Raw genomic sequence first — 127,769 nt, 5'->3', positions numbered from 1 at the left:
ATGAACAGCTTTATGAACGACCCTCGGCTCCTTACAGACAATAAATGGAAAACCAGACAAAACACTATCAATCTTACAATCAATTTCTCTCCTAATTTTATGAACAAAATCGGCAAACCTCGGGTATTTGCTGTCAAATTCTTATATTCTTGAAGATACATGAAAGAAATGTTGGTTTTCAGACAGCATTATAAAATACCTGGTCTGTAGGCATGCATCAGTTTCTGTTTTACATAAATCTCATTGCTGTTTTATTTGTGCAAATAGGAACTTGTCGTTAACATCACAAAAGCTCCATCAATGCAAACTTATTTGTTTTACTACTAACCTCTTAAGGATCCCTAATGCAGCATTGTACATAACAATATATTCAATCATAATATTGTACATGGATATACGCGAGTTCATTTTAGAAATGAATCTGTAATGTACATGTATAAAAAACAACATATAAACTTCATGATTATTATATGACAATGAAATTGTCCTTTTTAATTTGTAAATGATCCTTTTAGCAGCATATCATCTTTGTCGAGAGTCTCTTTTTCAGTGTTGTAAATAATTGCAAAGAGGATTTTAAACCCATTTAGATCTGTATAATTATATTCTGCGTGAATTGTATTTATGGTTGTTATATTGTGATTTCTTAGAGATTTGTTATTTTGTCATAGCATATGTTGCAACTAGGTGATATGGAATATAGTCCTTAAATAGACATATATGACAAGTTTTAATGATTTGGATAAGAAAAATTTGATGAGCAAGTATATATGAAGAGAGAAGTGTCAGTTAAGAACCTCTGAAATGAAAGTTATTTTATGTTAGCTAATGTTGCAGATGGTTGGTGGTGTGTCTAGGAATATGAGGAATATCAAAATGGTGGGGGGGTAAGGTTGTATGCCACAAGGCTTTAACCCCCCCCCCCCTCCTGTCCCTGTCCCCACCCAGTGTTACTGCTCTTTTCTTTCCCATTTTTTTCTGGAAGATTTGATGATTTATTCTTTCTGTAACATATGCAGCAGAGATTTATTTGACTCTTTTTGTCTTGTAATTTTTTTTCTTTTGCTCAGGGTCGCGAAAAAGGAATAGAATCATGGAATTCTACCTCACTCTAAATCAGAAATTACAAACTCGCTTTCTCACCAGCTATTGAAGGAATTCAAAAAAAATTCTTTAGTGTCAAGGTAAAAAGACCTTTTACATCATAGTGTCATTGTGATCAAAGAAATGATATCTGTATTTTAATGAAATACCATTTTGAAAATAAAGTGACTTTCAGTAAATAAAAGCTCAATTTTTCTTGTTTTATTTCGCTATTCAAACTCATCCTGCATGTTTTCTATACAGTTATTGTACTCTAACCATGTAATAAATAGTGCCATCTTATTTTATCGGTTTAATATATTCTTCTACTTCATAGCCATTGTTATGGTTTGCATACCGTAACTTAGCCACCAGGCTTCTTGCAAATAGTTTATCTAGTGGATGAATATAAGTGTGTCTACGTTGTTCCTTGTGGAACTCCAATCATCATATAGGTATACATTAACATGAGATTTTTTTTATTGGGAGGAGTGGGTCTAATTTTGACCTTGGAGACCCGAAAATTAATTGCCATACATTGTAATATGTCAAATTTTAATGAATTATTAATAGGTAGACTGAGGAAGAAGAATGGGTCTTATGTGGACCCTTGGGGAACTCCAATTCTTTTTCAGAGATGGCTCGAGTTTTTGGACATTCTAAAGGGTGTGTTCACATATACATATTGGATGTATCACTATCCTTGTAAATTATAGAAATTTCTTATGTAAGTATAGTATCAGGCATGAATGATGCATGATTGGAAGAAAAGTGGACCTTATATGGACCCTTGGGGAACTCCAATGGATTTTTTTTCATACTCAGAGATGGCTCGAGATGTGGGCATTCTAATGAGTGTCTTAATCTATAATATGTATTCCATTATCCTTGTAAATTATGTTAAATTATAGATATTTCTTAATCTAAGTTTATTAACAGGCATGATTGAGTATATGATAAGTTACTAAAGGTGTTTGCTGCATGGGAAAATATGTACATTGTAAAGAGCATGCTATTTGTTATTAATATTTATAATTTTCCATAATTTTATAGTATCAGGGAGAGATTTTTGTTGTTTATGCTTGTCATGCTGTCATTATGTATATCATCTGCAGGGCAGATTTATTTGAAAGAAAACTTACAAAAAAAAAATGATAATGAGAAAAATGTATGAGCGTTTGTATAGCGTACGATGTGTGAATGATGTTATCCCTACTTATATTAAGTGACATTTAATTGCATGAACTTTAAGATGTAAGATCTTACTGACGGAAAGAGGATTGATGTTATAGCTGTAAGCCATTGCAGGTGTATGTGTGGATTATCCTGGCTTGAATGGGGAATTTAAAGGTATAACTCTTTATGAATTGTATTGTAGGTTTTCAATTTCATTCATGGGATGAATGATGTTTCTATTCTTTTAGAATTGAACAAGCCAACAAAAATTGAGTTTGTATAATTCACATAACTGTCTAGATCATTCACATTTGTTAGATTTGGATTGATATCGGCCATCACTTGTCTCCTCAACTCCCCTCCAAATGTTTTTTTTTTTCAAATCTAATGATCCATATTAAAACTCTGCTTTAATTTTATCTTTGGCCTAAGTCCCTTTTTATATATGTAAATGTTCACTTTATTGCCACATTTGGCACAAATAGGAAATTTTTTAAGCCCAAGAAAAAAAAGAGAGCCCATATCAAAAAGGATAAAAATTTATATAAGTCCATGGATTAAGACGTGAGAATACTAACAAACTTTTATGAGATTCTTTCAACTGAGTAGAAGATATAGGTAAATATCCTGTTTGAAACTTCTTAACTTAAGCACTGTAAAATATAGGACATGTCATAAAAATCTGTAATGGCAAGAAGTTTCAAAGGAAAATAAAACTTAGTCTTTCTCTACAAGAGTTTAAATTAGGTAAATGTGTCTGTGAGTGAATGAAAGAAATTCAATATCAGTTTCAATCGATTAATTAGAAATTATCTATTCCAAAATGTCTTTCTAATCAACCATTCTTTCATTTTGAGAAATTCTACCTTTGCATATAGAGGTAGTTGAGACCTCATTCTTTATTTTTAATTGTACACACGTAATGGTTACAAAACTGAACGAGTGGGTTTACACAAAAAAGTAATATGTCATTTGCATGTAAGTATACATATGTACCCTTGTCTTTTTCTCTCTCTCTTTCTATATTTAATCAAATTAATTGATCAAGTGAATAAGGATATGAATGGTACAAAATTTTGAAGGTTTTTTTTTTCATTACATATTGCCCTTGTTGGTATTCATTGAGATAAAGTAAAAAGGAAGAAATGCTAAATAAAACAATTTTTCTTTTCTCTCCAAGAAATGTATATAAATTCAAATCTTATGATATAAAGATGTATTAGAGTATTTCAAGATGCAATTATTTGAGATTTATTTATGTCTATTTTACTTCTGCTGTGTCAAAATGCATTTCATGTCATAGTTACTTGATAGTATATTTAGAGTATGAATATATTTACTTATTCATGGGTTGTAATTTTTTGTATATGGACATTAATTGGTCATGCCTCTGCTTTGTGAGTAGAGGCACTTGATGAAATGATTTATTTTGTATCAAATTCCATGTGCATGGGCATTTGTAATGTTGAAGTAGCATTTGTATTTTGCAATGCAGGCCCGTCTAAAATGAGCACAAATATTGAAAACTTATAAAATACAATTATTTTACTCTTTTATATGAACTATAAATAATAACTCCTTTGTATGTACATTTTCTTTAAAATTAAGTCCCTTCAAAAATTGGAATGCAACAAAAATGTATAATGAAATTGCCCCATTATATGAATAGCATGCAAATTTGACATTTATACTAAATATTGTATCCTGATAACTATTTCCAACACCTTTGAATTACATGTGCTACATGTATTCTTTCTTTTCCCAATATTTATGAAAGAAATTGATGTGCTGCAAATGAAGGGGGGGTTGTTGACACTCGATCCATTCATACATATGAGCTATTTGTAGTGGAGTAAAGGAGTTTTGTAGTTATTGTTTCACTGAACGTTAAAATTTCACACTGTTTTCTCCTTTATGATATAGTGCATGGGATAGTGCATGATATAGCAGGGGTCAATGCACTTTCGTTCCCCCAGACAGGGTATGACTTTTTTTTAGTTTGTGTATCTAATAACAAGAAACGTGTTACATTTCAAATGAGTACAACCTTGTGACTGATGACAATATATGTGAAAAGATATTGAAATTGAGTCATATCACTGCAAGACTTTCATGTCAAAATTGCGGTCATCTGCACATTTAAATACTCGTAATGGATCATGAAGAGATGAACACTTCAACATTAGAAAATTCGAATATATATATGTGATTCTGACTTGTATGCTACAAATAACCATACAATTGCGTACATTTGAAATCAATGTAAATTTCTGGTTTAAGTTCATTTTGCTGTGGTGATTAATAGAAACTATTTTCAGATATTTATAGTGCTATTTATAGTTTTGCTATGAGTTTTTTGTATTAATATTTTTTGGGGCAAGAAATAGTTTTTTGTCAAGCCATGTGTTTTTTTTTCATTCAGTCTGTGAGCAAATGTTTGTGTTTGATTCAGTTTATGTAAAGCTGTGATTGCTCATGTTGTGAGTAGAATTCTCTTATCATTTTCTGCCAAATCTGAAGGAGTTCATGAAGGAAATAGCTCTGTAATCGTTTTGTAACTTGGTATTGGATGGTCTGAGTTTTTAGTTGATAATCTTTATTATTAGAGCAAAAAGCTGTAATAAAATATCAAAAACATGAACAATTGTGTGTTTTGGGTGATTATTTTTGGTAAACTGTGTGCATGACAGGGCCGTAGAGAGGGGGGAGGGGATAGTAGGGGAATTAAAGAGGAAGAAGAGTGAGTGTGTTAGAGATAGAGATGGTGGGGGGGGGGATTGACAGAGAGGGGGAGGTGGAGGTGAGAGAGGGAGAAGTGGATGAGATATAGATGAGAGAGTGAGTGTGTGTTTCTATTAGATACACAGACAAGAGAGTGAGGGAGAAGTGCATGAGATACAAGTAATAGGATGAATGAGCGTGTGTGTTTTAGGCGAGCGCAAAGCGCGAGCTGAAATTTTTGTATATCTTTCGACCAAAATTTTGTCTTTCTAAGCACTTTTGGTAATCATGAACAGGATGGGCATCTAACTAAAAGCATTTGATGCGAGCAAACATGAGTTTGGCGCCCCCATGCGAAACATGAATTTGTTCCCCCCGGTCAAACGACAAATTGGAGCCCCAAAGGTCAAATATTAATTTTGCGCCCTTCTCCCTATAGTTTGAACGTGAATTTGGTGCCCCAGGACAAACCTCGACTTGGCGTTCCAAAGGTTGGATATGAATTTAGCGCCCCTCTCCCTAGGGATACATAAATTCGCCCCCCCCCACATTAGGCGTTGTGGCATGTGCCTGTAATCCAAGCTGTGGGGAAGTTACAAATTGATGCAGAGATTTGAGGTTCGATCCCTGGTCACGTCTTTCGGATGGTGACGTTAAAGGTCGGTCCCAGACGTAAATAATCATATCTGATTGATACACATCTGACAAAATTCAAATACACACACACACACACACACATTAGGTTTAACATCAATTCGGCGCCCCTATGCCGAACATCAATTTGGCACCCCTAGGTCAGACATCAGTTTGGCGCCCCTAAGTCGGACATCAATTTGGCGCCACGAGGTAGAACTCAAATCGGCGCCCCTGGGCAAAACATCAATTCGACGCCCCCTTACCTCTTCTTTTTGTCCTTCTCTCTTTCTTTCCCTCTTTTTTCTTTTTCTTTTCTTCTTTCCCTCCTTTTTCTTTTCCTTTTCTTCTTTCCCTCCTTTTTCTTTTCCTTTTCTTCTTTCCCTCCTTTTTCTTTTCCTTTTCTTCTTTCCCTCCTTTTCTCCCCCTTTTTCCCTCTCTTTCTTCTTCTTTTATGGTGCCCCCTTTCGCCTACCCGGAGGGCCCGGGCCCCGAATGCCCCCCCCCCCCGAATACACGCATGGAGAAAAGGGCCCCATAAATTCACGAAACAGCGGGTCCAGTTTACCTGACCTGCATATTTGGTTAGTTTTCACAAAACATTTGGTAAATTGCACCCCACCTGGGGCCCTTTTCTCAAATGGTCGGGTTACGCGATTACCCGCGACTGGACGCGATAACCCGATTCGATAATACAAGTCAAATTTAAGAAGAGTTGAAATTTATGGAAAAGTTGCTGTAAAATATACAAAATTCCATAAACTGTAATTCGCAAAATTACAAACTCTATTTACGGAAATCTTACAATTTTTTTTTCATAAGTTAACATAATTCCGTATCGATACAAACTAGTAACGGACCAAAGGAAATTTTGCTGCCAGATCTTTTTGCATCACCTGCAAATCAGAGTGAAACTGTGTATGCGCACTTCCGCAGCTTTTTCGACGACGGCGTCGTCAACTTCAAGTTAAGTTTTTTAAATGTCATCATAAGTTAGAAAGTATTATGGGCCTAGTCCATGAAACTTGAACATGGAGCGCTTTGACGCAAAATGCGAGCGTGTGAATCCCCTCTTAGTTTATGTTGGGGGATTCAAAACGAAATCTTTCTCTTGTGAGAAAATAGCTGAAACTTAAAATAATTAAAACATATTTATTTCACTTCCGTTTTTTTATAATTTAATTTCAACATTGCTCTTACTTCTGTTCTTCCCTTTGATTAATGTATTCAGCTTAACTAGTTTTTGGGGTGGATTTCACCTTCTCAATTTGAGGCGATTAAATCGATTATTATAAGAAGGCCATTTTCAGAAATGTATTTAGGGAGTGAAAAAAGTGAAGTCGTATCAAGGGAAAGAAATAGAGAGTGGGGGAAAGAGAGAGAGAGGGGGCGCTACCGATTGCCATCAATAACCAGGACTGTCTTGCCAAAAAAAATAAAATAAAAAATAACATAATGATACTAAACAAAATATTTATAATGCGCTTTATAGAAAGGTTTTTATAAAAAGATTAATTTTGTATACATACTTGAATACTTTCTCATTTCTTTACTTTATACAAACTTACTTACGGTACTTTATACTTACTTGAGACGCAAAGCAATATGCTATTGTGTGTCCGTCGTTGGTTTTCTTATTTCTGGTAAGGCCAGAATACTTCAGAAGATGGTTGTGCCAACTTTTCTCAAGTCCAGACGTTTTATCCGACAGTTATCATGGGAACTGTCTTCAGCCAATCAAAATCAAGGAAAGTTGTCAGATCTGACCACTTGTCGGACACAGATGTTGATGAAACATGATTTGAATTATTTCAGACTGTGGTTGGCAGGGAATTATTGCACATTGCTAAAATGCCGGTGTTAATTAAACACCGTCTCGGTATCTATGTACACTGTAAAAACTGTGTTGTTAAAGCTGGCACCAATTGGTGTTAATAGAGGACCACACCCTGAGGTGTTAAATAACACCCCAGAGATTGAACATAACACTGTCCAACGAGTGTAAATGTAACAACCATAGGGGTTGTAATGACACTTATAGGTGTAAAGCTAACATCACCAATTTAACACCGGTGTAACTTAAACTGGTGTGGTCCTCTATGTACACGGTTAACACCACAGTTTTTGCTGTGTAGGAAAACACTAGAGAGGTGTTAAGACAGCACCACTTCGGCTTTAGGCTAACACCAGATATAGGCATAAAATACTAATCAGCGTTAGCCCAATATCGATTTGATTCTAAACTGGTGTTGTTTCAACAATTCCCTCGGAGTTTTCCGATAGATACCGGGCTGGTGTTAAATTGACACCGATGTTTTTGCGGGTTTTTGCAGTGCAGCTTCTTAATGAAAACGAACCTTGGGGAAGTGGCAGATCTGCATCTCTGCTTCCTTAGTTTCATGCTATTTCCCCTTGTACGGGAATCATGATTTCGTTCTAACAACAGGGCCCCGTCTTACAAAGAATTACGATGGATCCAATCAGTCGTAACTCTATGGAAATCCATCAGTGTCAATTTTTTCCATAGGGAACTCGCGCAATCTCATTAAAACAAAGAGAAATCACACTGAATCTTTAAGAGAATGAAGAATGCATGAATATACATCATATCTGGAATTTTTTGTAACAAATTTGCATTTTAGATTTTGACGTTGCTGGCCGTCCATAGTTGTGCTTGATCGGATCGTCTTTGTAAGACGGGACCCTGAGCTGCCTGAGTTTTGTCACAGATATACCAATACTCGACTATCTTTATCGCATTAATAAAAAGATTTAAAATTTACAGAACAGTAGGACTATATGGATGGCCAAACTTTCCGTTACAGGGAAGCTATTTTTGTACAAAAATAGATAAATATAATAAAAAAAATATTAAAAAATCATAATATCTAAGGATACTTAAGACCATGTCTTGGTAATGTTGGCTTAAATATGACCTTTAATTGTATACACAAGATTCATATTCTGTTCAGAAAGAATATTATGAGAGAAATTGTTGTCATTGTTATCTTTATCTGTTCTTGTGACTCTTTTAACAAGAAATCTTGTTTGATAAAGCAGCATGTATTTTTTTTCACTCATATTCTCCTTTTTTTGAATAAAAAATTATGCTAAGATGAGTTTTTCCTTAAGACCTCCCCGTCTTGAAATAATTCTGAACAAAAAGAGGGAAACTGAAAGTAAATTCATTACGTATTACAGAAAGTTCTAAGTTGATTTTATACCGGCCTAATTATTGTTTAAAAAATGTTATCGCCTTTGATGATGTTGAGCAAAGCAAATTTGAAAGAGCGCCATCTCTTGTTTCAATTTTATGAAAATGGATGCATGATTGTCAAAGGACTGGTGCTAGCATACCGTTAAAAAAAAACATCCGCTTTAATACATTGTAGTATGAGGGGAGGATTGCCGTAAATGTCTCGTTTGCAGTTTTTCCTCCTCCTTTTCCACCCCCTTTTTTCCTGCCCCCCATCCCGCCCCTCCTAATTCCTTCTCACAAAAATTATTGTATTAACAGGCATATTTGACCGTTAAAAAAAAAAATCCGCTTTAATACATTGTAGTATGAGGGGAGGATTGCCGTAAATGTCTCGTTTGCAGTTTTTCCTCCTCCTTTTCCACCCCTTTTTTTCCTGCCCCCCCATCCTGCCCCTCCTAATTCTTTCTCACAAAAATTATTGTATTAACAGGCATATTTGACAATGAGCTTTTATTAATGATGAAGATGATAATGATGCGGATCCGGGAGAGGGGGGGGGGAGGGGTCGGGCACTGCGTCGGCCCATGACCCCTCTTTGAGAGGCACAATTAAAATTTGTAATGTAAAAGATGCTGTTAAAACAGAAGTGTGCCCCCCTTTGAAGATCCTTTTGTTTGTCAATTTTTTTTTGGACGCAGTCCCTTTATTTTTTCCTTTTTTGTAATTATTTTTTTCTTTTCAATTTTTTTTCGGAAAATGTCCCCCCCCCCCCGTTTCGAAAAATCTTAGATCCGCCCCTGATGATGCGTGTAATAGTAATACTAATAATAACAATAATAATAGCAATAATACTAATACAATAACAATAATCACCTCCATCATCATCACCATCATCATTATCAACACCATCGTCATCATCATCATCGTCATTTTCGTCATCATCATCGCCATGATTATCATCATAACCATCTTCCTCCTCATCATCACCATATGATTATTGCTCATTATCTTCTTCTGGAAACAGTACAGTCCACCGTCTGGTGTATTGTCGTACTGGTGAATCATCATCATCATCACCACCACCACCATATCATCATCATCGTCATATCATCATCATCATCATCATCATCATCATCATCATCATCATCATCATCATCAACATCATCATCATCATCATCATCATCATCATCATCGCCATCATCATCACCACCACCATACCAACATCATTATCATCATCATCATCAGCATCATCATCATCATCATCATCATCATCATCATCATCATCATCGTCATCATCTTCATCATCATCATCATCGTCATCATCATCATCATCATCATCATCATCATTATCACGCATCATCATCATCATCATCGGGTTGCAACTAATTCACCACACGCATATGCATATCATTTTAGTATATTAGCTCGAATTTTCAAATCTCCTGAGCTATCTTTTTACATTAATAATAATATTTGAGCATTATCTTTTTTGGTCCCCGGTTTTTCCCATTCAAAAATTGAAGAACGGGATCTGTCTGTCAGACCAAAATATTTTGGTCACATGATCAGGCAAAAGGTGTTTCCAAGATGGCGACTTTCTTGTGTGCAGTTGGTGTGTTATCGCGGCAATGAATGCGGATGTGGATTAGGTATGAGTCATGTTTTATGTGTAAAACCGTTAATATATGGGCATGCGAATAAAACCGTTGTTAGCAAGGAATATTTGGTATTAGATGTGGGAATAGACGTTGTATTATAGACATGGTAAGTACTAGTTTCGAGATATTTCCCGAAGCCCACTGTGCAAAGTTTGTGCTGCTGACTGATGATCTTGTCTGTGTGTGTACTGGCAGTGCAATGGGCGCGGGCCGTGGGGATCGGCCGGACCAGCCGTGTCCCTCAATTATTGAGTCCGTTTGGAAAGGGATAAGAATGAATGAATGTCCGTACTTGGTGTGAATGGGCACTACATGTAAATGTTACTTAGAACAAATGCAGTTTTGCTGCGGCCGACTTCGAGCAAATTTCCCCACCAAAACTTGTTCGCAAAAGATTCCATACCATTACCAATTGTCGATGACTTTAATCTTATCCATGACATCAGTATGGTGAGACTACTACATATCGACCACCTCTTTTGAAACCGACCACCTTGCGCGCGTTAAAATTATTGCGTATTACAAACGATACGCGCAGGAGAGTAGGCGCACTGTCCATAGAAACGGTAAGAATCGATTTTTATGAGAAAAAAAAGCAACAAAAAGTAAATATTTAGTAGAATTAATCAAAAGTGTATTGACCAGACCGAAACCCCGCTGAAAAACCAAGAAATTCGATAGGAAACGGCTTTAGAACAAGTATCCGTCGTCAATCGTCGAATCATGTGCCGGAGCTCGCAATGGAAGTAGTGAGACGATCATTTAGCATGTTGACATCACAGAACTGATTTGGAAGAGTAAAAATACTTCGCCACAGCGACAAGAATAGGCCGTAAACTTAGTGTATCGCGGGTGGTCGGTTTCAAAAGATGGGTGCAAATGAGCAAATGTAAAATCGTCGCATTCGTTGCTCGTCGATATATACGCTGATTGAATCGGAGTCGCCGTGAGAAACATGGGAATCTGATCTGCTCAATTTTCTGCACAAATGAGATGAAAACTGGGTAAAATTGATGAATATTTTCGCAGATACAATGCTTAGAAGATTAGGTGGTCGATAAGGGGTAGTTCCAACCATACATGCTTATCATGCTTATTGCTAATATTAGTTAAGGTTAGAGAAAAAGTAGAAAAATCAGCCATTTTATTGTTAGGATTGTCACAACACTTTTCAACCTGCCGTCCAAACGAATAAGGGACTTCAATTTGTTTTATAGTAATCATAATTAGTCTATAGACCCTGCCAAAGTGCCAAGTATATCGACCATCTCCTGAAACTGAAAATGAAACTGACCACCTTTTTGCTTGCGCGCATCAATTATATTACAAACGCTTCTCAAGAGAGAGTATGCAGGGTGTCCATAGGAATGATAAGAATCAATGTTTGTTACGAGAAAAGAAGAGGGATAAAAATGTAGGAAATTCATAGAATTTATCAAAATTGTATGGCCAGAATGGCTAGAACCAAACCCTGATGCAAAATACATGTTTGTACCAAGAAATCAGATAGGAAACGGCTTTAGTAGTGGAACAAATATCCGTTGTCAGTTGTTGAATCATGTGCCGGAGCTCGCAATGGAAGTAACAAGGCGATCAAGCGTGATGTCATCATAAAACTGACTTCTAAGAGTCAAAGTATTTCGCCAATGCGACAAGAATCGGCTGTAAAATTGGTGTATGGTGGGTGGTTGGTCCTAAAAATCGGGTGCAAATGAGCAACTTTGAAATTGTTGAATTCGTTGGTCGGTGATATCTACATGTACGTGCATACTTGTAAAATCTGAGTCGTCGATCTAAACATGTGATTCTGATCTGCTCAATTTCCTGCACAAATGAGACGAAAGTTAGCTAAAACTTCATATTTTGCAGATTGATGCTTAGAAAATTAGGTGGTCGACAAGAGATACAGACTACATGCAGGGTGCTACATAAGCACTTGCCCGATTGCCCGGGGCAAGTAAAAGTTAGAGTCGGGCAAGTGTTTTAAAGTAAAGACCAAAACTACTTGCCCGACTCGTAACTTGCAAAATTCACACAGCAAAATTCTCACAGTAGAATGACCAAAATCAGAGTCAAAATGATATGATATTGACCATAATTTTGGTCATGGCAAGCAAGATAAAATCACTTTGGAAAAATAAATGCAATAGCAAGGTAGATAAGCTCATGTAAAAAGAGAGAAAAAAGGTCAATAGTTATAAAACCGCAAAGAGGTAAAACTTTTTTTTGAGAATTTTTTGGGGCAAGTGAAATAGATTTTTGGCAAGTATATTCCAACTATTAAAAAATCTACTTGCCTGACTGGGCAAGCATTTCTAAAAAGTTATGTAGCACCCTGTTAACATGTATGTGATGTAGGTCCAACCATGGGCCTGGTACATGTACACGTACCAACAAAAATATGTTGTCCATGGTTGAATTAGATGTGAAAATGTTGTGTGTTGTACGGGACTCAAAAATGTCCCGCACGTCACAACATTTTCACCTGTAATTCACCCACAAACAAACATTTTTTTGTTAGTTATCAGCTTTTCACATAACTTCCTCATACACCATTTTTAGACACAAATATTTCAAAACATGTTCCAAACGATCATGCATGTATGATGTTAATGACTTCATCTCCATCTTCTTTCCCTTTTCCACGTGCAAAATAATTGGTCACCCCTAATGTTCTTTGCATACTTTCTCCTCACCTTCCATTTGATGCAGATATACCCAGATGGATCATTGCTGGAATAAATACCTGTGTATAAACCATCAGCATTTTACTGGAAGCATTCATGATTGGTTGTTCGAAATCACACGCAATCTTGCAGAATAAAGTTCACGTAATGAAGGATATTTGTACGATAAACTTCTACACCGTTCAAAGATGAGTAAGTATTTGAAAGAACATTCCTCAATGATATTCATGTTGTGGTCTGATTGTCCAAAGTCCTGAATGCGAAGGTTCCTCAAGTTGCCGCCTGGCAGAGGGGAAAGTTTCTCTTTCGTGAACTGTGACCTGTATGCTCATCATCATCTTCACCACCGCCACCTTGATTATTATCATCATCATCATCACCATCATTTACATTATTGTTATCATCATCATCAGCACCATCACCCTCAGCACCATCATCATCATCATCATCATCATGACCATCATCATCACGGTCATCATCATCGCCATCATCACCATCATCACCATCATCATCTTCATCATCATCATCATCGTCATCATCTTCATCATCATCATCATCATCATCATAGTCATATGGTGATGATGGTTTACTATGATGATAATGATATTATACAGATATTGCCTACCTAGAGTTTGAATATTATAACTTTTCATTTCCCGACGGAGTTACATGTACATGTATATTTTTCCCAAGGGATTATATTTTGCATGATGCACACAGCGCTGAGGTAAAATATTCTCCTGAGGGGAAAAATAGCTTGGGAGGGGAGTTGATATGTTACTAGATACACAAGGAATTGTCTGTTATAAAAATATATAGTCCATGTAGATTCCCTATTAGAGACTGCATTCATCATCTGGCTTCTTGATTAACCCGAAATTCTTGCTGCAGCTCTGATCCATCTACGTCATAATAGAAATATTTTGGAAAATACAGCACGTAATACATAATAATATGACGCGTTTACAAACACAAGTGCGTACATCAAGTATTATTAAGCAACTTGTATGCAGCGAGTGATGCCACCTTTAATAGTGAATATAACGCCGCAGTTTACAATACAACGCAGATATATTCACTGAGGTGACGTCAAAATGTAAAATATAACAAATGCGATCCTCGCAGCTATGGTCACGAGATGGCACATTGACCAATCACTGATTAGAATTTACATACATGTAACCTACATGTATGTAATTACAAAATATTAAATATTGACTGAATTTGAGGGAGATACATGTAGCATTTTCTGAAGAGTCTCATATTGCCAGATTGCCCAGATGTCAGAGTCTTGACGAGGGCAATAATTACATAATATGGCAAGCCATTCCATAGTTTGGGGGATGCACAGGCAAGTGCATGATATCCTGAAGTACTAATCTTTGTATAGAATGCAGATGAAGGAGCAAATTATTGTTGGTGATGGACTGATGGTGATGATGATGGTGATGATGGTGATGATGATGGTGATGATGATGGTGATGATGGTGATGATGATGATGATGATGGTGATGATGATGATGATGATGATGATGGTGATGATGATGATGGTGATGATGATGGTGATGGTGATGATGATGATGATGATGATATGATGATGATGGTGATGATGATGATGATGATGATGATGATGGTGATGATGATGATGATGGTGATAGTGATGAAGATGATTATAATGATGACATGATATGATGATGATGATGGTAGTGACTAGTGATGATGATGATAGTGATTATGGGAAGACATTGCAATGAAATGTGCTTCTATTGATGATAATTTATTGGGAATTGGGATCAATGATTTTTATAATGATGATCATTATTAATGACACCTCAACTATAAAAGGTTATTGCAAGTATGCAGCTCTCAGAGACTACTGAATGCATGTGCTTTCAAATGTAATGTAAACAAAAGAAATCTTTGGACATGAGGGGTGGGCATCCTAATGAATGAGGCTGTATCCGGGGGGGGGGGCACTCGACCAGAAAAGTGGTAGGGGTGTGCCGCGGGAGAGACAAAAAACGGGGGCCTTGGAGCGGGCTTATTGTAAAAAGGAGGGTCCTCGGAACGGGCTTCGGAACTACAATTTTGTGAAAACGGGGGTCCCTGGAACGGATCGTCAGCGTGTGAGTACGTGCATATGCACCCCTATGGAACGGGCAAGCGTGCATGATGCAGCTAGCGCGGCCTCCGCCGGGTGCGCTCTCTCGCAGAGACGATGGTTGGACAGCGCTCTGCGGCCGCTTTTCACCAAACTTGCAGAAGATCAATGCGACCGGAACGGCGTAACGAAAAATATGCGAAGCCTTGGAGCGGATTTCTTTCTTCTTTTTTCTCGTTAAGAACAAAATGCTATGCCTTGGAGCGGCTTTCTTTGTTTTTTTTTCTCAATAACACAAAAATGCTATGCCTTGGAACGGAAATTTGGGTGTGAAAATGGGGGTCCCCTCCGCGGCACATACCCACTATGCATTATATACTGAGTGCCCCCCCCCCGGGGCTGTATGACTTGACCAGAATCTTGTCTACCTGCTCATACTCCAATCATGCTCCATTATTTTAAACATGTTCATGTACGCATTATTAAAAGAGCCTTGCTACACTGTATGAGAACACTTTCCCTAGTCTTCCTCTGTCACAAGCAAATACAGAACCCATTTCATAAAACTTGAACAAATTGTAATATAATATTAAAATACACTGAAATCCTTTCATCTGATTGGCGGATGTTTAATTTCTTGAAGAACTTGTTCATTAGTGACTACATGTACATGTACATGTACATGTACAGGTTTTATGAAACTAGATGTACTTTTGCAATACACGTATATGTAGATATACATGTATGCAATACTGCAAATAGTCTGTGCTCATAGACTAGTCAGTATCTGCGCTTGCATGCAATGTAAATAGACTAGCCAGTATCTGTGCATGTAAATAGCACAGTCTTGGGAGTAGTAGAAGAGGTCATTGACAAGATCAATATCAGCTGCCCAGGAGTGAGAGTGGAGGAAGGAAGGAAAGAAGGGGAGGGGGGTGATGCATTGTCTCAGGTCAAGTGCATCCAGGGATGAGGAGAAGATTTATATCATGCTCAGATATAGATTTGCATTCTACATTGTGGTTTAGTGGTTCTGAGTCTTCTTGAATTCAGATAATCAGAGGGTCATGGGCATGTGTTTAAACCCCTGCCACCTTAGACATCTCTCTCATTATGCTTTCTAAAACTAGTTTACTGGAAACCGGTTCAGGAAACCAGTTTGGATTGGAAGATCGCTTTGCTATCGTTCCCACTTGATCACACGTTTCGCGCGAAATTTGAAACTGCAGCGTACATGTACATGTACATGTAGGCATTCTACACCTGTCGTGTGGAGTCTTGAAAACTACATTGCATTTGCAAGGTGGTTTTTTGAACTGGTTTGGAAGATCGCTTCCAAGACCGCTTCGACCGTTCTCACTACGTGTTAAACTAGTTTCACCTAAACTACATGTACATACATGTAGTACATGTAGTACATGTACCTGGTATGAATGATGCAGAAGCCATGTTACTACATGTACACGAATGTTGAGCAACTGAGTTTGGATTATTATTTTGTAAACTCTTGCTGGAATGATCCACAGGGAGTTGAGAAAATGGGGGGGGGGGTGGATTAGAGAAATTCATACTCTGTTCTGTACTGGGTATTTCTCAAAAATGTTATCTCTTACATGAAATGTAAAATGTGTGGGAGGGGGGGGGGTAGAGAAAGTCATACTCGGTACCATACTGGGTATTTGTCCAAAATTTAATCTCTGTCATGAAATGTAAAAAGTGTGGGAGGAGGGGGGGGGGTAAAGAAATTTACACTCGGTACCATATGATACCGGGTAAAAAAAAATTAATATATGACATTATATGTTTTCATCAAAATGGGAAAAAAAAACAATTTACAAGGAGGGGACTCAAAGTGATTTCATAGCTTTTCAAAAGAGCCATAGAAATTTCCCATTCATTGTAATGTTTAGAGCTTAAAGGGGAATGAAACCTTTGGAACAAATAGGCTTGTGTAGAAACAGAAAAAATAAGAATAAAGAAAGTTTGAGAAAAATTGGACAAATAATGAGAAAGTTATGAGCATTTGAATATTGCAATTACTAATGCTATGGAGATCCTCCCATTGGCAATGCGACAAGGATGTGTGATGTCACTGATGAACAACTTTCCCTTTGGTGGACTATAAAATACCCTCAAAATGTCTCTTTGCTTTTTCTTACAATTATACAAACTCTTTATCCATTATGTATTCTTAAAAATACATGCCCTCATGTAGAAAGAACACATGATCTATGGATAGATGTGATAAAAGAGGCAATTCAAGTGAAATACATACTAAAGTAATGGGGAGAGTTGTTCATCAGTGACATCACACATCTTTGTCGCATTGCCAATTTGCTATCTCCATAGCAATAGTGATCGCAATATTCAAATGCTCATAACTTTCTCATTATTTGTCCGATTTTTCTCAAACTTTTGTTGATCTGTTTCTTTTATTTTTCTGTTTTCACACAAGCTACATGTATCTTGTTCCAATGGTTTCATTCTCCTTTAATAATGTTTGGGGTTTTATGTACATGTACACTGTAGGCCTTCATGTAGGACATATTGTATAAAAAGTAGCTCCTGAAAATACAAACATTATTTTGCATTCATGTATCAGAATATTTAATATGCTCAAAACTTTTTTCCACTGAACACTTCCTCTTCCTTTTCTTCATCAAGATCTAGGCTTTATTATACCACATATTTTTGTTCACACATGTACATGTATGAATTCAATTCAGATTCAATCTCCTATTTTTTTTAAAGGTCAAGTCCACCTCAGAAAAATGTTGATTTGAATCAATAGAGAAAAATCAGACAAGCACAATGCTGAAGATTTCATCAAAATCGGATGTAAAATAAGAAAGTTATGACATTTCAAAGTTTCGCTTACATATATTTTTAACAAAATAGTTATATGAACGAGCCAGTTACATCCAAATGAGAGAGTTGATGATGTCACTCACTCACTATTTCTTTTGTTTTTTATTGTTTGAATTGAATATTTCAATATTTACGAATTTGACGATTAGGACCTCCTTGCCTGAAGCACAAAATGTTCAAATATTGGAATTTCACGTGTTCAGGGAGGAATGAAACTTCATTTCACATGACAATGACGAGAAAATCAAAATATTTCATATATCAAACAATAAAAAACACAAGAAATAGTGAGTGAATGACATCATCGACTCTCTCATTTGGATGTAGCTTGCTCGTTGATAAACTGTTTTTGTGAAATGAAGCCAAATTTTGAAATGTCATAACTTTCTTATTTTACATGTACATCCGATTTTGATGAAATTTTCAGTGTTATGCTTTGTTGAAATTTTCTCTTTTTATTCAAATCAAGTTTTTGTTGGGGTGGACTTGTCCTTTAACTGAGAAACTACAAAGTATGTAGTTCTACAAGACTACAACTACACTGTACATACATGTACATGTATGTACGAGGGGCTTCAAACGTGTGCATACCATGTTGATGGTGTATCACACTGTACATGTTACAGTGTATACTATTATGTACTCTTCTTCTTCCATATATCCTCCATGTACATGTGCATGTATGTGTACATGTACACCCTTCTTTTGTATGAAATAGATGAAAATACATTTCTCACAATACACTGGCTGACTTCAATTCTGAACGTTATTCTCTGATTATTTGTCAGTCGACTGAGCAAATTTCCAGAATTTCTATAAAACGCAGTCTGACTGCTGTACATGTACATGTAGCTACAGGTTGTCAATTCGCCTTTGCCCTTTGGAGTTGGGTGGAATTTATAGAGAGAGAAGTAGGAGAGGAAATAGAAATAAAACGAATCGGAAGATTTGAGGGCACTGAATGCCACAATCCAATGTTTATGTGGAAGTGACTGACGTGTCTCTTTGGAGGTTGAAGTGGGCAAGCAGGTTCACACTCCTTTCAAAACATTAAATTTTTGAATTTTGTACATGTATGTTTGATGTTCATGTCCATGTTCATGTAGGATTCAACAAGACGGTCTGTGTACACTGTCTGTTGGTTTCATGTATGCATACATGTACAGTATGATGATAATCATAATAATGCTAAAACAATTCATGGATATATGTACAAATGTCTGGTACATGTACAATGTATATTGTCTTGATGTACAGTTGTACATGTACATGTAGCTTTTATCAGCCAGAAATAATCATTGTGCTACATCTACATGTACATGTATTATATGGACATGACCATTTTGTTTTGTTTGTTTGCAACTCTTGACTAGCACCGAAGTACTTGCAGTAGTCAGTGCTCAGTAGAGAATTATAATATTGAGTGTGTTGTGTTTATAGTTTACATGTAAAAAGCTTACATGTACATCTCACACGTAACTTAATACTTTTCCACATGGGTGAGATTGGTGCTAACTTGCTTGGAAACTATGGAAAAGTTTGTCCGAAGTACAAGTGTATCAACTCGATTCCTCAAGTCGCCTTCAGTATGAAAACGGCCATAGTGTTTTAATGATATTCAACACGTACATGTATACACATGATATTCTTTTTGCATTCATTTGAAATTAATGCACACACTGATTGTAATACCGATAGTCTCTTGTACATGTAGTTGTATAGGCCATGTGTGCCATTCCTACATGTATATTAATTGCTTTCTCTCTGGTGCAGGAAAAAAAAAACAACATTCAAAGAATGGACCCTGATCGCATTTGATGCACAGTTGATTGTGAATAATTGCATTTGTAGGCGTTTTAGGAGCCATTAATTACTTTATGGCTTCGAATAGGATCCTGATTATTGTGGCAAATATTCGAGAGTATATAGAGCAGAGCATATTAATAATGGGAGTCGGACCCTTCATCATGTATACATACATGTACGTTCACTACTTGTGTGTACTGAATTTAGTCATTCTTTTGATTCTAACAGAGCACATACAGTGTACATGTGTATGAAAAAAATCTCTGAAGAGAGTTCCTTGTATTGAAGTGCACAAGTGTTGTTGCTTTGAAATTGAATGTAGCTCACCGGTATATTGCAGTTCCTCCAAATTTGCAGACCAACATACATGTTCATACATGTACATGTTTACCGGTACATGTACATGTACCGGTAAACCCCATGTCAACTCCAGCATCCTGTACGTTTACATGACAGAGTTCAACACCGTTAGCAATATCATTAATTATTACGAATGATACATGTACATGTAGTACATGTATATACTGTTATACACGTACACCTGTATATAATTGTAGTTTTGATACTCTCTGAACATGTAGCCATATACATTTATGTCGGCACGCTAATTCATCAAGTATTGGAACTACATGTACATCTACATTTACACATCTATACATGCACATGTACAGTATGTATACACTGGTGTACTTTACATTTCAAGCCTACTTGCTGAACTAATTTTACAAAATCAATGCATCATTGATTTATCTCTTATTTCCATGCTGTACAATAATCAGAGTTGAAGGTACAATACACATGACTTGCATAGTGTGCGCAGGACAAATTGAAAAAAAATATATAAAAAAAGGAAAAGAAAAAGAAAATGTAATTACAGACATGCGCATTGTACAAGTTTGTAACACAACTTTTAATAATTTGGAACACTGATTAAAAAGAACAAGTTTACAAACAAAAACAGGGACAATTTGTACACTGTAGGCTTCACTGTTGCCCAATACTTTTTATACATGTACAGTAGTCTACAGACGATTACAGACATTTTTAGACTGAATATAGTACCTGATCATGTCTGGTCCCTGTCGGTCTTTAACACTGTAGACAAATTAGCTTGACATTCCTAACATGAAAGAAGGAGGAGGAGATCATCGATCAGGGGACCCTGTTCACACTATCATTGGCTATCATGTTATGTAGGCTAATACAGAACGAAAATGTTACTTTTTCATACAATGTACACTCTACAACATACATGTACATGTACATACATGTAGAGTAGTGATGAATGTAGACTTCCAACTAAAATCCAAAGTACAGAAATGCAAAACTGATGGGAATTTTCATGTCTGAATAGGTCACAAAATCTAATGTGATAATGTAATATCAGACACAGAGGCAAAGAGGGATGGATATCTTTGATGTGTGAACAATATGGGTGCACACCAACAACTCAATATTTCTTTTTTTTTTTAATTATGTGTTTTATTGGTATTCAAAATCACATATAATCACAATATTTACAGGTAATTGGAATGATTCAAAACAATTCAAAAGCAGTAAAATCACAAAACAAAGATGAAATAAAAATAAATGGAAAAAAAAAAAAAAAAAAAAAATTAAACAAATAAAAAGGGTGACATAAACTCAATATTTCTTGTCGAAGCAGTGTGCAACTTGAACCAATACACTGTACAATACATGTATTTCAGATCCACAGAAGGTTATTTCTTTACATGTGAACAGGGTGCAACTTTGTTATGTAGGTCTACATGTACATCAATAGTACAGACCAACAGAGGATTACATTTCTTGTGTGATCAGGGTGCAGTTCTAACTCAACCCAGTACAGTATGCAGATCCCCAGATTATTTTTAAAGTGTGTATAGGGCATACTGTATTTCAAATATTACTTTATTATGCAGCACAATTTTTATAATGCAGATCAGCAGGGGATTATATTTCTTATGTGAACAGGGTACAACTCAAATAACCCGGGATGGCTTCTGACAGCTGCTAAATCGATGCTAACAGGAGCTCTGACACCACAGCTCCAACCAGCCACTTTATTATTACATGTATATTGTTAGATACTTTATCAGACAGTTCATACACCATGTACATGTAACTCTGTTCACTTCATATTATTTTTACCTGTATGTCTTTAAAATCAGAAAAAAAGGAAAAACACACATGAACATTGCGGAAGTCGTTGACAGTAGTACATGTACACCATGTGTACTGTACAATCCTGGAAAAGTACAATTAGTACAGTACATGGAATTATGTAGCAAGACACAAGCAATTTGTAAAGAATACCATCATTCACTTACAATTGTATATACATACAGGTGTACATGTACATGTATATGTGGGCCTTTATGTACATGTACCTGCATACAAATCTGAATACAGTACATTATTTTGTGGTCAGTGGGGGAAATGAGCCATATGAAAACCCTTCTTGCAATATAAGATTTTGACATAATATTCAGTAAAGTTAATACATATTTTATCATACTTTACCTATTTCCCAGACCTTTTCTTCCCCCTTTTTTGGGTGGGATGGAAGGGAGGGGGGGGAATGGGGTCCCAGTGCCCCTGCCTAAGCCCACCCCATACCAGTGCGATTGTTTGTGTACTGACCACGCCTGTATTAAAAGTACTGCATGATTAAGTACACACATGAATGACATCATAATGTAATGAAAAAGTGTGGTGACCCGTGGCCGTCGTTCCCAGATGCACATATTATTAGAGGCGTACTTAAACTTGAGTTAAATTAACTGTCATGTGGGCTCATATCCAGAGGGGGAGAGAAAGAGAGAGAGAGACAGATAGACATACAGAGGAAATGGGAGGGGTGTGAGAGGATAGGGATTTTACAAATGAAAATGCACAAATGGCAGATTTTCAACTTCAAATTTGAATTGAAAATCAACTCTTGAATTCATTGTTTACATCATTTTTGATATAAACTCGGTCATTTACAGGTAATACTGATTGAAATGATACAGGCAGAAAAAGAATTGATGTGGATGGGGATTTTGCCTGTGTACATCGTACTTAAAACTTTTGCACAAATGACAGATTTTCAACTTCAAATTTGAAATTAAAATCAATTCTTGAATTCATTGTTTACATTATTTTTGTCTAACTCATTCATTCATTTCAAAATGAAATGAGACAGGCAGAAAAATAAAAAGATACTGTACTGAAGAGGAAGAATTTTTATTAAATGACGAACAAAAATTTCACATGTACATGTAATTTTGTTTTGAAAGCTGATTTTCACATCATTTCACAGACCTGCATACATGTACATTTACCGGTTTCATGTCACTCTCCTTTTATCCTTCAGTATTTAAAAAAAATCTCTTCCAGCCAAATTGGCATCTGATTTTTGGATTGTCAACAAGAATTATAGATTGATTGAAAAGTTGCCATAGCAATGCCAACATCCCACCAATAAAGGGATTTAGTAGTTGTGAATGAATAATACAGCTGTAATAATAAAGTAGTTCATTCAGTATACAAAGCATTATAAAAGCAGAATATTTTTATTATTATTTAAGTATCTTGTGCAATTTTGGATCTGTAGGACTTGTATGTAGGCATACGTGTACACATATCGTATTTCAACAGGTATGTTCATGTTTCTTTTATACTCAGGATGATGGAATGTTTTTATTTTCTTTAATATTCTGGGAACATAATTGGAAAAGAAATCCTCTGGCTTATTTTTTTTAATTAGTATGCATTTATAGGCAATAAAAATTCCATGGAGAGTGAAAGTTTGAAGTTTGAAGCTTATAAATGCCCCGTTGATCAAGGCTTTTAGTGTATTGTTCAGGATGGTTTATTAAAACAACAACAACAAACACAAAGAAACACATTTACAGTGAAGCCATGCCATAGTACAGTCCTTAGGCCTGCCTTCCAAAGAGTTGCAATTGATCCGATCAACCACAACTATGGACGGCCAGCAACATCAACATCTAAAAAGGCAAATTTGTTCAAAATAACTTCAAAGATATATAAAAATGATGTACATTCATCATTCTCTTGAAGATTCAGTATGAGGCCGTTCTCATTACGCTTTCTAAAACTAGTTTACTGGAAACCGATTCAGGAAACCAGTTTGGAAGATCGCTTTGCTAGCGTTCCCACTTGATCACACGAAAGTGGTTTTCAAAATCACTTCACGTAAAGCGCTCTTGTTGCTATGGAAACGCTCTCAGTAGGGTGACACGTTTCGCGCGAAATTCGAAATCGCAGCATAGGCATTCTACACCTGTCGTGTGGAGTAGCGCGCTCAAAATGTGCGAAGATCGCTACCCGAAGAACGGTTGTGTCTTCACTTACGCTAAAACCAGTTTACCAAGGCAAAGCTATTTTGAAAACTACATCACGAGGTGGTTTTCCAAACTGGTTTGGAAGATAGCTTCCAAGACCGCTTTGACCGTTCTCACTACGCGTTAAACTAGTTTCCACTAAACTAGTTTCCAGTAAACTAGTTTTAGGAACGTAGTGAGAACAGCCTAGAGCTATGATTCTCTTTGTAAAAGATATTGTGCAAATTTCCTGTAGAAAAATTATGGTATGGATGGATTTCCATACAGTTGAAATTGACTGGATCAATTGTAACTCTTTGTAAAATGGAATGCAAAAATGATTTAAACAGCACTGTTTACTATGTGAATCGCACAGTAGTTGTTTAAACAGTTTAAATGTGTGCTTGAAATTTTAAACAACCATGCTTTTAATAACTTATTGATAATTCAATATTTGAATTTAGACTTTGTTGTTTATTAAACACTTACTGTTAAAACAACTACTGTGCGATTCACATAGTACATGTATTTATAGTACACTAGTAAACATAGTATTCATAGTAAACATAGTATTTATAGTAAACATAGTATTCACATAGTATTTATAGTTAACAGCATTGTTTAAATTATTTTTAACAGTGCAGATGAGCATGGATAGGGAGAATGAGAGGATCAGGCGAGGGGAGAGGGGGTGGGGTTGATGTAGTTTCAGCATTTTTTTGTTGCAAAGCTTTATATCTTCACCCAAAGTTGCTTGTGTACATGCATGTGTACAACTACATGTACATGTACATTGTACCTTTAGTAGTAAATTCTATTTCGTCTTGATTGAGACTACATAAGCCAGTGTCAGAAGCAAATCAATAAAATCTAGACAAATCTGAATAATGATTGAGATGTACGCTCGGCCTTCGACAAGCTACTCCCTCCAAATCCAATTCTATCAACTCTTGTTTGCAAACCCCCTTCTCCTCATCAGAGCTTGACATCCATATCACTCAAAAGAGATGTGTTGAGTGTGAAGAATGATGTGAAATGTACACGTTGGTGTAGTTTTCACTTGTAACTTACATTAGAATTGGGATGAGAATAGTACACTGTAGGAAATGGATTACAAAGAGCATATTGATGGCTGCGCATGCAGAAGAAGAACTAGAACAAATGATTTGGTCACTTGATCATTATCACGTTGAAAACTTGTTCGTTAACGTGTCTGCCGTCATTACGCAGTCCTCATTTGCATATTGGTGGAATGAATGAGTGAAGTCCGGTCGGTCGGGGGGTATTTTTAGCTTCTGATGCTTATCCGAAGCTTCTCTATACCATTATCGAAAAAAATCTATATTCAGTCACTCACCTTTGGAATAAAAGCATACATGATACATGTACATATAATCACTGGCTTGCTTTATAGTTTTGTCAGTTTAATACCGCAGTACTTTTAATGCATGGATTAGTGATGATGCTACATCTGTGCTGTAATGTTGCGAGTTGTGGACAGAAAATGGGTGATATGTCAGGGATTGTCAGAGGATGTTGACCCGTGTCGGTGCCTTTTTGCAAGAGGTTTATCATAAGTTCATTGACTTCAGTGTTGAGAATGAGAGCATTGAAGCGCCACCGCCGCCAGCTGAACCATCACGTAGGTGTACACTTCTTTTACGTCAATCATATCAGACAGATTATTCAGGGAGGATGAATAATCTTGTCTATAAAGGATCTCCCGATTTATCAACGTATCTTCCTTCATATGCTTCATTGCACTTTGATTGGTATTCTTTTTTGTGGTTGTGTGTTCTGTATGTGGTTTATGAAAAATAGCCAAGTGTTTAGTACTGGTATCATTAAAGTGCTTTTCTTATCTCAAACACTTTGAGGGTAGCATCAAATTCACTCCTCTTCTGACCATCTTGGATTCTGTAAGAGATTAATGTTTGATTTTTTGCCCCTTTCCTCCTTTTTCTAGAATTTTTTCCATGTACGATTTCCCCTTTCATGACATTCATGCACCATCTTGAAAGTGATGCCTGCTTGGATACACGCCCCATTCCTCCTCCTTCAAACGCTTTACTGCTGATATTCATTTGGTCAGATGCATAAAAAGTAGCAATTGCTTCTGCTAGGCTTTTGCTTGATTCCATATGCATAAAAATGAGCGAAAAAAACTTTTGCTAGCAATGTGAAGTGCGTGAACTATAAATTGCTTAAAAGCAATTGCTACTTTTTATGCATGTGACCCACTGACTTGACAGAAGTGCTAACTTTGAGTATCCTTTTGTTGTAGACATTCATTAAGAAAAAAAATCTCTAATCACCATGTGCATGGAAGATACAAGGTTGAATGATTGTTTATTGGAAAATTTTAACAAATCCTTATTTTGAAATATGAATATGATCAATCATTTTTCATTATGACACATTTACACACGTACACACCCCCCACTGATCTCCATGTCGAATATGTACATTGATTGAACCTATGCTATCATTGTGATGACGTACAAGTATGCAGATGGGAACTCAGCTACTTGAAATTCCCATGCGAATACCAGTATTGCCCAGCGTGTAACGTCATACCGGCCGTTCTACATGATGTGTGTAGTTGTGTTTTCACCAGACCTTTTAAAATTCAACCTACAATGTAGTAAGCAGTGCTATGCACTTGGGTCTACTGTGGAAATCCCCTATGCACTTGCACCATGTTGTGAGTGGCAGAGTGGGTGCTGATGCACTGTTTAAAGTTGGTCTAATGAGAACATGCCCTATACACTTGTATTTTGAAAGTAGGTCTAATGACAACATGCCTATGCACTTGTCCCATGTTGTGAGTATAATGAGAACATGCCCTCTGCACTTGTGTCTAATGAGAACATGTCCTTTGTACTTGGAGATGTTGGTCTAATGAGAACATGCCCTACATGTATCACATGAATGCATTTGTAGCATGCTGTTAAGAGGGTCTAATGATAACATGCCCTGTGCACTTGTACCATGTTGTAAGTGGATCTAATGGAAACATAGCCTACAGTATGCACTTGTACCCCAATGTGGAAATGCAATGGTATCCAGTGTCGACAGAGTCGTTGAATGCCGGAAGTTGTTGGGTGTGACTCTTGACACCTACCTATCGAACATGTTTAACTTCTGAATTTAGAGATGAATATCTCGACTCACATGCCAGTAATAGTTTGGAGGAGTTGAGTTCCCAGGTAGTATTCAAATCTGAAGTCACATGTACAGTGAAGGTTTACCTTTTAGACCATGGTCTAAGTGAAATTTTGGAAATCTAAAAATGTAAACATTTTCGTTGTATTGTATGTTTATTAAATTTACTATGGTCTAAAGTTCCTAATTCTTTAATTGTGAAGGCAAGTGTCTCATTCCTCATTCCCAGGCAAATATTAGTGATTTGAGTGTCAAACGAGCTGATAAAATTGAACCTCTACTTTTTTTTAGAGACGTTCAGTATGTGCCACAATTGGTTATCTATACATGTAGTTACCAGGTATGCTAAACCACAACTTCCTACCAGAGTTTGAATAAAAATACACTTTATGGCCCATTGGGGCGGATCAGATATACTTAAAACTTGGAATAAATACCAATAAATACATGTATTTGAATAAAAAGAAAAAAAAAGTTTCTTTTTTTCTGTTCTGTGCTTTTGTATCATATTCAGACCCGTTGCTCCAGTGAAGGGTTTGCACAGCAGACTAAGGGGGGGGGGGGAACCACTCACCTGTTGCCCAACTTTTTTTTTTAACATTACAAAATTTGAAAATTACTGAATTTGAGAAAAGGGCATAAGAATGGAAATTATTTCACTAATGAACCCAACATTGCTACCAAAATATGAAGCATAATTTAGATAAAGTAATTAAAATCAACTGTTCCAATTTTATGTTCAGATGGAACAATGTAAACAATGTCAATTACATGTATTCTACTTTTTTTTTTCTCAGAAGGCAAAGCAATAAATTCCACTATTCCACTTTTTCTGGGAAATCTTGTATTGATGAAGTGATTAATAAAAATGTTAATTATTTTTGCATTTCTGTCTCATTGCCTTTGCAGCGGAAACACAAGAAATGGAGGCTCTTCAAAGAGCCCATAAGGAGCGCCTAGACATCGTACAAAAATATGACAAGGTAAGATTGATATTCATCACAATTTTCAGCAGAGATAGAGGGAAAATTCAAGGGAAAAAGGCAGAGAAATCCTCATCCAGTCTGATCATCAAGGATGAACCTTATTATTTTGAACTGGTGCTTTTTTCTGTTTTTCTTGTTCATTCGAAATGTGTATTTTTTGTGTATCGAACCCAGTACTTGGTATTATACATCTAGGCTCTTTTGCCACTTTAAGATACAGAGTCTCTTTTGCTACTATAAAGATGAAACATAATTTTGTCAAGGTTTCTCATCCACATATACTTTAAAATTGAAGGAGGCCACTGCTTTTGAAATTTTATAGATTGCTATCATTTTATGAAATAATAAGCCTTGACTTTATCGAATTTTAAAGTTTAGTGATTGAAATAAAAAAACGTCACACAATATGAAAATGGAATATCAATTTACTATGATCAGTCTCTCTCTGTAAATTAAAATTTGAATTATTTTAACATAATAATAATGATGATGATGATGACAATAATGATAATAATCATAACATTTGTGAGGCGCTATTTTTTATAGATATACAGTGTGTATGTATGTAAAGTGCTTACTATATAAAGTAAAAAACATTTGTTTATATTGGTCATGTGATGAGTGTATGTAGCCTTGCAAAAGCTGGTGTATCACAAACAATGATATCGTGTTAATAAGCAGAGCGTGTTGGGAGAACAGTTTTCGTAACTGAAGTGGATACCATCGGGTAAAATGTTATTATCTTTTTTCTCATGGAAAGGAATCAACTTTCTCTTGCATTTTTTCAACATTTTTTCATAACTGAAGTGGATACCATTGGGCAAAATGTGTTATTACTTTTTTCTCATGTAAAGGAATAAACTTTTTCTTGCATTTTTTTTGTATCATTTTTTTTCATCCTTAGGGAAGAGACAAAGGTGCTCAAATAGACCCATGGGAAGATGCTTCATTCATCATCTATAAAGTCACAGATAGATACGGATTCTGTCAGTAAGTATTCATGATATTGAGCTGTTGCACTGAAAGCATTGACCGGGTTGAAATTGTGTTGCAAGAGTCAGAGATGAGTGCAATATGATCTTAGCTTGATTGTAATGAAGTTTCCCCTGAAGTTTGCTCAATGTTTACAAATATACATATTTTATATACACATTTTCAAATTTATTCAAATTCACTACTGACAAGAAATGGTGGACTTTGTTTATAGAGTCCCGGGCTCTTCGTTTGTACAGTGGTCTTTTGAGAACAGCCAGGAGAATTATCTGTAGTTTTCAGATGCAAATCCCTGGTTTGTTGAAAAATGCTACAGTGGTGTGAATTTTCAGACTACCAAGATTGAATAGGAATGGCGGATGATAGCTTAGAACTCTAAAACTTTGCTAATAATATTTAGGACTCGGTTCTGCTAGATTTATCCTCTCTTTCGCTCTGAAATTCTGCCCATCCATTGCTTGTCTGTTTCTTTCCATCTCCTTTAATAGCTACATGTACCTGTAATACCGTCTCTGTTGGTGCAGATGGTACAATCTTGGGTGATATCAAGTTTGGTGTTGGTCTTTTGGTGTTGGTGTTTATAGGTCACTTGTACATCTACTCAGCACCAGAAAATGAAGCTGGTCCAATGATGAATCTAACAGTGTTGAGATATCGATCATGATGATGATAAATGATTTGAATCATATTTTAAACTCGCCCTTTATAGCAAAGGTTGTCAGCTTGATCAAGGCTCCAAACTTATACTTTTTTCTTGGTGGCCCGATCAGTACACCAATATCATCAATGTCATAGTTTTGGTAGCCCGCAAAGCAAATTTGGTGGCCCTAGAACAACAGATTGAATAGAAAACATTACAATTTATCAAAACTTTGGGAGCCCAACCAGGCCACCAAGTGTGGGCATTTACAGAATTTTTATCACCCAACTCTCAATTTAGGTTGCCCTGGTTCATCAGGCCACTGCTAATGTCGAGCCCTGGCTTTATACTTTACCATCAAAACCATCACCGACCCAGTTCTGAACTTGAAATCACTCATTGACTACTGGGGCCATCTACAGATTCTTTTTTCAATCAGGTGGGTGTTTCATAAAGCTGTTCGTAAGTTAAGAGCGACTTTAAGAACGACTGGTGATGCTTTCTTGTGGTAAATGACATACAACCAAAATGTTCACTAGAGATGGTGTAGCACATAAGAGAGTTTCACCATTCGTTCTTAAAGTCGCTCTTAACTTACGAACAGCTTTATGAAACACCCGCCGGGTCTCATTTCATCTTTCAAATTGGCATGATCCTGCCATGTCTTATCTGGTATCAAAAGCCTACGCTTTATTTGCCATTTTTCACAGATTAAAATAAATGAACCTGCAGCATATACTGTATATATATATATTTTTTTATTTATTCATGGGCCTATTTTCAAAGTACAATGTAAATAGACTTTTGATTTTCCTGCCAGGGTCGACTTAGATGTTTTCAACTTCAGGTACGAATACAAATATGTACAATAAGAAATGTATTTGCACTATGTTTATAATCATCCTTATTATCTTGTACACAGACCCATACATTCACTCCAATGTAGTGTTACAGCATCGATATGCTGGTTTGGCAAGTGGGAAGTTGGGGGGGGGGGGGTGTTAATACTATCCTACATTTAGCTATTAACTTCTGTAATATGATATACTCCATCGTAACATGTTTGAATTATTATTTTGGGGAATTATGTCTAATGATCACGGGACTTTTTTCAAGAAACGGTTCCACTGATTTCTGCTATTAACTTTTATTAACCCTGTATTACAGTGATGATATGGTACAAGCTTCAAGCTATTTCTGCCATGTTATCACTATTCAAATTCAAATTCATTTATTTAACATCTCTTAGGTTTGAGGAGTTATTGGAAGTGGATAATTTGATTCTTACACGGTGTTTACATATGTAATTAATTTGAAGCCTATTGTATTTTATTATTATCATTCTTTATAATTAAACAATATAGCAGTTAACGGGAGTTTCGATTCAGATCCCCCATTGTATTATTTTCATTAAAAACGTACAATAACCACAGAGTATAAACATGACTCCTGTTAATAATAATATTGGTTTAACAAGGGTAACACTGGCTACTAATTTTTGAATAAAAACATAACAATTGACATACACTCTACATGTATATACTACAATACAGTACTTGTATGTGTTTCTTGTATGTGTATTAAAGCATTATAAGCATAATATTCATGTATTGTTGCCGTGCTTATTTACATGTATGATATATATACTACAATACAGAGAAACTAGCGCTCACTTATAGATAAAGTTTCTCCCTTTTGAAAATTCACACAATCATACATGTAGACATAGTAAAGTTTACCAAAGAGAATGAAAAACAAAGGAAGAAATTAAAAAGTAATCAAGGAATCAATCACATGAATTAATACAAAGAATATAAACAACATATGAAAGTAACGAGTGGATGAATTAATAGGTGAATCAATCAATTTTCTAATTAATGATTTAAAATTGAATGAGAAGATTATTTGCTAATAGATGAAATATAAAAGGAATTTAGCAATGAATAATTCTATTTTCCTGTTCATGAAGATGTATGCAAGCTATCTGCAAAAAACCCTACAAATATTGCAACTTTCTTTTATTTCTCAATTATCCTCCTTTGCTTAATATACCTCTTCTAAAACAAAAAAAATCTGTAGTCTTCAAAGATTCAACTTCTTAAGGCAAAGGTAAATGTACCTGTATGTTGTATTTATTCTTTGAATATTTTTATCTTTCAGTGAAAATGAGCTCCCAGAAAGCCCAGATGAGGAGGAGAAAAAGGTGAGAGTTTTTTTAGGGGACTTTATTTAATATTGTTCCAAGAAATGGTCACTATTACTAAATGTAAAACCAAGTATACAGACAGTCCAGCAGGGAAAATGTACATGGGGACTGGGGATGATTTAGCCCATGAAACGCTCAAAAAGAGCCCCTGGAAATCCCCATTCATCTCAATGTTAATGCAGATGCAGATTTAAAGGTATTGTTTAACTTTGTGAGCAGCTGATTTAAAAGATTCACAAACCAAGATGAAACATGTGTACAAGTGCATGTATTAGAACTAATAAACCCTGAAAACAACCATTATTGAGAATGAAAAGCTAAAACTACAAGGCAAACCCCGATTTTGTAAATAGGCGTCTTATAGACACCTAAATAGTACACATAAGTTTATGGGATGAAATTAAGATGGTGTTTCCGGTCACTTTATATTTCAATTTTTGAAGCACTAAATGATTATTTTCGAAAGCAATTTTTTCTGGGCTTCATTTTTGTAACATATCACAGACACAGGTGACAAGTGTGACCTTCTAGCTCAGATTTGTTAAAAGTCAAACCACTGTTAACCAATCACTTAAATGCAGATTTAGACAGTAATACCACAGTCACATTTCCCTATTGGTGGTTGTATGGCCAAAACAGCCATTTTATTCATTTTTATTCAAACTACCTTTATCTAGCTGGTACAAGAATTTAAAAATGGCTGTTGTTGACTCGCTGTATGGCCACCGTAGAGCAAATGTGACTGAGGTTTTAGTTGTGAAAAGTGTCCCCTAATAATAGATTTTTTTTTGCCCACAGTCTTGGTTGCCTAGATATGAAGGATATTGTTTTAAGAGTAAAAAGATTTACCTCAAGTATCTTGCAGTGTTTAATGCAGCTTGAGGCAAAAATAATCCATACATTTAAATCCTTTTTAGCATTTGAAATATTACCATTACCCATTCTAAGCTTGTTTTTTTTAATCAATAGAACAGCCCCTTTAACTAGTAAAAGAGAGCAAACCGGCAAAGAATATCCTTGTATGGGAATGGTTCGATTCAAGTTGGATGAAAGGCATTTTATGGCAGGAATTTCCTTTATTGAATATTTGTTTTCACAGACATGAATAATATTTATGCGTGCACTGTGCAGAGTGAAATGTTGTACAGTACTTCCTGAAAGTTGTGCTGCCTGTCAACACAAGAGGGCAGCAGAGCATTGTTTTGCTCCATTGTGCATGCAGTGAAATAGGTAAAGCATGAGAAATTAATGAAGTGAGAACATATTTCAGAAGCGATTTGATTTCAGGAACTTCCTGAAAGTTCCGCTGTCTTGGACCAGTGCCCTGTTTCATAAATCAAAATCTGAATTCAGGAAACTTGTTTTCTTTGGAGAATTTGAGGAATGATCTTCCAATTTATAAAATCGTTCTGACCTTTGCATATACAGGCTATCAGTGGTAATGCAGGCCAACTCAGTAATGCACAAAGAAAATGCACATCAATCTACATGTATAATACCACTTTTAAATATTCCAAAATTTATCTTAAAATATCCATGATTTTTTTTTTACTCAGAATATTCAGGAATTGGTATTTTCATACTTCCGGTAATGTAGGACATTGAAACAGGAATGACCAACATATTATTATCCCAAAATTCTGAATTATACAGTAATCCAGCTCTTATCTGCATTTTTACAGGGTGTAACTTAATACCATGATCATAAACCAGGGAATTATTTTGCTTGTAACCAAATTTGATTGGTTCTTTTGGTCATAATAGAAAAGCTCCGCGACTGTAAAGTTCTCCATAGTCGTATGTAAACTTCTGCTGTACAAAATATTTTTTTAATATCAGTCTGAAAAAAAATATGGAGCAAATTATGATGTGATACCAGGAAAATTATTCACTGAAAGATTCTGTAATTATGGCATTCGATTGGCTGATATCAAATTTATTGAAGATATTTTGCATTGTTATTATTTTCATAAAACAGCACTCAGAAACCTGGTCGATCATTGTCAAAGTCAAATTACAAATGTTCCATTTCATCACGACCTTGATCAAATTTGTTTTAAAATATGGTATTAAAAAAATATATATTTTCGGAAATGGCCACCAGTATCTGCTAGTCGGTTTGTAGGCAATGGCAAGTGTATAGTGACACTACCATGGACACTTTCTGCGAATTACTGACCAACTTGTTTCTGAAGTGTTGTGCTGCATATTAGCACAAGAGGGCAGCAGACTACTCTTTCCTCATTCCTGACTACAAAAATGAAGAACATACATGTAACTTGAAATGTTGCTGAATCAAGATGCACTTTGGTTTACTGCAAACTTCAAATACATGTACAATAGAACAGTGACCTAAATCTTTAAATTGCATACTGGTAGGAGTGCGGATTAGAGCCACCCCTCTCACCAAAAAAAAAGAAAAAAAAAAAAATATTTCCCGACTTCCGTAGATCTTCCTTTAAAATTTGTCCCTTTGTACAATATGCAAGGCTCCACATTAACTTTTTTTGGTGGTGGCCCATTCGGGCCACCAAAACCTTCAAATATATTTTTTTTGGTGGCCCGTTAGTAAAGTTTGGTGGCCCGAAAAAATATAAAGAAAAACATTAATTAAAAATGAATAAAACAAATTGAATTCTGCAGTCACTAACACGTACCACTATTCTTTGTACATCTTGTATGTAAATCATGCTTGCTGTTATTTTACTTTGCTTATTTTGTGGTAATATATAAATTGTTCTATCATTGTAAATATGAAATGATTGAAAGAGAATAAAAGAATTGTATTGTTACCAAGAAAAAATGAAGAAAGAAAAAACAAAGAACAGGAAAAAAATTGAGAAAAAAACAAAAGAAAATGTAAGAAAAATGAATAAGACAAAATTATCAAAAAATTGGGAAAATTATTATTATTCAGTAGAAACATGTTCTTTAATCAGGCATATTCAATGGGAAGGGGTATAAATGGTTTAATCACTGTAAAAAAAATGAGAAAATGGCAAAAATTATCTGGGAAAAAACAGTGAGAAAATTCCTTCCCTATATTTGACAAAATGATGGAAAAATTCACATTTCATATCAATGAAATGCCTTCCCAAAGTATTTACTTCCTTAAGAGTGGTTTAAGAAGTCATTTGTAAACAAGAAAGAAAGAAGCTGCCTATTTATTCTTGGCTAGAATAGACACAGCTCCGAAATAAACCAAATATCAACATACATACAAATGCACATATGGGACTGTGATGTACTCACCTATGTGTTTATGTGTATTAATGCATTTGGAAATCGGTCTTTTTGAGTCAAAAGAGAGGTCATAATTCCTCCTTTTAATGCTTGCAGATAATCAGGTTTCAGTAATATGGACTGTAGAAGGGCATATCATTGGTGTAAAATGTGACTTTGACGTAGATTTTCAAAGTTCTGGGGAAGATTTCTTAGCAGTATCATTTCGTATCGCAGCTCCCTGAGTCTGAATAGTCTGCTCGCGCACAGCTAACTGCAGTGGTTTCATGCGCTATGCATGCAAAGCTCAGCCAGACAGCCGGCGCGGCCGGCTGAATAATAGTTACTGTATGCTAGCGGTAGGCCTACGTACTGTCATGACTGTGCAATCTTTGTGTGTGTGTATTTGTGTGTAGATTAACAAAAAAGGCGCATGACGAATTGGCTTGCAATTTGAACTGTAGAAAGTTGATAAATACATGCAAAATCGGGAGAAAAATTGCGCTACTTTGAAAATTATTGGTTGCCCGATTCGGGCCACCAAAACTTAACATTTTTTCAATAATGGTTGCCCGAGATGAATTTTTGGTGGCCCCGGGCCACCGCTAATGTCGAGCCTTGCAATATGTACATTTTTTTTATTTTCACAGATTTGCTCACATTGCTAGCTTGCAGTAAATTATCAGTACTTGTAGGGTATACATACCGGGGGGGGGGGGGCACTCAGCATATAATGCATAGTGGGTATGTGCCGCGGAGGGGACCCCCATTTTCACACTCAAATTTCCGTTCCAAGGCATAGCATTTTTGCCTTGTTGAGAGAAAGTTCTAACAAAGAAAGCCGCTCCAAGGCATAGTATTTTCTTCTTATCGAGAAAAAAGAAGAGAGAAGAGGACCCCAGTTTTTACAAACATTGTCGTTCCGAAGCCCGTTCCGAGGACCCTCCTTTTTACAATACGCCCGCTCCAAGGCCCCCGTTTTCTGTCTCGCCCGCGGCACACCCCCACCACTTTTTTGGTTGAGTGCCCCCCCCCTGATACATACATACACATATTGAAAACCTATGCCCTCAAAATTGTTGATCGGTTGCACAGCAGACTTCCATTAGTACTAAAACTACTACGGCTAGTACTACCACAAATACTACCACTACTACTACTACTACTACAGGGAATAATTCTGCCTTACAAATTTGAATAGCATTTTTGGTCAAAAGAGAAAAGCTCTCAACTATTAAAAGTAATGTACAGTCCCATGTAAAAAATATGCTATGCAAATGACTAAAAATGCATAGCAGTCTTTCAAAAATGTGGAGCAAATTGTGATGCGATACCAGGAAAATTATTACCGATACTACTGCATGTACTACTACTACTACTAGTACTACTACTAGTAACTACTACTACTATAACTACTACTACTACTACTACTACTACTACTACTACTACTACTACTACTACTACTACTACTACTACTACTACTACTACTACTACTACTACTACTACTACTACTACTACCACTACTACTACTACTACTACCACTACTACTACTACTACTACTACTACTACAACTACTACTACTACTACTACTACTACTACTACTACTACTACTACTACCACTACTACTACCACTACTACTACTACTACTACTACTACTACTACTACCACTACTACTACCACTACTACTAGTACTAATACTACTACGATTACTGATACTTCTACTACCCCTGCTACTACTACCAGTACTACTACTGCTACTACCTTCATTCTTTTTTATTTTATGACTTTTGTTCACATTACAAGACCTCGTTTTAAAGAAGTTCATATTGATGTCAATATCACTCAGGACTTTTCTTTCATGACACATTCTGTCCGTTTATCATCCCCCTTGCTAAGCCTAGCTGGGGTCTGATTTCGCCCATAAAATGAGTCACGGGCTTGAACTTGAGCACAGCGGCCGGGAGGATCCCCAGAACGTTTACTCATCCGCTGGGATTCTCTCGCTTGCGGTTTCTGAGTTCTTGGGTGACAACGTTCAATAGTGGTCGGTTTCGCTAATTGATTGATAATTTAATGGTGTAACATGTAGGTCTGCTTATCTTACAGGCTCAATGCCTCGTCAAGGAAAACAGAGCACTTCGTCTGGAAGAAGATTTCCTTTTTAGGGCCGTCTGCACCAGCCCGAGTTTTCAAATAAGCGCGCTATGTCTGATCCGGCAAATTATCCTGATCTGAACAATCTCGAGATTATTTGTAATGGAGACACAATTATCGCGCTAGTTTGCTGGATTAATCTTGAGATTGCAATCCCAAGTCAATTTGGGATTATTTGCAAAATAGCGCGCTATTTTACGAATTATCCCGCTAATTCGCAGGTGCAGACGCACTCGGGATTATTTATTCACAGCGTCAGACCATAATGCATGGATGCCTCGCTCGAGCATGAATCACTCTTCTTGCGATAGTGGAGACGGAGTTTCTTGAATCTCAAGATTAATCGCGACGAGGGCCGATCACCGCCTTTTGATATCTTTATAAATGTATCTTCATGCAGCTCTCTGATGAATGGTATTCAGGTTCAGAAGATTCAAAATCACATATACAGATCGAGTTGAGACTAGACCAGTAGTCTGCATGCACAGACCCTGATTGAAACTTTAATCAACAAGTGGGTCTCCCTGCAAAGACTGGCACATACAAAACTTACTGTTTCAATTCAGGCGAGAGGGCCTTCAGTAACAAAATGCATTATACATACAATGTATGCTGCACCTCCAGAACCTTAACTCCATGAAGGGTTTGCACAGCAGACTAAGACCAGTCCAGGGTGGCTGAACAGATGTATTTAATTCAGAAAGACATTATCTACATGTATAGTGCTAGCAGATCCACTTGAAAATCAGAGAAAGCCTGGTGTGAAGCCGTTTAAAAAAAAATTGCCATAAAATACGAACTAATATTTAAAGTATAAAGTACATTATGTGTACTTTTCAAAATCATACGAACTGTCTTGAACTCTAGCATTATACACCACAGTGTCTGTCCTCATAGACTAACTAAAAGTATGATTAAGTCTATTTAAATCCTTATTACAGTGTGATAGCTCTATAAGATTAGAAGAATCACTTGATCTTAATTGAACAGTGAGGTCCATTCTTGCTTGTTTCTTCCCATGCTATATATACTGTACATTTATCTGTGCTTTTGTTCTTGTCTGCTATATCAAGTTGCTTGATGAACTGCACTTGCACTTAGTTTAGGATTCCATTGAAATTTTCCAGGAAACAATCTAGGGTCGTTTTGAAAACCCTTTTATATTGATATTTCTAGTAGCACTTATGCCCTTCTAGCTTTGATTTCGTTTTGTTCCTGGGTTAGAAACTCCAGAGTCTTTGATGTTAGACCTGGGTTTTTATTCCCTGTTGGGCTTCATGAGATTTAAGTGAATTCCTCATCCTGGAGTCCATGATGGATGACCCTTTAACATTGAAGCATTCTTGCTTTCATTTTAACATATATCTCGTAAAGGGGGTTTCAGACCGCCTTGAAGTTCGTCAATTCCAGGTATTTTCTGATCGGGAAATTTGCCCTGATCTACCTCAATAAGAAAAAAACAACAGGTAATTTTGGCAGTAAATATCCCCATAGAAAGTACCCACTATTTTAGGGACTTGTCAACACTACGTGTACAGTACAAGAACTTTCGCAGGGATTTTCCAAGGTTGCAAGTATTTTGGCAGTGTGAATGCAAATTACAGGATCTTTTTAGTTGGGCGCAGGCCCCGAGGGTGGCTGCTGAGCTAGCGATTTTGAATCTCGTGTCTTTCCTGCATATCAGACCATATTGCCCATGCTCATAACTTAAAGAACTTTCCCCCCGAAGGGTACGTTTCAGGCGATGTGAATGCAGGAATGATTATTTGGTATTTTTTGGCCTGAAAAAGTTCTCGTAATTTAAACAAGGATTCTTGTGATTGAGGTGGTTTGAAACCATCTACATTACTTGGTAAGGAGCTGTTATAGAGTTCTTGATGATAGACCTGGACTTGGTTGTTATTGAGCTAGGTGCGAATAATAGCTTTACCTGGGACCAAGGGATTGTTTCATGAAATATCTTGTCACTGATTTTTACTGACAAATGTGCTCTGAGCCAATCAGATGCAAGGATTTCAGTAGCTTATAACAACATTCAGTAAAAATCACAGACTATTTGGTTCATGAAATAACCCCCTGGATGATGTCATTAAAACTGGTACCAGCTCAACTTGAGCCAGGTTGAGAAGGTCAAACAAAATGTAATTTGACATTGGTGATATCTTGAAAACATAAAAGCTGATGGATAGTTTGGCTTAGTTCCACATTGTACTTTGGTATTGAAATGTAAAAGTCTTTGAAAAAAATGAAACTTCATGAATTGTAGAACTTGCTAAATTGTAACAGATTAACAGTGCTCCAGAAAAAGTAGAATATAGTTTTTGGTTGAATTTGAAATTGTCTTCATGGTATTAATGAAAAAAAATAAAATTGCCAATCCTTCCCTCTTTCAAACAAGACAAGAAAAATTAAGAAAATCGCTTTTCATTTTTTAGCTCGCTCTTGAGGTGCGGCTGTTATTAAATTCATTGAGCTTTATGCATTCAAAATAATTCTATTGATTTCAAAACTAGTCGTTTGAATTATATTATATATTTTGAAACAAAACTAATCAGAATTAATGGGTTAAATTTCAGAAATCAAATTCTTGGCAAGACGCCCAAGCTTGTTCCTTGGAGTGGAATCCTTTAATTGTCTTTCTTTTCATAATCAGTGGTGGGAAGTTGAAGGCTTCGTTGCCATAGAAACCAATATCCTCCATCTGTATAGTAGGCAACTCAGTATCATGAACTACTGTACATAGGCAAAAGTATTGTCGTGCGATATCTCACAATAATTTAGGAATGTTGCAAGAGGGGGGAGTGGGATGTTTTATGAATATTTTTACTTAAAAAGGATTTTCTTGGATAAAGGCTGACTTTTGTAGGAATATAAGACATACAGTTTGCTACATGTGAAGAAATTGTAAAAATAACACAATATTTTATTCAAACTTTAATATGTCATTATTGTTCATTCAGTGCATAAGAAATTGTTTGACGGAATACCGTTACAAAACAAATAAAGAAACATAAAAATTGCAACAACAGATCTCAAAGACAGAATAAGACTTTAATTTTTTTTTATTTAAAAAGAATTGTACATCGATTGAAAGAAAATATGTAAGTAATTTCACTTAAAGAATGGAGATTTTTACAGAAGGCTTTAAAATATTAATTGATCCAATTAGGTTAATGCACTATACTAATAGTGAGTTTTAAGAATTCAGGGTAATTTAGACACACTCCTGTAGAAATCCAGCTTTCATTGTTTTTTTTTTCAGGCTTCGTTCCAAAATTTTGACACTTGCATTCCAGAGAGTGACAGTGAAAATTGGAAAGTTTTCAAAAAGGAGGAGAAAATGTAAAGGTCCTTTGAAAAACACTTTTTTGTATTCGTGTAATGACCTTCGTCTAGCAGCTAGATGAACACACCCAGTGATTTTGTTTTTGTTTTGCTTTAATTTGTTCCGATAAAGATGGATTAATGATTGGTAAATTATTAAAAGCACTTAAAAACAGGATTATCTTTTGGAATATTTTGAAATATCACAAATAGGCATAAGCAACTGTTTTGGGCATGCACAGACTTGAATTTTGTTCAATTGAATGTGAATCTGAACAACTTTAAGGACAGTTTTGCACAAAAAATTCCAAGTCTACTTGAAAAAATTGCCTTGGAAATTAAGCAAGTATCCTATTCCTTTCAAAAAGAAGGAAAAAAGGGTCTCTTCCTCGACCCCCGACTGCCTTCAAGAAGGAAAGCCTTTATGTGCCATCGGGTTGAACTCTTGTCTGTTAACCCATTGGTGCGCATGATCTCAGAACTTACGTCATTTATTGGCAATGGGACTAGATACGTGCAGGGCCATGCCTACTTCACTTGTCGCAGTGCTTTGAACTGGGTAGCAAGTTGCTAGTCATGTGTTATCGCTCACACCAAACCACAGCTGAGGCTTGACTTTCTTTTATTGATGCAGTTTCTTGCCAACAAGTGTGTGTTCCTGTTGCTTTCATACCGTTGGTTCTGCAGGTGCTCTGTACAGCACTTCCGACAAACTTCCCAAATCTTGGATATTCTCCCTCAGAAAATTTGAGTTTTCTTCAGCTTTAGTAGTGCTCTTTTTGCTCTCCAAATGTTGATACTGTCTGAATTTCCTGAGCATTGTGCGTTGCAGTTGGTACCAAAAGGACCTTTCTAGCTTGTCAGGAATCTTTATATATGTGCTCCAGAATCGTTGTTGCTGTCTGTTTTCTTGTGGAATATTTTGATGCCAAAGCGTCGCCTCGAGATGGTCAATATGCCTGCTATTCACCTCTTGTATCATAAAGATACTCATCGAAAATATAAGATTTTTAAGGTATTCTTTTCATTTTGAGTTCATTATAAGAACAAATGAGAATGGGCCTTTTTTACTATATCAAATGTACATATTGAATAAGTCAACTTTGAAAATAAGGTTTGTAGTTTGATATTTGATTTGTGTTCAATTAGCCATGCTATCACATTTATTTCTTCATTAATTCTCTCACAAAATGTTCTCTAATTTTAATACTGGTATATCTTTGTTCATTATATATTTTTTTGATTTATTGTTTTTATAAAAGAATCGATTTCAAATGCTTTTTTGAATGACAGAATATGATCTTTCATGAGAGCTTTACATTATGTTTGCCATTAGTCTTATGGTTGAAATTGCTATTAAACATGAAAAATGGAAATCTGGGGTAATATATTGTCCTTTTTTTCTATGTGTGCTAGTGATACACGTATGAGGGCGTATCGAGCCACTTTGTATTTTAACAGCAAAACTAAATATTCACATCATGAAGAAGGGTAGGTTTTCATGTAAACTCTCTAAATATTCTTGGTAGATCAGGCTCAAAAGTTAGTGACAGTCACAGAAAAAAGAGAGCTTTCATTAAACTCTTTTAACAGTTGAATGTCTTGGTTAGAGTACAGTTATATATTTTTTTATTGATAAGATATAAATTGTAACATTGTTATTATGTATCTTTACACAGCAAAAACTGAAGAGTTAATTAGTGTACAATCTACAGGTACATGTAGCTTTAAAAGGATTCTACATGTACCAGTCATTTTTACTCCAAATTTAAATATTTTGTGTTAGTTCAACACCTTTGGTTTAATTTTTTACACTATTGGTGATATTTTCAATTCTTAGTGTGTAATTTTGACACCTTAGGGTGTGGTCCTCTAGTGATATCAACTGGTGCCATGATTTTACACCCAAGTTTATAGAGTGTAGAATGAACCCAACACCCAGTTGAAACTTTATTTCAACATGTTTCTGGCAGTATCAGGGTTAAGAAGCGTGAAAGGATGAAAATCTTACCGCTTCAAACTGTTTTCAAACTTCGAACGACAACAAACTTTATCTGAGTACAGCACTTAATTTTCATCAATTTTCAGCATATTATCTATTCTCGCGAAAACACTTATCATATTGCAATAAAGTTTGCACTGGTGGACTTAAGTTTGGTGTAATGATATATCTTTATCGATTGATTTTTGAAGCTTGCCAATTTCCGGTAATGTGTATCAAGTTTTCAAATAGGATTACAGGTCAAACCAACTTGCCCAGTATGTAGTATATGTATTGGAGTAGGGTTGGGTGATAAACCCTTGATTTATTTCTCTCATTATTCATCATGGTTTAACCATTCCTTGTTGCCGATTTGTTGTTGAGCAATTGTCCAAAGTAAATCTTCAAGAAAGTTGAAATTATTTCCCCCTGGACAAAACTGGAGACAGATATAAAATTGAATGTTTGGCTATAATAAATGTACAAGTTCATGTAAAGTTATAAATTTTGTACATAAAATGCTAAAGCCATTAGTGCATTGTTTATTCCTCGAGATTCCTTGGGCCTTTTCACACGTGAATCTTGAATTATCATTGTAATGATGATTGCAATTCGTCTTTAGAATCATCGGACCTTTCACACGCTTACTCGAAAACTGTGATTTGAATTCGAATTCCCGCGCAAAGGCGGTATGTGTCCTTGATGGCTTGTCAATCAAAGCACTGTATCGATACGATGAGTGCATGACAATATTGTATTATCTACGGAAGTGCTTGAAAGGACACGTAACCTCCGCCACCAAAAGATGTTTTGGAGGTCAGCCTTTCACTTGTAAAAATTTGTACCGTAATCTGAGTGAAACCTAATACTTGAATTCTCCTCCGGAGTAGAATTTGAATTTGTGATTGTGATAAGAGTAGGGAGATACCCGGTGTAGTGGTCCACCTGCATTCCCCAACCAGTTATCGGGAGGAGAGACCTTGCGGGTCACAGTTCTGTGTGCGCACCCTTCTAGGCGACCCAGATTGGCTGGCTCCTCCAATGCGCCTTTGAATGTCTTTGACAGATATATGGCGCTATACAAATGCTGTGCATCATCATCATTTATAGCGATCATGACACTAGTTTTGTTTCACACATGCTAAAAAAATATCGTCATTAGCCTTATTTTTCACTGGAATCATTCAATACAACATTTTTACTGTGTGAATGGGGGGTATTCATTGCATGCACTGACAGCATTCAGGCCACCACAGTGCAGATTTTGGTAAACCTCCACAAATTCTTCTGGTTTTGGTTGTCTGACAAAATATCAATTTTTTCTATTTTTTGTTTGTTTCAATCTTGTACGCAGGCAAAAGAGTTGGAACTGGAGAGAACACAGAAATGGTTGAAAATGGCCAAGAACTGGAAGAGGTATTACACCAGTGAAAAGGTAGGTATTTTTGAGGTCAAATCCACACCAGCAGTATTGTTGATTTGAATAAACAGATAAAAATATAACCAGAGAACTGAAAAGTTATATCAAAATTAGATGCAATATGGGGAAAATAATTGTAAGAGAGTATGAAATTATTTTGGTAATAATTTTAATAGTATAGATTATAATGAGAAAAATGATGATGCTGATATAAATAGTGAGGATGATGGTGATGATTATAATCATAGTACAACTGTACTTGAATATTTTTTAGTGCATGGCACATTTGCATATATGCCCCTCTACACTTTATATAAAAGTACATGTAAGAAAAAGTATGAAGTATAAAAAGGAAAGAATGAAATTAATTAGAAGCAACATTGACTGGCGTAGTACGTGAACTGACCTGTAAAAAAGTGTAATGCTTTTTATTTCCCGGAAATCACCAAGAAGGAGCAGAATTAATGTGATGATTTTATTCATCATCAGTTCTGTTAACACTAACATTTTGTGTACAGAACATTCCTGTCAAGTTCCAGTGTTGACTATCTAACTTTCGTCTGTCAGAACAATTGCTTCTCTGCTGGATTTATCTGTCGGCTTGCCAGAGGTAACCCTCTGACTGCTGGGAGATCATGTGATTATTGATGCGTTAAAGGGGAAGTTCACCCTGACAAAAAGTTTACTAAATAGCTGAAAAAATAATAAAAAATATTGCTGAAGGTTTAAGAAAAATCTATTCCCTCTTTTCCACTTTTGGCGCTGCCCCTTGAAATTTGTCTCTGGAAGAAAAGAAAAAAAAAACAAACTTTTTTGCATGTGTGATATAAAAAAATCTTAGAATTACATTTCTGTTTTAAGGCATCAGCTGACATCCACTTATCTTCATTTTGTATATTTGCGATAATGCATAGCATAGTGTATGTGGACATACATGAATATGCTTTTAATATTCAACCTCCCAAGCTTTCTTGTGAGTCTCTGAATTTTTTCCCTAAACATGAATAACATGGTGATATTGAGATGAAAAGGGTTAATGAGTTGTTGAATGCTATTCATGAGACGGGCTTCCAAGAAGATGAGAGTGCATGAAGAGGTCATGTTGGATTCTTTAATTATTAAGATGGCACGCGGCCTAGTTCTTGTCTGTCACAGATACAAGTACAGTGTTTATTTTGTTGGATAGAGAGCGGTAGTTTAAAGGCATTCACTTGTTATTAGTAGTCTGCAGGCACAGACCATGATTGATACTTTGATTAACAAGTGTGTCTCCACGCAAAGACTAGCACATGTATGAAACTTGCTGTTGGCCTTCAGTACACAAGGCACGAGTAGGCTGCAATTTGGACCCTTTCGAGTGAAGAATATATTTCATATTTTCATGTGACATGGAAGAACGGCTCATTGTGATGTCACAAAATTGAAAAAAAATCAAAACTCTCACTTTTTTATGGATTTTAACCAAACCTTCACCGGTGCATTGCTTTTTTTTATTTAACAAACTTTAATAACATCAGGGTAAACATCACCTTAAACTTTGCTCTTTCTATGTTTTTCTTTCCTTCCTTCCTCTTTTTTCCTTGCAGTTGACGAGAAGAATATATAAAGGTATCCCGGACAAGATGAGAGGAACAGTGTGGGCCATGCTCCTGGATCTAAATAAAATAAAAGATGAGCAGCCTAATGTTTATGAGATAAACATCAACATCAAATGTAAACAGTTTGTGTGAATTGCTAGAAAAACTGGGCATGTTGGCTCAGTGGTAAAGTGTCTGCCTTATGAACGGTAGGTCTTGGGTTAATTCCTCCGCCTCGTCATACCAAAGACTTATAAAAATGGGACCTTCTGCCTTCTTGCTAGGCGTTCAGCATTTAGATTGGAGAAGGGTAATAATAACGTATTATGTTATGCAGTGCCCGCTGGAAGAGCAGTTTCCTAACTGAAGCGGCTACCCTGGATAATTAAAATATTGTTATTATTATTATTATTATTAAAAAAAGGGTCTGACGACAACAATGATGAGGACGAATGTCACCCATGTTGTTACCATTGTGGAGGCGTGATAGCTCAGAAGGTAGAGTGAAGGTTTGTAATTCTGGTGACCCGGGTTTGATTCCTAGCTGGTGTGCTAGTGCCCTTCATTACCGGGTCCCTCAGAGAGGACCTTAAGCCGCAGGTCCTCTGGTTGCTTGCATGCTTTCTTTAATAGCAATCAGGTAAAATCACCAACACTATTAGTCATAAGAGACGTCATCTCAGTGATGTTGATCATGGTGGTAGTAATTTACATGTAAAATGTATTATAGTCGTTATGATGATGCTGATGGTGATGCTGATAATATGGTTATTGTCTCACCTGCGAAGCAAAGTGAGACTATAGGCGCCGCTTTTCCGACGGCGACGGCGGCGGCGTCAACATCAAATCTTAACCTGAGGTTAAGTTTTTGAAATGACGTCATAACTTAGAAAGTATATGGACCTAGTTAATAAAACTTGGCCATAAGGTTAATCAAGTATTACTGAACATCCTATTAGAGTTTCATGTCACATGACCGAGGTCAAAGGTCATTTAGGGTCAATGAACTTAGACCATGTTGGAGGAATCAACATCGAAATCTTAACCTGAGGTTAAGTTTTTGAAATGTCATCATAACTTAGAAAATATATGGACCTAGTTCATGAAACTTGGACATAAGGTTAATCAAGTATCACTGAACATCCTGCATGAGTTTCACGTCACATGACCAAGGTCAAAGGTCATTTAGGGTCAATGAACTTTGGCCGAATTGGGGATATCTGTTGAATTCCCATCATAACTTTGAAAGTTTATGGATCTGATTCATGAAACTTGGACATAATAGTAATCAAGCATCACTGAAAGTTTTTTGCAAGTTTCAGGTCTCATGATTAAGGTCAAAGGTCATTTAGGGTCAATGAACTTTGGCCGAATCGGGGTATTTGTTGAATTACCATCATAACTTTGAAAGTTTATTGGTCTAGTTCATTAAACTTGGACTTTAGAGTAATCAAGTATCACTGAACATCCTGTGCGCGTTTCAGGTCACATGACCCAGGTCAAAGGTCAATGAACTTTGGCCAAATTGGGTGTATCTGTTGAATTACCATCATAACTTTGAAAGTTTATGGATCTGATTCATGAAACTTGTACATAAGAGTAATCAAGTATCACTGAACATCCTGTTCGAGTTTCAGGTCACATGATCAAGGTCAAAGGTCATGTAAGGTCGATGAACTTTGGCCATGTTGGGTTTTTTTGTTGAATAACCATCATGCAGTGATGCAGGTGAGACGGCCAGAGGCATTCCACTTGTTAGTATTATTATCATAATGATGCTGATGGTAAAGATATTGCCATGACAATGATAGATGCATTTCATTCTTTTATTCTTGGGATCAGTTTTCTTGGAACAGTCATATGGGATCAATGTATGTACATGGTGATTGGTGATTGATTTTTTTTACCTGATTGCTAAGAAAGCATGAATGCTTGTAAGCAAGCAACCAGAGGACCGACGGCTTAAGGTCCCCTCCGAAGGACCTGGTACTGAGGATTAATGCCTTACCAAAGGGCACTAGCGCACCAAGTGGGAATCGAACCCGGGTCACCGGAATACGAATCCCCCGCTCTACCGACTGAGCTATCGCGCCTAGCGTCCTTTGGAAAAGGCGTCAATCCATCATTTGGCACTCTCCACCCAGGTGTTAAATGGGTACCCGGTCGGATGTGAAAGCCTATGTAGTATGCCTAGTATTTGAGTCTTGGAACTGTTGTTAGAATGCTCCCCAGGGAGTGGAGAAGGTGCATACATTGTATGGGCATGCAAGGATCCGATGATAGGGGTAATAATATATCTGTAAAGTGCTTTATAAGAGACAGTGTTTCGATGTGTAGTGCTATATAAGTGCAGATTATTATTATTACATGAAAATTAAGTTTGCCATATCAAGCACATTGTACATGTACAATTCACTTAATTATTAATTCTAGTCTTGCCGACAGCATTATCATGATGTTTTCAATTCAAGAACTTCATATGAAAGTCCAAATAATTGCATAAAGTCGTTCCAGAAATATGTTAATATAGGGGTCAAGCAAGTTGTCTGCAAAACCACATCCTGCCAAAAGAAGTACATGTAGGCTAGCTGGTCAATGACAGTATTTACCGACTATTTACTCTTTGTTAGGAACGATTCAATGTCTCTTTAAACCCTCATGTTGATATACTAAAGGAAGTCCCATATTTCCAAACAGCTGTCCACCAAACTAGCCTTGGATTAGCAGCAAAGATTGAGAAAGAAAAAGAAAATATTCAGATAGGTCTACATTTATCTTTTTGCCTCCATCCAGAATTTAAGCCACTGTTCTCTGAGCATGGTCTAAGATACACACAGTTTGACACTGGAATTCAAAATAGATACAGAATTTTGAATGCAGTAAGGTAAAATAGTGTATTGCAAACTGGGTTTGAATGAGATATCGCATGAGGTTAAAAAAACATCATGGCATCTCAATGTAAACTATAGAAGAAAATATCTGAATTTCATTTTTCTTAGAATTCTAGGGAATGTCATGAAAATATGAAAAAAGTGAAATGTTTTCCTTTTAATTGTTAGGGGTATATAGCAGTTATTTTGTCTGAGTCTTCCTCCCCCTCCCTAAAAAAAACCAAAACAAAAACCAAAAAACAGTTGAGTGCAAGTCCAATGTACAATTTATGATCCAATACAACTTGAACAATTCAACAATGACAACGATTTTGCAGGTTACAAAGTCAAAGTTGACTGAGAATGTCACAGTCAGTTTTAATCTAGATTGAGCCATCAAGTTCTTGTTCTTTCACTCCATAGGTGAAATTCTTTTAAACATTTCCTAGTTTAAGCAAAAGAAAACACAAAGCTTGAGAATGTAAATGTATATCTGTATTGAGCAACATGTACAAGAGTGATTAATATAATGGGTCTTGAATATACAACTATCACCATAGGTCTATGTTACACTTGTAATAAGCCAACCTTCCAAAATGGGTGGAGTAGAAAAAGTGTTTTCACCAGATTATGGAGCTTAGAAGAATCGTCAAATTGCTATTTCTGCCCCCGAAATATCTTAATTAATCATCGGCTTCACCAGACGAGATCTTTAAGGGATTTTGTGAACTTTTTCTAGTTTTCTTCAATTTCCTTATCCCCTTGTTGAGTCTCCTTTTCCTTAGCCATATTTATGGAGATTTCTTAAGTTCTAAATTAGCGAAATGATTAAAACCATTCCTTAAATTTATATTAGACTCATTACTGATATGATGCATGTACTCCTATTGATGACCACAACCACATTTTTCATGTGAAATATGTATACCCGTTTGGAAGGAAAAGAAGAGGAGGAAGATGAGAATGATGAAGAACAAGGAGGAAAAATAGGAGTAAGAATAAAAAGGAGGGTGAGAGCAGGAAGGAAAAGTGAATGGAGGAAGGAGGGAAAGGATGAGAAGGAGGGGGAGAAGGAGAAGCAAGAGGAGGAAAATGAGGTGAAGAATAAAGAAAGATAAAAATGAAGTTGATTTTAAAGGGTTTAATGAGGACCAAAATAGAGGAATTAATAACAAAGAAAATAGAATTTAGCACTAAATAAAAAACAATAAATCTAAAGTCTTAACCAAAAGCCTTTTTAAAAAAGAAACAGTTGCTTGGTTCCCTTTGGTTCAAATGATTCAGAGAAAGAAAATCATGTGTGGATATTTTGATATGAGACCAGAGTTTCAGAAATTTATAGAATTTATAGAATGAGCATCTAATACCCCTTTCATAAACCCAATTATGTGGCTAATAGCAGCATAATTTGGTCCTAAAATCGGAGGAGGACCAGAGTTATCTGCATTATTTTGATGCTGCAATTATCCGCATAATAGCAGCATCGGGACCAGATTTTGACTTTATGAACGCATTTCGAAAGTAATGCGGATGATTGCCATGGAGCGGTCACAAGGTCACCCTTTTCCAATGCAACCCCACCGATGGGGGTGTGTGCGGTTGCCATGACGATTATCCTCTTTTTCGCTCATAAAAATAGTGCAGATTATTTTCGGAGTTTATGAACGCAATTTTTATTGAATTATCCGCATTACTCTTAGGCGGCTAACTGGAGGATAGGTTTATGAAAGGGGTAGTATGTGAACACATTGGCTATGGCACAGAAAGTGGTTTAACTATGAATCCAGAAATTGTATGTTTTGACAAATCATCCAACCAATATACATGTAGCAGGTGTTAATTTGGAAATTGAAATACTTACTTATAAAAAATGGTTATATAGGGATGTGCGACGACAAGATAAAGATAACAGATGAAATAATTAAAAGTGATTTATGAATGTATAATGACAGGAAGATAGGGAGAGAGAGAGAGTTTAAAGAGGGAGGGAGACAACATTTTTGTTAGATTTTTAGAAAACTTTTTTGTGCTATTATACACATGGTGATCTACTCGATACAAACATTGCACATGCAGTGCATATAAAACATGTACATGTATGAGCTGTCCATGAAATCTTTTAATGTGTTCGTAAGTTGAATTACCGATAAATCAAGGACTATCAATTTGCTTTGTGGTTTAAAGTTGGCATGAAAAATTTTTTTTTTTATTAAACCATGGATGGATTCATGAATTGTGTAAAAAGATATCAACAGCTTTTCATCGACTACTTGCTGTGAAGTAAGGCTGTGTTCAGAAGATAGATTCGCAATCGAAAATCAGAAATAAAAACGGCATCACAAAACAAAGTTGAAATTTAAAGAGATATTGTGTGAACACATTCGTGTTTTGTGAACACATTCGTGAATGTGTGAACACATTCGTCTCATTTCAAGCTGTGATACCACACATTCTATCAATTTGGATGAAAGCTTTCATAGACAAGTTTATAGATAAACTGCGCTTCAGAGAATATGGGCCAAACACAATTAATATTAGTTGAAAATTGTTTTGAGTGTAAATGGAGTTACATTATGTTTCAGGCTTTATGTCTTATACACAGCATGGGTCACCTGAATGCATCCGTACACCGATGCAGCATGGTGAAATCAATGAATTCAGGTACATGACCGACCGTTCAAAAATCTTGTGACGGCAGCAGTGCTTTTAGCAAAACGTCTTTGAAAAAGGCATTTCTGGGGTTACCTGAACACAGCCATATACAGCATGGTGCAAGTGAGGAGTTTAGAGGTACAATACACTGGGCATTGGCCAAGATTCTAATACTTGTCGGATTAGTTTCAGATTAATTGATTTAGATAGCTTTGAAAATGGGCGATTTTAGTTTAATGCTATGTGTTGGAATGGAGGTAGGATAGGAAATAGAGAGAGAGTGAGAGAGACACACACACTCTAAAATAGGGAGTACATTTACATAAATGATAAACGGAATAGGAAAGTATTTGAAAGGGGGATGAAATGAGGAAGCAAAGTAGAATCAAGTGCGTTGTTGACATAATTGGTGTTGGTGTTGGGTCAATTTGTAAATGAACACAGTAGGTAATTTCAACTTACATGTAAGTTTGGTGTTTACCGTTCGGTGTTGGCGTTACGTTGATTATTATATCAGTACAGGAGGTGGTTTCAACTTAAGTTTGGCGCCGACCTTTTGATATTGGTGTTAGGTTGATAATTAAATCAGCACAGTGGGTGATGTCAACTCAATTGGCGTGGTGGTTGATTTCAATATGTTCATGTTGATCTTTTGGTGTTGGTGTTACATCTGCGCAGCACCAAACTTAAAATGAAGCTGCTTTAGAATCGATGCCATAAAGATAATTTTATCAAGTGTAGACTTAGATATCCAATGCCAGGTTAATGAATAGAACATGTTCTATTAAATAAGATAATAAATTTTTGTGTAATCATATTAATTACCAAGAAAACTCATAACAGAAACAATAACAAGTTTTGAGATAAAAGATGAAAAAGTACTGGTTAAAAAATGTGCTAAGATATAGAACGAAGGTTTCTTTTTCAGAAAAAAAATTTATAAAAGGAGAGGCTTGAGATAGTATGTCTTGCACGTAGTGACACATTATCTCTACCATGTTGTGTCATCATTGGTAAATCCTCTCCCAAACTTTCTCGAGGGGTCACGATGAGGTCAATGATCTCTCCTTATTCTTGTACAAGATACAAGTTGGAAGTCGGTGTGTTAGACTCTGATCAGGGAAGTCTAATTCACTTTCCCGCTTCAATTATGTATTTGGGTTTTGAAAGTATATGAAAGGTTTTGAAAGTATATGAGGACCTTTTTTTAAATTAGTCTTATCACGGACCTTCTGTCAGAGTAGTAGGTCCATGGTCCTATGAACTGAATGTTATCAATCGTGTCCCAGGACCATGAACAACATTCCTTTAGTGAAATTAGGGAAACATTTTATATTAAAGACTATGATGTTTGTGAATAGGCAATGAATGGCAAAGCTGCCAAGTAGTACTTGTTTTCAGTAATTAATGCTGAAAAATGAGACAGAATACTGGTGGTTTTATGCAAATTACTGATTTCTAAAGTTTCAGTTAATGTGTCGCCCATGTTATATTTTCTTACCAAAAATACTGATTTTCAGCCTTTAAAATACTGACTGTCCTTGATCAGGTTGGCATCTGTGTTAAGGCTTGCTGGGGAAGTTTCATTATATTTATATTGAAATTTGAAAATACAATTCATGGCTTGGTGAATTTTACTGGATGAAGGCCATAAATTGTACATTCAGTATTATAGGATTATTTGTTACAAGCTCTTGCTGTGGGGGTGTCCCTGAAATTTTGAATTTTCAGGTGAATATATTGCTCTCATCCCCCCACTGCTCGGGCCGGATTTGCTCCATATTTTGATGATTTTTAGGGCAAGGCAACTTTCCAGAGGGCACATTTCTGTATAACAGCACAAACAAGAAAAAAAAAAGGGGGGGGGGGGGGGCACATCAAATTCCCAAGGCCAATAAGAGGGCATCTACAATGTAGGCCCATCAGCAAGGCATCCACCACTATGGCCTTCATTGACCTTGCATTAAATGAGGAGAAATAAAATACATGTAACTTCCCTACGACAAATGTTTGATGATGCTTGCAGACTAGTGAGTGGCAGCTTAAAGAGAAATGCCAGTAGTTGCAGGAAACACTGATTTCATGAGAAAGTCTGTAAAACCAGGCTTAATTGTCAGTATATCATCGAGGATCTAGATCTGGTATAGTTACATAAACTGAAGTTTGTGAAATCTTGAAATCTACGCTGAAAAACGTTCACACTGAAGATCCCCAAAACAGATAGGCACACATGGGACAGTGTATTACCATTGCTGGAATAAAGACCCGACGGAAGTGACCGAATCCGGGCTTATTTTGCTTATTTCTCAGCAATTACACGATTTCTCGCAGAATCCTTTGGAACATATTTTTTATTCATACAAACAGACACTTGGGTGGTCATTATATTAGATTCTGTAAAAAGTCATTTTGAGATCGTTACCAAAACTGGAATTTATCTTTAATACCAAAATACTTCTGTGATTGCAAATTTAATGAAGAACTGAATACTCAAATTCCCTATCCCTTTTCTATGTTTCAGAAAATGAAAGCGAGATCAAGGTTGTACTCGCCGGACATCAGGCAGATTGATCTGGACGTCAATCGGACCTTCAGGAATCACATCATGTTCAGGGATAGATACGGCATCAAGCAACAAGCTCTCTTCCACATCCTCGCTGCTTACTCTATGTACAATACGGTATGTAGTCACTCATCCAAGTATCAAAGCTTGGGGCTGTTTCATACAGCTGTCTGTAAGTTGTGATCAACTTCAGTAAAGACTGGTGACTCTTAGGCCCGTATTCTGAAGTCTGGTTTAACTTAGACTATGGTCTAACTCTGCTAAAATTATGGGTAGACATAAGTGTCAAATGTATGTTTCTTATGTTTACTGTGCTCTTTCCTGATTCATCGATGGTGAAGACAATCATATATTCAAACTTCCTAGACAATTATGAATGATTTGAGAGCCAAATGAGCTGAAATATGATATCCCTACCGTTAGTGATTTATGTAAAAATTGACTATCCATACTTAAACCAAAATTTTAAACCTGATTTTAACTAAAACCTGACTTCAGAATACAGGCCTTAGGAGCTAAATCCACATAAAATTTGGTGCGCATGATTACATCAAGAAAGGATCACCAGTTGTTTGTAAAGTCGTTCGTAACACATAAACAGCTTTTATATGAAACACCCACCTAGGTCCCGTAACACAAAGGTTAGCGATTAATCGTACCCTCTATTTTAACGATTGATTGTACATTGGAATGGAATAAATCGTAGAAAAGTGTGTCTGCGATCATTGCTAAGCTTTGTGTTACAGGCCACCTCGTTTAGTTCCCGACTCCTGGGATTGTGGGATTTACCTTGCATTCACAAAGATCACCCTCACCCCACTTCTTCCACTTGGTGCATCCTCCTCCCTCCATACAACCTTCCTACTCTCCTCCACCACTTGCTTCTTCCATATCTTCTTCGATCACCCCCTTACTGTCTTACCAGCCATTTCAAACTAAAAAAGAAAGTCCTATTAATAGTCGATAATAGTCTTGCTTCTTCGGCCATCATTTATCCTGATTTATCCAAACCTACAATGTACATGTTTGTCCGTCTTATTTTCATCTTATAAAAAACAATGTGAGAAACTTCTCTTTGTTTGAAATAACGGAGTTCTGATAATTTTCATGAAAGTTGAAAGTAATTAACGCAATAAGTTTAGTTCAAGGTTAAGCAGACAAGCTCATGACATCACAATGAAATCCTTATCAAAGATGACATCATTGTGACATCATTATGACATCATATGACATGACTCATGATATCACACAGATAAATCATAATGACCTTTAAATAAAACATGAATCATGACACCATTGTGCACTCATTACGATGTCAGTAATTCATCTCGGTAACATTCATCATCATTTTGAGAATAGAAGCATATAATGTGCATGTATGATAGGATGAGCTGTCTCAAGGTGCCTGGAAACTGATTTCTTTTTGCTGAGCTTCTTTACAATGTATTTGAAGTTTACCTATGAAGGTTGTAGGGATCTGTACACCATCTACACTAATGGCAATTTACAAAAGGGGAGCAGTGAAATAATAATGATAATATAGGATTAGTATAACGCACGTATCCACCTTGCTAGGTGCTCAAGGTGCTCCTATATTACCCCGGTTAAGCTAGTCTACCGATTCTGGTGCGCACAGCTTTTTGAGGAATTACTTCCTGCCTGTACCCATTACCTCACCTGGGTCAAGTGCAGCACATTGTGGATAAATTTCGTGCTGAAGGAAATTATGCCAGGGCTAAGATTCAAACCCACATCCTTATGAAAGGCGAGAGTCAGAAACACTAGATCTCATTCTTTTGTTCTGGTGAGCGTTTCATGAAAAAAGTTGTCAGTGATTTACGTACATCAATGATTGTTATAAGCTTCTGCAAATACTTGCATCTTATTGGCTGAGAGCTAGTTAGCATGAAAAAATCACTGACAAAAACTCTTCTTGAAACACCCCCCCCTCATCTTCCTGTCTGTTGTATGCATTGTCGATTCCCAGGCCTCCAAGAAGAGTTGCATTATCATGCCTTAAACAATGAGCATTTGTGGGATTTGAATACATCTAGGGCTTTTTAGAGATTGAAATCTTTGGTGGGATTTCCACAAGTTCTTCTCTCAGCTCAAGAATTGCCCAAAGACAATGGCATTAATCCGCTGGAAAGCCGTATCTCTATTCTCAATCTGGATGGCTTTGGAAGTGACTGTACAGTATCTGTCATTAACCCTCCAAGATAGATTTTATTCATAGGGCTATATTATTATTATATAGCAATCATGCTTCATTTTTTGGATTGGTAATATCTACAATTTTTATTGTTTGAAGGGATGGTGCGGGCTGAAAATATATCTAAATAAAATAGAGTAAAATTCACAAAGCAAAATGTTGAAAATTTTATCAAAATCGGATAACAAATAGCAAGATTATTGAATTTTAAAGTTTAGCAATATTTTGTGAAAACAGTTATATTCACATCGTCATCTTCAAAATTCAATAACTTTGTTATTTGTCATCCAATTTTGATCAAATTTTGAGCATTTTGCTTTGTGAATTTCACTCTATTTATTGAGATATAAATATCTCCAGCCTGGACCATCCCTTTAAAGTTCTTCAATGATAAATTGAGATATCATTTGCATAATAAATTGCAACTTGCAACCATACTTTATCAAAGAATATAGTTGTTTTTAAATATTCCCATATATTCTTTGAATTGTAACATGGGATCAATCTACATGTCAGCTAAATATATATTTTAAAGTTGGGGAATCAAATTGCAGACGATTCCTGAGCTGCATGTAAGGCTCTAAGAATTAAATCATGATGATGCAAGGGCCATTTCTGTGAAAGTGTATAATTTCAAGGCTACATGATATGACTTATTGAACAGAAATGTAGAGTCCATCAAGTAATTAGATTAAGAAACAAAAATTAAGTAGAAATTGTCAGAAATGCTAACAAGTCAAGTCAGTCAAGAAGGAACATTAAGGTCAAACCAAATATATGAAAAACTTAAAAAAAAAGAGGGGAAAATAGAAGTGCAGAAGTGTGTATGAATGAATAATGAAGAGAAAGATTGCGAAATTGTTAAACTGAGTTGCTAGGGTAATGAGAATAATTTCAAGTTGGTCCCTTGTTCTGAAGTTTTTTTTCCTCGTTGTAAACCCGGTACATATGTATTTCCCTGAATGAATAAATGGCAGGAATAAGAAAATTTGAAAAGAACCGAAACCGAAAGAACCGTAAACCTTTTAACAAAGGAACACAAATTTGGATGGCAATCTTGAGAAAAGGTAGAAACAAGTACATAAATAAACAATGCAACTCGGATATACTATGTCAATGATAAGAATTCCTTTTTTTTAAAGAAAGCAATAAACTTCTTTCCTTAGGGATTTGTTTAGGAGGTCCCTGATAGTTATCTCTTAAAGATGACTGAGCTGTTGAGGAGATCCATCTTAAGCTTGCATCATTTCCTGCCCTGATCACATAGAGATAACATTATGATGTACACTCACATACTGAAGAAACATTCATGACAACATGTGACCAGTCACGTGACTCTATGGTATCTTTCAAATATATGTACAGAAAATGAAAAAAAACCTCAATTATGTTTTGGTGTTATGACATGGATAGGCTTAATTTTGTGACATTTAATAGATTTTGAGTATTATGATATACATGTACACTCATATACTGGAGAAACATTCATCATGACATGTGATCATTCATGTGACTCTATGGTATCTCTGAAATATATTAAAAAATTACAAATTTCTCAATGATGAATAAGTGTCATGCTGTTGTGAATGGGTTTAATGTTGTGACATTTGGAGAGATTTTCAGCATCTGTTATCAGATAGTACTTCTGACATAAGTACTTTTCATTTTAATATTAAGGATGATCTTGTCAGGATAAAAAATATAAACATTGATCTGATACATCATGACTTGTACTCACAAACTCAAGTATTAGATATTAATAACAGACACTTGACCTCATGAATACATTATTAGCCCCATTGAAGTCAATGTATTATTGACCTGGTTCCTAACATTTAGAATCAGGCCAATAATACATTAATAATAATGATAGTAATAGGCATTTATATAGCGCCATCTATCTAGAAATATTCTATTCCGAGGCGCGTTGTTTTTTTATTATTACCCCGGCTTTAGCTCGAGCTGCCTTTCATCGCTCATGCATTCAAGGAATTAATCCTGCCGGGTACCCATTCACCTCACCTGGGTCGAGTGCAGCACGATGTGAATAAATTTCTTGCTGAAGGAAATTACGCCATGGCTGGGATTCGAACCCACGACCCTCTGTTTCAAAGTCAGAAGACTTATCCACTGGGCCACAACGCTCCACATTGACTTCATGAGGTCATATCTTGGGGCCCCATGGACCAATTCCAAACAAATTTGGGTTGTGTGGGTATTTGCATCATGCGCTACCAAAATATGGTTATCGAAAATGATTCTCAAATTTTGATTTTTCATCATCTTCTTTCTTTGATTTTTCTGTAGGAGGTTGGATATTGCCAGGGGATGAGCCAAATAGCAGCCCTCCTTCTCATGTACCTTAACGAAGAAGAAGCATTCTGGGCTCTTCTTATCCTACTGACAGACACCAAGCATGCCATGCATGGTAAGTCAACTACAGAGGGCGCCAAACACTGCATCTTCAATGCCAAATATTTCAATATTCAAGCCAACTTGGCCAATGATATGGGGGCAAAGTGCTCTCATGATTTACGGACGTATGGGATTAAAATAAGTGAATGTTAGACGAGTACATTGCCCTTCGTGGGATTTGAACCTATTCACCTGGGCTTACATGACCACTGCTACACCAGCTGGGTTTGGGAGATACATCAAATGATCCTTAATTAGCAAAAATATATGTGGAGGGGAAAATCATCTTGTGATTTAAGCTCTCTTTAACTGTGATGAGCTCCTGTTTTTTTGTTATTAAGAATGAGCAATGTTTGTCCTTCTGACATCATCTTAGAGAAATTACTTATTTTGACATCTTTTACAAAAAAGTAACATTTGTATAAACACTAGTTGAACTTTTCAGCTCTTCAGTGATAGCAAATCCAGTTAGCATTAAAATACCTACTAATTTGTTTGTTGACAGTTACTGTATTGCTTGAAATATCTTTCAGGTTTCTTCATTCCTGGGTTTCCCAAGCTGATCAGGTATCAAGATCACCATGAAAACATCCTCAAGAAACTCCTACCGAAGGTCCGCAAGAATCTGGTAGGTACTCGGTCCGACCAACTGAGTCTGACCTTTTGTAATACATGTAGGTACATGGGAGGCTCCTTGTCTTTCCAAGTCTTATGTTTTATTCCTGGGTCTCCTAAGCTGATCAGGTATCAAGATCAACATGAAAACATCCTCAAGAACCCAAGGTCAGAAAGAATCTGGTAGTTGGCACTTTCGGTCGCACCTTTGAAGGACTAGGTTCTTGGTAGATATATATTTTTTTGAGCAGTGCAATGGAACAGCCCCCAGGTATCATATGTGCAGTTCTGGATAAAAGTAGCCCTTTGTTGTCTACAATTGTATTTTTGATAGTACACTGTATTGCCAAAATTTCTTTTAGATTGTATATCTACTTTGCAACTGCATATTAGAGGTCTGAGTGGTAGACTGAAAAAGATAAATTTTGATTACGTACTTTAGCCGCTCTGAAGCTTTGTGTCTGTTTATGAAACATTTTGACTCAATATTAAAGGGAAAGTGAGTTTGCACTCGTGCTAGTCTTCTCTCAAGACCAATGTATTCATGAACCTCTCAAATTTAGGGTCTGTGCATGTGAACTACTCCCACAAATATAAGAAATTTCAATGAATGCTATATGAGAATCAAATAAAGAGAATCAAATCAATGATTTCAAAGGATGTTAAAACAAAACCTGCATGTGAGAGAATTTGACTTGGCTTCATAAAATACATTCTGGGCTTCTGTATCAAGTTTCAACCCATGTAGATACAAAGCCCTGGAGAGCTAATTTTAATTTATAATCCAAAAATAGATCACTTTAAACTGTATTTAGTGAGAAGAAAAAGATTGGTGTCAGTTTACGAGTTCTATTAAGCCTATGAAAGACCTTGGTTCTTATAATAGGAATCTGATACTATAAAATACATGTACTTAATTATCTTTGACTAAGTGATAGAGGGTATTAATTAAGGAGGTAGAAGCAGGAGGTATTCTGTTCCTTAGTTATACAATATAGTTAATTGCTGATGTGGTTTACGGTACACCATGTGGAGTGTTATAGAAACAGTGGATAGAAGAAGAGAAGTGGATAGGCGAGAAAGTGGAGATTTGAGATTAGAGTATTCTTTCTTGAAAACATAGTCCTGAAAAGGACTGTAAACCAGAAGGAATGTTGAGTGAGAACAGCTTGAGTAGTAGAGCTGATGAGGAGATGCTGGCTTGAGTCGGCGAGTAGAGATGATGAGTAGTAGAGAGACTCGACGTTTCGGACAGGTTGACTGTCCGTCTTCAAGAATACTCTAATCTCAAATCTCCACTTTCTCGCCTATCCACTTCTCTTCTTCTATCCACTGTTTCTATAACACTCCACATGGTGTACCGTAAACCACATCAGCAATTGTACATGCCACCATGCAAACCTTCAAACAATATAGTTAATGTTTTATTTTGGATTACATGGACAACGACCATAAATCAAATGTACTATTGGTAAACAGTGATGCTCAAAAGTTAGTGAACCCCACCAGAAAAATGGACACATTTAAAGATAAATTCCAGTTTTGGTAACGATCTCAAAATGACTTTTTACAGGATCTAATATAATGACCACCCAAGTGTCTGTTTGTATGAATAAAATATATGTGCCAAAGGATTCTGGGAGAAATTGTGTAATTGCTGAGAAATAAGCAAAATAAGCGCGGATTCGGTCACTTCCGTCGGGTCTTTATTCCAGCAATAATAATACACTGTCCCACGTGTGCCTATCTGTGTTGGTGATCTTCAGTGTGAACGTTTTTCAGCGTAGATTTCAAGATTTCACAAAGTTCAGTTTATGTAAATGTACCAGATCTAGATCTTCGATGATATTCTGACAATTAAGCCTGGTTTTACAGACTTTCTCATGAAATCAGCATTTACTGGAATTTCTCTTTAAGAGTGTTACAAGTTCTGCCATGTTTATTCTGAAGTCGGTTGGTTCAGTATAGTTTGTTACTCTAGGGTCACCGAACATTGAAGTGTTGTTGTCTACATTCGACACTCCGCATGAAGGAGTGCATTTTGTGGCAGGGTTCACCTACCTTTGAGCACAAGTTTTTATGTAGTTTTATGTTACTAAAGCATCAACCAAGCATTTGACCAACATTAGGGATATGCTAGTATTCTAGTTATTAGACTTCTACTGGTTATTAATTTGTGAATGCATATTGTTACTAGGGCATAACACCAGCATATCTTAGAATTTAATATTGTTTTAGAACAGTTCAGAAATGTACACAAGTACAGGCAGGGTATTTTTCAAGCTATATTAGAACAGTGTCCCACATATGCTTTTCTGTGTAAGTAATCATAAGTGTTGTCAACTTTCAGCTAAGATTTCATGATTACTCAAACATAAGTTAATGTTAATGTACCAGACTTAGATCTATATTAATACATGTAGGATGACAATTAATCTTGATTTTAAAATACTTTCTCATGACATATTTATTTGTTGCAAATTTATTGTTTTATCTTTGAATTCCTTTTGTGTTGTAGGACCGATTGGAGATCCACACGAGTCTGTACTCAATGAAGTGGTTCTTTCAATGTTTCTTGGATAGAGTACCGTTCCCTCTCACACTAAGGCTGTGGGATATATTCATGCTTGAAGGAGATAAGATACTCATATCAATGGCGTATACCCTTATGAAACTACACAGAAGTGAGTATGGATGGATGGGTGGGTGGGTGGATGGATGGGTGGGAGGGTGGGTGGATGGAGGGATAGATAGATGGATGGAAGAAAGGAAGGATGGAAGGAAGGATGGATGGATGGAAGGAAGGAAGGATGGGTGGGTGGATGGATGGATTGGTCATTGAATGGATGAGTGGGTGGATGGGGGGAACGAGGAATGAAGGTTTGGATAGATGGATGGATGGTTGAGGGGACAGATGGACAAATTCTTAACCAAGCCTGTAGCTTAGGGCAGCCATTGGGCCATAAAAAGTTAGATTAATGACATTACAAGATGAAGGCAATATCCAGTGGCATGACATAACATCTGCTAGTCATAAATCTGGTACTGCTGTGCGTGATTTATATCCGAATGGTGTCAAACTCCCCATGAAAACCCGAGACGTTGTGCTTTAACTTTTTCCCTTTTCTTTGTTACCCAGGAGTGTTGATCAAGAAGGACATGGAGATGGTCGTGAGGTACCTACAGGAGCAGTTGGTCATTGACTTTGGTTACAGGGACGATGAGGTCATAGATGCCCTACAGGAGGGGATATCAGGTAAGAAATAGCTCTGGAGTTCCTTGCCTGCTCAAGGGAAGATCAGGTGCTTAGGAGAGCAGTTAGTCATTGACTTTGGTTATAGGGATGGTGAGGTCATAGATGCCCTGCTGTAGGGGGATATCGGGTAATAAATACGTGAAATAAGACTTATCAAGTTCTTCTTTGCCTTGCTCAAGGCATGTACCCTACCACATGCACAAGGGGATGTCAGGTGAGCTTGCCTTTCATCAGAAAGACAAAGTTGTCAATGTTCTGAAAGAGATGTCAGGTATAAGGATGTCTCCAGATAAAGAGCCATTGAGCTCTTGATCAAGGGGAGGACTTTGGCCAGAGAGACAAAATTGTTCATGTCCTGAAGGGGATAGGAGGTAAGGAAGTCTTCATGTAAAGAGCCTTCGAGTTCTTTTTGGTCTTGTCTTCCAGGAGGTCTAGTAAGCTTGCCTTTGGTAGGAGTGACAAAGCTTTTATTGTCCTACTGAAATGGATATCAGGTTAAAGGATGTCTCCAGGGAAAGAGCCTTTGAGCACTCCTGTACCTTGTTCTCCAGGAGATCAGGTAAGGGATGGGACATACATATCTTGTGGAACCATCCTTCAGGTTTGTATGGCAAAGGATTCTGCAGTTCAGAAACATTCTCATTGTTTTCTCTTTAATCTCTTTTGCATTTGTGTTTGTCTCTCATTCCAGAATTGAAACGCTCAAAGCTACTGGTGCCCCCGCCCGCTAAGCAAAATGAGATGCCCATCCTTCCCTTTGGACTGTCACGGCAACCGTCGATAAGCCAAGCCACGGGGCTACGAACGGCCATGCCAGTCAGCAATGGCACCAGTAAACAGGTAACACAACGCTAAACCAGCATGCTGTGCATGTCATAGTAGCTTCCCAATCCTAGTAGATCCCCCTCAACCTTCCCTAGCGAGGATTGAGATGTCCCTCGTCGCATGAACATTGCATGAATTACTGTGCTTATTGTGGTGGACGTTTTGGTGGTTTGTGGAGTATTCAGCTTATTTTGGTGTGAAAAGCTCATACATATACGCATGCATGTGGACTTGATGGATAGCTTGTGTTAAAATTTCTGTTATAGAATATATATGTACAATGTATTTCATCAAATAGACACCAGTTGCAGTGATGTAGTGAGAAGTGTAGGTACAGTGAAGCGGTAGTGACCGGGGCCGTAACACAAAGTTTAGCAATGATCGTAGAACATTTCTCTACAATTGATTGCATTGACTACAATGTACAATCAATCATGAAAATCAAGCGTACGATCAACCGCTAACCTTTGTGTTACTGGACCCAGGGGAGTGTTTCATGAATGAAAAAGTAAGTGATTTTCATGGACAAATTTGCTCTTAGCCAATCAGATGCATGGATTTCAGTAGCTTGTAATAATAGTCAGTGAAAATAATTTTCATGAAAATACTCCCCAAGTATTTGCTCCATGGACAATTGCTCCTTACTCAAATTTCTCTGAAGGGTTGAGGTTACTCAAGTGTTCCGATTATAGCCTTTTGTTTGAGAATAATGAAAGGAAGTTGGATTAACTGCCATTGGGGCAAACATCCAAATGAAACACAGTCATTGATATCTTGCGATCATAATTCTTCATTTTCATCTCGCATATATATATTCCTAATGCAGATCAGTTGGAAGTCATCTGGCTTTAATACATGTAGAACAGGGGAGTTTTTCATTAAGCATCTTGTCAGTGATTTTTCACTCACAAATTTTGCTCTGAGCCAATCAGATCCAAGGATGTCAGTAGCTTATAACAAATTCACTATTTTGTTTCATGAAACACTCCCAAGAATTCACTTTACAATAATGTAGATGTAATCATATTGCAAAGGACTATAAATTGCTTCATTGGCTCAGTTTCAACTGTAGATGGCGCTATATAAATATTCAGTTGTTCTTCAACATCGCATAAAAGAATGGTGCTATCATGGAGATTTCTGGCTCCAAAAAGGAGTTATAATGGAAGTTTTTGCGGTGAACTCTATGTATCTAGTCCTGAAAAGGACTGTTTGTTATCTTTCTTGGTTGTTTGATAGCTCTCAAAAGAACTGTACCGTTGTTTCGACCAGCGTGTTCTGGTCGTCATTCTGAGAACATGCTGGTGGAAACATCGGTAACAGTTCTTTTAAGAGCTCTCAATAGCCAAGAAAGATAACAAACAGTCCTTTTCAGGACTACATACATTGTACAAAGGCTCGTATTCTCAACTCCGGTTTAAAGTTGAAGTTTAACTATGGAGAGCCAATTGGTGCACAAATCTCTATTAGTACATGTTCAGTTTATTAACTCTTCTGACACTCAAATCATTTATAACTGTCTCAGAATGATAACTGAAATATTTTCTTCATTATGAAAGCAAAATGAAACAAAATAGTAGATATAAAAAAAAATACAATATAAGCAGAATTTTTTAGTTTTTGGCTCCCATAATATTAGCACAGAGTTAGACCATGGTCTGAGCTGAACCCAGCCTCAGAATATGGGCCAGGGTGTTTAATACAAAAAAACTTCTGTTATTCTCTCCACCAAAAGGAGTTTTTGTAATGATGGATATGAACATGGCAATTAGTCTAAAATCCTGAATTAGAACAATATAACATTATTTGTTGTATTGTATCTAGTATACACATATTGATACAATTCAGGAAAATTTGAAATAGGTCATACCTGTACATGTTATTAATCTTGATAGTATATATATATATATATATATATATATATATATATATACAGTGCGTCCCAGAATAAACGAAACCGATATTTAGCGATCATTTATCATAACTTAATCATAAATAGAATAGACAAATGACCTACCAATTTAAAGCTTAGAATCTCCTCTTTCATCTGATATTACTAAGGTTATTTCTTATTCACGCATGAGTGAGCAAAAACAATTTGAAGAAAGGATACCAAAAACTCATTTGGCGGGGGTATCTGGGTTTCAAAAAGAAAACCACATTTCTGAAAAGTTCAATATCTGCTCTTTAATTTGGTACCTCAATTACAGAAAATGGTCCAGAAATAAAAAAGTTCTGGTCATTTGAAATAAGGCTTGTATTTCCATAATTTCATGAGATAAACGTGTTTTCACCGGTTTCCCACAGAAGCTTTCGCATGGTGAACAAAAGATTTAATGCATGGCTGATCGTCAACAAAACGGAGTGTTGAGTGAGTTTGAAAGCCAGCCTGGAGAACCTCTTCATTTTATGAAATTATTGAAATTCAAGCCTTATTTCAAATGACCAGAACTTTGTTATTTCTTGACCATTTTCTGTAATTTAGGTATCAAATTAAAGAGGAGATATTGAACTTTTCAAAAATGTGGTTTTCTTTTTGAAACCCAGATACCCCCCGCCAAATGAGTTTTTGATATCCTTTCTTCAAATTGTATTTGCTCACTCATGCGTGAATGAAAAAAAATCTAAGTAATATCAGATGAAAGAGGAGATTCTAAGCTTTAAATTGGTAGGTCATTTGTCTATTTTCCTTATGATTAAGTTATGATAAATGATCGCTAAATCTCGGTTTCGTTTTTTCTGGGACGCACTGTATATATATATACAGTGCGTCCCAGAAAAAACGAAACCGAGATTTAGCGATCATTTATCATAACTTAATCATAAATAAAATAGACAAATGACCTATCAATTTAAAGCTTAGAATCTCTTCTTTCATCTGATATTACTTAGATTATTTCTCATTCACGCATGAGTGAGCAAATACAATTTGAAGAAAGGATATCAAAAACTCATTTGGCGGGGGGTATCTGGGTTTCAAAAAGAAAACCACATTTTTGAAAAGTTCAATATCTGCTCCTTAATTTGATACCTAAATTACAGAAAATGGTCAAGAAATAACAAAGTTCTGGTCATTTGAAATAAGGCTTGAATTTCAATAATTTCATAAAATGAAGAGGTTCTCCAGGCTGGCTTTCAAACTCACTCGACACTCTGTTTTGTTGACGATCAGCCTTGCATTAAATCTTTTGTTCACCATTCGAAAGCTTCTGTCGGAAACCGGTGAAAACACGTTTATCTCATGAAATTATGGAAATACAAGCCTTATTTCAAATGACCAGAACTTTTTTATTTCTTGACCATTTTCTGTAATTTTGGTACCAAATTAAAGAGGAGATATTGAACTTATCAAAAACGTGCTTTCCTTTTGAAACCCAGATACCCCCGCCAAATGAGTTTTTGGTATCCTTTCTTCAAATTGTTTTTGCTCACTCATGCGTGAATAAGAAATAACCTAAGTAATATCAGATGAAAGAGGAGATTCTAAGCTTTAAATTGGTAGGTCATTTGTCTATTCTATTTATGATTAAGTTATAATAAATGATCGCTAAATCTCGGTTTCGTTTATTCTGGGACGCACTGTATATATTGCATATTTCATTCTTCATGCTGAAGCTACTGTGTATCGAGATATACATGTACGAATGCATGTGGCAAATTGAAGCAATTTAGATGGACATTAAATTTGAAAAGAATTGAATTGTTCCATGATAGAAGAACGATTTCAAAAAGAAAAGAACTGTTGCATTTCACTTAAATGTAATTCTTTAAATAGCAAATACTTCCTTTCAGAAATGCAACAAATTAACGAAATGCACATGTACACATGTAAAGACAGATATTTACAATGTAGGTATACTATATCCATTTTGGAACTCTGATTTTCATCGTATGACATTTAATAGTACGTTTCAGGTTACATAGGTATTCATGGATTTCTTTACATTTTACGTGCATAGCACAATCAGTTATAATGATATAGGCCTAGATATATTTTGTGTAATTTTACCTGAAATCACTTTTGGATGTCGCACTTGAAATATATATATATATAATTCACTTGTGTAATCATGTCTTGTATACTAATATACATGTAACTACAGGTAGATAGTAATTATTTGATTATTCGCATATTTTACCATCTATACGGAGATGTTGTTTTTATCATGCATTCTAGGTCATGTTATCTTATTAGCTGATCATGTTTATTTGCGGATAATTTTTTTATTGTGACTGACTTGTATTTACCTAACTTAGGGAACTCATTATGGAGTATTAAAGGTTTGTGCATGTACATTTTGTAAATATATTTCAGAGGATTATGTTCATGTATAGGATTATATTTGATACATACATATATATATATATATATTGCCAAATAATTTCTTTGTAAATCATTCAGGAAAGAATTTCTTCTGGGTTTCTTTATTAAACATAAAGGTTATTGGTTTTCACGATTGATTGTGCATTGTAGCTGATGCGATCAATTGCTAAAAAAATGTTTTGAGAAATGATTGCTAAAAGGCTTTATGTTAAAAGGCCTGTGGTTATCAAAAGAATGGAATAATTTTAATGAATTGATCAATGTGTTTTATCTTTAAACCATAGGTTCTATTTTACAATTGTTATATATTTTTTGTTTAATGGGTGTTGTATGTGGAGGGGGTCACGGATTCCAACAGGCCTACTGGTAATTTTTCAGTGACCGTCAAAATAAGTAAGAAATTGAGTGCAACCAAAGGCTTTTAAAAATTACCCCAAAATAGGCAATACTGTAGGCACATGTCTCGGAATGCATCACAAGAAAATAAATGAGAATATGCAGAGGCCTCAATGAACTGAAGTAGAGAAAATACTTGTTGCTCCTTAACACAATTTTTAAAAAAATTCCCATTTGCAAAGGTTGGGGAGGGGAGTTTGAATTAAGGAGCCATTGTCGTAATATGTACATGTACAGTAGAGGTCCTGAATATGAGACTTTCAAAAAAGTCAATTTGGATCTTTTACTGAAAACAGTAAGTTGACAAATTGGTTTCTTTGTTAGTAGATGTAATAAAGGTTTCCAATAATATATCAGTAAAGGGTCTTTGCCTGTAGACTAAGTGGATTGTGATTTTGTAATTGTGATAAATTATGGAATTAGAAACAAGAGAATGCTGGAATTGAGGCAATACCAGTTTCTTGCTTCTGAATAGCCACATCATAGCATACCCTTTCATTGCTGCATGTAATCCATAACTCCAAATTTGAGCAAATCTACCCTGAAATATGACCGGATAAATGATGTAGGTACATACATGTACATCTAGTTTTCATTACTTTAAAATAGATTAGACCCTTCTTCCATGTACTTATAATAGAAACATTTAGGTTTAAGAAAAATCAGTACTTGTAAAAATTTTTTTTTGTTGCTTTGCTATTTCTTAAATAGATGTACATGTACATGATTATTGTTACCCATCCCCATATAAAATTAAATGCAAAGTATAACAAATGAAATAGGCAATCATGTAGGTTGATGCTTGTTTTTTGTTGCTAAATTTTGTCCATTGTCTGTTATATAATTGCTGTTTTGGGGGTTGTCTGACATATCTCCTCGGATGGATGCCCATATGAAATGTGGAAATTGTTCCAATTTACACTGTGACTGATGCTCAAATGACAGATGCTACCAACAAGAATAACATTTGTTCCTTGTTCACGACTTGAAGCACAAGCTCCCCTAATCCTAGACATTTCTTGAATGTACATGTAAAAAGTAACCTTTTAAGGAAAATGCTTTTGTTAGATTTAGATTTATTGGATCATATCAGTGGAACATGGGAATGGTATCTCAAGTAGCCAAAATATAGTGCAGTGACGTGAGACTTTGATTGAGGTGAAACAGTTTAAATGAGGTAATTTTGAGTTTAATAGAATGCCTTTCTTTCACAGAATGCAAAATTCTGTACAATCACGCAAAGTTGAACAGTCACTATTGGTATCAGTGGAACATGGGATTGTACAAGAAGCCATTATATATTTGCAATGGCTTGAGACTTTGACTGAGGTGAAACAGTTATCAATCTTTTAAATGAGGCAAGTTTGAGTTTAATAGAATGCCTTTCTTTCACAGAATGCGAAATTCTGTACAATCACGCAAAGTTGAACATTCATTAATTGGGATTTTACACCACCGTTGAAGTGGAACATTGCAGATTGTTCTCCAATGATTTATTCATTAGAATTGCATGCCACAATGACAAGAACCTTCTGAACCTTCTGAAGTTTGCACCGGCAGGGAGTAGACCGCAAAGCGCCAGAGTGCTGCTCATGTGTGGGTTAGAGTGTTGCTCTAAAACTTTCTACTGATGTTTTGTTTTTTATATGAGGATTCAAATCAGAAGAAAAAGAAAAATTATTGAGCTGGTGGTTTAATTCTTACGTAAGCACCCAACATTGCTAAAATTTCCATGTCTGTGTATCTCCATTGCTGCATGTTAAGAGAAACTTGAAAAAATAAAACATTGATACACTGAATATAAGAAATATCCATAGGCTAAATTATTTCTAATACATTATTTGCTGTGATAGCAATACGATCGGTACCATTTGCTCAGAGTCAAGAAACGGTCAAGTCAAGAAACAGTCCAGGCAGAGCAATTTTTGTAGATTTTGTCATTTGAGCATCTTGTTGGTCTACTGGGCTGGGGTATATGTCATGTTTTGTGGATATGTCAACATAAAACAATTGTCATGTGAGCTTATTTTGTAAAAATTACTGTTTATCACAGCTGGATTTGTTTTGAAAGCATGACACGTTTTTATGTCATTTTTTTGCAAAAGCTTTATTAAACATCCTGATGAGTGTATACTTTCTAGATTTCAATGATTTGAAATAAACGAAGATTGGCTGTAAATGGTGACTAGTTTGAATATTAAATTTAGATTTAATCTTTAAATCTCAACAGATTTGAATCAAAATCTCTTAGAGTTATGTTTAAATCAACAAGTGTTAATATTCGGTTGATCACTATTAACAGCTGATTCAGATTTATTTTAAATCCTTGGAATTGAGATAGTAGTAAACTAGTATGGGTATGATTTTAGACAACAATTTTACTATAATAACTCTAATTATGACAAATCTTTGTTTCGCATGTCTTTTTTTGTTGTATTGTTTTGGCTGCTTGCATTTTTGAAAAAAAATACTAGTAATTGATAGATTTGTTTTAATATCTAATGGAGCTTTGTCAAAAAAGTTGCAATCCACTGCAAATTTCTTCTTGCAAATTTATGATTGAAGATCAAATCTAACTAAAGCAAGTCAAATTGAACTTTAGGTTTTCAAAATGCAAGCCTGCAATTTGAGCGCAACTTTGCAACTGATTTGAAAGACTTAGGTTGATTCGGTTGAAAAAATAATGTTTACTGCTGATAAAGATTTCTAATGATAGAGTGCACATTCCTAGGAACAGTTAGTGCAGTGCATGAACAAGAAGATGCAATTAGTACAGTGCAAAATTAATTGTGGCTAATGACATAATCAAAGAGAGAGACAAAGAGAGATGTGAAGAGAGAGATAGCGACCCTGTAGACTATTCACTGAAAAAAACGCCGGTGTCAATTTAACACCAGCTTTGTATCTATATCGGTTCACAGTCCACACCAGAGAGGTGTTAGAACAACACCGGTTTGACATTAGGCTATAAACACCAATTTGGCATTCAAGCAATTCAATCAGTGTTAAACCAATATCAGTTTGATTCTTAACGGGTGTTGTTTCAATGCTTCTCTGGTGTGGACCGATATAGATACCGGTGTCTTTGCGGTGTTGTTCGAGGGGAGGGGATAATCTCTCTCGTCTTGTCTCAAACTTATTGTATTTCTTACATCCGACTTTTGTTGTTTATGATGTTGTACCGGCTTTGCATGGTATAACACATCTGCCCTACATGAAAGGGCATACTGGTATTCAATATGCCCATCGATTGATAGCTCAACAATCGCGCTCCTCCAAAATTTGTTCCTGAATCTTTGGGAGGGAATAAGGGAGATCATTTTTCTGGATTGCTCAGACAAGACTGATGAGAAATCTACAGAGGATTAGGACTTTCCCCTCCCTCTGGCAACAGTCTGAACATGAGAGAGAGAGAGAGAGAGAGCAATTTAATCTGTGTTTAAAGGTCAAGTCCACCTCAGAAAAATGTTGAATTGAATCAAAAGAGAAAAATCAGACAAGCACAATGCTGAAGATTTCATCAAAATCGGATGTAAAATAAGAAAGTTATGACATTTCAAAGTTTCGCTTATTTTTAACAAAATAGTAATATGAACGAGCCAGTTACATCCAAATGAGAGAGTTGATGATGTCACTCACTCACTATTTCTTTTGTTTTTTATTGTTTGAATTATACAATATTTCAATTTTTACGAATTTGACTATTAGGACTTCCTTGCCTGAAGCACAAAATGTTAAAATAATGGAATTCCACGTGTTCAGGGAGGAATGAAACTTCATTTCACATGACAATGACGAGAAAATCAAAATATTTCAAACAATAAAAAACAAAAGAAATAGTGAGTGAATGACATCATCGACTCTCTCATTTGGATTTAGCTGGCTCGTTCATATAACTGTATTTGTGAAATGAAGCAAAACTTTGAAATGTCATAACTTTCTTATTTTACATCCGATTTTGATGAAATTTTCAGTGTTATGCTTGTTGATTTTTTCTCTTTTTATTCGAATCAAGTTTTTGTTAGGGTGGACTTGTCCTTTAATAAACTAACCCAAAAGAAAAAAAAAACTCTAATAAAAAGAAATCCCTTTGCAAAGATAGACTGAGCAAGTTTGTTTCTCTCCAGTGTTGATTATGCTTTAGTCTTAATTTACATGTTGCTATTGAGAAAAAAGGCTAACAAACTTTTGCATGAAAATGCTATGTGTCTGCTTGTATCTTTGTCTTGTTTTCTCAATGTCTGTTTGTCCTTTAGTCCCAATCTCCCACCGTTTCTCAACCTCACACGTCCGAAAAAGACAAACAAAATCAGGTGAGCATGTTGCTAGGAGTTGTAATTTCTAATACAGAAATTAATCTAAAAAAAAAGCTTGTACAGTATGTTTCTCAGTTTGTTCTTTGCACTCGCTGCTTATCTTCTGTCTGGGCAGCCTCTGATCTTGCTTCTTTATTTGCATGAAAAGCTTGGAATATATTATGACATTATTAATGAAGTTTCAAATCATTATCTCAGAATAGAGATAGAAATGTATCATGAGGTGGAGATGGTATAAAGGATATATCTAAGATTTCAGTACAATGAATGTTCTTTCCAAACTTTGTATGAATGTTTAAACATACTTTTACTCATGCCAATCGTGTTAAATATGTTTTATGAAGATTTTGTTAATATTGATATACACATGCACTTGCTCTTTACTTTCAACACTTATGTTGGTTTCAATCCAATTTGCTTTTTCATTTGTGTTCTTTATTGATAGTTTTGAAATACTAGTAATCTTTTGTTTTAGTTTCCTTTCCCCCTCTCTCTTCCTCCCTTTCTCTCTAGCACCGCTGTGTAAATTGTTATGATTGGATCGATCGTGGGTTACCTAAAATGTTACGTTAAAAACAGCAAATGTTATTCCCTAAACCATTTGAGCTCTGACAACCAGCCTAGCTTGATAGTAGAGGTTTTTAAAGATATTTGACGATTTTCTTTATTAAGATCTTTACTGAATAAAAGAATGTGCAAGAATAAAGGCACACCCAAGACTTTTCCATTTTAATACAGGATAGAGGTCTCGAAGTTTAAGGTTTTATACTGAGGAACAAATATATGGATCTTCTTTTTTAGGCCTTAAAAAATTGGTATGTTAACCTCATAATAGCAATAATATGCTTTTATACAGCGCTTTATCAATCTATGACTGCTCAAAGCACTTCACAATTTATCAGTGATTTTCACAAACAAAGTTGCTCCCAACTATATAAATCAGTTGCAAGGATTTCAGCTACTACATATACATGTAGCAGCAGTTTTCACTGAAAATCTCTTGTCGAAATTCCTTCATGGAATACAATATGCTGTTCCGGGTCCTGCTTCATAAAGATATTGTACAATTTCTATAACAAAGTTGCTATCAGCCAATCAGATTAAAGGATTTCAGTAGCTTTTAACTAATTGTTTTACTACAGCAAGTTTTATGAAACATGCTATTATTGCTCTATGTGATTGCATGAAATGGTTATTAATCTGTGTTGGAACTGTGTACTATCGTTACATGGATATGTCTGATTTCAGTACGTGTGTGTTGTGTTTTTGATGTGCTAAATATCTAACCTTCTTGTTTTGGTAGACTAAACCTATTCCTCCTGCTAAACCCAAGAACGTCACTTTCAAAGAGGTGAGAGGTCGCAACTAAACCTTCGCACGAAACAGGAATGATCTAACCCACGTTATAACCACCCCCACCCCCCTCACAAAGTTCTGTAATTCAGGCTTGAGCAATCGTACATATGTTATGCTAGGAGTCCACAAGGCTCGTGCCAGATGGTGCCAGTTTGAACCAGTTCAAAGCAGCTATGGTGCCTAGTGTCGTCAATAAGGTGCCTTGTGGTGTGCAGTTGCTCAAACTGGCTCACAAACATGTTGAAATTTTGGTCGCCATTACGCGCAACCACGTGCCAGTTGGGAAGCAATTTGAGCTACTGCACACCACTAGGCGCCACAGCCGCTTTGCATTGGCACAAAATTGAACCAGCTGGTGCAAACTGGAACCAACTGGTGCCAACTGGTGCCAGCCCGGTGCATGACTACTAGCATCAGATTGACATGTTCGAAAAGATTATTCTGTGATGATTATATCATCATTGAATATATCAGCAAAATCTTGAAAACTGTCCAGAGATTGATTCTATGGACTTAGTGTGCCATAGATCTATTGTAAGATTGTCTGCAATAAATCTTATGATTGAAAATAATTGTCTGCAAAATAAAAGCCATGTATATATGAAAGAAATAAAATTGATGGTAAATTATTATCTGTTTTTGTTAATACATGTACATAGTACAGATCTGATTTCCTTAACAAAGAGAGAATAAATACTCAAGCTTGAATTTCAGAATTTATAATGAGGGGTCCAGCATGCTTCGCAGTGTCATCCTACTAAAAAAAACCATAAACAAAAAAAATCTAGTTTCATTACACTCACACAACACCCACTCGCCTAGACTGAAATAATGCTCTCCATATCATACACATGCATATGTATAGTGCGTACATGTAGTTCATACTATGATAAATAAATCAAGGTTTGTTCATTTCATAGCTTTCATTCATAGAAGAAATAAGGGTAAATGATTATAACTAAAAGAATTTCTAAAAACTAAAGCTATTATTTTTGTCAAATCTCTGGATTACATTGAATCTTTTGCCAAGATTCTTGTCTTGTGTGGGCGAAAAATTTGTAGAATGATATAATCAGTATGTACATTTGATTTGATATGCTGTCACATCATGAATGGAAAGTGAATATTTATTTGCCATTCATATCACAAATACATTCATTCATTTGCCTCTTAAAGAGAAATGCCAGTAGTTGCAGTAGACACTGATTTCATGAGAACGTCTGTAAAACCAGGCTTAATTGTCAGATTATCATCGAGGATCTAGATCTGGTACAATTACATAATCTGAACTTTGTGAATTCTTGAAATCTACGCTGAAAAATGTTCACACTGAAGATCACCAACACAGATATGCACCCGTGGGACAGTGTATTAATATTGCTGGAATAAAGACCCGACGGAAGTGACCGAATCCGCACTTATTTTGCTGATTTCTCAGCAATTACACAATTTCTTCCAGAATCCTTTGGCACATATTTTTTATTCATACAAACAGACACTTGGGTGGTCATATTAGATTCTGTCAAAAGTCATTTTGAGATCATTACCAAAACTGGAATTTATCTTTAAGCCCAGCACACACTATGAAATTAAAATAAAATTATATAAACATATCTTATTGGATATACAGAGAGAACATTAAGACTATAAGATCACTGTTCGAGTCTTATGCACTCATCACATGTATTTACAATACAAATGGAAAGAGATTCATGTACCACAAGTCATTCAATTATATTGTTCCAGTGTATTCCATCCTTTCATTCAAAACAAACAATTTATCTATTTCATGAAGTAAACTGAAATTGTCTCACAAAAGAAATCTAATATTGCATGTTTGACATTTGTATTATTCCACTGCTAGAAATATAATATGTATGCCCCCTGGCTACTGCACGCATTTAGATTTGCATACTACATGTGTAGATGATAAAATAATTCTAAATCCATTCTGTATGGTTAGCATACTGGAAATATGAAAAGGAAAATAATGATTTTGTACTGATATAGTACAGCATGATATGAAAAGACTTTGGTATCAGTTTTGGAGAGCTTGCCTATGATGTACAATGGTGAATAATAATACTTTCTTAGGCTGATAAGCTTGATTGCATCATACAAGTAATTTGCATGGATCTGCATCTGGACAATGTTGAAATGCTGCATCATGTACAAGTATGCGTTATAGTAAATCATTCGGCGTGTTTCTACAGTGAGTCGTTGAACAGTTTTACCCGCGTAAGTATCCAGAATTCTGGAAAACTTCCCTGTAGAAACCGACATGATGCGGTTTATTGATAACCCCATCACTCAAAATACGGTTTCTCAAAACCACCTCTGGGAGGTGGTTATTGCCGTGTTAATCTGTTTATTTGCGACGCGGAATGTGAGTTAATCAGATTATTCGCTCTGTAGAAGCAGGTTGCTTAAAGGGCGATCCTGTTTTTCGATTCCGGTAAAGATAAACTGTTCTTAATGATTCTGTGTAGAAACACGCGATAGATTTTATGTACTTCATGAAAAAAGTATTGGGAGCATTCTCAGCGCCCCCCCTAAAATATGTTTATAAAGGAGGGAAATTATCACAAAACTCTCTGCTTTACATGTATATTCTGAATGACATTCTCTTTTCTTCTGTCTTTTCATTGCAATTCCCCCTGTTGATCACACCCATTTCTCACTTACAGGAACTTGACCCTGTTTCACAAAGGGAAGTGCTTGTATGCAATACCAAACTAAATCACAACTTCTTTACCAACCAATCAGGAGCATGCATTTCTGCTTCAATTTGATTTGTTTTGGTTGAGGACAGTGTGGGGGCCCATTGGCCGATGAGATTTTTACACCCTTAAATACATGTAGAAACAGAATTTTTGAATATTTGGCTCCCCATAATTCTAGTGCAGAGTTAGACCATTGTCTAAGTTAAACCCGACTTAAGAATACAGGCCAAAGACTTCTTTGTTGATTTTTGTCATGATGGACTTTCGACAACATTTTTGGTTCTTGAATCCTTTGGGTATGGCTAAGCGAGAATTCCTGATTGAAATCCCGGGTTTTCTGTGATGCAGAAAACTGACAATTTTCACGGAAATCGAGCAAACTGAATTCACAAAATATCACAGCAAAAAGCAACATTTCCTTTCCCTCTTTTTTACTTTCAGCTTCATTTCCACAGCATCACAAGCGGAGGGTCATCCTCTTTCATTTCGTCAGGAACACCCATTTTAAGCACTTTGTCCTTTATATCGTCCACTTTCCTTTTAGGTCTGGGCAGTTACTTCAATGTCAACACTGCACGTCAATAGTGCTCTTTACCAGTTCACATATCACTTCAAAACATCCTATCATCTTTATCTTGTATTACAAGTTCTTCCAATTTCTTGTCAAATGATGTTGTATATTTCCAACTGAAACTTTGAAATTGATAACTTTACTTACCAAAATCTTCATAAAAAACATACAAATCAAGAAGTATGAATATTTCAATAAAATACATTATAACAAAAGTGAGTATATTTTTGATGTTGACTGGATAACCAGCATATGGTCCAAGTTTATGGAATTATTCAATACATCTCTCTTAGAAAACAGTTAGAAACAATCACAATGTTGTGATTGATGTGAATTATTCTCTTGTTTTTCTAAAGATTGGATCCAGTCTGGACGATAGGAAAAATGGAATTAAAGTGGAGTTGACTTTATATGTCGTTACTGATTGGTGTGTGGTGATGTGTCACTTTCTGAAAAAAGATATCTTCATTGTTTGGGGATTATTTCTGAAAGGTGGATGTGTTGTGTCATAGGAATGTCACTTTCTAAGAATTCTTTATATTTTTTTTGTTTTCATTTGATCAGGTTACCCAGTCAACATCATCATCTTCCCAACCAACGACTCCTACAAGTACCATTGTTTCAGCTTCAAACGGCACATCTCAGAATACCTCCCCAGACAAACGCAAACCAGAAGAGAGTTACTACAGCAGTGTGACTTCCTTTGAGAGCCAATACTCGGCTCGTTCTTCGGGCACGCAAGCCATGAGGAACAGCGGTGGATCCCCCGCAAGGTCGGAACCCAGCAGCAGTCGCAATAACGACTTGACACCGACGGGTCGCGAGTTTGTCGAAGGGTTCCCCTACCAGGACATGTCGGGTGTGGACGTTACGTACAGGAGGCAGAACTCTAATAATGAGAAGGGCACCCTGAGATCAGGGAAGGCATCTCCACTTAATGAGCGCCCTCAGAGTTTGCCCCCGTCCAGCCCCGCCCATACTGACCTCAGTGAGCGAAGGCTGTCCCTCTACGATAATGTGGACGTTTATTACAATGCGCATTATGAGCAGAGCATGGAGGAGTCTTTGGAAGCCGTTGGAACGCCAACGGCTCACGCGCAGGACGGGATGTTCTATGTGACCGGAGTGACGAACGATCCTCGAGTGACGGGGATGTCGCAAGGGTTGGATCAAGCGGCAAGCACTGAAATTGGCAATACTTCCTCAAACTTCAAGACCTACCCAGAGCCTGGACAAGCTCCAGGAACCTCTTCGCAGCTGAGCTCTCCTCCGCCCCCAACCAAACCCACCAGCCTGGGTAACCTGCAGTCCTTTGAAGTACAGAAGACATCCCATCAATATCAGAAGAGGACGTCGTGGGAAGGGTCACAGTCGCAACCGAGCTTTAGCCCCAGCCGTAGTCCTGGAGCAACAGCATCCGCTCCAGCTCGACCTGCAGGTGTCTCCCCTGTGCGGACATCGCCAACACGCAAGCCAGCCAGTCCCATCAATGGCGTTCAATACTTTCATTCACAGGTCACCTATATATGAAAACCTCTCCGGTAAGGGTCAAATGTCAAAGCTCAAAGGTCATTCAAGGTCAAACTGAAAGATGGGAGAGGATAGAATGTAAAAGAGGACCAACTAGTGTGTAACATCCAGAATAATATGTAGGAACAATATTAGATTAGATATAGTCAGAGCATTGCTTGTTAAAAGTAGTGTAATCCCTTAGGGTCAAAGGTCATAAGTCACCTCCTTATTCAAAATGCAAATATCTGCAGCAATAGGTGACATCTTGTGCCTCTTTTAAAAGGTGTTAAACATTTCTAAGTGGTTTGAAGAAATACATTGTAAGAATATACCTCAAGGTACAGTACAAGTTCTTTATCTGCAAGAAATCAGTAAGTTTTGGAAAATTGAATTTTGCAGATGAAATGAAAATATGTTTTGAAAATTTGGTAATTTAAATGATCAACGGCCGACATATCAATTATGAGCGCTAAACTTTTCATATTTTTATGAAAAAGTGATCATTACATTCTAAATAGCATGGAAATAAAACAAAATCATGAATTCTCTCAAAATTACAAAGATCAGTCAGTATATTGATTTGATTGATGAATTATTGCCATATTAATATTTCTGTTCCTTTTCTAAACTATTGTAAATGAACCAAGAAATTTGGTTAATTCACATACATGCCCTAATGGAGATTAAAGAAACTCTGATAATTGTGCAAACACAATATTCCAAAAACATGCTTTAACACAAATTTTAACAAGGAATAGTATAAATGATTATACAATATGTTGTCGATTTGGGATGTATACCCAGTAAATCTTTAGTGCGTAGCCACACTTGGTTTTTCTTCCTTAATTCTATTAACTTTTATCACATTTTTTCCCCGAACATATTGTTTGTATTTAACTTTTGTATTAATGGATACTACAATAATGCATCTTTTATCAGTTACCTGTCATTAGATTACGAATAAAATAGTGTTTGTCTTTATCAATACTATCATTCACTACTGGAAAGTTCATATTTTATGATATTTAAGAGCTGTTTCTTGCATATTAACTCCATTCTTTTGGAACTACTTATTGGTGTTTCCTTATTCACACCACTCTGTATACATATATGTATAACCAAAGAAAGAGAGTGGTGTTCTAATCTCTGACCAAATTTAGCCCTCAGAAAGGTACCCATAGGAAAGAGAAGGGCTATTTACCAGTCTATGTCCAATTACATAGACCCACACACTCATTTTCATGTGTGTCTCTTTTTTGTACCATGTACATGTTTGGAGTATCTTTATTTCAAGTGCAAAACTATCAGTGTACATATTGTATATTTATTAGATAGAGGAGAACATTTCTACCCTATTTCTGAATTTTTTATAAGAACCATTTGATATAGGACTCTACATGTATGTTTGTGCCATAGGTGTATATCAATGTTTTTAATACATTGGTTTTAATATTTTCATGGCAAATGTTCATTGTTGTCAGTTTCCATTTATGTACAGCGATAAGTAGGAAAATCTTCAGTTTCCCCTTTCCTCTTTCCTTACCTATTCCCATACATGTCGTTTGATGTGGGTTGTTTGGGTATTAATGTATACATTCTGTCAAAATCAAATGTTCATGTATTAATTAGTTGCCTGTTATCTGGCTTTCCATAGTTTCTGTTGATTGGATCAATCACATCTCTCTATAAGATGGGGCCCAGGAAGTTCATATAATGTTTTAATCATGTTTCAAAGTGGCAGCATCATTTTGCTACAATTTAAAAAAAAATAATTATTTTTACTTTTATGAGGATTGAACTAAATTGGATTGATTCAAATATGACATGATATAAGTGCATGGCTGTCAATGCTTATTATCACATTTATCTTACTATCCCAGCTTCTGAATTGGAATACATTTTAAAATCTCTTCCTTTTGCCATCTTGTCGTGCATATTTTAGTCATTAGAGCTGTAAAGTAATTCAAATATTGCCTAAGTATGACAATAAATTATCTGATGTGTTATGGTTTTCTTTTTGGGAAAGTAAGATGTTTTTTTAAACTTTACCTATGTCCTTGTAGGGTTCTACACAATAATTTTGCACTTTGATTAGATTTACAGGTTTTAGTATTTTATTGTATATGAAATTTAATTTTATATCATTAGATGTATTTTGATTTAAGTAAAAAATGTGTTTTAATGGAACTTCTGAGAAGGTTGTGTACATGTGTAAATGTAAATTGTAATTTAGGATTGCAATAATATTTGTTTTTTGTATATGAATCAGAATGGCGTGATGGTAGAACAAAAAGGCGGTAAATCATATTTTCTTAAATTTGATGTGGTGTGTGTTCTCTCTGGAGGAAGAGCCTGAAAAAAGTGTAAGTGTTAAAAAGACGTATGTGCCCTGAAGATGTGAATGTTATCTCTGTAATAAATAATCATCAAGAAACATATTAAGATAGGAACAGCAGTGGGCTGTATTTTTAGCTTGAGGCTAACAACCTGTTTAGGATAACTTTGTGCAAGGGATCTGAGATGGTGATTTTGCTTTCAACAGATATCTACCACCCGGACATCTACCCCCCGGACATCTACCAGCCGGACATCTACCCCCCGGACATCTACCCCCTGGATATCTATACCCCCTGGATATCTACCACCCGGACATCTACCACCCGGACATCTCCCCCCCCCCGACATCTCCCCCCCCCGACATCTACCACCCGGACATCTACCACCTGGACATCCACCCCCCGGACATCCACCCCCTGGACATCTACCCCCCGGACATCTACCCCCTGGACATCTACCCCCCGGATATCTACCCCCCGGACATCTACCCCCCAGACATCCACCCTCGCACATCTACCCACGGGGTAGATGTCCGGGGGGTGGGTGTCGGGGGGTAGATGTCCTAGAGGGTACTTGTCCTAGGGGGTACTTGTCCTAAGGGGGTAGATATCCGGGGGGTGGATGTCTGGGGGGTAGATGTCCAGGGTGTAGATGTCCGGATACAGTTAATTGGATATAAGAGATTTCAAAAGCACACGCAAGCTTTGTGACACTTAAAAAAACACTAAAAGATAGCGCCTCTTTGCTTAAAGGCGAAATATTTAAGATTCTTAGCAGAGCTGAAATACAGGTGGTGGTGTTCCTTGCCTGGCTGAATTCATTGATGGGGATGTCCGTTGGGAACTCTTATATGCCCTACACATTAATATCATCTTTCAAGGACAACAAGCATGATGAATGATCAAACACAATGGAAGTATTGGAGTATGAACCAAACTTTCTATGAAACTAGTTTTTGGTTACAAATGAATATTGAATTTATCTTTCTCATCGGTATTGATGGAGGACATGAATTGTAGTATTCCAAAGAAGTGTGAGCTAACTTTTTTTTTTCAGTCTTGACTTAGCCCTGGCATGATTTCCAATTTGCTGTTATTATATTATTACCTATGGTGGCGTCCTCCATTTAAAATGTGAACATAATGCCATTTCTGAAAGATATCAGTCAACATTCTGACAGGAAAATCTAAACTCTAGCTGTAAAGTTGTCAACTCAAATTTACTCAAATAATGCCCAGCGCACACTATGCGATTCGATTTGCTCTAAGATCCGACTGCAAAAAAGTTGCCAATTGCATTTCGGTGCAATCGCATTGTAGGTCAGCGCACACATTACAACAGCGCCTCCTCTTTTATGCGTATGTTGTCTGCACTGCAGTAGCTCCGCAAATTGGCTGTGACGTCATGGTCTAGGACATTCTGATTCGCTCAAAATCACGATGAATTGCAGCAAGCAAAAAGATTTTTACCTGTTTAAAATGTCTGCAATTTGATGTGGGTTTCTTTTGCAACAAATCAGATCGCAATGGAAGCGCGTTGCAGGTTGGCGCACACTCTGCTGTTCTGTTGCGATCGGATCTCAGTGCAGTCGTGTGGCATGGGGTGTGCTAGGCTTTAGCTATAAGTCTAACCATCCCCTTCAGAGTTCTGAGTTATATTTACCATGATTAAGTTGTAAAAGTAGAGTAATTTCAAGCTTTTGAATCAAAATGCATTGGTACATAATTTGGTAATGGATTGTTGACATAAAAAAATTCATTTTTTTCTCTTTATTTTATTGATGTTGGAATGTTCAAGTTTATTTTCTATTTCATATATTTTCCATGCAAATTTAGAATAATTATGTATCATTGTGAAGGAAGTGTAACATCGGTGAAATGTTGTGTTTCATGTGTTTTGTATTTGTACATTTGTGTATGCTTTATTATAATTATATATGTTGTATTCAAATTTTTATTAGTTGATTGTCATATGAGTCAAGCATAGAGTGAGGAGAATATTATGGAATATACCTGAGCATTTTCGTTTGCTTCATGAATGTATGGTTGCATATTTGAAGCAATCTATGTCCAGAATTTATACAGTAAAGCATTTGTTTTCAGCAGTTACTTACATGTTGATCTGTAGTGTACCTCTGTCTGTTTTTTATGTTTTCAGCTTTAATTTCTTACTGTGGGGATTTAAATTCATGATTGTTATTATTTTCTTAAATTTACAAGTGACATCATATTTCTTCTGGAGGAGCTATATGTGTAGGCTCCTGGGTTAATATGTATTTTAGGGCATAAATATCTCCTTTTCAAAAGTTTAATGAGACAACTTTCATGTGTTTTTTTAATATCTTTATTCCTTTTGATATCTCGTTTCTGTCCAGCATGCACCGTTTGTCTTTTACTATGTACATTGTTTTCTAATCAGTCTCTCCGACTTATTTTTCTTCTGTATAACTATCTATCTATCCATCCATCCATCCATCTATCTATCTATCTATCTATCTATCTATCTATCTTTCTTACTATCCATCTAGCCACCCATCTCTCTTTTCTATATCCATCCATCTATCTATTTTGTCTCTTCTTTAATCATTGGAATACTAGTCTATCTTTTAGTCAATTTTCAGTCTCTGTGTTTGCCCTGATCATGTTCACCCTTCATTTCTTGTTTACCATCTACTATTCATATACCTCTTCATCATCAACCCACCCCCAATCCTATATATCATCTGCTAATTTAGTCAAAATCTTGTGAGAAATAACTCTTTAATTCTACACGTTTGCTGTTCCTCTCTATACATCTATGATTGCCTGCAAAGCCATATTTTGCCATGAATGAAATTAAAGTAATGTTGAAACAATTTTATTGATATTTTCAGGACAACTCTAGCAATACAGCTTCTGAGTGTGTTTATGATTTATGCTTCTATTGCTTTTGTCTTTTATCTGATTTTAAATGCATATTTTTCTTCTTTTTTTCCAGCCACGTGTATGCTTTCATTGTAATTATATATCTATGTCTGTGGAGAAAAAGTAGAAAATATGTTACTTCGTTTACATAGGAATATTTGATTTTGAGTCATGTAAATGTTTGGTTTGGAATTAATTCTCAAATTGAGAACGCATAATTTTTATCTTTTATTTTTGTTGCTGTTATTTTGGTATCTGCTTCCTATGATTTGCATGTAAATATGGCTGCGAAGTCGCTTTGTGAATTAAAGATGTTTTTATTTTCGAGAATCTGTGAGGTATTCTGCGTGCAGGATGACAATAATTATCTTTGGTATACCGGTTTTGGAGTGGTGTTTTACTGCTAGAATGAGAGCCACTTGGAGGTGTATAAAACCCCTTTTATCATGAAATAATGTACATTATTATACACTGTGAACGTCTTTGCATTATGATACTGATGATGATGATTATTGTTATTATTCTTATGTTTGAAGATTTAGAGTAATATATGTGGGATAGATAAAGATTTAAACTGTCTACATGGTTTTTTGTTTGTTGTTGGTTTATTAATGTTTTAACAGAGATAGTGGTGATGATCATTGTAGATGTTGACAATTATCATTATGTTGCTGGCAATAGTGATGATTATGAATAATTTGATTATGATAATGATGATGATGGTGATAATGATGTTGGTGATGATGATGATGAATAGGATGATTGTAATCATGATAGTATTTGCAACGGCGTAGATTATGATGAGGATGATGATAACAATGGTCATAATGAGGATGGTGATGATGATGATGCTGACATTGATGAAAATTACAAGGATTATCATAATGATGATGATGGTGGTGGTTATGATGATGGTCATAACACTATCTGGATTTGTAAAGTCAATTTTTGAGTCAGGTAAATGTTAAGAAGATAAACTTCTTGCTGAAGGAAAACACGTCATGGCTGGAATTTGAACATATGACCCTCTGAAAGGCGAGAGTAAGAACCACTAGACCACGACACGTCCACATGAGAAGAAAAAGGAGGAGGGTGGTGATGGTTGTGGAGATGATGTTGAAAAGCAAACGAATATTGGAGAGGAATATCAAATTGTGGTGGTGATACTTGTAATGATGGAGATGATGGTGGCTTAGGTGAAATTGCTTTAGGGGATTCACAAGCTCTCGAAGAGAGCGTACTGTTTTAGTGACATTTGACCTGCCATACGTTTTGTACACGAGTCAAAATGGCTTCAGCGGGATATATTTAAGGTTACTTTAGGAGGGTAAATGTTTAATCATAAGCAATGACGTCACAATACACACGATACTCGACCACGGCTTTTCATGTTTCGGAGAAGTGCGATGAAATGGTACATAATTAAAATACGTGTTATCCTGACGAGAAATGTACCTTAAAAACTTATATTTTTCCGGCGTCCAAAACTTTTTGCCTATCTAACATCATCAAATTGACCCCTCCCCCGAACTTGTATCATAAAAATCTTTTCTACGCCCCTCTCTCACTCTCTTTCTACCTCTGCACCTTTATCTTTCTCTCACCGCTTCTCCCAATCTGTTTATTTCTCTCCCCCTCTTACTCCTTCTCCTCTCTCTCTTTTCTTATCTTTCCTACCCCTTCTTCCTTTCATCCTATGTTTCATCCCCTCTTCTCTTCCAACTCTCTGCCACGCCCCTAGCTCTCTAATTTCTTAGCACCTGCTCTCCCGGACTTCCCCCATCTAACTTTAACCCTAAATTGGTTCCTCCCCACCTGGACATGCATCCTGAGTTTCTTTTCTCGACACCCCTCCCCCTCTTATCCCTTCTCTCCCCCTTCCCCCTCTCCCCCTTTGTCTTTCTTCTGTCTCTTCTCTCTCCTCTTTCACCCTAATTTCTCTATTTCTTCTTCTATATACCCCTTCTCCCTTCCCTCCTGTGTTTCATCACCTCTTCTCTACTAACTCTACCATGCCCCCTCCTCACTAATTTCTTGACCCCAGTGCACTCCAAACCTTTTCCCTTCTAACTTTAACCTCAAATTGACTCATCCCCTCAGACCTGCTCATGCAACATGAAAGTTTCTCTCTCGACACCCTTTCTGTTATCTTTCTCTTGGTGTCTCTGTCTCCACTCTCTCTTATCTCTCATAATATCTTCCCTCTTCTCCCCCTCTCTTTCCTCTCATTGTCTCTCCCTCTCTTATTCCTTTTATTATATCTCTTCCCCCCTCTCTCTTTCTCTTCCATGTCTTTCTTTCCTCTCCCTCTCTCTCTCTTACTCTCCTTGTCTCTTTCTCTCTTATTCCTCTTATTATATCTCTCATAATATCTTCCCTCTTCTCCCCCCTCTTTCCTCTCCTTGTCCCTTTCTCTCTTATTTCTCTTATTATATCTCTCATAATATCTCCCCTCTTCCCCCTCTCTCTTTCTCTTCCATTTCTTTCTTTCTTTCATCTCCATCTCTCTTTCTTCCTCTCCTTGTCCCTTTCTCTCCCATTCCTCCTCTCCTCTTATACCGTGTTTCACCGCCTTCACCTCGTTCAACTCTCTATCGTACCCCCTGACTGATTTCTTGGCACCTGCTCTCCTCCTAGCTTCCTGCTAACTACCTCGATGACGTCGTCGTTTCCTGAGAGAACGTGATATCTGACATGCCAAAACAACATTGCTCGAGACCTTGCAGTTGGCTAATACATTTAAAAGACAAGTCAGCCCCACAAAAAATTGATTTGAATGAAAGGAGAGAAATCCAACAAACATAACATTGAAAATTTCATCAAAATCGGATGTAAAATAAGAAAGTTACGTTTTAAAAATTTCGCTTAATTTCTCAAAAGAGTTATATCCATATCCTGCACTCTAAAAACAATTCTGAATCAGTCAAAAATGACTAGCTGATAGGGTCAGCTGGGTGCAAGTGTTATTCTAGTCATATTTGACTATTTTCCAGTCGTATTTTACTAGAACAGAATTATTTCTGACTAGAATGTATGTCAGAAATGTGACTATCAGTGACTGCCATATCAGTTGCACCCAAATGACTACTGGTCTAGTCAATTTGACTGATTTGTGTTAAGAGTGTGGTCGGTATGCAAATGAGCAGGCTAATGACGTCAACTAATCAATATGTCTTTTGTATTACATTATTATAAAATGTGAATTATTCAAATTTCCTTCCTTATATATTCAAGTTTTCTTCCTACCTGAACGTGTATAATCACCATTGTTTTATAATTTTATGGTTCAGTCAAGTTGGACTTTACTGTCAAATCTGTGAAAATTGAAATATCTTATAATACATAAAAAAGAAGAAGAAAGAAATAGTGAGTGGAGGACATCATCGAATTTCTCATTTACATGTCACTGGGCTGTGCACATTATTATTTGTAAAAAAAAGTGAAATTTGGAAATGTCATAACTTTCTTATTTTACATCCGATTTTGATGAAAGTTTCAGCGTTATACTTGTTTGATTTCTCTCTATTGATTCAAATCAACATTTTCTGGGGTGAACAATGGAAAAAAAACAAGGTAAGGACTAGATTTAAAAGGAAAGACCAATGAAATTGCACTTTGCTCCGGAACATTGCTGCAAATTTGAGAATGTAACTTTTCAATTTGTTTGGATACAAAACAGTTTTATATATCATGTATCTGAAGCAACGGGATCAGCAATATCAAAAAGTAGTGTGACACAGGGGTGCATCATTTCACCACTTCCTTTCTATACTCCAAGCTAATGTGGACAATGCCCCCAATAAAAACGTTCTTTCTTTAGTATAGGTTCATAATGTTACTTGCTACCATATAATGAACATTCAGTTGTCATGGTCTACTTTCACTTAGTCTAATGCCATTACGTCCATCAACATTTCGTCTAACAACCATTTGGTCCAATACCCATTTCACCCAATCATCACTTCGTCTTATCACCATTTCATAACCAGTTGGTTTAATATCCAAGTCATTTTCATTCATTTTGCACTTAGTCCAATCAGACCAAATGGTATATGGACTAAACGGCTATTGGACCAACTGTTTATTACACGAAATTGTGTGTGGATGTATCGGCGATTAGACCATGTGGATAGTGGACGAACTGATGGTAGACTAAAATTAATGATAGTAGACGCGTTGGTAACTGGACGAATTTGCATAAGACGAATTGGAAATAGCCCCTATTACAAATTAGTTTACGCAACTATACTTCTTCCCCTAACCCCCCTTCCACCTTAATGCTGTTTGTATTTATTTGTAAACAAAAGCTCTACATAATTTATCATTACGACCCAGTGTTTTTTGTGTGTAATGAAACTAAGTTTATTTAGGGTCTTGCCTTTTGTACAAGCTTGGCTTTTTTAGGCAAGACCCTCCGTTTTACTTTCAAATACAAATGTCATATTAGGGGTTTTTTCATTTGTTAAATCATGTTTCTTTAAGTCTAAGATCATGTTATATATATTTATTATGTTTTGCAGTATTTTCGATCTTATCATGTTATATTTATCATTCTTATGTTGTGAAACGGAAATCAATAAAATCAAATCAAATCAAATCAAATCAATACTTCAACCTTTGTTTATTTTTTGTCTAGGGTCTTAAGTTTTTTCCGTGTGAGACCGAAAAAATACTGAATATGCTTAACAAAGAATACATATATCATAATAGAAAGAAAATGAAGCATTAACAATGATAAGTTGTTAAGTTAATTCTGAAAAGTATTTCCTTTTATTGCACTTTTGTATACATAGATATAATTACAATGCACATTAAACTACATCCTATTAAACTCCATGTTGATGTATCTGTAAGACGTTACTTTGGCACAACTGATATTGCATTATATACGTTATATTTACACTATCTCTGTTTTAATCTTGGTAAATCAATACCTACTAATACATTTACTGAAAGTTCTCGGGAACGTTTCATAAAATGTGTTGTAATAAAAAAATTGTAATGACAATACTGAAATCACTCAATCAAACAATGCATTTGTTATTAATAAAATCATTTATGAAACCGGACCTAGGTTGAACAGAGGTACAAACGTCAGGATATCTGTTAACGGCTCAATTCTTCTAAGAATATCCTAGCCAATAATTTTAATTTCCAACGTTTTTGGTACTTGAAATATTGGATATCATTTTAGCGTGGGTCAAATCTGTAGGCCTATCTTTTAAATGTAGACATTTATGGCAACCATAAACATATTATGTAAAGCAGAACTACTAATACTTTGTCAAAGGAGCAAATAATTACTACAAAATGAAAAAAAATTGACCTCGAAAATTTGACAGGACCTGCATAAGTGCAGCTACTGTCATTAAAATATTTTGCAGAAATCAAAACTAATCTTTGGGGAAGTGCATATTTCTCATGAACTATAACAATATTAGATACGTAACAGATAATTGTAACAATTACGTAAAGTAAAATTTATTGCTATCTATAATATCTACGTCTAATTATTCAAAATGCCACAGAGGGGAGTTAAGAGACATAATAAAAAGAAAAAAAAAACATTACAAGTAAAGCAAATGAAGCTATCTAAGAGCCATTTCACACGGTAAAAAACAAAATCGCAATTTGAATGATGATTCCAGTGAAATTTAAGGCTAATGAATAATTTTTTTAGCACGTGTGAAACCAAACTAGAATCACGAAGGCTAATAATCACAATCATGAATTCAAATTCTACTCCGGAGGTGAATTGCAGTTCAGTTTCACTCAGAGTACGGTACGAACTTTCCGTGTGAAAGTCCAATGATTCTCATCATTACAATGATGGTTCAAGATTGACTTTTGAAAAGGTGAAAATGCCCTAAGGAAAATCAACACCTTCAAATTGTATTCAAAATGTTCAACAACTAGATCTTTCTATCTGTCTCAACTTTGAAACATTTCTTTAAAATCACACCGATCCATGATTAAGGGGCTGACTTCGCGCCAAGTTCGGAAGCCAAAAATCTTATCAACGTGAGGGCGACAGATTGAGGTCACGTGACCTGGCCAGGGTAGCTGCTAACTGATCATGTTTGTATGGGAAACAGAGAGAAAGAATGAGGGAGAGGAAAAAGAAGAAGAAAAAGGAGGAGGAGGAGGGGGTGAAGCAACAGATTAAGAATAAGAAGGAGAAGTAGTAGAAGAAGATGATGATGAAGAAGAAGAAAAAAAGAAGAAAAGCAAGTAGGAGAAGGACTAAAGAGTAGGAGAAAAGAAGAGTGAGAAGTAAAAAAAAGACGGAGAACAAGAAAGAGAGATAGGAAAACAAGGTCCTATGAGGGAGATCAACAACTATCAGATGTTTCTGTTAATCATTGATTCATGGTTACCAACAATGCCAAATGGTTAGATTAAGAGAAACATAAGCTTATCGAGAAAGATTAGGAATGTCTCCTTTTCCAAGCCAACTCTGTCTAGAAAATGACCTTCTGAATTACAATTGGCCGTCAGTCAATGCCATCAGTATACTTCACTTCTTCTTAGCATTGTTGTCTTTTCCATCGTCATTGTCGTCATCATGATCGTTGTCATCTTATCATCGAGCAAGGACATCAGACAACCACTCCTTCTGTTTCCATGACAACAGCGTGGTCATCATCGATGGTCCCTCTCATGTCTTTGTAGGACGGTCGGTGGCGCCGCTCTTGGACTTTTTGTTTAATTCCACTGAAGAGATATTGCGTGCCGCGGAGACCTCCGTACAACGTCACAGCAAGCACGGCGAATAGGACGCAAGGAATAAGCACGTGACCGAATATCGTGGCAGGAGATGCGTCTTCTGTTATTCAAGAACAGATAAATGTAAATTGATGAAATAGTCTCGATGAGGGATATGAAAAATGACAAAAATAAACAACTACCAAAAGCAATTTTACATAAAAAACAACAAAAAATTATATTACCGTTTTTACGCAATTGATGAAATGAAAAAGCAACAGTAAGCATCTTAGTAGGTTTATATACTAATTGGTTTTATAAACACCTGGTGTTAGACCAAAACCAAACTGGTGTTGTTTCACACCTCTCTGGTGTGGACGGACATAATATAGATTCCAGGCTGGTGTTAAGTCAACACCGGAGTTTTTACAGTGTAGGCCTGACAGACAGAGAGAAGGAGAAAGGGAGAGAGGGAGAGGGAGAATAAAAACATGTACTTCACTTCTGACTTGTCTGTCAAAACGAAAAAGGAGAACTTTGAATGTTATCGGAAAAGAAACAAAAGGAATTCTTACTATCAAATGAAAATATTTCTCCGACGGCTGCTGTCCCCACTGGTGGCGTTGTGACAGGTGTTGCTGAAAGAAAAAGGAAAATTGGAAGAATTATCAATCTAGCTATTTCTTTTTATGATATTTTCTATATTTCACAATGACTCATGATTGATAGAAGAGTAATAATCATTTTGTTAATACTGCCTAATAATAGCATTCAAAATTACATGGAACTAAAAGTTCTGCTATTGACTCTATGCATTGGCTTCATTACGCCGCCATCTTAGAGGCTGATGCCATTGCCTTGCATGTGTTGGTGATCTGCAGCTGGCACGTCTCTGACAACTCCGTTTACGCGTATTCCTATATATATGTCCTCTGAGTGAGGGCGTTATAAGATATGACCTCATGCATAATGCATAATCAGCTGGTGGCTGATTGTTTTATCTTCTGTTTATGTTGTAGTGGTGTTTTTTATGTCATACTTTCGTTCATGTTAATACATGAAAATCTCATATTTTTTTGGTTGCGCTATACCCGTCGATGCCGCCAGGACGACACTAGACCTTTGGGTATTACCGTACCCTCTTTCTTCTTCGGTTAATGGATCGTCCTGTCGGCAGCGCTAGGGAATCATTTTCTTGTAAATTAAGATTATGTTGTATGTACTTATACGATGTTCTTTTTGACTGTAGTGCAACGATATGTTTTGTATACTTTGATTATTTTTATGACGAATAAAAACTGCAAAGATAAAAAAATAATGGCTGATAAGAACGCTGCTTACTTGTTACTGCCATTGTCGGAACCGGTCCGTCAAATTTTCCTTCGTTCACACCATTTAGTTTAGTCTGCGCTTTTCCTCCAGCTGTAAATACGAAAAAAAAAAGAAAAAAAATCAGTGAAGTTCCTGGCTAGACGAAAATGAAATTAATAATAAAAAATAATTAACAGAGATCCGATATCGGAAGACTATACCAATGATGGCGTTAGTAGAGGGAGTAGGAACATAAGTGTAAACGTACATTCATATAGAGACGATAAAACCCAAAATGAATATTCATAAAAATGGGGATAATCATTAAGCAAGGACATTGAAAATGATAATAATATGCATATTTTATCATTATCATTATGTAATGTTAAAACGTCGCAGGTATACATATGTTACGAAGTTCGAAAGAAAACCGACGCAATAAGGGACATCTCTCGGCTAAAATGATGAAGATCGAATAGAATAGTCTCGAATTTCCCCCAAGGTTCAACTGTGTTTACATTATTATATTGCGCTTATTCGGATCATGGACCTATAGGTCCATGTTCGGATCAAAGCATGTTAGTCATCGTTGCCCCATGAGAATCGTTTCTGTATTATAGGAGAAAGTGGCTAGCCACGCCCCTATAACTTTCCGCAGACACATGAAGCGGATGAAAATGCACGTATAAGAGCTCGAGGCGTCCAAGTTGCTGGTCGCTCTCCTTTCGTTGCCATGGTAGCAGTACCGCTAACAGTTCGGGTATGTGGAGTCATATTTCCTGTTTTTCAAACTCCGAATTTTTACTTGCAGGTATTCTTAAGTCAGAACTTCAAATTTCGTATATTTTATGTTTATTCTTTTCATGTATTTACCAATATGACAATAGGTTATTAGGTTCCTTTGAATGCTAACCACGATGTGGATGAACTTCCTGTCATATCCTAACCAGAAATTTGAATTTTTGTTGCTGCCGCAAAAAATACTATTTAAAGCTAGACCTAAGTTTGTTATCAATTTATGTTTATATTTGTAAATTTCGAAGTGCAATAGAAAATATTTTCAACTGAAATTTGGTAAAAAAACAACAAAGAACAGTGTCGTAATGAGGCTGAAATTGAGAGCGTTGAAAAAAATGCGGGAAAGCAAAACGATCGACATTTCTAGCAAAAATAATCAATCGATTATTAGGACAAATTTATCCCGTAAAAAGTCGAATCGGTCAGATATTAAAGGAAGTTATGATGTTGAAAAATGCAAAACAATAATCAAACAAGTATATATACAACTTGTGAAAGGTTGGGAGCCGGGGGCGGCACCCCACAACCCCAATCGAACGTCAGTCTGTTAAAATGTCATTATGCAGCGTCTTCTTTTCAATTAAAATTTAAAAAAGAAAACGGGGGGGGGGGTATGTTCTTGATCGACCTTATGCGATGATCTGGATATTTGAGAGACCCAAAAATGTATTATTGATAAGATTTTTAGGTAATATTCTATCTCTTATAAGAATCTCTCACAACATATTTAGTTACATTAGTAAAATCACATGATGATTGTATACATTTGTTGACGTTTTTTTTTATTTCCCTAGGTATGATGTTTAGGCTTTCTATTTTTAATATGATCTTTACAAGAATGAGTTATCATCGTTATAATAAATAATAAATGTTAAATTTTACTTTTTCGCTTTTTGTTTAGATATTTTCCTTTAATGTAACATTATCTTTAAGAATTGCTATCTGTTGCGAAATTATTAAAGAGGATATGCATAATTTCTTTTTCAGTTGGCATCTGTCCATCCACCACTTAACTGCGTTATACCTATTAGACCCATTAGCAAGTTATTATGGAATTTAGTTGTTTGATACGTGACGTTTACTTGCCAGAATGTAATAACATTGAGCGGGAAAGTGGGGGATGATACTGTGTACTGTGATCTACTGACAAAGAAGAGATAAAATGTGAAAAGAAGGAGAAGAAGACAAATGAAAAGGAGACGAAGAATAAGACGAAGGAGAAGAAGAAGAAGATGAAGAAGAGGAAGAAGAAGAAGAAGAGGAAGAAGAAGGAGAAGAAGAGAAGAAAAAGAGAAGGAAAAAAGGAAGAAGAAGAAGGAGCAGAGGAAAATAAGAAGACAAAACAACGGAGAAGAATTAGAAGAGGAGGAGGAAAAAGAAGATGAAGTAGAAGCTTAAGAAAGAGGACAAGAAGAGCATGGAAAAATGACAAGAAACAGAAGAGAAAGAGGGGGTGGGGTGTATAATATTAAACTTATCGTTGTTTAAAAAGTAATGACATATACTGGTTACCATGATACGATGATAATAATAACATGACGAGCAGAAGAGGCGTATTACGATATTTATTTAAAAAAAGATTAGGAACAGAGGCACACGATTAAAAAAAATAACGCTAAACGAAAGTAACCAGTGAAACAAAACCAAAATATAATATAAAAATAATAATTGAAATAAAAAGTCAAAGAAATACGGGGAATATGAGCAGCATGATATGATCTTTGATCAGAGAATCCCTGGTTTTCAACACAAGCCAAGGAGCTAATGTTCCTTCTAGAGTTTTAAAAGGCAAAATGCCAAGTTTGCTGTCATCACTATAATGACAGAGCTTCCTTTATCAAACTTCGAAAGAGCCCAATTTCCGTCCCGCCTTTCGAGACGTGAAATCAATATGGAGGCAGACCTTTTCCAAGTCGAAATTTGTCTCATTACGTGCTAAATCATAGTAATAAACTTAGTTCAGTTAATATTATGTGCTCGCCTGGAAGAATTATGTTACTCGAATGAAACTACTAAGTCGAAAACATGACGATACAAACGGAAATAACGTCAGTCGATCACTACTGCAGTAACATTGTTAACAAAATCCAAATAATATTCTCGAATGATCACAAATTTCTTTTTATTCATTTTGATATGTATATATTAAACAATTGTTCAATCGATTTCATTCATTTATTCATGAACCTCTTCATATATTTATTTATTTATTTATCTATTTTTCATAAATATGCATCTTTTTACAATTGTTCATCTACTTATTCATTTATAACGAATCTCGTAGAAAAATAGTTCTGTTATAATATCGAATCGAAATTTGAGTCCGTACCTATATTAACGAAAATCCCTTTTATATATTAATACATATCTAAGCTTTTGGAAATTATTAATAAATCTCACCATCAGTCAATTTTTAGAAGTTGTCTTTTGCAAAATTAATTTGATATCTTTACCATAACGTACTCATATAAACCAGTTGCATCTATCAGTCTGCGATAAAAAAAATTTAGGCTTGAGATCTTAACCTTTTGAAGTTAATATAGTATTTCAACCGTTCTTTCATTTTCGCCCTTTCTTGCTTGGTTGTGATATTTTGTTTTATATTTTTCATCTTATTTTCTTTTTAATTTTTTTTTGTTATTATTGATATCATTTTCATTACCAGTATTATCATTATTATCATGATTATTTTTTCATTATTATTATAATTATTATTAATATTTCATTATAAGGATTTTAATTACAATCATTATTTCATTGTCAGATTTTTATTTTATTTATTTATTTTTTGGGGGGTCTATATACCCCAAGCCCCACCCATCCATCTGTACACCAGTGGGGGGGGGGAGGGGGTGGGTGGGTGCAGGCCAAATGCTCCCGAAATCTGAAAAAAAACCCGGAAGAATATACCAAACAGACTAGACATTACTTATCACTGTTAAATCAAGAAATCTAGAACCAGACTTCTTTTCGTTTCATTATTTTTGTTAAAAATAAAAAGATTTAACCGCATTAATTATCAGTACGCAATCGACACCGTAGACTTAGTTTCTGAATTCTCTGATGAGCTCCTTGTTATCCACGCATTCGAACATCATGGATCAATTGACATGACTATCATAATGAGGAAATGTTCACATTTTCGGAATTCAATACTGCCAGTTACGTGATATCCTTGCATTGGAAATTTTAATTCAAGTTTTTTCTTCTATTCTATGTTGGTTATTTAATATCACTGCTAAGCGCGATAATGAAGGGTGTGAATGATGATAATACGTCCTGGCAAGATAAAGAGATAGCATGCGGCATAAAAATGCTTCACAAAACATTGGGTAACATGAATGTTAGTTCGGCTTAAGAAATACCAAATGCAGCGTAGATTTAGGCTCTCGTTTTACCCAATATGGTCAATCTTTTTAAACATTATTTTACAGTCTCGAGAGTATAAACTTAATGGAGGAAAGAACGGTGTAATCAACTAATAATGTACACTAACATACTCGATTACAGTGAATGGTTGGTCAAGAAGGGGGGAAGGGGGCTGTCCAAAGGGGTCAGACATTGTCTAGCCCTTTTGGGCAATGGTGCGCCCCTAAGCATTTATTCTTTACTATTTCGTAGCATTTAAAGAAATATATTTTTAACTTTTTTTTATATCTTTGCTGTGCATATTGGTGTGGGATGTGGATTATGCCTTATAATTCAAACAAACTACAAATAAAAACAAACACCCCAAAATCTATGTCGAAATCCCTCATATACAGTAATTCCCAACTAGTGAATGAACATCAACAACTCCTCATCTAGAGGGGGACCCCCGCATCAAAAGATAAATCTACATAAAATAACCCCAAATTAGGTATATAAAATGAAACAAAAAGAAAGACGATGAATGAACAAAGGAATGCAAGAATGCATGAATAAATCAATTAATAAATCAATAAATAAGTTAACAAATTCCAGAACAAAGAAGGAACGAGACTCATTCCATTCACTTACCCGCTGATGAACATACAGCGAAGATTCCGACGAAGACGATACCAATATTAATTGACTTCACAATCAAATTTGCCATTTTTATTTTCAAGTAATGTTTTCGACGATTAGCGCTCTATGCCAAGTTTTCAATTTCGTTAATTTCCTATTGAAATATTTATGTAATTGGCTGGCTTTTAAAGTCGAAGGTAGAAGTAATTGAAAGATATGGCGACTCTTAAGTTTAGATGGACGTCGGGATCACGTGCTTGATGAAGGATTCTAATAAGATATTTTGGACCAAAATTGTCGATTTATGAACGTGTTTTTCTCTCTATTCTCTCAATTGGTTGCAAAGAGTGGATGATGATCAGGGGTGCTCGAGTCGGAAAGTTCCAGAATATTTCAAATATGTTGCGAAAGACTATAGTGTCGAATGAAATGTTCCTCTTATAATCGAAGACGATGCCGTTGTGTTTGCTGAATAGTCAACAAAGTTCTGACCAACTTTGAAGCTGCTGAAAGTTTTGAGAGTAAAAATTTTTGGGGTGATGTCAACCAAGGCATCCCTTGTCGCACATGTTCGTGTTTACAATATCGGGTTTCGTGCTAGACTTCTACGCTGTCGTTAGTTTCAAATACTTCCAATTTACCCTATATTACACGTTTAATCTGATATAGTGCTGGAATAAAAGCGCAATGGTTCGCTTGTTCGCATTGATTGCTATATCGTGATAACTGATTACAAGGAAAATACTGTGAAATGTACTATCAATAAACCAGATAAACGAAAAAGTTGAAAATCAGGACAGCCAAATAAAGTCTGTAAGTGGTAGACTAGTAACCTCGCTTGGATGTAGGCGGGGCTCTCAGGCTCGCACGTGATTGGCTGATAAAATGAATCATGAAAGAGTTAGGCAGGCAATGGTCGTACATTATTGATATTTTGGCAGGGGAGGGACAAACTAAAAGCGAAGTTACCCCCTTTGCTCTTATATCAATTTTGTCCTCTCATTTTTTTTAAGGCAAACTATAAGATGCTTAGAATATAAACCTACTAATGGTTAAAACATGTAGTAGGTCCATGGTTAAAGCAAAATTACATGCAAAATGATTCGTGATTTTTTTAAAACCAACATGTGGTGGTATTTTCGTAATTGAATTAACCAACCTTTATTCTTTAAAAAAATCTCAGTACTAGCTAAAGTTACACGGCCAACACCTTTCCTTTTTATACCTTCTCCATCATTTTTCACTTCATACCTCTTTCTCTTTTCCCATTCGTGACTTTGCTATCACTCGTTGAAAAACAATGGTGGCGCTCGCGCCGTGCCACCTATCCGCGTGCAATGCATTCTGGACAGGCGTAAGTAAAGATCTCATGACTTTATTGATTGAAATAATTCATCTAAAACAGACAAAATGTTTGGAAATCAAAATATAAAAGATAGAAATAATGCTATGTTCATACTCTTTTATAATTAGGGCCTTTGGAGCTAGAAGCTAGACTATATTTTTGCATTTTATTTTACTCATTATTATCCACAATGTAGTTCAGATTTTCTCGCAGTGAACTTTGTGTGTGTGTGTTTAAGTTTTGTCAGACGTGTATCAATCAGATATGATTATTTACGTGTGGGACAGATCTTTAACGTCACCATACGAAAGACGTGACCGGGACTCGAACCTCTATCTGCATTGTAACTTTCACACAGAGCTTGGATTACAGGCGCACACCACAACGCCCAGTCTGATCAAAATTATCGTTAGTCTTATTTCAGACCATTTAACTTTTGTTTGAGCTGGACAAGTTTTGCTGTACTGTTCATTTTAAATAATGATTGTGAAATATCGCGCAATCTATCGAGGGATTAATGTTTGATGGGCTATGATTTAACACGTGAGGGAATGGGATCTGTAATAATCATGTGTGCCCTATGATGGTACCACTTATGAGTCTAAACAACGAGCTAGTAGCGCTTGGTCTAACAAAAGAGTCCCTGACCAATGAATTCACTTGGACTCGAACCCTAGTCACTCACATACGAGCCCCATCTCCCTTCTTTCTTCCACCCCCTTTCTAACCCTCTCTTTCCTAGCCGGCTGGGCAAACCCTTCACTCGAGTTAAGGGTCTGAATATGCAGCCTACTCATGCCTTGTGTACTGAAGGCTGTCAGCAAGTTTTGTACGTGCTTGTCTTTGCCTGGAGGCACACTTGTTGATCAAAGTTCCAATCAGGGTCTGTGCCTGCAGACTAATATTCCCCCCTTCTCTCTCTCTCTCTCTCACACACACACCCACGCTTACACACCCTCTCTCACTGTGCACCCACCAACAACACATATATCAACACACGCAAGTCACGTATACCCCCATACGAGCGCGCAAATGGCATGGGTTCCATGACATTTGCTCCGGCGACAATTGCTCCGCTCTAAATTCCACACACTAATCGAATGACCAATTTCAACCCTGGGCTTAATTAACACTATACCCTACCCTAAACATAACCCTTAACCTAACATAAAACCCCATTGCAACCATAACCCCACCTCTACGACGAAATTAAGCCCGGAGTAATTGTCGTAAGAGAAAATATCGTGTCACCCCGTGACTACCCCAAGCCCCCATCTGTACGCCAGAGCCCTCACCCCTCCACTTTATGCCTATCGTGATACAGCTAATACATAAACAAAACTTACTGCAAATTACAACTTCTACTTGAAACGAGGCGTATTTTATCACAAAACCTACAACACAAAACATCTCATAAATATAAATACAAGTTGAAAAATACAAATAGGTTTCGAAAGTGTACCAATATAAGTGTATACGTTGTCATCTTGTCTATGCAGCAATTCTTGTGTCTATTAAAGGAATTATTGCCTAGACAAGGTGACAAGCTTATAGTTGAATATCGTTGATAGGTATGCCAGGCCAGCTTACATTACATCTTTAATAATCTAATTGAGTACCAATATAACTGAAAAAGGGGAAGGTCATTTGAGAAGAGCTGCTCTAGCTGCTATAGGAGCCTTTTTTAATGACTGATATGACTGCATTTTTCAAAAGCTTTTTACTACAAAATGACCTTAATTACTTATCTGACAAATCTGTGAATTGCACTGTGTGAGAGATAGATTCAGCAAGATTTACCATTTTAGTTCGCTTTATACTCATTAAAAAGTTTTCACATTCTTTTCTTGTATCATCATTTTATGGAGCCCGCCAGGTGATATGAAGGAGAAAAGATTCACCGTGGATTATTTCGTTCCCTCGAAATGTTATTTCGTTCATTCCCACGAAATGATTATTCAGAGGAAACGAAATATTATTTCGTCTCTCTCCTCCCAAGATCGCCGTATGGCGCATATCACGTGATGTGTGCATGCATGTGTGTGGAAGGAGAGAGACGAAATATTATTTTGATCCCTCGAAATATTATTTCTTCTATCTCCTCCGTGGTGTTGCAGGCACATGGTTGCACACGTCACATGATATGCGCTATGTGGCGATCTTGAGAGAAGAGAGACGAAATAATATTTCGAGGGAACGAAATAATTATTTCATAGGAACGAAATAGTTATTTCGTGGGAACGAAATAATATTTCGGGGGAACGAAGAAATTATTTCGTGGAAATCAAGGAATATCTTGAGGGAACGAAATAATTAACGGAGATCTTTTTCTCTATCATTTCTCCTAGAGGGCTCCTTTTCAATGCGTCCACGGAAACGTAATCTAGCAATCCTCGATTTTCAGATTTTGTACAGCAGCATATATGGGAGAGGTTTGTCTCGCCCTCCCCCCTCCCGATGGACCAAACTCTCAATGAAATCGTCGCCTATAGTTATAACCATACGAGGGGCAACTGGAAAGAATCGAGCCCTACATAGAAATTATTAAAGTATGATGACCACATTTGGTCCATGAAATCTTTCACATTCTTTAAACCTACCCAGCAATCCTCTTGGTCATAACCATATGGAGACTGAGTTTATAGGATCTTTTGAAATATTTCCTAATGAAAATTAGACAAACTTAGGGTTGACCTTCTTTTGGGTTGATGACACAGGTCGTGTGGTCCAGTGGTTAGAGCATTGGACTCATAATCGCAAGGTAGTGAGTTCGAACCCCACTCTGCCATTGTCTTCACTTGGATAAAAAGGCCCAAGAGTACTGATTTACCTAGCCGTAAACGTTTCCTAGGTAAATCGGTTATAGGCGTTTACCAGCAAAATGCTGTCCTGCTGAGTTCCTACGAGAGTCATCATAAACAGAAACAAAAACAGGATGTTTCCATTGTTTTGACGGATCTTTGGTCTCATGGTAATAACGATGAACCCAAGTCTCATCCACAGTTACAACTCATTCCAAGAAATTGGATGGGAAACCCTCAAAGAATGGCAAGTCTCAGCTGGGGGTGATGCCTTTCAGCTTCAGAAGCTTTGATGACGATTTTAAGGATTGTCCATTTTTCATGGGACACCTGATACAGAAATTATAAGGACCAAATGTGCTCTTCGTGTCTTACGTTAGGCTCAAATCTTTTCAGTCGCCCCTCGTATATGGCCTTGTTGCACAGAGGGAAAAAGGATTTCGGGTAGCTGTATCTCTATGACAGAAGATACTGAAGGAAAGAACAGAATACAGAAAGCTTGACAAACAATTCATACTGATACATAGATGAAGATGTATAAAAATTCGACCATCTTCATCGTACAGGGAAAGTAGGGGAGCGTTTCATGAAAGGATTTGTAGGACGTTTTTATCCGACAAAACCTATTTTGTCCAATGGTTACCATAGTAACAGTGCCTCTTAGCCAATCAAAATCTGTGAAAGATATCAAATCTGAATCGTCGAACAAAATTTTAATGAAACGCTTCCCAGAGCTTTGATAAAAATATACGCATTTCGATGCGAGAGCTGTACTGTGCGGGCCGTGATCACAAAAAATACGAATATCATACCACAAAATTCTCATGATATATCAACAAAATCTAACAAAATGCATAGACAACATTATAATGATATCACTAAGGAACAAACAAAATTTAGATTATGAGCATCTAAAATCTGACATGAGAAGCTAGCCAGGATATCGATATAGTAATAACAAACTTTACCAGGTTTTGACCACCAAGAGTAGGCTTTCCTACAGGTTTTGTTTTCAGGGCTCACGGGCCTAATTCATTCCCCATAGGCGAGTGTGTTAAAGTGGCACTTAAAAAGAATTCATAAAAAATAAGGAGGAAATTCGAGGGTTGAATGTTTACTACCAGTGGATAGGATAAATGTCTGACATTCCATATCTGACCAGAAAAGGGTACCTCGACAGGCTCATTTTAAAAATAAATCACTATTTACGAAGACTACACCTGACGGGACCAATTCATCACTTGAGAGAGTAAAATGACCCTAATTCTTCCGCCAGTAAAAATATAGTTCCGTAGTGGTGAAATATCTTTCCAATTTGGAAAAAGTAAGTTCAGTAGGTACCCTCCCTAGAATCAGTATTGGATTATCAGTCATATTCATACATTTTTGTCAATCAGTAATATCAAATTTAAAAATTATGCAATGGGTTGGCTCGAATGAATATAATTGGCCTGCCAGTTGTGATTAGGCCCGTGGAGCCTTCAGTGTGTTGTGTATGCAACTATTAAGCTTCTATTAATAATCATCTTATATTATAGGCCCTACCTCTAAAGCCGGAACCCCTCCCCTCACTCTCAACAAATTTCGCGGTAAGTCAGAAACTTGAAGCCTATCGCCGCGACGCGTCTCATGAGTTTTTTCCCTTTAGATCCCGCGAAAATATTGAGACCAGGTATGCCATTCTAAAATCATGAGACATTTGCCAGAGCATGTAAGATCCAAAATAAATCAAAAACGTGATTTGCTACAAATCCATTGCAAATGGGGCCAATATTCATAAATGTGTCATTCTTCTTACTATTATTCTTGACAGTTTTTGTCAATTGATCTGATGAACTATATCATGTTATTTGTTATAGGTTCTGCCGACGATTTTCATCGAAAAACATGAGAAAATAACAAAAAGAAAAGAAACAAAGATAATTACATTTCAAAACTATAGAAAAGAAAATAAAATATGATACCGCGTTTCATTTATTGTACATTCAATAAATAAATAAATAGATAAACCCTAAAGTCAACGTCCACCCCAAAATAGCAGTTTACGAGCTTTGTTCCCCTCCAGCATAATTTGGGTTAAATGGCAAGAATACTTTTCATGTTTAGTCCCATTTTAAAAGTAAACTCGGCCGGTATAACAGGCGTGCGACATCACACCCTCTCCAATGGAGAAGACACCCTACTATATTTCCCTTCAAATCTTGTTTGTAGATGGGGTTTGTCGCTTTGAAGAAAAGCCCGTGAGATATCTTGACAATCATGACAAATGCAACAAACAAATACTCTCGATACATTTAGTTGGACTTCTAATCTGGATCAAACCCACAACATCGCATTGATAAAGAGGGTGCCCTACTGTCTGAGCCTTTGTACCTTCATTGCAGCGTGGTACTTGACAAGTTGACATGATCAGTGCAATCTTTAAATCCTCTCTAAGCATTATCGAGTTGGAATTCTGGTCTCGATCAAACCCACGACATCGCAAAGATAAAGAGGGCGCCCTACTTTCTGAGCCTTCATACCTTCATTGCAGACGGCGTGGAACTTGGAAGGTTTGCCCATGTCTTGACAGGACATGATCAGAGCAATTTACATTTTCTCGAGTAGGACTTTTAATCTCAATCAAACCCACGCCATACTTAACTGCAAAAACACCGGCGTTTATTCAAAACGATCTATCTATATCGGAAAACACCAGAAAAGGGTTGAAATCAAGTTGATATTGGTCGAACACTGATGAATGGCTATCTGGTGTAAGCCCAAAGCAGAAGTGGTGCTGTTTTAACACCTCTCTCGTGTTTCCATTTATAGATACCGAGCTGGTGCTAAATTAATGCCAGTACTTTTTGCAGTGTATCTGAGCCTTTACTATCTTGATTGCAAGGTTCATCTTCGCACGAGATGGGGAGCGTTTCATGAAAGTTGTCAGCACTGACAAGTTGGCTTTCACCGACAATTACCATACCAACAGTCAGAGGCAAGTGCCTAACAGTCAATCCAAGGATTTCACTGATATTGTCAGCACCGACAATTTAGTCAGTGCTGACAACTTTCATGAAATAAAAATACTTCCCAAACATTAAGAATCGAGCTCATCTTCTACTCCTTCAAGGTAAAGACCGTTCCTGATTTCAAGTTCGTATTTCCGTTTCTTGAGCCGTAGTATCTCCTTGGTCATTTTGTAGTTCTCCATCTTCGCTAGGTGTTCGCGACGCTTGATCTGCATGATTTGCTGGAAAGAAAAAAATCCAAATCTATTTTTTTCTTTAAAGCCTACATGGTAATCATGTGCAAGGCCTATCATTGCTCTTTCAAGAGCATTTCGGTATCTCAATACACTGAAATTTTGCCCAAATTACGATGGCCATTTGATATTCTTTGAAACATCGAAAGCTAAACGCACATTGATAACACGACTTGAAATGAAAATAAGGAAAACAATCAGAAACTTATAAGTCGTACCCAGGATGCATATAATAAGATTACATTTAAATGATCAAAACATTGAACTATGTGTAAGTACCAAGAATCATCAACAATTTTGGATTCAAAGTAATGCTATTCAAAATGGCTTTGGCACTCCGCCTTTGATAGCCATCCAGTCATTATGGTTAAATGGGATGTAGGTTCAGCATGGGGAGGTGGTACTGAAGTTTGGAAAATCAACTATTGAAAGCAGAAAACGAGGTACAAGTTTCGTTTTGTATGCCAGAGTCGGAACTTCTCCACCTCAGATGGAGGATGCACAATCATCCAGTGAACCCCCAGCATACGCCCCTTGAATACATGAGAAAATAGTGATTGTGAAAGGAAAAATGTGACGTTGTCCCTGTTCTGAAAAAAAAATACTTAAGTAAACGTTTTATCTGTTGCCATTTCAAAGGCATTTCTATCTGGAACAAGTTACAACACATGTCTTATTTTTGAACGAAATCGTTAGAGAAAGCATATAACACTTATTTGAGCTGTTATTAACAATTTGTGTTATAAGGCAGCATCAAGAACAGTGCATGCTTACCTTTCTTTTCAGTAACATAGTGGACATTTTCATTTCATGCTCCTTCCTCGCCATCACCAACATCTCCTTTTCAAGAGGGCTACATTCCCTGCTGTCTGTAACTTCGAGATCTGCATGGTGACTTTGCCGATGATCATTGAGTAGGGAGTCCTCACCCCTTCCACCGCCCATAGTTTCAAAATAATCATCAGGTTCAGATGGTCCGTGGAGTTGACTTTGGATCATGAGTGGTTTCCGTGTGCGGATTGGCATGTGGTGATGGAGGTTGTTCTGAGGAATTGTCTCACGTGGGACAGTCTCGAGGGTTGGTTCCGGTCCAGGACCAACGGATGACGGTTCCTCCTGAAGATACGTTTTGGACGCATCGGATGACGGCCCGGGAGGGTCTTCAAGCCAACCGCTGTCGCTCTCCTGCAATAACAGATAGTTTGAAAACAAACAATGCTAATTACGTCCAAGACTTTAGAATAACATAAAAATATCTTCATGTGGAGCGCTGTGGCCAAGTGGATTAGTCTTCTGACTTTGAATCCCAGCCATGGCGTAATTTCCTTCAGCAAGGAATTCATCCATGATGGTGCACTCAACCCAGGTGAGATGAATGGGTACCTGGCAGGAATTTATTCCTTGAAATGCCACCGCGCTGTATAAGGCTGCGGGGCTAAAGCCAGGTTAATAATATCCAAGTCCTTTGGAAGCGCATAGGGACGTTATGACATGTATAATGTGATAAGCGCTATACAAGAACTGCGTTATTATTAATATTATTCATAAAGTACCATACTTCAATTGTTGTTCTTGACCTGATCTGATTTTAATCCATTGTATACACGGTTCTCTAGTTTGACTCTTTTGTTGCCAGTTGTTCTTTCGATCGTAAACCCATCGAAGTGAAAAGAAGACTCCACATCTGTAATCAACAATACATAAAGATTCCTCTACGTAGAGAAGGGTGAGCTATACATCCGATATAACCGCATGCACAGCGATCAATCTGTGTATATCTTTATAGATTTTACTGACCAGGAACTCTAACATGAGGTTTAATAATGGGCAGAAATGAGATTGTCAGTATGTCGGTATGGGTAAATGTAATTAAAATGTTATTTCAACACTTCCTTTTTATTGATAAGGATGGATGGATTCATTTTTTGCCATTAAATGACGGGGAAGATTTCGGCATTCCTTCTCATACTATGATCTCAGATATTAATTATAAAGATTATGTCAGCCATAAACGAATAATCTCGCGAAGACAGCAAGAAGTCGTCGAATGCTTAAGTCCTAGTTTTACTATACATACCTGGTTGTTCGAGCCATTTTCAGGAATGCCCTCATAGAAACGTTCTGAAATACCCTCGGATTCCTAGATAATTGAGAAATGATCAAACACCTTCAATATATACTTTGATTGTGAAGAAATGTTAATCAAAACTTGTGGACAATATATTACCTTGGGGCTTTTCTTAAGCCAACTCGATATACTTTTTCACACAAATTAAAACATATCACGTTGACCCTAACTGAGTAAAGACATCAAGACTCTTGGAACTAGCGATGCATGAACGCTCTCACCAAGGAGACATCATCTTGGTTACTTCTTCTTGATTTCATCAGAAAAGGGTGATTATTCATCTGGAAGTCTCCAATGGGTCTTCAGGTGCCTCCTTAGTTGCCACAGGTTTGTTCAATTATCAACAGTTCGTCAACGTCTCAAGAAAGATAGCAAAAAGAGAAATAAAGACACAAAGTTTACAGATATACTCACTTCAATTTTAACGACATCATCTTCAATCTCTATCACTTCTGCTTTCACCGACTCTGAAGCTTTTCTTGGTATGGCCTTCTTCCTCCGGCTGACAGCAAGTTCCCTAGAAACCTCCCCAGACCTACTTTGCTCAGCTGTAACTCTAGGAGTAGTTGATGTATGACCCTGACTTGAATCACTCGTAGATCCTGTTAGGTGAACGGGATCTCGGGTGGGCGCGGCCATATTGGTTCGATCAAAATTCACTGAACGTGGTTGAGGCCATACCGTCCCACTCTCATGGGTAAGTCTTCGGCCTATGCCTGGAGCAGGAGCATCGCCATCTGTTCCGATCAGGGTACTCATTTTCCTCAAAAGCGGATCTGTTATGACATACCCAGGAGAGTTGTACTTGCTGGCATTGAGGCGGAACTCCCGCTTGCATCTCGCCTTCAGGTTCTTCCAAAGAAGCCGAAGCTGCTTCTCCGTTCTTTGGGTGACGGAATGGTGGTGATTGAACTCCGCAAAGACGATGCGCCAGATGCGGGAGCGACGGAATATGGACAAGGTGTCATTCTCTTCTACGAGCTGGCGACCATGTTTGGAGATCAGATCTAGGAGCAGGAGTTTCTCATGGACGCTGAAGTTCTGTCCTTTGGGTTCCATAGGAGAGGACCGCTTCATCCTGAATTGGGTGAGGCGGGTACTCCCCTGTTTGCTAAGTTTACCACTAATTGAATAAGATGAAGAGAGAGAGAGAGAGAGAGAGAGAGGAGAAGGATGCAAGAACTGGCATTAATATTTAATGAAATAGCGTGTTTCTGAAGCAGACCGGGTAAGAAATTTGATCTGAAATTTAGTTTTTTCGGAAAAATCTAGGAAATCTCGGCATGCAGGTTCGTCTGCCCAGGGAATTCCCCGGTCTGCATGAAGATCGTTATAACGGTATTATGAACACTGTGGCCTGTCAGAGCATTAGGAAGCCATAACCTAAATTGTACCAAGTGTATATAGAAGATGCTGAAAATCTAAGGTATAATCTTCAAACTAAATTATACAGATTCACCAGACACACACACACAACCACTTCGACAAGAGGCTGATTAGTTTGCCATTCGACAAATTTTGAAGATTTAAAAAAGATCTAGCCATGAAGTGTGTTGATAATAATTACATTTATACAGTGCGTCCAAAAAAAGGAATTTGGGTTTCCCACATCTTTTAAGGCAAATTAAATATGATCTTTCATTTACATCATCAATTATTCCTCTACATTTTGATACCAAGACTAGTCGGAAATACGTAACAATAATAAACTTAACAAGAAAGACCAAAGACGACATTCAAAGAAGGATAAAGGTAATATACACTCTAAAAAATGAAGTGCTAATTCAGTTCTTAAATAGCGTGTATAGTGACTGCACTTCGGAGTGCTGATTTTTCTCGTTCAAATTTGAACTAGACAAATCAGCACTCCGAAGTGCAGTCACTATACATGCTATACACGCTCTTCAAGAGCTGAATTAGTACTTCATTTTTTTTTAGAGTGTAACAGAATAAAGGAAATATGGAATATGAAGAACAAGTAGAGAAAGAAAACACAAATGCGTGTACATGGAATATCTAAAAATTTTGGATGACAATCATAATATCTATTCAAACTTGATAAAATAATCACATGAAACAGGTAGGTGCAAACAACCTGAGCAGTATTTCTTTAATGGCGGACATAATTAATGAGATGGTCCGGGATGAAAGTATGTAGCTTATGTATATATATATATATACACACACATGTACACTTGAGGTCAGAAGTTTACATACACCCATGTAATTCAATGAAAAGATGACACTTGCCAAATTTCTTAAAATTTACTATATCTTACGAAATATTTGTGCTATTATGACATTTTTTTATGTCATGCCCCTTCATCACAACAAACAACAGAATACATTTGGCACGTATATTATTTTTTTTAAAGAAAATTCCACCTGAAATAAAATTAAATACCAACGGCATACAAATCTTGTAAAAGAGTATTAAATACGCTCTTTCATTTGACACAAATTCGTCATGGTAGTATTTATATTTTAGAAGATATAGTGTCTAGTAAATTTTACGCTCTTTGGCAAACAAATTGTGAGTATGTGAGTGTATAATATATATATATATATTATACACTCACATATGAACGAGTTGAAACTACGTTGCAGGCAGTCATCATCCCCTACATTTAAAATGGAAATTTACAATTTTCAATCCAGCTTTATTTTATTCTTCAATATCATTTGTTTTCTTGTTGCAAGCGCTTTACGCCATACTAGGAAAACGGAAGTAAACAAATAATAAGGATGATAGAAGATTAATAAATTTAAAAAAATAAAAAAAACCAATTTTTTATAATCGTCGACTTCAACACATACAAATAACTTATCTTCATAAGTTCATAAGTAGATTGATATATTTCAAAAGCTAGTTATAGGCATATCGAACATGGTTTGAAACATTATTTGTTACTAATGAATTTGCTGACTTTTTACTCTTAGCTTCACTCATGGGAAGGAAAATCATTAGACATCCGTTTTCCTCCGTGGGGCTTTTGTATGTTGTACTCCTATGTGCGTCTGGATCGGAGTCTAGAAATTTTCCCTGCTTCGGCTTCCCCGGCTAAATTTGGTGCATGACCGAACGTTATAATTACATGCATTCAGTACAGAACACTCGGGGACTTATGATCTGTGCTTTGTGTGCGTAGCGTGCATGAAGCCGCATTCGCTGCCCGCCGCCTGTACACACACATACACACTCAATAGTACATCATAGACACACACTGATCCCTCGCTCTGTGCGTGTTATGCATCGGATCGCGCAGTCATATCGAGATCGCCCGAATCTGCATCAAATCTGAACGAGAAGAGTAATTTGGCACTATATTTTGTCAAAAATATATCAGTAGGAGCTACATTTATCTGAACAAACGTACCTGTACTGCATTGAAGGATCACGTGTATGGATGAGTACGAAACAAGATCACATTTGGGTGTGGATGTAAAGGTACTGTACTGTACGAGCGTAATCCGGGCTTTGTAGATGCTATGTGGATCACAGAGGGCAGAGAGAGAAAGCCAAGCTACCAGCTACATCCAAGCTCAGTAATACGTAGACTTATTTACAGTCGCCAGAGTTGCTTATATATATATATATATAGACCCAAACAAAGTGTATTCATGCCCCTCACCCCTCTTTCTCTCTATACACGGTTTATAGTCCCGCCTTTATCTCATGCTTAGACTGGGAATGCATATATTCTCTCTCTCTTTATATATATACATATATATTCTTTTTTGGGGGGTCACATCATGGGCACTGACGAAGAGTGTGACTTTACCTTTCATTTTTGAGAGCTATATATGCTCCTTTTAAAATCTACGATTTTATTTCTACGGCATTTTCCAAACCATTTGTGATATGTATATATATATATTATGTATATTTATAACACGATATCATATTCCGAGTGTTGGATAAAGATGAGACAAAGAGGAAATGCATTGCAGTTTCAACAAAAAGTATATATGAGTATATATATATATTCATATATACTTTTTGTTGAAACTGCAATGCATTATATATATGCATATGCATATACATATATATATATATATATATATACATATATTTCTATCACAAATTTATTTTTTTTACCATCGATGGAGTTTTCTCCAACCTTAACCAATGTCTTTTAAAAGTATTTTTTTTAAATATGTTTACAACAAACTTTTCTTTAGGGCGAACTTCCTCTCTAACCGTAAAATCCCTCTACAAAAGAGTAAATTTTTACAAACATGTGATTTTTTTCCCTTGAAACAAAATAATGAAAGAGATGGTCCAGGCTGGTAATATTTATATATCATTAAATAGAGTAAAATTCACAAAGCAAAAGTGCTAAAAATTTGATCAAAATCTGGTAACAAAATAATAACGAAGTTATTGAATTTTAAAAATTTGCATTATTCCGGTGAAACAGTGTATGCATGTCTTTATGAATATTCATTAGGTGGGCTGATGATGTCATATCTCCACTTGTTCCTTTTTAAATTTATGATATGAGGTTTATTTAAAAAAAAATCAACCAAATACTAAAACAATTGGATTGACAACTGATTTATTTATTGCTGCAACTTATTTTATCATAATGGAGACACATCATTTCACAGGTATTAAAAATTGAAACATTTATGATTTCATGTAATAACATACGAAAAAGGAAAGGGGGATGTGACATCATTAGCACACATAATGAATATTCATGACCATGTGTATATAACTGTTTTCAAAAAATATTGATACAATTCAAAATTCAATAACTTCATTTGTAATCTGATTTTGATGAAATTGTCAGCATTTTGCTGACGGTGATTTTTACTCTATTTATTTAGATATAAATATTTTCAGCCCGGACCATCCCTTTAAACCATTTTGACACATAACCTTAAACATGCATCAATTAATTTGATTTTGTATGTATACCTACATATTATTTAGAACTTAGAAAAGCGTATTTTTATTTTTTTTCAGCACATGATAGCGTCTACCATCAGCCTTGGAAAAAATGTTTACAAACATTTATTTGTTCGCACGATATTTTTTTTTAATGCTTTACAAAGTTGTTCTGCCGTTAAACAAACATTTAACATAAAAATACACGATACATAAAAATATATATAATGTAACATCATAAACTGCCAACGACTCAGACATTGAGAGTTGATTGATGGTTATCTTAATACATAGAAATGAACTGTTGTACATGTATCAAGATTATAACGCCTTGTAAACTTTAGAATCTTCTGCTATATACCGACATACAAAGAGAACCCATCCAAAACGGCTTGTGACATCACATCGGGATCGGGCAATTTCGCGAAAACCGACGATTAAAAAGAAGGGCGCCTGAATTCCCGAAACGTCGGTTCGAATTTACCCAAATATTCGGGGCCCCCCTTCGATTCCCGAAAGGTAAGGTCCAATTTATGTTTTGTGACAATTATTAAATAGCTAATTGGCATCATTGGCAAATTATTAAAGTCATGGCTTACCTTTGGCGCAATTCAAAATTTACATCAAAGAATGCCTACTGATTATCCATTGCAAGCGTAAATAAATTATTCGGGAGAACATCCTCTTTCAGGCCATATGTATTAATCATGTGTTCATGAATGATATGAGTGATCAATGAAGCGTAGCACGCAATGTTATGATGAGCAAGACGAATAATATTTTTCCCCAAGTGATAAGATGAAATTTTGATTTTTGGTATTTCAATTGAAATAACTCATTGTGCTAACAGTTTTATATAGATGATTGTCGGACTGCATGTCGTTGTCGCGTTGACTTGCTGTGCAGTGGGAATCATTTTCATATTTCAAATTATGTCATGAGTATTCAACTAAAGAATTTGAGAATTTTGCAGGCTTCCATTGAGTTTGAAGTTCTAAAAAGTGTCCTAAATCGGTCACCACATTCTGTTGAATTCGATGTCTTGTCCCCCTACTGTAGACCCTAAAACGAAATCACAGGCTTTGTGTTTACACATGTCATGAACATGCATGGAATTTTTATATACGATTTTTTTTGCGGGGTTGCTTTGCTCCCTCGAAGACAAATCGAAAACAGTTCATGGCCGGGCTAATAATACCACAAACAAACATTTCCATCTGTGCAGTCAGCAGCCTCCCATCCCCTGCTGACCACCGCAGGACATCTTTCTTCGACTATCCACGTTCACACGTGGGATCCCAGTCGGATTAAAGTTCTCCTGTGCATGGATTAGAATTCAAAAGATATTATTTTATTTTATCAAAACCAAGACGTACGGCTGTTTTGATCGGAGGAATCCCAGTCGGAGGCAAGGCCCTACTATTCCGACCTTTCGTCATGTTCGTCCGAATGAACTTCCTTCGGCTTAAACAGCCTACACTCTACATTCCAAGGATTTAAAATAAATCCAGGTCGGCTGCAAATAGTGACCAGCCGAATTTAGAATTTATTTCAAATCTTAAGGATTAGATTTGAATTCAAATCTTTAAGACTTATATTCAAATCAACAAGGTTTAAATCTAAATCTATTTTTCGCCCGGTCAATATTCACAGCCGATCTAGATTTACTTTAAATCCTTGGAATTTAGAGTGTACGACTTTGGATTTAAGAAGATAAATATCTTTGGAAATTAAATCCATCCCGTCTATATGGGATCCGATCTAATTGAGGCTAATGAGACGAACAGCACCAAAATATTAATTAAGCCTCTTGGAGCTACCCCCAGAAAATATTAAGTTAATCGATGCTTGACCTTACGAGTGATCTGGGTCATAATTCGCTCCCGGAATTCGCTTCACATACCGAGTCATCTAGGGTCTTCCTCCAGTCCATGCTGTCCATCAAAGTGGCATTATCAGATGTATACTTCTAACATACCAGTGCAGCTGACCCCCTGACCAACTAATTTGTTTCACGTTATTATTACAAATGACATACCATTATCTTCGTTAAAGGGGAAGTTCACCCTGAAGAAAACTTTGTTGTAAAAATAGCAGAAAAAAAATATTGGTGAAGGTTTGAGGAAAATCCGTTCAAGATTAAGAAGGTTATTAGACTTCAAAGTTTTGTATTTGTGACGTCATCAACGAGCAGCTGCCCCATATGTTATGTAATATAAAATGCATGAATTTCAAATTTTGTATGGTTCCTGATGACTTAATTTGGTTTTCTATTTATGATCGGGTGTGAAATGATTTATCTATCAATATAGAAAAGGTACAGTAAAAACCATTTTCAATTTTCTGAGAAAATGACATTTCATTGATTTTTTACCATTCGCTATGTAGGAATGCGGCTCGCATATGACGTCACAAATCAAGTAATTGAAATTCTAATAACTTTTTACTTCTTTGATTAATTTTTCTCAAACCTTCCGCATTAAAAAAAGATTTTCTCTACGATTTTTATAATAAACTTTTTGTCAGGGTGAACTTTCCCTTTAATTGGTAGGACTGTCGATTACGTCCATTATGTCATCCTACTGGGCTTGCGCGAGCCCTCATGGGTGAAAACAGCAGCAGAGCCGCGACGCGTGGCACGCATTATCCGGACACAACAAGCCAGTTCACTTTATCACTCAAATCAACTTTTAAGTTTTAGCAAATGACACTTTCTCATTTTTACTTACACTGTGCAGCAGCACTTTGAAGTGAAGATGTGGTATAAGCTTTCCAGTCCATACATAACATCTTCTGTTATTCAAATTCTATGGAAGAATGAAGACCATGTGACAAGAATATTACGTCAGTGGTCAAGTTTCCAAACTATTTGCTATATTGTCCGCTTTTGGCCCATTGACAATTAGTTGAGGACCCTGTCAAAAATAAACGAGGACAAACATAGTTACTCTTTAGTGGATGTGACAACAACAATTTTTTTAAGGATTAATCATTTAATTGCGAATGTTTATATTAGTATGACAAGCGCCATGACCTTGTAATATTGCTCATGCGCAGTTATAACTGTGAAAGGGCTTATACGAAGTCCATTTCCATTGAAAAGGACACTACTATCTAAACTTACTTTGGAAAGAGGCACGTCGTCCTTCACTTGCTGCCCTCGGATATCATTGATGGTAAGATCATTTAAACTTTTTTTTGCAACAGTTTCTGACACTTCGCCTTATTTTCATTGATTTTTGTCATTTTTCATATAAGATAGTTAGATGTATATACCCTTTCAAATTATACATTTTCTTTCTAAAAACGAACTTCGCATAGCGATTTTCTCTTGCGATTCGAATAGGCGTCGGCTAATTCTTTTTTTTTGTTTTTTGAAGATAATGCATTTAAACGATGCAACGTTAACATTATCTATTTCATGACGTAGACACCAATACGCGAATTTTATGCACATTCATTCCTCACCATTCTTTATATATATATATATATATATATATATATTTATATTTATATATATATATATATATGTATATATATATATATGTATATATATATATTTGGGAGAGCACTGGTTTCAGTCCCACATCCAATATTCTTCAGATAGGAAGCTTTAGGAAAGATAAACAAACAGCTTAGGCTTATAATAATTTCGCCGATGCACGAATTGCAAAATGTATAAACGTAAGAAATAATTTTATTTACTAAATAATGATAATACCAGGAAAGTGATACTACAACTTTTACTTTTACTTCTAGTCACTGGCGGATCGTAGCAGGGGGGGCACATTTGGCCCATGCCCCCCTTTGAGAGCAATAATACCGTTTTTACGCAAGTGTGCCCCCCTTTAGATCCCCCTTTTTTAGTCTTGTCAAAATTTCATCAGAATATGTGCTCCCTTTTGGAAAACCCTGGATCCGCCCCTCTACTATTTCTGCTACTGCTGCTACTACTACTACAACTACTACTACTACACTTATATATTACTATTATTGTTAATATTGATATTATTATTATCATTAATAGCAGTAGTAGTAGTAGTAGTAGTAGTAGTAGTAGTAGTAGTAGTAGTAGAGTACTGTTATTATTATCATTATTATCACTTTTATCATCATCATTATCATAATCTACTAAATGAATAAAAATATTGTGTGCTTCTTCACAGCGAACCTTGTAACGAGGACCCATGGTAAATTACGGGCTATGAAAGGGGTACTCGTGGCTGAACATATTTATTTATAAATGAACAGGGCTAAATTCACAAAGCAAAATGCTGAAAAGTTCATCAAAAAAGTTCAATAGATTTTTAGCGGTTCAAATCATATTACTTCCATCCTGGAGCACCACATAAGTTAGAATGAAGTATGGGATTTTATAATTTTTATTTGATTATTAATTAATTAATAATTAACTAATTTATTTATTGATTTATCTATTCATTTATTTATTTATTCATTTATTTATCTATTAATTTGTCTATTTTTTGTCAGAAAATCCCACTTTCCTGAATTAACTACAACAATTACTTCAACAATGCGTAAAATCTGTATGGTTTGGTACCCGTAAAATGTTACGACTCTTTCGAATCCGATTTATCTTTCAGAGCAACATTATCACACACAAAAATGGGTATTGGATCTTCTTCGCTGTGCTATCAGGGTACAAAACGATCCACGGTACTGGAGCTTTGTGAGGACAATAATCACGGAGTTCAACGGAAAGACGGTAGGTTTATATACTTTATTTCAGTGGCATTTGGACTGAGTTGGGGCAACTGCCAGGGACATAACCCCCCCTAAATTTTGTGTCGATAAACTTTTTTTCTTTTTTGCTAGCTTGTCAAAAAATTTGGTTGATATAGCCTTTTTTTTTGTTTGTCAAGAAAATCTTGGTGGTCCCCCGCCGCCAGTGGCCCGGGATGGCACTTTGAGGGAGCGCTGGTCAAATAACCCCAAGCATAGAACAATAATCAGAGTAATACCTGGCCCCATCAAAAATTGAATGTATAAATAAAAAAATAAGAATTAAATCAAAGTAATGAATGCATTGAAAATTAGGATTTCTGTGCTTTGAAGCGTTTAACACTACTTTTTCCTCAAAAACTTGAAAATTTAAAAACTTACAAATGGAATCGAATATTACATCTGAGGACCACAGTTTAAAAAGGGCTTTGAAGAGGCATTGGCGGCGGAAGCCAAAAGGTTTAGGGGGGACAACTGGCAATTTTTGACAAGCAAAAAAAAAAGGTTATCAGCCAACAAAATTACTGTTATCAACCAAAATCTCTGACAACTCCTCACATACGCCGCTTCCGCCGCCTATGTGAGGAGGTAAAAGGTAACAGTAACCCAAATGGAAATTGGGCAAATCTGAATCCAGGCAAATGCAACACAAATGAAAGTTTTTGGTTAAATTTGAAATGCCGCAATGTAATGGATCTAAAGTCGCTTTGCGATAGGATTTAAAATAATTTTGTAAAGGTGAGATCGATTTATGTTGCGAAGAGATAAACGTGCCAAGTTTGATTTTGACTTTATGTTTTCAGTGACAGTCATCACACGGAACAATTGTCAATTCTGTGTAAAATTCTTAAGACGCCAAAGTTCATTCTAATTTCGACCATGAATCTAGTGGGGAATTCTTTCGGATTTCCGTCACTAAATAGTAAAAAAATCTTTCTCATTTTGACAATTTAATATATCGCAAAAGTCCATTTTATTTCAAAAATTCAAACTAATGGATTTTTAAAAGAAATGCTTAAAGGGGAATGAAACCTTTGGAACAAATAGGCCTGTGTAGAAACAGAAAAATCAAAGAATAAGAATAAAGAAAGTTTGAGAAAAATCGGACAAATAATGAGAAAGTTATGAGCATTTGAATATTGCAATCACTAATGCTATGGAGATCCTCCCATTGGCAGTGCGACAAGGATGTGTGATGTCACTGATGAACAACTTTCCCTTTGGTGGACTATAAAATACCCTCAAAATGTCTCTTTTTGCTTTTTCTTATGATGATACAAACTCTTTATCCATGATGTATTCTTAAAAAATATGTATTACATGCCCTCATGTAGAAAGAACATTATGATCTATGGATAGATGTGATAAAAGAGGTAATTCAAGTGAAATATATACTAAAGTAATGGGAGAGTTGTTCACGAGTGACATCACACATCTTTGTCGCATTGCCAATTTGCTATCTCCATAGCATTAGTGATCGCAATGCAGATGCTCATAACTTTCTCATTATTTGTCCGATTTTTCTCAAACCTTTGTTGATCTGTTTCTTTGATTTTTCTGTTTTCACACAAGCTATCTTGTTCCAATGGTTTCATTCTCCTTTAACTAATGCAGAAATACAATTTCAGTGCACGTGTCGTAAGAATCCAATGTGCCTCGAATATGCAGTATCGCAGGCATTCATCTTATGATGTATCACCGACTGGTATGATCATTCTGGCTGAATGTTTCAATAAATACATTAAATTGTTATATTTTATTACTTTATCGAAATTACCCATTCGATTATATTGTCCTTTCTAAGAGTGTGAACTACAGCACGATATTTGAAAATGAAGATAATCATCTCATCTGCGTGGTTTACACATTATGACACGAAATTAACAACATAATCATGAAGTAATAATTACCAGGAAAAGTGCAAAATTGACGAAAGTAATCGAACGAGAGTGGAGGTATTTTTGATGGAAAAATTATTGCTTCTACTATATATATATATATATATATATGAATATAAATGAATAAATAAATATATATATATATATATATATATATATATATATATATATATATATATATATATATATATATATATATATATATATATATATATATATATATATGTTTTTTTCCTTCCGTTCTTGCTATGAATATGTATCATAAATATATCAGTGACATTTTTTAAAAAGTTTAATGACATACTTATGACATCAGTATATCAAAACCTATACAAGTAATCATTGGCGGCGAAAGCCAAACAATTTTTTCGGGGGTCCACCTGAAATTTTGGGCTGGACACAGGTAAAAAAATTGATAGGCAAGAAAAAAATAAAGAAAAAAAGTTAACCAAAATTTTAGGGGGGTCCACCTGAATTTAGTTGGGACACAAGAAAAAAATTGACAAGCAAAAATAAAAAAAGGTTAGCAACAAAAAAAAAATAGGGGGGACCGTCCCCCACCTCAAATTTAGGGGGGGGGGGGGACAGGTCCCCCCCCGCTTACGCCGCCTATGCAAGTAATGTGAAATCTATACGAAATGTCATATCTTCATTCATATATAAAAGCCACAGACGGCGCATATTAGGCTTATACAATGACAGCTACAAAAAATATGTAAAGAACTGGGCAAGTCGAGTCTTTTGTAATTTTCTTTTCCATGCGATATGATTATTTTTCTTTTTGTTAGGTTTTCAAAAAGGCGAAATGGGAGATAATCACCTTTTATACGAAAATAATAGTGTTTATTTTGGTGCTTGGGCGCTTCGCCCTTTATATAAATAGCAAGTTATAGCTCTATGGTTTTCAGGAAGCAGTGATGTCGAACGGGCCGTGGAAAACACTTTATTTTTTTTATACTGGGGTAATGAAGTAAATTTGAAAAGCATAAAAAAGGTAAAACGGTTTTTCACTACCGAAAAATGTGAAAAAACGGTTTCCACTACAAAATCAAATATGAAAAGAAAGGAAGAAAAATAAAGGGTTTCCATATAAATGGAGGTCATTCTGGTAACATTGTTCATCTTCGAGAATACCTGGGATGCTGCTTGCTAATGGAGAATGATACACCGACAAGGATTTTTTTCCCGAAGCACCCCCAGTGCCCCCGCTGCCCAGGGCCATGATATTGAAAAGCCTTTTGAAGAGGGTTCCTGGGTTTGAAAAAATGGCAACCCCCCCAAAAAAGAACAAAACAAGAAGAAAGAGAGAGAGATGAATGGTTTTGGGAGCAAAATGAAGGACGACAAAAGTAAAATGATAATGATGTTATATATCTAAATATATACACATTTTATCATCAGTTCTTAAAAACTTATTGGTTGCATGACTATCTGGAAGCAAGGAAATTAACCCTTTGGGTTCAGCGGAGCCATATTTCCGAATTTACTCACCTCTGACGAAGCCGTAATCTCGTTTTGACAACTTTGTCCAAATTTTGGGGTAGTTTCATTCTAAATCACTTGTATTTTTCTTCGAAGTAATTCTTCTCACTTAGAAACTTTAAATGATATGGCGCCAAGATATTTTCAAGACCTTGTCATGCCGTATACACCAGCTCGTAGCCAAATTTTGTGAAAATCTTTTGGTTTCTATTCAAATTGTACATAATACCGTTAGGGCCTGGAGCGACCATTTTGACTTTCAAAATACATCATTTATCACCCACCTGGTAGAAAAAAATGATATTCATTGTTAGAAATTATGTTTTTCAGACATATTTCACTAATCTCCTCATTGTTCATAATTATATGCATTTTATGGCGCTAACTCGTGTGAAAATTGGTTTCCAAATGGATTGTACATAATGTCAATGTATTGGCGGCTATTTTGAAAGTCAAGATGCAGAATTAAACACAATATGAAACCCGAATTTTGTTGAAAATCATATATCAAGGCAGTATTCCACTAAATTACCTAAGAAACATGCATTTTAGCACTCACCTTGTCATTGTTAATTGTCTTCTCTAACATCTTATAATGCATTTGGCGGCCATTTTAAATATAAAAAAAATACAGGACTTATCACATACATGGCATGTTGAATGATATATTGTGATAAAGATTCAATTGGCAGCCAAAGGCTGAATTACATGAATTTGTAAAGAGTAAAATTTCAGTAAACAAACAAGCAAAACAGTAAAAAAAATAATAACAAAGTATACTATAATGTATAGAAAAGTATACAGAGGAAGAAGTAATGTCAACATCAGGAATGGGGAAAGGTTAGGAGTAGACTAAATGTATATTCCTTTAACATAATGAACATTTTAATAACATAAATATATATTCAACCAATTTTGAATGAATAACAATACATGTAGATTTAAGAGTGGATTGTATGAAATAATACTTGCTTTTTAGAAAAGAAAAAAAAGAAAGCTATTAATTTGGGTGAAATCGAAGGAGGAAAACATGTATAAACATTATAAATGAAACAGTAATCTGGGTTGGGATATGTTATTTATAGTCAGTATTCCACTTGTTCATTTTAAACATGCATTTTAGTGCTCACTCTTGTGATTTCTTTTGTAACCATTCACATTAAAACAATATGATAGTGTTAGGGCTTTTGGAGGCCATTTTGAATGTCAAGATTATATCCCACGCTATACAAGTAGTGCGAAATTTATACGAAATGTTACATCTGTATTCCTATAAAGGCTATGATGACAGGCCTGAAAAACATGTTGAAAGAACTAGATAAGTTGATTGTTCCATACTTTTTTTCTTCCATGTGATATGATGATTTTGTTAAAATTTTGTGAGGTTTCCCGGGCGAACGTAGTTGGCGATGGATCACCTTTTTAATACAACATGAATAGTGAACTGAATTTTCATGCTTGGTCATCGTTTCGCTCTTTATATAAAGGGCTAAGCTGTAGGCATTATGGGAAGCAGGGATGTTGAGAGGATTTTTGTAGACGGCATGCTAAGTTAGAAAAAAATGGCAAACAAGCAAGAGAACAAAAGAAGAAAAAGGAAAAAATAGTTTTCGCAGCAAAATGAAGGTGATATTAGTCAAAATGACACACTTAAGCATTTCTACCGGATTTTCAGGTAGCAGGTCCTACATCCGCCTCCATAAAAATCGGGGGGGGGGGGGGGGAGGTTGGGTGCTTCATCCCCATTTCCCCGCTTCCCAAGGTCATGTCAGGAAGAAACAATCACTGCTTCACCAAAAGCTCCCCGCTTCCCAAGGTAATGTTGGGAAGAAACAATCACTGCTTCACCAAAAGCTCCCCGCTTCCCAAGGTAATGTTGGGAAGAAACAATCACTGCTTCACCAAAAGCTCCCCGCTTCCCAAGGTAATGTTGGGAAGAAACAATCACTGCTTCACCAAAAGCTCCCAGCTTCCCAAGGTAATGTTGGGAAGAAACAATCACTGCTTCACCAAAGGCTCCCCGATTCCCAAGGTAATGTTGGGAAGAAACAATCACTGCTTCACCAAAAGCTCCCCGATTCCCAAGGTAATGTTTGGAAGAAACAATCACTGCTTTACCGCCAGCTCCCCGCTTCCCAAAGTCACGTCGGGAAGAAACATTCATTGGAATGACTGGAATGTATTCCCAGGCTTTGTAATGACGACTTTGCCAACTACATTGTACGAAGGGGAAGGTCGCTCTGTTATTTGATCCACTGAAGACTACGAAGGGGGAGGTCGTTCTGCTAAACGAGTAATTTTGATGCGGGAAGACATAGCGCATGGATCATATTCTATGATAAAAGCTGCGAGAAAGCAAAGGAGGCGACCTAATTATTTTATTTTTAATTCAACAATCTATGTTTGAGTGATAAAGTTTGACAAAATATTCAGAGAAATGATTTTTCCCCTTTCCATCCTCATCATTATCATTTGAAATAGGTTAATACTGCGATGGTTATTAACGTTCCAAATATTATCAAGTAAAGTAGTATAGTGATAGTAGTAATAGTTGTTGTATTAATAAAACTTTCGATAATAATGATTCTATATAATCTAAATATCAACACATATTATCTCCACTTCTTAAAAAAGTTACATTGGTTGCCTATCCGGAAGCGAAGGGAATTTAAAATACTTCTCACATGGAAAACTTTAAAATGGCATATGGCATCAAAATGTTTACAAGACCTTCTCATGCCGTATACACCAGCTAGTAGCCTGAGGTAACCACGCCAGCTTCTTCTGAAGACCCCCCCCCCAATACGAATTACCTTTGGTTGGTGATCTTTCTCTTTGAAATAATTTACCACTAATGTTAAAAATTTGAGACTTTCATATTTAAACTGAATTCTTACATTTTCTAACAGTATCAGTTCTAGGCACTAAGACACTCATCCAAACTATCATTTTTTTTTCTTGTGCGCCTCGGAATAGAATATGATAGATGTTATATAAATGCCTTTTATTATTATGATTAATACTCAATATTCAATACTCAATAATGATACTCAATATTTATAACGCGCTTTTCCCACGTGGCCCAAAGCGCTCACAATTTCAGTTAACATATTTATACAAACAAAAAATAAGAATGACATACTAAACGAAAGCAGTTGCCTAGAACAAAAGAGTTTTGAGGGACTTCTTAAATGACTTGATTGATGGGGATTGTCTTATTGTGAGAGGGGTTATCGTCATCCTCATTCTCCTCCTCCTCCTCATCATCATCGTCATTATTATAAACACAATGATATATGAATAACTGGCGTCCCGCCATTCAAGTAAAAGTCGACACAATAGATTACAATGATTACCTCCATCCCGGACAATGTTGACTGTTGATCATCGTAATAGCCATTGTTTTTTTCTTTCCTTCAATCTATATCTTTACAGATATCGTTCATCAGTCTGAAGAATTAATCCGCATTATAAACGAGGTTAAGGAGAAAAAAGTGAAGATACTCCGCGTGGAATTCACTGACATCAATGGCATCACGCGATGTAAGATGGTAGCCGTAAACACTCTGGAAGAACTGTCATCGACCCTAAAGAAAGGGGTCCTCTTTTCTCCGATTTGCTTCATGAAAGATCCGGTAGGAGAAGGATTCGAATGTGATTTCAAGGAAACCTATTGGTTCTCTGATATGTGTGCGCTTCCAGATCTGCGCACCTTTCGGGTTATCCCGTGGCTTGAGGATACGGCAGCTGTCTCAACAGTACTCTATCACCTTAATATGAAAGACCCCGTGGTTGAGCATCCGAGAAACGTGGCGAACAAGCAACTCAAACGTTTGAAAGGTTTGGGGTTATCACTGATGAGTGCTTACGAATTGGAATTCCGTCTTTGCGGCAACAAGGGTGAACAACTAGTTCAGGAACGAGTGGGATTTTGTGCCAGTAGCATCCTCCTTGCAACGGCCAGGGACTACATAAAGCAGTTGTTTGACTCCTTGCCACGGGTAGGGGTAACTGTGGATGCTATACATTCTGAAAGCCCTGACGGATCTCTTGAAGTGTCTACGAAACCTTCATTTGGAATAAGGGCTGCTGATGAGGCTGTTATCTGCAAGGATGCATGTAGCGAAATCGCTCTCTGCAACGGATACAAAGCACTATTCATTGCTGATCCCGATGGCACTGGGAGTGGGTTTACCCTTCATTTGAACCATTCTCTTTGGGACAAGTCTGGTAACGTGGTATTCAACGCTACAACTGGTGACCTTAGTGACACGGCTAAGCATTGGATTGCTGGTTTGCTTGCTCACACACGGGCGTTGACACCCCTCATGGCTTCCACCGTTAGCGGGATCAAGATGTTCGGTGCTTATGAACTGGTAGATTCGGTAGAACCGTCATACATTTCATGGGGCAAACACAACCGCTCGGCTACTTTCCGCGTCAAGAAGAGCGATGGGCCGAGTGGATCGTACATAGAAAATCGGCTTGGAAGGATTGATGCAGACCCATATCTTATTCTTGCAGGTACCATTGCTGCAGGATTGGACGGTATTATCAACAAGATACCTCTACCAGGAGAATGCTTAGGAAACGCCCATAAGGATATCCCTAAAAATCCAACGAAAGTTCCCTGTGATATGGAGGAAGGTCTCGCAGCTTTGGTCCAAGATAAAGTCCTTTGTGACGCCCTTGGCCAGGAATTCATTGACCTTCTAGTTGCTGCGAGGAAACACGGGATTGCACTTTCTAAAGCAGAAAATATACAAAATTAACCCGATTTTGTTCAAATGCTTATTCTTTTATTTCCACTTTTTAAAACGAGGTAATTCGCCTCGAGAATCATATGTTTCATTTTTTTTCCTGAAAATAACATTATAAATTATGTAACAAATGGCATAAGTCTTAAACCATGAATGTGATTAGGAACGGTATCAAAAATCCATCACAGCTGTGGCCTGCCACATCAAAACCAACAGTAAGCGGCCAAATTGGAATTTTGAGGTTTTCACCAAGCTTGATGAAGCACATCCTAACCTTAATGGGGAATTATAACTTGTCAGATAGTACTCAATTGAATGTAAAAGAAATTCAGTGAAAGGTCCCAAGAATACGGATAAAACAAGATTTAAAAGTTCAGGGTTCAGTCAAGCATGAGATATGCCCACTGGGTGATCTCTAAATGAAACTTCCAAGGAAATTGTGCTAAAAACTTCTTTATCAGGTCTTTTTTTTTTTTTAAACTTCATGACTTCAAATCTTAACGTTATGAAGAAGACGAGTTCCCTCGTGAGATAAGCTGATTTTTAGTTTTAGTTTTTAAAGAAAAAATGATTTAAAAAATCTATTTAGGGAGGACCATCCCTGGAGGTGGCTAGCCACGATATATATTGGACTTTCTTATGATAATGTCATAATCTTTCAGTTTTTGCATTTATTGGATTAGAAAGTACAAAAGATATGTCTTCCTTGTGTTTATTTCAAGTCTGTTCACTTGTAACCTTATTTGCATTTTTCTTTTTCAGCATTTAGGGCCTTGCCTTATTGGATGGGATCCTTAATGAGTAAAACTATCTTTTATCGTCTGTAAATAATGTAAAACTGTTTTATATCATTTCTAAGGACTTTGTGATTGTTCATTCATTTTTTTCTTGAGGATTTTAGTATTATCATTTTTTTATAGTACTATATATGGGTGAAAAACACGGAAGCAATATAAACATATTTGATTAATTGCACGTACAACAGCTTTAGCAACTCCTTTACTTAAACATTTGAAATCTATATAATATAGTATTATCAATGTATAATATTATGGTGTGTCTTCAATGTTACTTTTCCTTGGCTTATAAATCATAAAATATGTCTTCTTTGTTTCTATATAAAGTCTGTTCACTTGTAATAAAAAATTAAAAAAAAAATTTTTTTAGTACCTAGAACAATGTAGACGGGATTCTTAAGAAATAAAAATAATCTTTTATTGTCTTTAAGTAGTGTGAAAGTTTGCTTTTTTTCTTTGGTAATTTTTAAGGACTTAGCATTTATATATTATGTAATTTTTTAAAGGGTTATAGTGTCATATTTTTTTATCATACAATACATGTATATGGGTCAAGGGAACAATATGATCATACATGTGACAGCTTTGGCAACTATCTTATTTAAACATGCCAAAACAATGGTAAGTGTATTACTGACAACATGGATTTTTAACATTTGTAATCACGGTTTTTATTTTTCTATTTCAGGATTTAGGGCATTACCTAATTGGACGGGAACCTTTTGTAATAAAATCTCTGATATCGTCTGTGAAAAATGTTGAAGTTTGCTTGCTTTGTATTGAGAATTTCGAAGGTCTTACTTTTTTTTTCTTTTTGAGGGTTTTAATGTTATCATTCTATAAACATGTATAAGGGTAAAAAAGGGAACATTTGTTGTTCGTGTTTTTTAGCACGTGCACACATTGATATCAACAATGCATGAAGCATTTTCATTTCTTTTGATGCAAAATAAAAGAGCAACGTAGATATAGATAGCTAGATAGACAGCTCTGGCAAGTGGCAACTCTTATTCAAATATGTTGTGAAATCAATGCAAAGGGAGAACACTGGTTGGCATAGCATGAATAATTGTTCCCCTAATTGTGGAAAAGGGGACTGTTGCTCTCGGGAACAATTTTGTTTGTTTATCATGTTTAAACATTAAATGCAACCCTTGCAGATGGATTATTGACAATATACAAATGAAAATGTCATAATTAAGTATAAAATTACATAAGACAATCAAACACCTAGGAGGATTGGGGAATACATACCATTATACATTGTACATTAAATATCAGGACAAAAGGGGAGTGAGTGATCATCAGGGTTAAATTAATAAAGTATATACAAGAAAAATATGCAAAGAAGAAGAAATATAACAGAAAAAGACGAAATACGAAAAAGAGAGAAGAAGCAGGGAAATCAGAGATCCGTATACAAATGGGTGTACATCAAATATCTAAAATGGACATGATAATCCATTCGTAGTTGACAAAATACTTAAATAAAAAACTGAGGTAGAAAATAAACTGAATTATATCAGGTCGTTCGGAAGAGATAATAATGATGTAGCGGGGTGGTGGATAGATAGATGGGAAGGGAAAGGGGAGAAGAATACGAGTTATACACACTTAAAAAAAAACTCCTAATTTTACAGAAAAAAAGAAGAATTTGCAGTAAGCAATAACATAATCATTCTGTAAACAGGAATTTTTCTGCAACTTAACAGAACAGGTCTGTTTAAAAAGGGGAAAAGGGGGTTTTCTTCAAGGAAATTTGTAAGGTTCCATACACCAAATACCAATTTCCTGTGAGATTACAGATGTTCTCGAGATTCTGCTGCAGGAACTTCTTTTATTTAAGGATACATTTTATAACAGTGTAACAAGAAAAAACATGAGAAGAAAACAATGGAGAAGAAGAAAAGAAATAGAGAAAATATCGAAAAAGGAAAATTACAAAAAAAAAAGAAATTAATGGGGGGGGGGAAGAACAGAATGAAATTAAGTAAGATGAAAAGAGAACGAAAGGGAAGAACGAAGGAGAGGAGAGGCCGGGAGAAGATAACATAATACACTGCAAAAACTCTGGTGTTGATTAACTACCAACCCGGAATCTATATATGTCAACACCAGAGAAGTGTTAAACAACACCGGTTTGCTATTGGTCTAACACCAGATATGTGTTTATAACACCAATTACTTTTAAAACAGCATCGGTTTGATTTTAAACTGGTGTTGTTTCAATACTTCTCTGATGTGGACATATACATTCCGGGTCGGGTTAAATCAACACCGGAGTTTTTGCAGTGTAGATTAAGAACGAACCTGGAAAACAGGGGTTTAATTGCGTTTTATACCCCTCTCAAATATAAACAGATGATATTATTGAATTGGGGTGATTTCATTCCAATTCATGTATTTTAAAGCAATTTCGTTAGACTCCGGAAAACAATAAAACATACTTGAACATAAAAAATAATAGGACAGGTCAAGATACTTCGGTCTATATCGATTACCAACTCCTTTGTCCAAACCCGCATAAATTCGTAATTATTCCGAGCTTCGTTATTCCGAAGGTTCGTTCTTTCGAAGGTTCGTTCTTTCGAAGGTTCGTATTTCCGAAGGTTCGTAATTCCAAAGCTTCTTTAGTCCGAAAACGAAATGAGGTTCGTAATTCCAAAGGTTAGTTAATCCGAAAACGAAATGAGGTTCGTATATCCGAAGGTTCGTTAGTCCGAAAACGAAATGATTAACGAACTTCATTTCGTTTTCGGACTAACGAACCTTCGGAACAACGAACCTTATTTCGTTTTCGGATTAACGAACCTTCGGAACAACGAACCTTATTTCGTTTTCGGATTAACGATCCTTCGGAACATCGAACCTTATTTCGTTTTCGGATTATCGAACCTTCGGAATAACGCCACAAATGTTCAGATTAATGAACCCTTTTACGTTTTCGGATTAACGAACATCGAGGTATAGGCAATTTACGTGTTTCGGAATTACGAAGTGTAGCCGTCTAAACCGTTGGAGACTCCTTTTCCTATATTCCAGGCCCTTCTTTAAGATTCGTCAGTTCAGATATCCAATGAAGTGCCCAGACGGGCCTAC

At 36.2% G+C, this 127,769-nt stretch overlaps 4 protein-coding genes and 1 long non-coding RNA gene across 10 annotated transcripts; 3 read left to right on the top strand and 2 right to left on the bottom strand.

Annotated features, from left to right (window-relative positions):
* The first annotated feature begins 10,362 nt into the window (after positions 1–10,362).
* LOC121405953 (USP6 N-terminal-like protein) lies at positions 10,363–80,814 on the top strand. 6 transcript variants are annotated; one of them, XM_041596945.1, is made up of 17 exons: positions 10,363–10,461; positions 13,183–13,349; positions 28,338–28,411; positions 29,319–29,404; positions 30,868–30,894; positions 32,208–32,250; positions 44,289–44,369; positions 45,941–46,048; positions 53,975–54,133; positions 58,536–58,656; positions 59,177–59,271; positions 61,777–61,942; positions 62,398–62,514; positions 63,206–63,354; positions 72,316–72,372; positions 73,679–73,726; positions 77,590–80,814. In XM_041596945.1, exons 2-17 carry the CDS (start codon positions 13,346–13,348, stop codon positions 78,553–78,555), a joined length of 2,301 nt encoding a protein of 766 aa, XP_041452879.1. In that variant the 5' UTR covers positions 10,363–10,461; positions 13,183–13,345; the 3' UTR covers positions 78,556–80,814. The 6 variants fall into 6 exon arrangements, with proteins under 6 accessions (XP_041452879.1, XP_041452881.1, XP_041452884.1 ...); XM_041596946.1 differs by lacking the exon at positions 10,363–10,461 and adding an exon at positions 10,468–10,576; XM_041596947.1 differs by lacking the exon at positions 30,868–30,894.
* Positions 68,297–70,458, top strand: LOC121405954. The gene is made up of 2 exons (XR_005968733.1): positions 68,297–69,236; positions 69,418–70,458. It is a non-coding gene; the product is annotated as an uncharacterized LOC121405954 (long non-coding RNA).
* Positions 80,815–89,457: 8,643 nt separating the features above from the next.
* On the bottom strand, positions 89,458–97,154 carry LOC121406066. The gene is made up of 4 exons (XM_041597075.1): positions 96,591–97,154; positions 91,824–91,904; positions 91,058–91,120; positions 89,458–90,603 (listed from the first exon to the last, which is right to left on the bottom strand). The coding sequence occupies exons 1-4, from the start codon at positions 96,664–96,666 to the stop codon at positions 90,377–90,379; spliced, it is 447 nt and encodes a 148-aa protein (XP_041453009.1). The 5' UTR covers positions 96,667–97,154; the 3' UTR covers positions 89,458–90,376.
* Positions 97,155–102,792: 5,638 nt separating this feature from the next.
* LOC121406081 lies at positions 102,793–109,642 on the bottom strand. Its single transcript, XM_041597091.1, has 5 exons — positions 109,474–109,642; positions 106,511–107,219; positions 106,046–106,108; positions 104,743–105,153; positions 102,793–103,956 (listed from the first exon to the last, which is right to left on the bottom strand). The coding sequence occupies exons 1-5, from the start codon at positions 109,482–109,484 to the stop codon at positions 103,804–103,806; spliced, it is 1,347 nt and encodes a 448-aa protein (XP_041453025.1). The 5' UTR covers positions 109,485–109,642; the 3' UTR covers positions 102,793–103,803.
* A 12,851-nt stretch (positions 109,643–122,493) lies between these two features.
* On the top strand, positions 122,494–124,169 carry LOC121406263 (lengsin-like; the record flags this gene model as incomplete). The annotated part of the gene is made up of 2 exons (XM_041597282.1): positions 122,494–123,954; positions 124,002–124,169. A coding segment is annotated over one exon (1,392 nt), but the record flags the coding sequence as incomplete, so codon positions are not given.
* Positions 124,170–127,769: the final 3,600 nt, after the last annotated feature.

This window comes from Lytechinus variegatus, chromosome 19 (assembly GCF_018143015.1).
Source record: "Lytechinus variegatus isolate NC3 chromosome 19, Lvar_3.0, whole genome shotgun sequence".
NCBI classification, from domain to species: domain Eukaryota; kingdom Metazoa; phylum Echinodermata; class Echinoidea; order Temnopleuroida; family Toxopneustidae; genus Lytechinus; species Lytechinus variegatus.
Note: the sequence above shows the minus strand (reverse complement) of the source record. Positions and strands in the feature narration are given on the sequence as shown.

What these genes read in the sequence shown, in the direction of transcription:
- LOC121406081 (XM_041597091.1), bottom strand. An exon ending in ATGATGTCGTTAAAATTGAA is followed by an intron (nt 106,109 to 106,510) that starts GTGAGTATATCT and finishes TCAATTATCTAG; the next exon opens with GAATCCGAGGGTATTTCAGA. An exon ending in CTATGTTACTGAAAAGAAAG is followed by an intron (nt 103,957 to 104,742) that starts GTAAGCATGCAC and finishes TTTTCTTTCCAG; the next exon opens with CAAATCATGCAGATCAAGCG.
- LOC121405953 (XM_041596945.1), top strand. An exon ending in TCGTACAAAAATATGACAAG is followed by an intron (nt 28,412 to 29,318) that starts GTAAGATTGATA and finishes TTTCATCCTTAG; the next exon opens with GGAAGAGACAAAGGTGCTCA. An exon ending in CCTACAGGAGGGGATATCAG is followed by an intron (nt 62,515 to 63,205) that starts GTAAGAAATAGC and finishes CTCTCATTCCAG; the next exon opens with AATTGAAACGCTCAAAGCTA.
- LOC121406066 (XM_041597075.1), bottom strand. Translation starts at nt 96,666, where the DNA reads ATGGCAAATTTGATTGTGAAGTCAATTAATATTGGTATCGTCTTCGTC. An exon ending in CGCTGTATGTTCATCAGCGG is followed by an intron (nt 91,905 to 96,590) that starts GTAAGTGAATGG and finishes TCGTATTTACAG; the next exon opens with CTGGAGGAAAAGCGCAGACT. An exon ending in AGAAATATTTTCATTTGATA is followed by an intron (nt 90,604 to 91,057) that starts GTAAGAATTCCT and finishes CTTGAATAACAG; the next exon opens with AAGACGCATCTCCTGCCACG.